Below are 128,016 nucleotides of genomic sequence, written 5' to 3'. Positions count from 1 at the left end.
ACTTTATCTCTTCTCTATCCTCGTATTTTGTGCCCCTTTGAAAATGCCTGCCCGCTAGGCCTGTTTTTAATTGTCTAAGTGCTGCTGTGAAACTGAGAAGCAACCAGTGAAGTCGGCTCTGTCATGTCAAGTGAAGTGTTGGAAGTGACTTTGCTGCTCTGAGGAAATCATCATGTGCATCATGCTGTGAATTAGATTATGCTTGATGGATTTTAAATCTGAATTTAGTGCTCAGTTCTCCATGTTTTCTCTTGATAAATTAGTCATGCCAGTACTTCTCTGCCCCTACAGTCCCCTACAGTGGATAATAGGTGTCAGATAAGATTGATGTAATTACGACTTAATTACTTTTTTCTGGATCGGAAAACATCTGGACTAATCTGACAAACAAGAATTAAGATCACACCTTAGTGACATTTTTATCAGGAGTCAAACAAGATGTTGATTTTTTTTTTTTTTATTGACACCTTCAGTTGTATCACAAGTGTTGAGGAGTTTTAAAATCTCATGTTTACCTGCAGATGTCTCAGCAACATGGTTTTATTTGCCACACATTAAGAGAAGGTTGTCAGATGAAACTTGAGTCTGTTTGATCGGACTCAACAGTGAATATTGGATTGAAACCAATCCAGATGATTGAAACACTATCCGTGTTGATTGTGGGAATGAAATGGATGGAATGGATTACAGCACTCAGTGGCCGTGCCAAGTGGGCCGAGGGCTGTTTTACTTGGTTCTGGTGTTGCTTTCAAACAGTGATGTCCTGAAAAATAACTGTACAGTTCATCTTCGTTCCACTCCCTGTTCAGACAAGCATGCTTACTGAACTGCGCTGATTGGTGAGGATACTTTTGAAGCATACATAAGGAGAAAGTGAGTTTCTCAGCATGTTTCTCTGCATTTCGGTGTTTAATTGTCCCTCTGGGGATCAGCAAAAAGCTTTGTGTTTAGTTGCTTGTCTTGAGAGTGACTGCGAGAGCGTGTGATGGACTGGCTAATTGTATAGTCAGCATTGTTGAGTGGTTATAAGAGTGAAAAGACTTTAAATGCTGTGATTTTAAGAGAGCACGTCCTGAGTGAGAATTCAATTTGTCTGGATGGCTTTAGGTCGCAGTTTTTAATGGATTCACTAAAACCTATTACAGAGGAACCAATGATTTTTTTTGAAAGATGCTGTAAAGTAGAAATGAAAAAGAGTTTTAAGTTCATCACACCACAGAAGTATGGGTTGTTAACTACAAGAATGTTAAATTAGGCTTTGAAATGGTGAGAAAATCATCAGTCTTCTCTGCTCTGAGACTGGGGGGCGGGGCGTGTCCTGAAGGAGCTGACGCTCTGCCCACTCGCTGGAAGGTCACACTGGCACTCTGTCTCTCTGGTGGACGGAGCAGCCTGCTTTGGGAAAATACAATAGAATTAGAATTTATTTGCCCAATGAGTGAAACATAAAACATACAGATGCAGTCAAATCCAGCTTGTCCCCCCTGAGCTGTAACACAGGACTAAAACTGGACACCAGAGACGGCAGACAGTGAGCTCTCCAACTACTTCTAACGCACCTGCGTTACAATAGTGGAGATAATAAGAGCGGAGGAGTTGATTTAGTTCTGTAACGACTGCAACATGCACAACGCTGCATTACATCACATGTCAATTCATTACATCACGTCAATTCATTACATCACATATCAATTCATTACATCATATGTCAATTCATTACATCACGTCAATTCAGACTTTCAACCTGCTCAGGTCGAGCCGAAAGTCTTTCTCTTCCACTGATGTCCCTCCACCTCCTCCACCTCCACCTGCTCTCTGCAGCCTCCTGCACATGTAGTCGGGCTCGTTTATCCGGACCGGTACCGGTACATGTAACCGAGAGGGTCGGTGATCGTAACGTTACACCGGAGAACAAAAACAACAACCCTCATTAATCGGGAGGACAAGATATCCTCTGGTCCATGTTTACCATCACCCCGACATGTAAAATACAGAGTTACATATATTATAGTTCCTTATCGTAGCTAGATGGACACGCATAAAAAAAATCTGTGGTTATCGGAGCATTTTTCCTCTGAACTCCGCTCGGCTGTGAGCTCAATAGAAGCTAATTAGCACATTAGCTCCCATTTCACCAAAATACCGTTATTCTACACTGAGGAGCGGTGCGTCCGTGAACTCCGTCCGTCTCCGGTGGAAGTTGATGAAACAATCCGCCGTGAAATGGTCCCTGCAGAGGCGGCCGTTGGTGTTAATCCTAACGTCTCCTTTAGCGAGGCTCTTCACGAAATCAATCCACCTCTTTTTCCTTTCTTCATCAGTAGGACATTTAAATAGCAATGCAGCGCTGCTTTGGAGGTTCTTGCTTCCAGGAAAGATTCCCTTGTGGGTGGAGGGAGACGTCCTGTAGCAGCCAGCTGATGTACAATAACAATCTGACTACAGCAGGAGTAGAACTAAAGTCCAGTGGGATGACCTCTTATGCAAATGAGCTGCAGGCTTTTATACCGTTTCACCGTGTGAGAGGAGGAGCCATGCAGAAGATTTTATAAACCGTCTGTGCGGTGGCTCGGTGACGTACTGAGGCTACCTTTTAGCCCCGCCTAAAAAAAACCTGAGCTGAAGACAAGTGAGAAACTGTTTAACCGTCTAACTCCACATTTCAGTGCGACAAAAGTTTTCAAACTTTGTACGTGCTTTAAGCAAACCATTTCACACATATATAGTGTATTGAGAAGCAAATCTTGGAATTTGCTTTACAGCAACTTTAATGAGAAAGCACGTCGTAATTTGACTAGAAATTATTTAAAGATAAGGTGAAATTGAAAAGTAACAGAAGAGCACAGTAGAGGTGTCCTGCTGCACCAAAAGATGTCTTAATATTAAGAGTTTTATCTCAAAATAAGTTGCTGAGCTCTCCTCTGACCCTCAGACTATTATTGGCTAATATTCTTCCTGTTTTTGGTAATTCTATTAAATAAAACATTGCCCTTTATTCTGTTAAAATACTTGCAGTTTGTATTTATAACTTAAGCTATTTCATGCTCTAAATTCGATCGAGAGCTATAATATATGGCACCCATAATACAACCTAGGCATTAAGCTACTGAATTAAAAGAAATCATTTAAAATTATGTAAAAAAAAACAACTCATTCTTTGTTGTACTGCAGTTGTTTGTGTTCATGCTCTCATCCAGCCAACTTTCAGTCTGACTGTCTGCAGCAGCGTCGCTTTTAAACCTGCACTTTAAAGAGGAAAGTGCTGAGGTTGAAGGTCACTGATTATTTCCTCGAGAACTTTTTTAAGTGTCTCTCCAGAGTGGTGATTAGCGCAGTATTTTATTATTAAGAGGATGCAGCTTCCAGAGTTTTACCAGAGTTTACCACACCGCAGTGAATAGAAACTACATTTTATATTTGCACAGCACTTCTGAACAAAGACACAAGCACCGAAGTTGTGAAACAGAACAAGATGACTACAACAGAGTTGTATTACCACCAAACTATTAATAAAAATAACAACTCCGAAGCCTTTCCTTTGCTGTTTGACTGTCAAACTGAAGCTTTAACAAAAACAGGAAAAAATGTTATAAGCTACATCTCATAGGTCATCCTGTTGTTAATCTTAACGACACAAATGTCGCTTTCAACAACTGTTGTCTGCAATCTCATAATGCACAGCAGAAGGATGATATTTATTGCCCTTCATTAAGCCTCGATGCTGAAGATGTTGTGTGCTGACTCAGGATTTCAGTCTGCTGAGTCAGGAGATTTTTTTTTTATTCTTCCACATCTCGTTGTCATAGTGATTGTCCCAGTTTCTGCCCTGCATGATTGATAAAAGTCGATTGCATCTCTTCACACATGTTGATTGATGGACATTTATTCTGTAACATTTCAGTGCTGTCTTGCGTATTCTTCTACTTTCTATTTTAAATGAGCATATTTTTTATTAAATACATTTTGTCTCGGTAAGTGGCAGTAACCTTGGCAACCAACCCGCTTAAATTTAGTAAGTTATTCATATCTACAAGTATTTTTATTTTTTTAGGGGTGACTCACTTTTAAGAGCCCACACATGCTTTGTTTTTGCCTGCAGGACCGTGTGGTGGTTGTTAGCCACTGGAGAATGAGTTGTGCTGTCACTGCTGTACCAGACCACGCACAGTACTTTGTAAATATCAGGGCTTTTTTATTCGCTCGTCTTCAGTTGTTTGTGTTCAGTGATAGCTTAAGTGCTTGAGAACGCTTGTGTGATGACACTGACTAATGCAATCTTCTTTTATAATCCTAGTGTGGCATAGAAAAAGACTTTAGACGATAAATCATGAATTCAAAGATAAAGTTTTACTTTCAGGAATGGCTTTTCTGTTACATTGATTATATCAGTGCATTTTGATGCAAGTTTACTCAGTTTATTGTTTGATCTGCAGTCCATCCATGCAACACCTAATCTGCACTTTTCAATGTGTCTTACCTTGTTAAATAGACAGACATGAATGATATTTTAAAGGCAGGGTTGGAATTTTAACCGTGGAGCTTTGGAGTATAAGAATATAACTTACTACATATCCACCATGCATAATATTATTCAAAATGTTAAATAGTTCCCTGTGCACTTTATGTGAATTATTTATTTTGAAATTGCTCTATTAAAATGATAAATGAATGAAACATCCCCATTGTTGTTTATTTTCTCACTAAACCTCTGTGTTTGCAGATATCACCAGTAGGGGGCCTCCACAGTTAGACGAAGTGATGACTTAATGCTGCACAAACAGACAGCACCAACATGCTCGACGCCCCTCTGCTGATCTTCGAGGGAAGTGAAGCAACACCACTGTTCCACTTCTCCACTTGAAAATGTCTGTAGAGATGATGAAACTGTCTCTTTTCTTCATCCGAAGATTGCAATTTATTCTTCCCTTTTCTGGCACCATGCTGAAGGCAAAGTGCTACTGATTTTATGAATACTACAAAAAGCTGTGAAAAAAACCAAAACATGATAAGATGCACAAAACCAACGTCCCAGTCAGACCTACCGCTTGGTGGTTATTTGTCAGGCTGTCATTTAAATGGAGCTGCAGCCCTAATGGAGCTGATTAAAACGAACCACTTTACCAGATTGTGTTATTCGGTTCCAATGACCTGCCAGACTCCTGCACCTTCCTCCTTTATTTTGCTGTTCCCTCCATCCTGTCTGCACCTCTCTATCCTTCACATCTGCCCTCCTTGCATTTGCTTTATTGCTTTCTTTCTTGCTCATCTCTCCTTCTGCCGCCATTCTCTCCTTTAGCTTATCATCCTCATGCCCCTGCGACCTCCCCCACTTTCCCCTATTTCTGCCCTCCCTCCCTCACTCCCTCCCTCCCTTCCTCCCCCCCTCTGTCTGGATCTTGATTATCCCCCTCTCTCCAACCAGATTCATAATGCTGCTCACTCTCTGAAAATCTTCCCACTCCATAGCAACGCGCCTCCTCACCACTGTAGCCTCTGATGCCTCTGATGCAGGAGGCGGCGTTGGGATGTAAAACTACATCAGAGGAGATTACATATTGCCTCGGCTCATTTTCCAGCTGTAGTTGTTTCTCTCTCTCTCGCTGCTCACACACACACTTTCCTCTCCTTTCTTTTACTTTTACTGTCTTTAACTATTTTTTTTTTCTCAGTTTCTTTTTTCTTTCCTTTTTATCTGCACATTTCTCGGTCCCTCCATCTTCGCCTTGAAAATAATTCCTTTCTCAAGCTTTCAGGGCACATGTGAGTGGTGGAGTCATGTCGGCCCTTTCTCTGTAATTTCACACAATAAAGTCAACAAGCAGGGCTGCTGCGTGGGCTGCTTATGAACACAGAGAGAAAGACTAATGGAAAGAGAGAAAGACAAGGAGAGAGTGAGCGAAAGAGGGAGCAGAGAACAAAATAAAATGCTGCCTGTGTTTCCCAAAGAAGAGCATGCCAGTATTTTTAGTCCCTGATCACGCTGCATATAAATTCAGACATTTAATGACAGACCTGTGGAATGACATTATTTTATATTCTACAAATAGAACAGTTAATGTGTTGGTTCACCTAAATGACAAAACACATTTAATTTTTTTTTACCTCAGTATTTGGCACACAGAACGGCTTTTTGAGACCTTTGTCTAACTGTGTGCTGCATGTTATTCTTTTCACAGGTAGGTCACTGCAGACACCCAGCTTGTACAGCTTGTATACTGCAACTTCAACTGTCAGTGGATCACAGGCTCAAACACCACTGCGGTACCTCATTCAGCGTTAAACAGTGACTTAACTGACATTTAAAGGAAACATTTTCCAGCTTATTCACAAATTTAGATAGAGTTCAAGATCAAGCTCTCATAATCCAAATTGCTGAGTGACCATTGATCAAGCCGGTAATACCAGCCAGCCTATGGGTTACTGCACTGTGGCCGAGCCTGACCTTCGACCTTTCAGTATAATGGGAAGAGCAACTACAATCGGTTGAGTATTATGTTGTTGTTGTTGTTATCGTTATCATCATCATCATCTGAGAGGCTGAGAGAGAAAAATTCAGGTTGACCTTGTCTTCTGGCTGTTGAGGACCTGGTGACTCACAAGGTACCATGCAGAAACACACAACACAGTTCACACCTGGAAAATTTGTCATTCTCCTGTAATGCTTTTTGTTTTAATATCAAACTGCATCATCGCAATATGCTGCTGTAAAAACACAGTACAAGAAGGTGAAGGCATAAAAGAACTCGATCCATCAGTAAGGTTTCGCTGTCGGGTTTTCAGAGGCGACTACACAGACAACAAATGGCCTCCCACCATCTTTTTATTTCAGTCTGTACACTACACATAAGGCTGATTAGTCAAACTTTATGAGAGCTGAAGCATCTCAGGGCCAGAATTGGAAGAGTTGGCATCCTCTGAGCAGCGCCATCTCATCAGCTCATGGTTCCCATGTCACTGGACTTGGACGGCGTTGCCAGTTCCTTTTCTTTGTGCTTCTCAGTGGAACTCCTGGGTTTTCATAGTGGCCAGGATGTGGCTTTATTGAGTGTCGGTTCCCCTCAGAAGGATGCCAGACTAAGATAATTGTGTGTGTGTGCTCTTGGTCGCGAGAGAGCGAGATTCTGGCCTTACTTCCCCTGATGCTGGCTTCACTGATGACAAGAAACATTCAAATGCTGATGAACCGGAAAGAAGGCCTTAATTCGACTCTGTGTTGCTGTGGGAGAGTCTCTGTCTGTGTCTTGCAGCTAAAATCTATTTCTTTTAACACAATTTAAATGTATTCATTGTGACCATTAGTGCTGGGTACCAACCGAGCGGTGTTGTTAGCACTAAGTCTCAAAAAGAGTTGGCATTGTTTGTTTGATCGGATTAGTTCTGTTTACTTATTATTTGATCAAACTGTTTTCAGTTTAATCATACTTTTAGTTAGTTCTAGTAATTTTAGAGTATTCTATTATAATAAAAGTTAATTTGTGTCTGGTTTGTTCAAGAAGTCAGTTTTTCTTTATGTTAAAGGGGAATTCTGGCTATTCCACATACACATATATGGGTTGGAGTATTACCCTGTGAGAACAGTACTGGAAGATTTTTCAAATCAGAAAAAATACACCTCATGACTATTATAATATTATTAGAAAAGTAAAAAAAAAAGAAAAGAAAACTAAGCTACTGAGTTGTATTATGCAAAATGAGGGATCCTGCATTTGTTTTGTTTTTTTAGCTTGATCCATACAAGGGACTAAAATTCAGGATATCTGGATATCAGTTTGCAATTTGACCGTTCTTTTTAAAATCTGTTTACTGAAGTTAAATTCAAAATTTTTGGAGTGCCCCTTTAAATAGAGAAATGGGTCCCGCAGAAAAAAAAAGTGAATATTTCTCGATGTGGTGTATTTCATTTGGGTGTCAGAACTTGGAATGAGTTTTGAAAAATTACAAACCAAGCCATCATCAGCATACAGTTTAACGTGTTTCTTCATCTAAGTGTGATTCATCATTAATTCATGTAGCTGAAGAAGCTGCAACTTTAGATTTAGAAAAAAAAAAAAAAATCCAGTCAGGAACAAATTGCCACTTGACAAAAATGTAGATGTATGTAGGTCATGCATGGTTGGTTTAACTCGTGTGTTCTCATTCTCCGGGGAGAAGGACAGATGTGTGGTCAAGGCCGATGTCATCATTCTGGGGTGAAGCCCGATACTGTGAAAACACACTCACACACATGCGGACATATTTTTTTTTTTTTTTTTTTTTTTTATATCCATTCATGCGTGATGATGAGCTGTCACCGCGGTTTCCAGCTCTGCTCCTGTTGCCCTGATTCCTCTGACCGTCGGGGCAGAAAGGCTACATCTGTAAAGCAGTGACCAGTTCTGTCATCCTCCGACCTTCCGCACACTTTCTCCCTGTGACACCCTTTACGGCTGCAGTGGCACATTTGCATTTTGTTGTGCTCTCAGAGAAATTCAGCTGCAATAGTGTTATTTACACACCATTGCCCAACCTTCCTTCCACGTCCACACCCTATTTCTCAAAAGCTGTTGCAATATCCTCCCTTTTTGTCTGCCTATAAATGCATCAAACTTCTTCCTGCTGCCGTTCATTAAACCGACATGTTTCTGTTGACTGCAGGAATAGCACAATGAGTTTTACAGCTCATTGGGTAAAACTGCATATTTAGAGTATCACTTGTCCATATCTTTTAGGTTTTGAACGTTGACTTCCCCTTTGTGAAGCCAGCAGGTGTTGGCTGTAATGTAAAATGGAGGTCACGGTGATGTGCTGTATAGTGTGGGAGAGGAAATTGTGGTTTGCAGAGCTCTTGCCACCCTGTTGCCCCACCCTGCTGCAACCCTCCTCATTTGGTTTCAGGACATCCTCAACAGGAACATTTCTCCTGGCCAAAAATAGTACTGCGTTATGCAGCACCCAGTGATCTGCTTGATGTTGTGCCATATTAAGTTTTATAAATCTGCAGGCTGATGACTGTAGCATGTCAATGAAAAAGTAAAAGTGCTCTAAAATATGCTCTTCCTGGCTACACAGATATCACGCTAAAAGTATCGCAAGATCGGCCTGAGATTTATAAACCTGCTGGAGTGCTTAGGTTTTTACATACTTTGTTTACATGCACATTTTAATAGAAATGAGAAATAATAATAGAAAAGGATTTTAAGATGAGGACTAATGTGTTTGGAAAACATTGCTGTCTTAGTTATTTAACATTGGGGTTGAGTGTAAACTTTTACCAGATTCAGTAAAATACAGGACAGAGTCCATAATTCTGATGGCACCCATACAGAGGTACAAAACGGACATGGTTGTGTTTTTTTTGTAACGTAACGAGGAATGTATTCGGTTAATGAAATGCTCCGGCCTTGTATTAATGCTCAGTTCCAACGTAGGACGTGAGCTATTAGCCACCCATGCTACCATTAACAGCTTAAACATTTGAGCTGATACACCTGATTTAAATGTTATAAGTCCATTAAATACATTTTTCTGTGGACTTGGCAAACTGCACTATATGCATCTTCAAGTGGAGGCAGTAATATGACGGGAGCGAAGGAGAAACTCAGTTGTCAGAGTCCACCTGGGCAGGAGGTCTGGGACAGATTGTTGGCGCTAACGCAGGACTCTCATGCAGTAGAATGCTGTTCGTGTCCCGTGTGAAAACAAAAGTTTTGTTTTACATTGTGTGTGTAATGTGCACAATAAGCGTACTTATTATAATCCAAATGATTATCTCCTAAACCTTACCAAGTAGTTTAGGTGCTTAAAACTAACCAAACGGTAACCATGTCATAACTTTACCCACGGGTTTATTATTGTTACCATGACAATGAAGATCAGCTGCTGGTTCTGTCCAATGGTCATATATCGTATATGCCGTATACCAGCCATACTGAACCAACAGGCAGTGGAGGAGGGCCCTTCGAGCCGTATCTATGGTCCTGATGACAACTAATAACGACCATTTAATTGGCTGATATCATCCAAAGCAGGTGGCTGATAAACACACTGAGAGTAAAAGTTTGCAGAATGGAATAAACACAGTTATCAGTCTTGGACAGATAGAAAATAATACCACCCTCCAAACTCTTAAAGGGAAGACTCAGCCTCATGCTCTTTGCTTCAGCATGCGGAGAAATCAAAAACAGGCGAAACTGGACTGTCGTTGTTTGACGAGAAGTGGGTCAATAAAACTCAAACGAATCCATCCTATGAATTCCTGAGTTTAAAATTCAAATGTCCTTTGCAGATTCAGTTGAGCTCCTCCTGTAGATTGTACATACATTTAGGACATCTGTGTAAATTGAAACTGAGGGTCACAGAGACAAATGAACAGACAAGGCCATGGTCTGCTGATTCATTTGGTTGAGTGTTTCAGCTGCCTGTTATCTCTTCCCCCCAGGTGTACCCGGCAGCAGCAGGCCACAACATGGGCACTGCCGTCTCTACGGTGCCAGCCTGCACAGCTGGCGTGCAGCGGCTGTATTGCGGGCATTGTCTGATGCCCTCAGTGCACTCTGGGACAGAGACAGTAAGGCAAAGAGTGATTGAGCACGAGAAAAGGATCCAATTGTGAAATGGAGAAAGACAAAATACAATAGCGGCAGGGAGAGACAGGGAGAGGGCACCAAAATAGAAATTGGTGACAGCACAAAAGGAGTTGTAGGCTTCACACTGGGAAGGAGGCATCAGCTCGGATTATACTTGAGCACAATGTATCGCAGAGTCAGGACATACAACCACATAAGGATGAAAAAATATCGATATTCTTACAGTAGGTAAAAGTTGTTCTCTTGCAAAGTAACTTTTTTTTTTTACTTTTGTTTTACTAACACAACTTTGGCTGCTTTCTTTCTTCTCAGTATGTTTCCTCCTGCACACAACACCAGGCAGCGCATTCAGGCGATCACAGGCTGCATGTTTTTCTAGGTGGAACTTAGTTTGTTTGAATAATGGACGAGTGGATACTGCTGAGAAACTGGGAATTTTGAACTAGAATAGCTTGAGATTCAGGGCTCATTTGCAAGTTTGTGCATTCTGATGCTCTCTTGTTTGCACAGACTGCTTTTCTGGTTAAATAATTCTGATTCCACGTATTCATGAGGCATTTCAATCAGCTGTCTGCACTGATTGCATTCTGCTTCATGCAGAAGATCTCAGTTTCATTCATTATTCTGGATAATCCAGGGTTTACTTGTCTGTTTGTTCAGTGTTATATTGACTAACTGTCCTCTTATCCAACTTCTCAAGTTACATTAAGATCTGCTCTGCAGTTTGCTCCCTTGTAGATTGTGAAGACATCGCATGGAGCCGCAGCACATGTGTCTGTCTGTGCTTATCTTTGCATGAGTATGTTCAAGGTGGGCTGCAGTTTGGTATTTTATGGTCGTCTTCCGTCAGACACATGAAGCCATAATGTGTAGCACACGCGTGCACGTCCAATGAGTCAGAGAGTGCCATGGCAAATTGGATTTGCCATGCAATGCCCTCATTATTGTTACCCGGGTAACCAGCCAACCCTTCACAATCATCCCATTTTGTCGTCCTTCTTAGGGGGAAAGAAAAAGGCAGAGGCCTATCTGGGTGGAGGGAACCGAGCAGGCGTTTTTTTTTTTTGTATCTTTCTTTGTCTTTTTCCCCTTCCAGTCTTCGTCCTCTCTGACTCTCACTCGCATTAGTCTGTGGGAATTATCAAAGTGGAGTTGACCTGAGGAGCCTTTGCTCCATCCTCCACCTCTTTCCCATCGCCTCAGATGAATGAATACCTGTCTGTCATGGTGCAGCAGAAGAAGTCAGAATATCATCAATAACTTTTTAGAGAAGTTTCCCAATCCTTAAACTTCCTCCCTTATACCCAACTCTCTGTGTGTTTGATATCTCTGACTGGTCTGGGCCTGGGGTGACATGCTGTTGTTGCACAAACTTACTCAAGTTCAGAAATCTAGTTTCCACAGCGTTATCTGAATCGGCTTTTTGTGTAGCAACAGTATCCTGTACAATGGGTGTATTTTCTTCTCTTCATTCAAGCTTGTAAGTTTAGTTCCGTTGTCCTTTAACTGTAAAGTGCTTTATAGAAGGTCTAACATGTTATAATAATGTAAGAAATTATTGTATATTTGCTTAAATTCTAATTTTGGAAATCTTACAAATCTGTCTCCTTGAAAACAAAGTCTGTAAAGCAGGACAAATCTTATTTATTTTTATTTAATTTAAAAGTCTTGCTTAAATTCTATAAAATAAGATTCTGGTGTGAAAATGCAGAATCTTCTTTCTAAAACTAGTCAAACTCATATATGCCACGTCTAAAATAACACAGAAGTCATCCTTAACTGCAGAGTTTATACGTCTCCACCGGGTTGCTTTTTCTCACAAAAAACAAATCCTGAATGGTCACTGAGGCACAAACAGGATGTCAACATTGATCATTTTTGTGTGCTTCTCATGAGTCATTTCAGACAAACAAGCAAGCCAACCTCTTCTCAAAAACAAGAGATGATCTGACACTAAACTCATAGTCCTTCAGGAAACATACAAAACATAAACGTACTTGCAGGGATGCATTGATTGTAGGAGTCTCCCAGCTATTCCAGAAAACAGGACAATAAATAATGTCAGTGTATCCAAATGCATTTGTTTTTAATGTAGGAGAGCTGTTGTCTGATGCTGTTTACTTTCTCAAGTTTTCTGTCACTGCCAGAGACTTCATGCTTTCAAATTAGCTAGCGCCACCGAATGGGCCTGGATGCTAATGAGTAACTCCTTCCATGCTAATAACTGATATTTTAGGCCACAGTAACAGGCGGCGTACTGATGCATATTTTCAGGGCCAGAAGAGCGACTGTGTAGGAGGCTGAAGCCGCCTATTCAGCCTCCTGGGACACTCATCATCTGGCTCGATTCAGATGCCAAAGAGCTCCATTGTTTGACCCCATTCAAACAACACCATTGTACCGAGCGGGTCTGATTGTGTTGCTTGTTGCAATGCCAGAGTAACAAATGTGTGTGTGTGTGGACTTCTCTGTTTGTCTCCGCTGTGTTTTGGTGGGATTGTGTGTGAGTGTTCATTATTATTATATGGACGTGCGAGTGTCTGTTTGTGTGTTGCATTGTGTGTTTGCATCCCAGCAGCATGCGTATGCACTTCCCGAAGCAGGGGTTTTCTCTGCTGGTGACAACAATGTACCCAGTCATTGAAATGCAGCGGGGCAAATGCAGCCCGAACGTGACCCTGTTTTCCAGCACCGCATCCTGCAGAGCAGCTCATGGTCGCAAGCTGCTGCTGAGGCGGACAAATAGTCACTGACATGTCTGTGAGTGCTTCGGTACTTTTCAAACCTGCATGTTAAATTTTTGCTGTGACAAATATAACTCTGGGTTTAATTCTGAAAAATGTTTTGCACGTAAATTATGACACACTCACCCGAACATGCGATGACTATAGCAGCGAACAGATGGGAGTGGGATGAATCTGCATAAGACAGTGGGCTTTGCTTCGTATGTGTCAGTGCTCTGTATGCGAGGGTGCTTTCTGTTTACTTGCCTGCGTGACCATTGATTCTCCTTCCCTGCATTATGCCTCCAGCATCAGCGCACAAAGTCAAAATGTCAGCACAATAAATAACTGAAGATAAACAACTATCAAATTAGATGGATTCGTTTTCTGTTTAGGGATGACTCTCTTTCAGCTCTAGTTTGAATGATTCAGGAGAGTCTTCATTCGAGAAGAAGCTCCTGCACAACTTGTTGGATACAGCGTGCTCATGTGGTTGTTTCTTTTATAGGTGCATTTAGACATTTTGTAAATGTTTCCATTTCAAAGCCACATTCAAACAGGAGCTCGTTTGTTGAAGTTTTGAAGGTGTGGTTTGGCTCCTCTGTGAGCCATTGCAGCCTATTGTTGCCCATAACACCCCTCCAGCTTTAATCCCTGTTTTGAATCACATAACATACACATTCGATTGCATTCAATTTGATTTATATTGCATGAAATCACAAAACAAGTGATTTCAGGGCACATAGTAAAGTCCTTACAACAGAACATTACAGAGACCTAACAATTCAACAAGTCCCACATTAGCGATATGCTAGAAGGGAAAACTGTCTTTTAACTGGAAGAACATTCATATGCGGACATATATTAATGCACAGACACATGCTTTTACTGCTAATTTTTGGAGGCAATTTGTAGGGCGTGTCTTGGAGCATTTATTCAAAACCTGAGAACAGCATCTTATTTAGGGTCACAAGACAGTTTTAAGGAATTGCTAAATAATGTGATGCAATAATAGCTATATTTTAGAAATAATGTAACTAATCCAATAGAAGATGTTCAAATGAGAAGTTAAAATTGATTAACTTCACATCTTTAACACTTTATAGAAAACAGTTTAGGGTTGTGGTGGCCCGTCACAGTTTCAGTTGTGGTTTCAGATTGATTGATACACTGCACACGCATCTGCACACACTCTCTGTCCAACAAACACAGCCAGAGATGTAGTCTAGTTCTCACCATTCTTCTCAATGACCTCAGACAAATTTAGAAATACATCTATGAAACTGTAAGACTTGCTCTTAAGGGTCCCATATTTGACACTTTTCCAATGTTTATTTGCATTCTTGATATTCATGAGATAATATTAGTGTGGTTTTAAGCACAAAAAACATCTTTCTATAGTTTTACACCCCCTCTTATGCCTCTCTGTGGAGGTGTACCAAGGGCAGGCTGTTTTGTGTCTGTGTCTATTAAGGGGCATTGATATCAATGACACTCTCTTCTGCTTAGCAGACTCTTTTCTGAGTGACTCGTGTCCAGATTAAACACAGGTTTTCTTCGGTATTGTAGCTTGCTAGTTCCACAACAGAATGACTGCTCAGTGATTTCTTGCACATAAAAGGTTGGACAGTGGGCCGTGCTGAGGGCAGACATATGACATGAGCGTGAGGTTGTGACATTACAAGTAGTCCAAATGGCACATTTGCTGAATATGTGTTGTGTGAATTTCTCTGTGGGCTGAGAGTTTTGACAATTTCACAGTGATCACATGTAACAAGCAGACCTGCTTTATAATGAAAATAAATCAGAAAATCTGATTGTTTTATGCAATATGGGAACTTTAACCCAACAAATTACATAAGACAACATTTGGTCCACATGGACCTCATGTCTACAATCCACCTCCCACCTGCTGATAGTTGTGATGTATCTGAATTGTCTGGACAAGCCCCAGTGAAAATGAGTTTGTCTCTGGGTTCATTCCCTCGAGCTTTAGCCTTAAAGGGAGACAGTGGGAGAGAAGAGGCAGTCTGGGCGAAATGTGATAATTAACTGACTTGAGGCCTAGTTTCTATTTTGGTTGGAAATTGGTTTGTCTAAATGGGTTGAGTCAGAGAAACGACATTGTGAAGACAGATGGAGGCACGGCGAGAGAAAGAGTAAGAAAATTCTGTGTCTGGCTGCTTCTTGGACTTTTTCATCTGAGAATAAATTAAAGGTCAAAGAGAGACAAGACTACATGTTACCAGTAATTTGGGACTAGGCATGAAATGCTTGAGAGAGACTGGTAAGGGGCCTCCTGGTGAGGGTACAAAACTTTGAAGGCAGATTTGTTCATAAGTTTAACCAGAAATGCATTTTAATTGTTTGAGATACATGCAGTGGAGTTACAGTAGCATTTCTTATAGCAACATTCACATTTAGCTGTTTATTCCTCTTTTTGACATTTTTGTCACAGAGCCGAGAAACAATTTTATGTCGGATAAATGCAAACCAAACTACCTGGCATGTTTCATAAGTGCAGTTTTGAAGACATTTATTTCAATTCTCAAAATTCATGTATCAATCTGGAATAAAACTATTGTACATATATCGATAATATGACTTTTAACCATACTAACAGCTTCACATTGGTACGTTCATGAGCATCTTGGAAGTGGGAAAGTTCCAACCTTGGAGAATACACCTGACGCACTGGGAATACCCCTCCAAGAAAGTGGACGTTATTTGAGAGCTCTGAGAAGTAGGTTTGCTGTCACTTAACATGGCAGCTCTGCATACCAATAAGGGTAAACAGGCAGACTGGGTTAGTGCCACCTTTAGGTTCACAGACTGTAGGTGGCTTTAAGTGAACTATTGGATAGATTTCAGTAATATTTAGTTCCGATTTTCATGCATCCCTCAGGATTAATTGTTTTATCTCTTCACTTTGCATATACTGTTTGGATACTGTATCAACATTATCATCAGGTCATCGGGTTCGATTTATCAACCTCTTTGGTTTATGACTTCCTGCGAGACTCCTGACGTCACCATCAGCCTTCAGCTATATTTCGTGTTTGGTGCTAATTAGCAAATGTTAGCATGCTAACACATCTAGGGAAGACAGTGAACATGGCTACCTCCTTATTTTCAACTTGTCAACGCATGTTAGTGTCAGCATTTAGCTCAAAGCACCAGTGTACAGCCTCACAGCGACTCTAGCATGACTGTAGGCTCTTGAAATATAAATATTCTCTATTCTGCACAATTAAGAGGATTTTTAAAATGTTGTAAACCTAACAAAGACTGCAGTTGGAAGTGACATATCTCCTTTTTTTGTTTGGTATTAAGTAAAAAACTGTGCATTATGATATGTAAAATCATGGGGGCGAGGATTAATATAAAGTGCTAAGCTTACTGAATCATTTTGATGATGCATCATACAAGTGAAGGAAGGAGATATTACACTTCCAGCAATGATTTTTATTACTAAGACCTGAAACTTGCACACATGACAGAATACATTTCACTCAGTGGATGGAAGATTCTTTGAGGTTTCTGGAAATATATTTAAAAAGAGCTGTAAGTGATGTCAAACAACCTGCAGGGTGATCAAAGTTTTGCTCACAATTGTGCTTCTCAGAAGCACAGGTTCTTAGCTTTTTGACTCAAATGTAATCTTAAGCAAAAGTCTCGCATGTAAACGCTATGATTACGTGAGAGCTACTCCCACAGTGTCTGAATCTAAATCTGTCTTTTTCAGAAAAGGTGATTGTGTTTATTCGCTGCTTGAGCAGCCCTGTGGAGGCTTTCAGCAGCAGCAGATGACACCAGACCTTATCAGCGCTGCCAAGGCCCCCTCAAAGTGGGCCAAAAGAAAAAATAGAGGGAGCAATCAGTGTGGTCCCATGATTCCTAGTGAGCTGTGAGGGAATGACAACCAGAGCGTGCACACACACACACACACACACACACACACACACACACACACACACACACACACACACACACACACATTTTCACACCCTCTTTGCATGTCCTTGCTGGCTCAAAATACAGAATCTAATTATTCCTGTTCATCACCAGGCGCTCAAGCTGACTCATTGTAGAAAACCATACTCTGCATATGGACGCACACACATGCAAACACACATGTACGCACCACTGTCCCACCCCATACAGTACACACACATGCGCACACTTACTCATACAAGTGCTCTCCAAACGGCACACTCTCACTTCAGCTTTGCACAGGATGTTATGAAATCAGCACTGTTGCTGAAACTAAGTGAAGGTCGCTGGGAGTCCTCTTTTTCACCCACATATACACACACACACTTCACCTGGCACTTACACACACACACACACACAAACTCGTCCTCGTGCAGAGAGCTGAAGCTCAACTCAGTCCCAGTCCGCTCCTCTCCTACTCGTGTGAGGAGCTTGCCGGTGATCGCACTGTCGCCTGAAGCGAAGAGGCCGATCCGGCGTTGATTCGATTTAACAGCCCAGTCGCTCTCTCTGAAGCTCCGATTAGTCAGCCGACGAAGGGGAGAAGAAGAAGAGGAGGACTAGTGATGGCTATGACCGACATTGCAGAGGATGACCTGGATGAGATGATGCGCGAAGAAGCGGAGGATGTCTTCTACGAGGACGGTAGGATTGCCAAGGGTCAGTTGTAAAGTGTCGAAAGCAGGTGTGGGTTTACAGGTGGGCTGCAGGGCTGCGACTGCTGCTCTAGGACTACAGCGTGGTCAGCCTGGTTGGTTTGGGATTTGTGGTTTGTAATCAGGGTTAAGAAAAGGCTTAAAGTGATGATTGAGCGGTGGCCCACAGGGATCTCCTCAGCTGTGTAGGTGGGGTTGTCTCCTGCATGGCTGAATAGGTGCTGATACACACAGATGGTAAAATAAATCACCACAAATTGAATGAAGAGGAAGAAAAAAAAGCACATACTTGGCATACCACTAGTGAAAGTCTTATTGAGTAGATATTATATGCAATGATTGTAATAATTAGTCAGAGTAATGAATCCCTCGTGCCTTTTGCCTCCAGTTCCCCTGTAGCAGGAGCTCTGTGCAGAGTTTGTTCATTGATTTTTAACTTTTACCCTTTTTAGAAAGCCGAGCGGCTCCGTACCCTCTGCAGTGTGGGTGTTCTTGTATAACAGGCAGATGTTTTTAAACCAAGCATTATTCGCCACAAGGAAATCTTTTTCAGTGAACTTTGCGCGAGTGTTTGTTATTCTCAAACTATAATCATATTCTGCGGTCAGCCGGATACTGGAAGAGTGATGAGCAGCAGAACTACAGCAGGACCTGACTGATGATTATTCATGGTTCGAAAAAAAAGGAAAGATGGGTAGTCATTGGATATTGTTTATTTCAAGTGGCCATTTTAAAACTAATCTTTAATCAGGATTGAGACAGTGGTACGATAGTACATAGTGATGCTTCATAGAATAGCTTAGCATTTATTTGTTTAAAGCCCCTTTATCATAAAGGAATAGTTAATTTATTGTATTTCTATCAAACCAAAAAAGTTTGACTTTTAGACTTATTAGATATTATGTGCTGATATGATGTTGAGGTGGTGATATGATTTTGTTATATCTGACAAATCTCAGGAAGCTGTTTACAGTCTTTATGTTAAGAGCCAGGCTAATCAGTTGGTTGTAGTATTGATCTTATCGTCTAACTCCTGACAAGAAAGCACATAAATGTATTTCCCAGACCTGTCTTTCCAATTCTGATGAGACTGCTCCCCTCCCTCCCACTGAAACACACAGCAGTGGCAAAATGGTCGATTGCACTAATTTTGAACCGATTTCTCAGTTTCTCCTGAGTGCGAATTGTTCTTCTCAAATTCACAAACACTTTCCTCAACACTCAACCACACACGATCAGAGACAACAAGTGCTCTGCTGAGTTATATCTTTTAATGTGCTCAGAAAAGCGCAGTTTAATTGCACGCCAAGAATGTTTGCAGCAGGCTATTAATACGTTTATATTTAAGGTCCATAAGAGCTCTGTAGCGGCTCATCGCATGACAAATGGACAGTGAGTGGGAGGAGGATATTCCCAGATATTGCATCATTTGTGTGTGTAATGTATGTTAATGCCTCCACTGACCCAGTTCTGACTGATATTCACTGATGGTAATGTGACGTTCCCTTTGAACAGCACAGCCAGGAGGTATGAAGCCAGATGACTCCCTGCAACAAACCAGCCAGTCACAGCGCGCAGACTTGTGTAGAGGTTGGCCAGCAGGCATCACTGTGTTTATTCATAGATGCAGCTGAAGGTTGCAGAATATGGATCACTTATATTTTCTGTTCTAATTAGCTCTTTGGATTAGTGATGGAAGTTATTCAGTGTGTTTTGTGTTTAATATTCACGTTGTTTTATTCTAATTGGTGCTGAAATTTACTACTGCTGGCCTATTTCTAAATAATTACTTTCAACATTAGTGTGCATTTGCAAATGCAAAATTTTGAGTACTGTGATGAATGGGGATCAGTGTGAAGCGTACGGGATGTGAGATTTTGCAACAGTGCTACGCTACGGCTCTCAGCATGATGGTTGAGACACCACAAGTGGTCAAAAGATAAATGTGAAGGGACAAATCGAGTTAACAACACATCAGTTAGTTCACGTGAGGAAAGCCTTTTTCTTGAAACCTTACACCATGATGCTAATCGCATTGCGCAATGCAACAGGAAACACAAGTCAAATGGGGAAAAAAAAGTCTCACAACATTTTCGTTTGCCAGGGAGAAATGAGATGTCTGCTTTTGTCTATGTCCGTCTTAAAATAAGGGACATTTTCTGCAGAAATTGCAAAGAATTTCAAGCATTAAATCCACCACTGTTATTAGTGTAGAAGCATGTATAACGTACAAGAAACGCTTGGCTTTGTGAAGCTAAGGTCAGCAGGGCAAAGTACGAGGTCAGTTGAATGTTACACAACTCCTGACCCTGACAAGTGGACTCCGCTTTAATGTCGCGTACTAATATTTTGATGGTGGTGATGGAAAAGTCTGTAGTTGTGTTGTAGTCCATCACCAAAGAGTTGTAAAATGCATAAAAAAAGAAACAAAAAAGATCATGAAGCAGGTAACACACATGACACTTTATATAACAACAGCTACAAGAATAACACAAATTTGGCCCTGAGTTACTCGTTAAAAAAGGGAGTGTATCAGATGTATTTGCTGTCAGCCCTGAACCCCTCAACAATAGGGTGTTTATGGCACAGTGCTGCTTGTCATGCTTCTGCTGCTTTGTTGAGCAGAATTATGACTAAAGGAACACTACTTTTAGCCTGGCAGCAGAAATGTCAGAGTGCCTGAACAGAGCAGATACACAGCGACAAGCGTTACTCTCCCCCTCTCCCTTTCTCTGCCTCTCCTCCTCGCTCGCACACTCGGTGACTCCAAGTCAGGTCGTATGAATTAGCAAAAAGCCTCCTTTAGCTTCACTCAGTGGGAACAATGTGTTTCAGCTTCATTTCCCGTCGTCTTTTAAGTCACAGCAAAAAGCAGCAGCTTTGCAGAGACATGAAAAAAGGGCTCACGGTGTGCAGATTGCTTTTTTAAGTCTAGAAATTTAGGGCTGCATACATTCACACATTTCACCACAGAGGTTTCAGTATACTGAGGTTGTCAGTCGGGTAATTTGTGTCTGCATTAAGGTCTTTTTACCCAGAAAGTACAAAAAGCATATTCTCGCTCTCACGTTTTGTGGTTTCCAGTCATGCATGAAGAGGTCACCTGGTGCCAGACCTCATCTCACATTAGTTTAGCCTTTTATAAAGGTGCATCAGGTGTTGTGTTTTTTGACAGCTGCTTTTTTTTGTTTTAGAAGCAGTCAAAAGAGGCAGGCATCTCTAGACCTCCACCCGTAAGAACCAAAATCTGTGTTTCTAGATGAGAAAATATGTTTGGTTTTTTTTGTATTTTTTTGTCTTTGTAATATTTGGTAGACCTGACCCTTTAAGGACACAGATGAGTATTTTGACTTTTCAGGTGACTGGGATCACAGCAATAGCTGCCACAGATCATTGCAGTCAGATAAAACTTTGGATTGATTTTGCGCATACTGTAGAAGCAGCTTTGTTCTGTGTTCATTTGTGAGACTATCCAGCGGTTGTTGGAGGTGTTTTAGAAGCTCATCATCATCGAGGTACAGGAGAGATGTTTGCTGCTTCTGTGGATGTTTGTTTACTTGTGTTTAATGTATCACAGTAGTGTATCAAAAGAGGTTTGAGTAGACACAGTTTCCATTGGAAAAAAAAAAAAAAGCTACAAAGACACTGTCACACATGAAACTCAGAAAGAGTGATGCTTGATAATGATGCACACAAAGTCCCAGCTCGCCCCTGCAGAATCACCTCGGCATGAACCCTCACAGCTCACACAAACTAGTCAACTTCTTCAACTTTACTCCCAAGTTAACACAAACACAGCTCTGCTTTAGTCCCTTCTTATCACATTTCAACACGCGCTCACACACACACACACACACACACACACAGACATGCACAATCTCCTGTTTTTGAAACATTGCTCAGAAAAAATGGCTGCACCAAATTAAATGAATTACTCTGACCAAAATAAACACAATCCTTATGAGTAATTCAAAGAGTTTGGTCTACTTCTGTGGCTTTGTGTGCAAAAGCAAAAGTGCAAGAGTTGTGTGTCCCAGAGGAGAGCAGCGGTAGGTGGAGCATTAATGATAGCAAAAATATAGTTTAGCATGAGATCGATGGCGCCACGGTTGGAATGACGGGTCAGTGTTTGGTATCTAAATAAACCAGTGTTTGACTAACTGGGTCAGGTCAGAAAGCATGAAGAGCTGCTTTCAGTCACAAGTGAGGCGCTCCTGGGAATGCCGCAGTCCTCGTGCCACTCAGATATCAAGAGGACATGTAGCACCCTGAATTATACCTAAAGTTCAGAGAGACACATAGGAAATAACTTTTCCTTTGAACTGTCAGTCTCGAGAGACTTTTAGATGTCATGTATGTTGCTGTTTTGTATTTCCAACAGGACTACATCCCTGTTTATCTAATGCAGTTTGCTCTGCTGGTTTTGGAAAAGTTGATCTGCTCTCATGCAGGAATGTTTTCTATTGTTCCTTTATCTTGTGCAATAGGATGCGTTTCCACCCCTCTCCTGAATACCACTTACATGACAAAACCACTAATTGCTGAGCTCAACAGCTATTGTTTGTTTGTTTTACTTGGTGTAGTTTTTGAAAACTCCCTGAAGCACAATGACGCGTCAATCAGTGCGATTTGTCCGGAGTTTTCCGTTCACACAACATTTCTCCACAGATTTTGACCAAGATGAGGTTGAGATGTGTAATTAAAAGAATGCCTGAGGGGAGATGTTTGTTTGATGGTGTGAGGACACTCTACACCTGAGTGGGGTTGCACCTTTGATGTAATGTTTTCTCTGTGCTCTCTAAGGCTTCACTCTAGACTTGGCCAAAGGGCTTTTCTTTAATGTTTGCAGCTAAAGAACACCTGAGATTTAAGGGATGAAAAAATACATTACAGCATGACACAACACGCAGGCTTCCTTGAAAGGACCAAACACTTTATTTAGTACACATTTCCAGAGTACATAAAATGTTCTTGCAACAACTGGAAGGTCAGCATTCCTCTGGTTATCAGGACAGAAAGAATTTCCCCTTATGGGATTAATAAAGTATCTATCTATCTATCTATCTATCTATCTATCTATCTATCTATCTATCTATCTATCTATCTATCTATCTATCTATCTAGACATGGTAATATGAAGAAAAGGCATCAAAAGCTAAAACTGAGTCACTTTTATTAACTATACAGCTACAGGTTTTTCAATATTTGACTCCGCCACAAATCCATGACATTGTTTATATATTATTTATAGGCTAAATTTTAAGAATTAAATTTTTTAAGCAGTGTTAGCTGAAGACATCTCATTGCAGTATATGGTTGAGTACAATGTTAAAGGGGTTTAGACATTGCAGCCACATCCATTTCATTTCATTTTATGAACTCATGAGTGTGTTGTAATCAAATCTTAACCTCACATGAGCTCTGATCTTATTATGTTATCGTTCTGATGACATGAAATCAAACTCACTTCTACAGTACAAGCTCTCAGCTCTTCCCCAGAGGGTGAAACAAGGGATGCACCCCCAGCTCACACATGCACACGCTTACCCAAGGCATCAGCATGATATACAGAGCTCAAGTAGAGGGCTGCAAGACTAGAAGCCAGCTCAGATTTCACAAATCCATTTCTCCCTCAGTCTCTTGTCTGTACTTGTCTTGTGCAGCAGAGGAAACTGTATCCTCCTCTGAGCTGACATGGTGTCCGCCAAAGCACCGGATCACAGTGGGCAGAGCTCTGCTCCACTGACTGGAAAGCTGGGACGAATTTTGGCCGTGTTCAGAGTGCAAGCCTAAATCTTTTTTTTTTAATTTTTATTTTGTATCGTACCTAGATTGTATCCAGATTGATTTTTTTGAAAGTCTGGACAGCAAAAAAAAAAAACACATGAAATGCAATTTTTGCATATTAAATCTAAACTACATTTGGAGATGGTTTGAAATGTGATTTATATTGGATTTCTACAGATTTGTCTTAGTGTGAGCAATGGTGGCTCAGATCGGATTTCTTACCTCAGTTACAACACGACACACAATAACGACTTCATTTTCAGAGTGATGACAGAATCTAAGCTACGCCACCAGCAGACACTTTCAGAGAGTGAATCACCAACGTAGCTAGATGATGTCATTATGGCAGCAACCCATGCTGATAGGTTAGAGATGTCTGGACACACCAGTGACTGTGAATGAGTGAATGAAGGAGTTTAAATAGAAAAGTCAACCAGCCAGTAGTGTACAAAGAACGTAAGGAGGAGTTCGCACCAATTTATCAATTAATTTAGACAGAGTACAAACTAATCCTGACTAGAATCAAACTGTTGTTGAGTGTTGTTGTTTTTTTTACCTCTGGTCAACAATATAGATAAGTATTTTACTATGCTGTGGGCCGTTTACTATCCCCTGAGGCTTGTATTGTCAGAGCTTGTCAACCTTAAAACATGCCTAAACAACATCTTTTGTATTTCTTGGACGTTAAGTAAAGAATCCTGGAACTATTGTGTGATTTTTATAGTGAAAAACTGTTTTATCAGATTTTAGGCCACAAAACTATCTTACTTCGAGTTAAGCGAGTCTCTTTTTGTTTACTCTTCTTCATAATAACGTCAGGATCAAATAGGTGTTCTTGCACTGGGGTTTAGTGTACAGTGCTGTCTTATTATGATATATTTCCCAGATGAAAACCTTTATATCTCTGAACATGACTCACTTTGCTGGTAAACTGCCTTTCAATCGTGAGCCACAAGCTTGGTGAACTTATAAAGAGCTCTCCCTGCAGCAAAACTGTAAGTTCAGGCCAGCAGTGTGATGGTCAGGCAAAGCAATAATTCGGTCAATGTTTATTGCTGTCTGTCAACTTGAGCTCAGCTTTAATGTGATACAGTGGCTCACCCCTCCCCTCACTGCCAATCAAAAACTGGTTTGTCGGTGATGTTATCATTTTGTGGGAGAGAATATGATTCACTGGAAATGCATATCTGATATGAGAACATGTAAGACAGGAGAGGCGGGGTGAGCGAGAGCGTGATCTAAAGCTAACATGATCCACTCGCCCTACTGTTTAACACGCACACACATGCACTGACCCCTTCCTCTTCAAATTGATAGTCCACCCACACGTACATCTCCACTGTCTGGCCACAGATTTCGTCTCAGTCCAAAGCAGTGCAACACGCAGACTAACATGACAGTCCTGCAGTTTGTGCGTCAGTGGCCGTTCTGTGTTGGGGAAAGCTCTGACCTGAGGGGACCTACTGAAGCTGGCATTTCACTGCTCTGCATCTCCCTCTTCTTGCTTCTGACAGTTGGCTCCACTGACCTACTTTAGCCAAAAGACTCCAACTATTATTGTTTTCTGCAGCTTTCACTGAAAGAAAAGAGAAAGAATGAGAAGGGAGACAAAAGAAACCCCTCTTTTCATTTTGGGACTTGAATGGCGCAACATTCAGTAAATTGGATGATGCAAGAGCAGAAACTTCACTTTCTTCCTCAGCAGACATGTTTCAGCCTTAAGTGTAAACTGGCCTCACTTGTTTGGTCATAGATGTTTACATGTGGCTGCTATCTAAGATGGCAGATTCCCTGTACTGTTAACCTTTCCTTTACAGTTCCCATGTGGTTACCATGACAGCCTGTGCTGTGGGCAACACTGGGCGTGCGAGGTTTACACTTAGTGGTTTGGAGCCTCTCTCACAATGAGGTAACCCTGTTTGAAGCATGAAGTGTAACAGACCACCCATGACTCCTCACAAAGGGAGAACCTGCTGCAAGGTCGAAGATCAGGGTTTGCTTTTCATTAGGCAGCAGTGTATATAAATTTGAATTAAATTTTAGAGAGCAAAGTAACATTCATAGTTGCCTGTTTAAGACTTGTGCTTTGGTGTCCCTCAACATCTGAGAAATAAGTACCGAGGGTCTGAACGGTCTTCACCAGCTTGTTGCTAACATCATCATACATAAAATATACAATACGTATCATACATTAGGTTTATCGGAGAATGTTTTTTGCTTACGAATTTCACTAAAAGTTGGACGCTAAAAGCCGAGGGCAACTGCAGGGTTGTCTGATAATTCTCTGTAGGTTTGTTTAAGTGGCAACCCACCGAGACATTGGTTTGAGCTGTAGTTTTGAAGCCTCGAGTCTGGCATTTCGTCCGTTGCTAACTTATTTTTTGGAACCACAAGTGACCATATTTGGACGTGCTGGAGAGGAGAGAGGGGTGGATCTAACTCGGAGCCTGAGGACACTTTGTTTGCCCACCAACCTGTTGTTATTCCTGTGGTGTCAAATAATGACATTTTGTTACAACCATTGGTATCAAAGAGATACGCACAAGGTACCTTATTTCTTATACACCTTGACAAAGTGGATCAGGGAAGGTCATGTGATGAAGTACAATGACGGGTAAAGTCCGCTGAGGGAAGAGGTCAGGGTTGGTTAGACGGTACCAAATTGAGGACTTTTACCCGGGAGATCAGTGTTCAAGTCCACGATAAAGCAAAAGTCACTGTGGAATTCCTTTAAGTAACTCAAACTATGTTCTTTTGCTAATCCTAATCAAGTGGCTTTTGTGTATAATCAATGGGTTTGTCGTGAGTGAAGCCTTAACATTAACGTATTTGATCCATTGTGGGTATTTTAAGAAACAGTAATCCGCACACCTTTGAAATCTACAACAAGTCAAAAACAAATTCTTAAAAAGTGATGAAAAAACAATAAAAAAGAAAATCCCATCTCATATAACATATTTTTGGAAACACACCTGCATGAGGCGCCTCTCAGCCTGGCGGAGCAGCGACTGTAGCTGCAACAAGCTCGCTATCATTACAAACCAAAGCAGCCAGAGCATGGAGCGATGCCACGGGGCAATATACAACCTGTAAATGATTCACCTCTGTATGTCTGACTCAGAGACATGCGGGCGAATATGAGACTTTAATCAGATATATAAACGCACCTGTATATTTGTAGCTATGGTGTACTCTGTGTTTCTTTGTCGTGGATTCAAGTTCGGCACTTACAACTTGGGAACAAAGAGCCAACCTAAACAGGGCTAGTAACCTGAGGTCACGTGACACTCAACGTTTCCCTCCGATATTTTAGTGCCACACACTCTCACCCTGACACACACACGCACACACCCAGTCACACACCATCAGCTGTGCCTGTACGTCCCTTAGCCTTGACCTTCTGGGGTTTTGAAACAATAACAATATATAATTTCTAGCACATATTGTTAGTATATACAATATCTATATGTTTATTTCATTGTGATTTTGCATTCATTTTATCATGACACTACTTTGTGAGCCGCAGTGAAATGATGCTTCCTGTGAAAATGCATGAGGATTAGACGATGATGCAAATATAGCTAAATACTAAATTACCTGTTGCTCAGTTCTGACTGGCAGCTTCTATGAATAGCTGGTTATAAATCTGCATGTGTGTGTTTGTATGATCTGTGATGGTCTTCTCTTTGTGGTGTGTATGTGCACGCTGGTTCTCCAGTAAATATAGCCGTTGGTCAGGGGCTGCTTATGACAGACGTAATTACAAGCTGAGCCATCCAACAGCTGAGAGTCTAAGAGGAAGACAGAGGAGTGTGTGTGTGTGTGTGTGTGTGTGTGTGTGTGTGTGTGCGAGCAAGTGTTTTAGTATTAGTTGAGGAGCTTATGAAAACCCCACCGAGCTGCCTGGATTTTCTGTTCCTAGGATTTCACAGTAAAATGTAAAGTAGAATGCAGAGGGATAAATAAGTTTGCCGTTACATCTGAATTTTGACTCCCCATAGAATATTCAACAATGGGAAGTTAAAGAAAGAGACTTGAAGACCAACTGACTGATATGGGGTCACTTTGTTTGAGGTGTGTGGCTGAATTCAATTGGCAGTCTCAGGTGAGAAAGTTCACTGACATCTCATCATCAATAATGGCAACCTCGCAGTGATGAAAAAACTACAGGGAGTAAAAAAAAAAGCCAAAAGAAAGCTTTATATTTACCCTTTTACGCAAGAGTAGAATCAATCTTTTTTCTGACTTTTAGCAAGAAAGCAAATACATTTATTTCCCCCAAACATTTGCAATAAAACTTTCACTGCCTCACAAACCTGTCCTTTGGTCTTTTCTCTCTCAGGCTCTGTCTGACTACCTTGGAGGGTCAAATATTTTAAAACTGTTCCAGACTTTACACTCCCCAAGGTCAGACTGAAAAACTGGCCTCATAGAGAGGGCTGAGATGTAACAATCGATGAAATATGGGGAAGGCTGTGCTCATTTTCAGACTTTTATTTTCGGTATACAGAGAAGTGGAAATCATGAATCACTTTGCTGATTTGAATCATTTTGTTTTGCTCATTTTACAGATTCATAGTCGCTCATTGTGTCGATCAAAGCTAGGTTACATTCAGTTCATCACATGACAAGCCTTTAGAAACACTGTACACGAGGTTAATAGCTCGACAGGCTATGATTTATAACTGAGCCGGCCTGGTTCTGTCAGATTATGATTGTTTCTGTGGCTTTTCTTGTCATTTAACATGCTTCTAATGAGGAAGTAACATACGGTGGATCATAGCTGATGCTCTTCTTCACCAAGTCTGACATTGGAAAGATGTATAGGGTGTTTCTGAAGCGGGTCGACTGGCCATCAAAGACTTTTAATGCACTTCTTGTTGACTCTTTGATATCTGACAGCAGAACTGAACTCATTTGTAAGAACTTGTCCTTTTGTGTTCTTTGCAAGCTTTTCTCATCATTTCCTGACAACAACCCTTCAAGGATGGCTTTCTGGATGCTGTTTGTTTTTAGGGGGGTGAAGTATAAGTGTCCACGTTTTGGCACATTGTCAGAGAAGATAATTTCATTCAAATTGAAGCCACAAGTTGATTTTCTTGCCAAACGAGTGACTGCATGAAAAAGCCCTTTTACGTTAATCATATCAACGAGTCATTATAAAATCCCTTCCTCTACTCATAACAAAACTGATGAATTAAAAAGGACAAGTCATTTTCTGCTCCCTTTGCTTCTTGGAAGGGCGAGCTGAATTGGATTTGTATGGACTCAGCGGAACAACATATCCACTTATGGAGGGCAATTATGCTGGCAGGAGCACTTCAAGACGAGTCACTCTTCATAAGTCGTTCCGCAGAAATAAATTTTTCCCCAGCCTTAAATTGCAGCACCTTTGTTTCATGCTGTTTGCAGCTTCTAAGGATGGAGGTGCTTGCCTTTTTCATGGTTCCCTTCCATGTAATTCAATTTGTTTGCTGCTTGCTTCCCAGGGAAAAAGCTCTCGCAGTAAACTCACCTGAGGCAAAAGGACTGGGAAGGTAATTTGGAAAGATCCCTTGTTGTTAAGCGATGTAATCACATATAATCTACCATCCTTTTCACAGCTTGTCAATGTATTTATGAGGACAAATACAACTTCTTTACTGCTCTGATAAAACCTCTGAAAAACATTGGTCCACGTAAACATGAAACTGATGTCCTCAATGGCTGCGGAGGTATCCGCTCTTTCTCCCAAAAATGACCTTGCTGCTATCAAGAGTGCAAGCAGAGAGAGAATCAAATCATAAGACAACATTTATAAACTAACTCAAATCTGTATCAATACATGGCTATACAGTCTACATACATGTCCTAAATAATTTTTCCTCAGTTTGAGTTTAACCATTGAAATTGAGTTTTTATTCTTCTAATATTGTACTTTGTTAAAAAACTGCCCATAATTAGCATCATACTTAATCAAACCAGCAGGAATTAAATTAAACCAAAAAGTAAGTGACATACATTGATGTGACTCAGAGTCTTTAGATCAAAAAGGCAGGTTTATCTAGCTTTTCCAAAATAATAATAATAATAATAACAATAATAATAATAATAATAAAAAAAACATTTACAGACTGTTTTTGGTGTAGTAATTGTCTGCATTAGTCTGCACTGGTGTAATTATCTGCATTAGAGTTGAGGGCTAGAGATTATGATTATGTTCTACTCTCTGAAATAGGCTAAGGTTTTCCTTTTTAGTGTATTTCCCTGTAAAACAAGTACACGCACACACAAACAGTAATATTTCATTGAATTTTTTTTCTTAAATATGATAAATTTGAAATTCCGGTTAATAAAATCCATTGGATGTGATTTAATTCTGGCCAGACAAAGAGAAAGCGAGGACACACTCCAATTTATGTTCCCATGGCGCGCACTCACATGCACGCGCACCCCAGCACCACCATATTGGGGGTCATTCGTTACTAATACGTGCATGGTTGGGGGTACAAATCAGCTCGGCCCCGCCCTCCCAGTGACATCCTCGGCTTGTGATTGGTCGCCGTGGTTCAGTAGGAGCGCTGCAAACACAAACTGGAATATGTGAGTGGGCTCAGTGTTTGCTCTGGACGGCGCTGCGGCGACTGTTTATCAGGGAACAAGCGTCGGCCATCCATCGCTCCTCCGGGCGGCTGCTTCATCCTGCTGGGATTTGGCATTTGCTTTCTTTTAAGTTGCATCGTGAACGGCAGCAAAATCTCTTCGCTGAAAGCGAAAACGCACTTTTTCTTTTCTTTTCTTTTTTTTTTTTCTTTTTTTTTTTACGTATGGATGGAGAGGCGCAAGTAGACGGGCAGAGACGCCACTGAGGAAACGCTCTTGTGAAGTTTTCGCTGAGGTGAGTTGAAGCATCGTTCCCGTGCAACTTCATTACCTGCGAGAAAACAGGCTTGTGCGCGGTGCAGAGGCTGTGACGCGCTCATTCAGGGATACTACTTTCTCCCGACTGTGGGGAGAAGGCACGCTCTCCGGGGCACTGGGTTAGTGGATCACGGCAAGGCGTGAACTGATTTCACCAAGGATGCAGCTCACTGGAGGATAAACGCTCATCAACCACTAATAATTTCATTTTAAATCGAGTTTTTTCTGACATGAACCTCTTGCAACCGGACTATCCCATCAAACTGTAAGTTACATGAAGATATGGTCCTGTTTTGGGGTTTCTGAAAATATACTACCTCAGTAAACTGAAGTCCAAAACTGTAAACCACGTAAAACATGGTTTACAGTTTGAGTATTTTGAGCCTCCTACATATTCTGTGAAGTTTTTCATGGGATTTGCCAGTCAGTCCTCTTGACAGATGATGTGCTGTGAGTAATGTCTGCCTTTGAAGTCGTTTTGTGTGTTGTTGGAGACAGAGAAGCAAGTTTAAATTGGGGAAATGGCATCATGATGCTTCAGTCATTGTGTTTCTGTGTGCATGTGAGGATGGAAAGGCAGCTGGATGCAGGTGAAACGTGAGAATGAGGCCAGTGGTTTAAAAAAAAAAAAAAAAAAAAAAAAAAAAAAAGCCTCCCCAAGTGTGTTGAGGATGAGGATCAAAGGTTATCTATTGTACACTGATACTACCCACAGTGGATCAGCCAGCAGAACCAGAGCAGATAAACACAGCAGCAGCAGCAAGATGAAGAAGACCTGTCTTCTGTCAGGAGATTATTTCCAGTTGTTAGCAGATTTCTCCCAGCCAGATGGTCTGCAAATCACTTTTTTCTCTCCTCTGTGGGCCCTACCTACCTCGAGAAAAGTGTGATTTCCTTGATATTTAAAAAAAAAAAATCATGCTGTTTAAAGGCCTGCCAACTGAGTTGACGTTTTCAGCCTGTCCGCCAAGTTGATCAAAGATTTATCAAGCAATCACAAGTCTTTAATTCTCAGCTCCCAACTCGCATGAAAATAAAAACAAAACAACAAGAAAGTATTTTTGCTTAAATAACCATGCAGCTTGCAGCTTTCCCTCTGGCTGGCTTCTTTTTTTTTCCGGAGCTAAATGCTCTTTCAGTGCAGAGCCAGGCTGACTTTGATATGGTTAAGTGGAAGTGCTTTGCATCGCTGCCAGGCTGTTTGGGCCATAGTTAAGCTGTTTGAAGGGGGCTGGAGATGAGGGGTGGTGTTTTTGTGCCAAGCCGAGACGGGCTGCAGGGATGCAAGACCAGCGTCTGTTCCCAGACTCTCACACACAAGCTCTCCCTCACCTTCTCCCTACTTCACCACAGCCGGCTTTTCACTCCCTGCATCTGCTCACCCTTTTTTCCTCTCCCTCTCTCTCCTCCTTTCACTTTCTCTGTCTCACACATGCAAGGACAAACACACACACACACACACACACACACACACACACGCACACACACACACACACACACACACGCACTCATTTCCTTCTCTTTCTCTCCAAAGCCTCATTAAAGGAATTATGACTGTGTGGTTTGGAGGAAATTCAGACGCTCTGTCATTTTGTTGGGTTTTCCCCCAAACTACTAAAACACAACAGTGCAGAGTTGACGTGAACAAATTTTAGGGACCTGCTTCTGATATTGGGAAAACTAGGCTGCAGCTAACAAACACTCTCAGCCAATTCTTTTCGTTATCAGTAATTTTGTGTGACAGCTGCAAGTTTCCCAGAGTCCAAGGTGATGTCTTCAGGTCTTGTTTTGAAAAGAAAAGTAGTAAAACTTCACCTTTTAGAAGCTGGTAACCAAAGAAAGTTTGGCATTGTTGCTTGAAAGAGTATTGTTCACATAAGTATTTCTAATCTATGTCAGTCCTTATTGGAATCCTTTCAGCTGTAGGATTTTCAGTGAAGCAGCGTAGGATCCACTGACACCCTATTGAACCTTAATGATCAACATAAAACTGTGGAAACAACAGTGACAAGCACTGAAATATCCAATTTGAGTGGCTATTTTTCCAAAGTGCAAGTTTTTGTAATTTAAACAAAAACTCAAGACTATTTTCCAGTGATTTTGTATTTTTTGGACAATATGAATAGAGTATATAATAGTAACTTCCAGCCCAAAGACTAATGATATTCAGTTTACTTACACAAAACAAGATAAATAAAAGCAGCAAATCTTCCCTGGAACAATAAAGTTTGGCTTTAAAGTTGATTCAAACAATTAAGCCATTAACCAGTAGTTTTCTTTCTACCAATTCACTGACACTATCAGTACCTCACTGACACACAGCTAATTCCTTAGAAGAAAATTATGAAGGTTACACCAATCCAAAAGAATAGAAATATGACCTGGAAGTGAATTGTTCAAGCAGCCATAATTTCTGTTTCAGTGCTTTAAAGTCTATCGACGTCTCACATAAGGAACACTTGACCTTTTCCTGTCCAAGAACACCCACTTGTACTTTTCAGGAGTGTTGCTTGCCTCTGCGGGTGTGTATGTATTCACTGCATGTCTTTCCATCTGTGAGCAAATGTGTGGGTTTTTTTGGGGGGGGAAACTGAAGGCCTTGCATTCTTACAGGAGGAGTGCCTCCTTAAAGTTTTCACAGCTGATAGTTATTTCTTCAGGAGTTGAGGCTGCAGAAAGTTAAAAGTGCTCCGACGGGACGAGGAGAGAAATGATTTGAGTCGGAAGCTTTGCTCTGAATGCACTGTGAGAGTTTAATGTTAAAGATGACTTGAAGATGACTAAAGACTCCTGCTGGGTTTCCATGATCCAGACTTCCAAATTTAACTCGACCCTCGGTCTGTGTCTGGGAAGCAACTTTGATATAACCCGACACTTGCAAGAAGTTGATTTGGTTCTGGTTCTTTGATGAAACTTTCATGTTCCCTGTGGGAAAATTGGGTCATCCTGTTCACTGATATAGAAGACAGTTGTTTTTGTTGTGTGATGGTGCATACAGACTGGTATTATTTTAGAAACAGAATTGTTTCTCAACTTTTCACAACTCCAGCTTGTAGAAAGTCTGTTTCTGCAAAGTGATTCATCTCACGTAGAGTTAACGGGGACAAACACGTCAGAGGTTATCTGGTCTTAAGATGACAGTGTGGCCTTATTAGCCTGTCCTGACACGTCGAGCCCGACAATCACTGCTTCCTCAGTGGGCGGGGTGGGAGGTATTTTGTGTTTGTTGGGAATTGCTGGCGTCAAGAAGGTGGGTTGTAGGCTGCTACACTGGGGTTAAGTGGTATGTGGAGGGAGGGGCAGAACCTGGAGGTAGAAGGTTGGCTGTGGAGATGACCCGACTGGAAAGAATGAGGAGTGGAGGTGGGAGATCCTCAGGGGGTGGCGGGCGAGAAGGGAATGGAGAAATAACAATGGAGAAATGGAATGGAGAGGAGAAGGGATTTGAGCCACACTATTAGTTTGCACTGCTAAATTTGTCCATCCAGCACAACTAGTGGATGGATTTTTTTTTTTACTGACGTTCATGATCTCCATTTAGATCCCAGACATTCACTTTTAGTGGGAACAGTGTCGTTGATCACCCTTCTTCGCCAGTGCATCGAAGTCTGGTGTTGGTTTTGTTGTGGCAATTCTCAGAACAGATCTGAGGTGTTCATCACCCAACTGGGATCTGTGGGGTGCTTTGTTGGTGTTCATCACACTAAAAGTCTGTTCACACACGTACGTAGAGCCAAACAACACCAGCATCATCTGTGCCATCTTCTGGATGTTTGGAAATTTGGCTGCGCTTAATGAAGCATAAAACTCATCCGGTTTAAGAGAGTTGAACTTCTCCTTTAAGACGGTGTCACATTGGAGATCAATCAGTTCCAACTGCAACTCCTGTGGCGTCATTTCAGGGTCTTGTGTGAAGGGACACGACACCAGCTGAAGTGACTTGTCAATTTGTCCAAAATCAGAGAACCAGTGGCAGAATTCTCCGTGCAGGTCGTCCAGTGATTTCCTGTATTTTTTCACTTGTCGAGGGGCGTCTTTCAGCGTAGCCGGTGTGGGGAAATGAGCGAATGACTTGTTTGACATTCGCTTTGAGAATAAAGCTAGCTTGGTTTTGAAGGCTCTGACATTTGTGTACATTTCATGGACAAACTGGTTTTTCCCTTGTCGCTTCACGTTCAGCTCATTCATGTGTCAGTATGTCCATACATTCGTCTGACATTCTGTTAAAATGTGTGTCTGGAATAATTATTTATAAATTGCACAGGTCTAGATCAAGATTATTGTTGTTTTTTTGAGTCATATAAAAAAAATTACCATTGCCCCCAATAATCAAAAATATAATTGGCCTTATCAAGTAACCATGCTAGTCTTACAGCCTCACAGAGCTTTTACCAAAGCAATAGCCACTGCGGTGGGCCACAGGTCAGGAGGTCAAATAAAAGCATAGAAAAGTCGCCAGTTGTCCACTACCCTCACATGCCGTCTGCTTCTTATCTTCTTTCCACCATTCATGTTTATCTCACTTGTTCTTCAAAGAAAAACTGAAACCAGCACCTGCTGTGTACAGGTGAGCGTAGCTGCAGTAGACTTAGCCTACAGAACAGTTAAAGCTGGACTGTGCCGTCCTGAGACACATCACAGCTTTTTGGGCCACTGTTGAGAACAGTGCTGCTCAAACACAATCCGCCTGTGAATGAGAGAGAGGAGAGATAGCCAGCTACATCACATGAAAGTCACAACACACACACACACACACACACACACACACACACACACACACACACACACACACACACACACACACAAACACATGCTTGTAAGTGTGTACGTGTCTTTGTGTGTTTTTTTGTCTCCTGACCGCATGCGTAAGAAGCAGTGATGTATGAAAATGATAATCGGAACAATTATGTGTCGCTAATAGACTAATGAGCTGTGCGTGTGTGTGCACGTGTGTGCGTGTGTGCGTGTGTGTGTGTGCGCGCGCGTGTGTGTGCGTAAGCGTGTGTGCGCGCATCGGGGTGAGTGCTTATATAATATATATAGATATATAATGTACTGTATAAACTGTGCATTTTATATTGTATATTTTATGTTTATATTTCTTACTGCTATTTACTGCTATTTTATTGCTTTTCTATTATTATATTCTATTCTAGTATTTTATTCTATTATTTCTATTATTATCTTATTGCTTCTGTATGCTGCTGTAGCGAAAAAATTTCCCCTCGGGGATTAATAAAGTAAATACCTACCTACCTACCTACCTACCTTACTGATCTACCCCATGGGTTTTCTATCTTTTATTATTTTATTTTTCTATCACTTTCCCTTCCTCCCTCCTCCACTGGTTATCTCCCTACTCCCTTCCCATCTGTTTTCCCCTCCCCCCTCCCCCTCCCCTACCCTACCCTCCACCATAGATACAGACGAAGAATTTATGGAGGGGAGTCTGAACCTATACCCACCCCTCCTCCCGTTGTCTCTGTGCAGATCAGTTCGGCATTCCTGCTGTGTGTGTGTGTGTGTGTGTGTGTGTGTGTGTGTGTGTGTATATATGTGTGTGTGTGTGTGTGTGTGTGTGTGTGTGTGTGTGTGTGTGTGTGTGTGTGTGTGTGTGTGTGTATGTGTGTGTGGAGGTGTTCCCCTTTAATCCTTCAACAACTGTGTCACCATGCTATGAGAGGACGCACATGCACCTCATGGTACATGCTCTCCACTACATGTCATGTGTCATGGCACTTGACATGCTGGCACACACACACACACACACACACACACACACACACACACACACACACACACACACACACACATGCATGTACACCTACCTCTGGCCGGAGCAGCCGGGGGTTGTAGCGGCATTATGATTCCCATAAGCGTTTTAGGGTCCTAATCTGATAATCTGTCTGTTTTGGTATTTGGTGCGTTCAATCTGCAGAGTCCAGCAGCTGGAAGAGACACTATTGGTTCGCGTCTGTGTGTCATGATCGTTTTATGTCTGTTGCTTTGTTTTGACGGCGTGAAAACAACACAGATAACAGACTGGTGACACATCCAGCGCCAGCAGTCCTGACAGCTTTCCTCCTATTTATTGGTAATAAGTTGCGCTGTCAACATTTCTGGGCTGCTGTGATGGATCTCTCAGCAACGATCAGTGCTGTTCTTGTCTTTCCTGCCTCCTGTCTCTGCTTGTATGTGTATTATCCCTGTTGTCTCTTCCTCTTCTTACTTGTGCAGATTTTTTTTTTTTTTACAACTCATCTTACCCAGCATCTGAAGCGCAGCACTGTGATCACACTTTATCCCAGACATCTCTGCAACTTTTTGAGAGAAGACTATACTTGCACCTGTGATTGGTTTCTTCTGTCATAAAATCGTGTTTCTTGAAGCACCAGGAAGTGGGTGTTCCCATTACCCAGCTGCCTCGTGGGGCCATGACACAGCTGTGTGCTGAGAGATGAACTGAGAAGGGGAGTAATGACACCACTCCTTCTTCCTGAGGGGAGTTGTCGTGAGAACGACTGTTCACTCTTTGAACTGCTCATCCAAAATATGTCCTAAAAGGTCTCAGCTGCTCGTTGTGAGGATTATGTTTCGATACCATCATCACCCAGAAATGTCAGTTGGAGCCGGAAATGCAGCGAATGTAGTTTGTGCTGGACTGATTAGTTGATTTAAAATTAGCCTAACTAAATGTTAGTAATCAATTCATCACTTTAAAAGGGCAATGAGCGACACAAGTGGGCCAGATAACCGAGACGAGAGTTTTTTAACTGACAGCCTGTCGCAAATTGGAGGTGTTTGAATGACATTGGTAAACCTGGCATCAGTCTAATGACAATGACAGGTTGCATTATGGGAACTGAAGGAATGGGGTTAAAAAAAATCACGGCATTTCATCTATGATGCTTTCAAGTCGTTCAACTTTACAGATGACCTATACAAAATCAATGGACTTACTTATTTAATGCCAAATATTTCTAGTTTCCAGCCCCTCCAATGAAAGTATTGAAAGGTTTTCCCCTGATTTTCTTAATTTCTTTAAGGGATTTTCTTTTTATCAAATGGTGGGCAACACTTCAGGATCTTGGTAATGGGAATCTGGAATTAAAGACAAAAAGGTCATGGATTAATTGATATGAAGCTAATCATTAGTTTGCAGCCCAGATGTAGTACTGACCAGGTTTACTTAATGCCACATCAGAATAGGAGATTTTGGAAGGTTTTTTTGCATTGCAAAGAAAAAGTCAGCACAAAATTACAAATTAATTTTAGCTATAAAAAGGGCATTCACAGCATGAAGAGCAACAAAACAGAAAGTGAGTGTGGGTGGGGAAAAATATTCCTGATGTAAATGGTAGTATAGAGTTTTTTTGTTGTTGTTGTTGTGATAATTATGGTCTGAAACGATGAATAACAACGTAAGGGACTCAGCTGCACATCGGCAGTAAGCATTTACGTTTAATATCAGTTGTCAAGTATCAAAGAAATATGATTCAGTTTCGTCAGGTGCAGCACAGGGATCACTGAGTGTTTGAGTGGTTCTTGACCTTTTTGCATGTCCTCCTCTCCCTCTCATCTTCCCTGCCCCCCTCTACTTTATGATGCAGATAAAAACTGATGCACTATAAAGAATAGTAAAAAAAAAAAAAAAAAAAAAAAAAAAAATGGCAGTAATCCATACAAGAGAACATAGGAGGACCAGATGTGCATGGTGAGCAGGCAGGTGAATGAGTTTGTGCAATGAGCAGCACATTGGCTAGCAGTGCGGTCAGCGTCTATACTACACTGTACTCCATCAGTGTTTTCTAATGTGCTGCTCTTGTTGTTTTACGGTTTCAAGTTCTCTTCGAATTACGACTGAAGTACTCCTGTGACCAAAATCTAAATAATTAACACGGAACTTTTCAAGTAGGCTGTGTTCTCAAGTATGTAAGCATCTTGGTTGTAAGAGTGTTTAATTTCCAATCTCCAGAGCTTTAAATTATACCTTCAAAATATACCTCCGAGTTCCTGAGTGCCCCGCTCCCTGCTGAGTTTTCACTCCCAGCAGCATGATAATCCCCACAGTTGTAGTTGAAATATGTGAAACCAGAGTTTAGGGAGAAAGGAACAATCGTCCCCTCCAGTGTATGACTCTTCATGGAGAGTGCGTTTCAGGGACACGTGGACACATTTCTATCATTTCCCGCTGCCTTTTTTCTACTGCTGTGTGTTAGTCTTTTTTATTCAGCCGCTCTGTAAACCGTCATTCTACTGTTGACATTATGCTAATGGTTTAGTCAGGGCTACAGGAGGAATGAGTGGAGCAGAAATCCACCATGACTGCTGGCTGTAAATTACACCCACACTGTTTATTGCATTGAGAGAGAGAGAGAATGAGAGAGAGAGAGAGAGAATGAAATGAATATAACCAGAAAGCACGTTATGTATGGATGTCGGCCATAGTGTGTATTTGGCTCCTCTCATTGAAAAATAGTCTACACTTGTAGCATAAATTGCTGTTTTCTGAATTCAGAGTTAATCACTAAGTGCAGTTTTTAGACATTTGTGCCCAATAAAACTATTGTATATCCCAAAATAAACAGCCATGACTTATTTTTTTTTCTATAGTGTGTAATTAGTAACTACTTTCTGGAGACGTTTCCTTTTCAGCCAAACGCAGCTGCGGCACACCTCTCACTTCTTCTATCTTCACAGCTCATACTGCCCAGTGATGAATTGTGACATACTCTGAAGCTGACTGGCTCTTTTTTTTTTTTTTCCACGATTGGCTAACTCACACGAAGCTGTACGACACTCTGAGCTCTCATTATCACAGTAGCTGCTATCAGTGAAAAGAATGTTGTCTTTCCCTGCGAAAAATAAGGAATGGAGCTGAAATAACTGGCATAATCCTGTTTGCATTCCAGCGCTGCAGCATAGGTGGTAATTCTCGATCAGAGTCACGCATAATGGACAAATCAAAGAAGTGGAGCAAGTAGGGAGCTGGTTCTCATGCTGACCCAAAGGCAGGCCACACTGATTAGTCAGTCACATATTAAAGCAATATGCATGTCACATTGTGAGGAGGAAAGATGTAAAATGACAATGTGGAAGGGATAAGTGACATTTTTCAGTCTTTAAAGGAAAATCCACTTTAGCATGGTTAAAATAGCTGTTAATGAAGTTTATGCCTTTCAAGACATGGATTTTCCTCTTACATTTTGCACAAGTGTTCCCGGTTAATCGAGCAGATGTCTGATTGATGAAAATGTTCTTTCTCTTTCTGCTGATATTGTTTGTCACCTGCGTTAATAGTAAAGAATAAAACCTGTTTACACTTGGTGCCTTTGAATATTAGTGAAATGTCAGAGGTGGAAAGAAATGAGCTTCAGCTCTTGTTAAACATGGAGGCTCAAAAGAAGAGAATTGATCACTGAACTGATTGAAGTGGCACCTAAATGAATCATGATTAGATCAAGCTAATACTGACCAAAAGTATATCTCCCCTTTACCTGTTTCAGAAAATGTAGCATGTGTGTGCGTGCCTGTGCGTGTGCGTGCGTGTGTGTGTGTTTCTGTGGCAACATCTCCGACCTGTCATGACCGTCATGTGACGACACTGGCACTGACCCCTTTTTTCACACTCAAAGTAGAGCAGAATACAGCAGAGACTCTGTTCGATTCCCACAGTCACGTGTCCTCTGCAACACATTCAGCTCCCAGTCTGTCTCATAATACACCGTTCCCCTGAGTCACATGACTGAATTGACTGTCAGCTGATTCTTGTTATTATTTAGAGAGTTTAGACCAGTTTAATGTTGACCTGATAAAACTTGGGATGTTTTTTTACGAAATCAATCTCCATGGGAGGATGTCTGAGATCAGGACAGTCGGACTATTTGGGTCAGGATTTTGGGCAGTTTGATTATTTTTGTTCAGAGACGGATCTGATACACTGAAAGTTCAGTCAAACACAAGTAAACAAAAATTAGAAGTAAAACCTGGCATTTGGAGAAATGGCTTATTTGATGACCTACTAAGAGTTTAGTACACTTATCAAGATCAATACCAGCTGCTAGCACCCTGTTTCCTTTCTTTAAATAAAGCTAAGCAGATGCTGGTGGAAGCTTCCTGTTGTCTTGTTGACACTGCTCACTCCAAACACTTAAATCAGTAATCAAATCTTCAGCCAGATTCAGTTATCTTTTTTGTTTTGCTCCTGTTTGGGTCTCACAGGCTGCTTTTTGTGAAAGGGGTCACGAGTTACTTTGTGTGTTTTGTCAAACATTCGAGTTGATTTCAAGACTTTTCTGCCATTGTGGCCTTTTAGAGAGACATTGTAAAACGACTTTGTGAACATCTGTAGAGAGGACTATTGACTGATTTTTGTACCTGAGATACACTCACTACATACCAGCATCACACAGGACGTGTTGAAATATCTGTATTGTCTATTGTTTCTTTTGTTTTCTGTGTGCTGTGATTCCTGGAAATACGAGCTTTACTCAGAATGTAAAAATGTTTATGATCCTACAGCTGATGGGGTAATCAGTCATAACGGTCTGTTCTCAGGTTCAAAGCTGTTCGGGAATTCCTGCCTGTCACCAGGTATCGTTACTCACACCATCATCCCCAGTCTGTGAGGGCACGCAGGTATGCCAGAGGGAGATTAGTTTACAGGGACGGAGATGTTAGGCTGCTTGTTTTCTGAGTTCAACATCACTTGTTTACATGTGATGTATTATCACCTTTAGTGTTGTATATTTAATCATCCTTCAGATACAGAGGAACATTAGCTTTAGCATGTGTCGTTGGCTGGCTGATTAAGTCCAATACACTGTTCCTTCTTTAGCTGCTCTTTAGCTGCTAAATGTTCCACTATGTTCACCAAAGAGTCACTATGTCTGTCTGCTGTTTGTTTCTGAGCAGGTGGTGGGTTAATCAGAGCTTTTTTCACAGCTGCATGTTGTGGTTGAAAACAAAACTCCTTATAGCGGTGATATTTAACCAGAACAGAAAAGTGGTGAGTACAACAACCAAAACGACGAGCTAAAAGAAAAGACGATAAAAATCTCTGTGGAGCTTGGGAAACATGGTAGTTTGATCCATTGTTGATATAAAAATACTGATAATATCAACTTTAATTTCCTCCATCTCACATAATGTACAGATATTACATTCATGTTTTAAGTAAAAAATGAACATGAGACTCTCTCTGAAATGAAACTTTCTCCTCATTTGATTCCTTTTCAGTGTTTTCTGACAGGGAAAACGGAGTCATTTTTATTGTGAAAGATGTTTCATCGCACCTCACAAGGTGATTTTTTTTTTCCTGCCTCTGCCTTTTGCTGATTTTTGAGAAGCCTCTTTAGGAAAGCTGAATAAAAACCACATCCTCGGGAGAAACTTTCACTTCTCCACAGCACTAAGGAAAGGATAATGAGGCTCCCTGTTCCTGAAGTACTTTTGCCTCGTAAAAAGCAGCTCTAAATGCTCGAACCCTGAATTTGGTTAAGAAGCAATATCATGAGTTTTCTGCTGAACAGTGGTGTAGAGGCAAATTTGCATGTGCGCCACTCTGGTGTCACCTTTCCTGAACATAACTGTGAATCAACATGTTTTAAACCCAGTTAAGCAGAGATGTTTAGTAGGTTAATGGCACATGTGGTGAAAGTGGGATTAAAACATGCTGCCTTTCATCCCGAAGTGAATCTTATGTACTTTATGCATGCATGGAACTATCAAAATTTTATGTTAAATTAACAAAAACAAAGCTACCTCAGTTTAGTTTTGACTGTTGAGACATTTTGGAGGTTTATTACAAGCTGAAGTAACCAAAGTGAGTACTGTACAGTGTCTGACACACTTGTTTTCAGTTTTGAACAGGATTACAGAGAGAGAAACGACGTTGTATGTTTTGGCTCAGGGATGGCAGCCTGCAGCCAGTTTTAGCCAAATTTGGAGCTACACCAGCAGTCGTCCTCCTCACTGAACCATTTCACACAAACATAAACTCATGGATAACTGCGCAGCTTTCAGGCACACGCCTGCAACCTGCAGGCTGTGTTGGAACACATTACTCCATTTACAGTGTTATGTCGACATTATATCATCATCACTCTAATCTTATTTTGTTCTATTTCTATAGAAGCTTTATTGTTTGTCTCTCATAACTAGACTGCTACTTTCTCCTGTTCTGCATCAAAGCTCTAATCACCTCCTGCCTGCTGGACTCCTTTTTTTCCTTCCTGTTTTTTTCTGCACATCCTGTCACATTAAACACAAAAAAATAGAATAAAAATAGAAAGAAAGAGACCATAAAAAAAGCAGCTTGATTGTGCTTTTTATGACATTGTGGACACATTTCAAGCAACATCTGTAAAAACTGCTTTTTTCCAAATTAAGGTTTGCTGCTTTAAAAGCCTCGGCCCTGTAACACGAGGGTGTGTGTGTCCTACTTCTTGGCAGTTGGCTCATAACCGTTGTTTTACGTAACACACTTCATCCCATTTTGTCTGCTGTTGCCATGGTGAGGCTAATTTATACAGGCATTAAGAATTAGGCTTCTCTTGTTAACATGCACTGCAGGGTGATGCTGTTTTTTTCACTGAAATACACACTCGCGCACATTCAGAAGTGCACACACACACATTCTGAGGGTTGTTCAAGAGTTAAATGTGGGTGTTTGTGTGCGTGCAGCTGTTTGTGAGTTTGGAAAAGAGGAGAGTGATTTGGGCACAGTGAGCGAAGTGTAAGTGGGTGTTTTTTTTTGCAGAAACATTTAGCAGCAGACGAAAAGCTCCAAATGATTGATGTGATTATTAGTGTGAATAATTTAGAGACGAAGCAGGGTTTGTTTGCATACAGTAATAATACAGACTTATTTCTTTTATTGAGGTGCAACCTATTTTGCACTTTTTATTGTTTTAATGCCTAAAAATGATTTTCTTAACTAATGTGATTCTCACCTCTCGCTTGTTTTGTCATGGCTGTGGCTAATAGCTTGTTCAGGGTTCTCCATTGGAAGAAAAAGGGCCTCTCGTTTCTGAGTACCAACATACTCTGGATGAATGAAATGACAGACTGAGGATGAGTGAGAAATGGGGAGAAAACATTCAAAACAAGAGGGAGTTGAAGGAGAAGAAAGTGAGTCATCCTGTCACTGAAGGAAGGACCTCTGTGGGACAAGTGTTTGCAGAAATCAATTCAAATATCTGAGTCACCTCAACACAACCTCCCAAACATGAATGGTGGATTCAGAAAATTTGAAAAGCGGTTGCTTTGTGTGCTTCTTGGGTAGATGTTTGAAAATGTGGCTGCTGAAATGCAACAGAAGGAAAGAGTGTTGTTGAGTGTCCAGTCTGACCCTGAGGGTGAAATCAGAGTGCACAACCTCGTGGTCAAATGTTAAAGAAAACCCACCTTGTTGCGCTCCTGACCCGATGCTCCTTCCTTCAGTCTTGGAAAGTGACGTTCTGTCCCTCCTGAAACGTGAATGTCACTCAAAACACCTCAAGCTGCTGATTACCTCATTGCTGTAGGCTTTCTGAAGAATTTCAAGGGTCTCTGCGTTTGACACAAAATTTGACGGGCGCTTTCTGTTCCTGTTCTTGGAGAAAACCGGGTGCTGATATTGATCAAGTGTCGTAACTTGGAATACATACTCGCAAAGGACATAGCTTCCCCTTCCTCTGTGGTCCAGGTGCAGTTTCGTAACCTTTTGATCAAGCCTTTTACAGTTAGCTTTTTTTAGTCTACGTCAGTGGATTTCTTTCCCTTCTCGTTCTACCCTCAGATGCTCTCTCTTCCCTCATTTACTTATCCAGTCTGTCCCTCAGCCTTCAAGCACTCGTAGTGCACACACACACACACACACACACACACACACACACACACACACACACGCATGGGTGGGACTAATGCATTAATGCAGACGGCTAACAGCAAATTGATATTACAGCAGGTGTCCTGCTCTCCTGCCACCTCCCCTTCACTAATTGTGCATTTGTCATTTTTCCAGTCTTGCCAAGCTGAAGCTCAGCATACTGAACAACCTGATGCTCACAAATTCCACAAAAAAAACCTCACACTCACAGCACACTCATGAGGGCATTTAAGGCTGAGATGAAAGACCAGTGAATGGACTGACTGGCAGCTGTATTCAACACGGGTAACGGCTGGCGCCAAACCAGAACACACTGCAAGTGGGCATTGTCGCTCTCGCGCTGAAAGGCTCTTTCGACAAGATGAGCAGTGACACTAAGAGGTGCTGAGGAAAGGTTTTTATGATTCAGTGGTTGAACTCAACTCTTTGTGAGGAAGTGTCTGTCTGTGTGTGTGTGTGTGTGTGTGTGCGTGTGTTTCTTTATCTGCGATGTAACATTGATTCAAATGCGGAGTTTGTTTTGAAGGGGCTTGCTGAGTCTGGGAAAGGTTTTAGGGAAAATCCAGAAGCCTGAACGTGAGAGCAAACCACTCATGGCAAGTGTCTGTGAATCTTTTACAGAGAATTAAGAGCTTTAACTTGCAAATAGTGAAAAATATCACAATTGTCCATTATGATACCTACAGGTTTTAGTTACAATTTATCATAGTATGTAAAAAAAATATTTTTTTTATAAAATGTCTGAAAAGATTAATTATTAAAAGACTCGCTGATTATTTTTCTGTTGATTGACAAATTAATTTGTTATCTGATCATTTCAGCGCTTATTTAAATGTCAAAAAACAAACGGCTGATATTCATTTATTGTGTTTGTAGCAGCAGATAAACTTACAGAACTTAGAGCACACGTTGTGAATACAGGCTTTTTCTTTGTTTTGGGCGGAGAGCTACCAGAGATGAGATGGTTTTCTTTTTATAAAGTGCCACATTTATCCAGCAGTGGCTGGTCAAGTCCCCGAACATGAATGTAGGACAAACACTGTTTGAATTTCATACAATCTCCACATTATAGTCAGTGAACACACTGTGTAACTTTAAAAGTTTAAAACATGAAGCTATTTTCCCTGTTTGAATTGTGTGAGTAGTGTTATTTCACATCTACATGTATTCCCCGATGAGAGGAAAAGCACCCCGTATTATTCCCTTGAGGCCTCATCATGGGAAGAGTGAGCTGCCATTTGGGAACATCAGGATATTGATGGAACTTCAAAGTGAACAGCTTAAACCATCTGGTATTATTGTATAAAGAGTTTAGTTTCAAGTGTCCACATCTCCTCGTTCTCCATGATTGTTTCGTCGTCTAAATCTGCAGGAAATATTTCGAAAATGATTAAAGTGCTGTGAATGGTGTCCAGCATGCTCTGTTATTATCCAGAGAGCATTAGGTAACAAGATGCACCATCATTTGCCACCCACTGTTCCTCTTTTAGGGGAGTGAGTCAGAAAGTCAGAGAGACAAACCTGGAAAAGCAGAAAATTGTGTTGTTAAAAATCCAGAAACCAAAATGCAGCAAAATGCTTTCGAGCATCAAAGCAAATAGCTGCTCTCCTGTAAGGTGTCTGTCTCGCTGCCAGCTCTGGTTAGGGCAAAATGATGTAATATTAGTGATTACTGTCTCTCATCAGAATCATATCATGATCATAAGACCACGTGGTGTTATCTGACACATTGGATGTCTAAATTTAAATTTCGGAGTTAAAAAAGCTAGTTACTCAAGTTTTTGTTTCTTCCATTCGAGCAGTTTGTACTCATCAAATTGCAACTTGGGTAAAATGCTTCTGACATCACATTAATTGGTTTAAATCTTATAAACGTTTGCCATATCACGCTTAGGGCTGCAACTAACGATTAATTATTGATTAATTTGTTCATTATTTCATCCATTAATCGATTAGCTGTTGTTTTTTTCCCTGTAATTACAGAATTGAATTATTTCTTTTATTAAAAAAGGATTCATTGTTGCAGCTCTAATCATGATTTGTAATCATATATTCATGTGCTCTGTTGCAGCCAGAACCAAAGTGGCGTCACTGTGGCAATATTGCTTAAAAAAACAGAGAGAACGGCAGGCATTTTTAGACAATCTCTGCAGGGAGACACTTGCAATGTTGCATTATGTTGTACATATGAAAAATGCAGAAAACAGATGAGTTACAAATGAAAAAGGGACCTACAAAGAGGAATACAAATCCTCACTTCGCTCTCCTCCACCCAGCTGGCCAATCACAGTGTAATGAGGGTGAACGGGATTTACGACCATCTGACATGCAGTTTGGACTAAGCATGAATCTTGTGTAACTTTGTCTTCATGCTGTTCTATGCTGGGAAGGTAGCGTACAGTGAATATGAGTTTCTAAGCTTAAAAAAACAAAAGCAGTGTGCTAAAAGAGGCTAGAAAGCAACAACAAGTTTCACCTTACACACAGGCATTTGGGTAATTTGTATGGCATTAATACCATTTCAATAATGGTTTCACTCACCATTTCAAAAATACAGAACATTTTATATTTCGTACTGACCGATCAGCCAGCTCGCTTCGGGCAAAAACCTCAATCCAACCTTTAGTCCTAATGATTAATTTACTGAGTCACAGCCATCAGGGTCCTCAGTGTTAAACTGACCTTGCTGCTAATAATAGCCGGAACAGTATCAGTCTCACTAGTCTATTGTTCCCCCCTTGCAAAACAAGAATCTAGTCTTTCCTCGGGCCCTGTGCGGCTCTCTGTCTGCCACACAGACCAGAAGAGATGATATCAGGTTGCTGGTTCAATCACTTTTTGTACTGTGCATGTGTGTGCGTGAGAGCCTTGCCCTGACCTCCAGACAGAGGTAGTCTGTCCTCTGGAGACCTAAAGATGGATGGATGGATGAGCCGAAAAAAAAAACAGGGTATGTTCAAACACCGGGTCCCGCAAACCGACTGAAAATGCAGCGTTTGGTGAAGTTGTTGAACTGTGGTAGGGCTGCGGGTCGGTTTATCTCGTGTGTGTGTGTGTGTGTGTGTGTGTGTGTGTGTGTGTGTGTGTGTGTGTGTGTGTGTGTGTGTGGACGAGAAGCAGACGCAGAGGAGAGCTGAATACAGAGACTTCACAGGCAGATTCCTCTGCTTGTTAGAAGAGTTTAATTTGATTTGATAAATCTGTCTCTGTTTGTCTCCTTTAGGCAGTTCTGTGCTGTACAGATTAACAAGACGGAGATCAAGCTTCTTCTGCCTCACAACAAGTTTACAGTCATCACATTATAATCACTGAGGTCAAAAGTTGACCCCAGTCAGGCATGTACTTGTTTAGTATTCAAATGGTTTAGATAGAGACCAGATATTAAAGCAAGACCTGCATTTATGGGGTTGCTTCTTTTTTTTTTATGGTACCAGTGAAACAATAAAACACAGTCCAGAAAATCATCATACTACCACAAGACATAGTTTTACACCCTTGGAGAGAGGTTTATCCTCAGTCTAACAACAGCATTGTGCTGAACACATTACAAACTCATCTACCATGGTTATGTATTCATGTGCGGGTCCCCAGTGTTTGAAATGAAAAAGTGCTGTCAACTGAATACAAGGAGACTTCCTTGCTATTTGGGAGTCATGGTTTTAAACTCTTGTGTCAGCAGTGTCCTTCAACAACACATATAACCCTCTGCAGCTGTTCTGTAGCAGACATTGACCACTGAGCGGTTTAAAGAATGAAGATTTTACTTAATAAAGAGATGTTCTTGAAAGTGACAGAGGAGGAAAGCCTACTTACTTATAAACATTCATTCATGGAGCTGCTCTAAACTGCCCTTTGAGTTTCTATGTCCACCTGCTGCCACTGTAGCACCGCGATCTGGACAAAATCTCCCCCTGCTAGATGGAGCTGTAATTCAGTTTTCTCAGGGGATTCTTCCTTTTCGGGCACTTGATCTCTGCTACATCATTATCTGACATCTATATTTGGACGTTTCTGCGTCTATTTTCAGCTTGCTCCCCAAGTGCCCCACGTGATTCATGTTGCATTCCTCATCTCCAGCTCAAAAAAGGTTGAAATCTGACAGGCTGCCGCTGGTAAATATAGACACAGTGATAAAAGATGTCTTAGGAGAGGTTGATTAGATAACATACAAATTGAATGGAGAAAATGGCCTTTAAAGTTACAGCAGAACTTAATAAATAAAAATTTAAAAAAAAGTTACAGCAGATGTGTAGTGAAGTATGCAGTGACGTCTGCTCATCTATGGTTTTTAAACAGCTGTCAGTTTGATGAATTGCATATTTACAAAAGTGTACCCCTCAGTTCAGGTCGAAAATATGAAAAGTGACGGGAGTCATGTACCATGACACCTGCCTGAGGAGTAACAGTAACATTTGAGGTATGTTCGCAGCTGAGTGGCGACAAATAGGCGAGAAGAGTTTGAGACGTGTTACTGCAGGTTCTGAATGCTGCTCGTCCACTTCGCACATGGAAAGCATCACCAACGGTGCCTACTTTGTGCTGCGTTGCACAATTGCTTAGTGCACTCCAGTTAATCTCTCTTTTGACATTGTTCGGCTGTTAATGGAGTTCATGAGATGCATGTGTTATGCGTGATGTATCACTGACCAACCAACCCGAATCCTTCACTTGTTTTCCAAACGTTGTCATTAGATCTGTTTAAAATGGATTTGTGTGTCTGTCTTTTCTGCAGGAGTGTCGTCCCGCGTCCCGGAGATCATGGCAGCCGGCACACACTCGCCTGGCGGGCCCAACGGCATAATCCGGAGTCAGTCCTTCGCAGGCTTCAGCACACTACAAGAACGACGCTCACGGTGAGTAGAGGTCTTCAAAACTGTTAATCGGTGATCAGATGGAGTTACTAATTTCTGACCAACAACTAGGATCACAGGGTCAACTAAAGAATTTATTATAAAACACTCCCTCAGATTGATGGAAATGTTATGGAGGGGGAAGTAACACTTCTATGAGACAATGTTTTTGCCCTTTTAAATTAAAATATTGATATGTTGGTTACACTGTGTCCTACATATAAACCTTTTCTTACACCCATCTATCTGAACTGAAATAAATCCCACAAAGCCTTTATGTGGTCATGACTTGGCATATTTAGCTCTGTGCTTGTTTGATAGAAATGAGAAAATCTCATCCGTTACTGTAACCAGGCTTCCATTCAAGCTTGACTCGCACAGACAGGAGGAATTTACTGACTCAATAATCTGGAGACAACCTTCATGACAATCAGCGAGCCACAGCAAGTCTCAAAATCCTGTAAAGGAACTGAATCCTTTCGGGGTGATCATCACTCTGTTACATAAGCACCCAGCGAACTCAGTTTCCTGATAATTTTCATTCTGACTGTGACAAGTTGGAGATCGATAAAGTCCTTGAGAGACTTTTATCTGTGTTCCTCCCTCTTTGACTCATCTCTGACGGCTCTCGTTCCATCAACACGAGACAAAGCCGGCTCACATCCCAGATATATCTCTTACAATCAGACTTTGGTGTATGACCAGCTCTCCTGGGCCTGCTGCTGCATCTATTTGAAGAAACTGTTCCCCTCTTTTCTCTCTGCTCAGACAGTGAATGGGGTAATTGTTGCAATGACGCGAGTGTGTGGGCGACTGACAGCGACAGATGAGTTGCCATTCTGATAATGAGCGAGGTGGAAAGCTGCAGCGATATGGCCTCTGAAGCCACTGGAGTGTGTCGGTGTCTGTGTGTGCAGGTTTGATGTTGTTTTTAAGCGAGGACTTTCCATGCTTGTGCCCATGTGTGTCTTTTATGTGCACTTACGCGTTCTTCAATGCTTCAGAGTTTGCCGTTTGTGTCCAAGGGTGTAAATTCACAATTATAAGCTTGTATGGAAATGTTTGTATGCATGCATATGTGTCCCTGTGTGTCCCTGCCAAAAAACCCCACTGCACCACAGCTTGCCTGACCCCAAGGCTACGCAGCGCTCTCATTCAATGTTGCCCTACATTTGTGGCAGCTTTAGCTTAACTTGTGCTGCTGCTGGCATGCAGCAAGACGTGGCACGTTCCAACTTGTCGAGCGCTGGAATTGGTTGTTGCGCTGTCCCTGAAATGACGCTAGGATAATTTCATCGAGATGAGGGAAATGTCATTTGTCAGCTAAATCCGTAATGGTTTTAAAAGCTTGAAACGTGCATGAGCAGGGAGGATGAGAGTGACTTAAAATGAATTAATGTGAGGAGAGAAAGACTTGTGGGGTGGCTTTACTGTCAGGAAAAATTTGGCTTTTTCTTTATTCAAACATAGAAATGAGGCTTAGTAATACTAAAATGATTGGACACGTCATTGAAAATGATTTGAACCAATATTAATAATGCATTAATGAATGAATATCTCTGGGTGTTATGATTGTTAGTTGGACAAAATCAGCATTTTGAGAATGTTATCTCAGGATGTTAGAAAATGTGATGCCAGTTTTGTGTGTTTTCTGATACATTACAGAGTTTATGATTATTCAAAGTGATCTAAAATGTCTTAGTAAAGAAAAATAATCATTGTTGAAGCCTTACTTGGACTGCATCATCTAGATATCTAGAAGGGATCAGTTTGTAGGTCCATCAGGGTGTCATACTTTGTCTTTTTCATATGCATTTGGATAAAATCTTCAAAAATGTGAATTTTTCACAATCTTATGGTGTTTTATTGTCCATATGATTATTTAATAGATCAAAAAACAAATCCAAAATGCAACAGACAATAAAAAGTTATTAGCTGCAGCCCACACATATGATGCCCTTTAAAGTAGTCAATGTTTTATATTTTACAAATATAAAAAGTGTTTAAATGTATAACATTTGGTGGCTTCACCCCTTCGAGTCAATCACCCAGTTGTTTGTCGACTACTGGAGGACTACAGAGGGAAGTGAGTGAAAAACACTTGAATGTCATTGATTGCTGGGAGCGTGATTGTCTCAGTTTGTGCTTTTGTAAGCTGACTGCAGCAGAAGATAATCGGTGGCCTTACACAGGTCAAACACAGACAGTGCGTGGGAGCTCGGGTTTGCATGTGTTCGCAGATATGTGTGCATACTTGGTATTTAGCACAACCCTGTAATTGATGAAGAGGTTCACCACTCAGGTTGTGTTGTGAGTTTGTGTGATTGGCTCCAAGAGTGTCTCGTTAATTCTGTGCATGTTTGACAGGTTTTTGGACGTGGTTTCTGAATAATATATAGGTTAAAAGTGTCAGTCCTGTATGATTGAGTTATTTTGGTGTGAAGATAGTCGACGAGCTCACTTCATCTGACAGATGAGATGAATTCATGCTGAGTCTGACCCAAGGCAAATCAAATTCAGACTGCTGTAAAATGAGACAGACCTCTCATATAACACTCTGCTTCTATAGGCTGCCAGTGACACCGCTGGCTATCTGAAAAACTGTGGAAATCCTGTGATATGTATTTGTGATGAGATGCAATGCTGCGTGAGTAACTCTGCATCTCTTACTCTGTTGTAGATGATCGAGTCTCAATGCTACTCCTTTCTCCACTTTGTGCTTCGAGATTGTTGAAAATGTTGTGAGGCACAAAATATTTTTTCCAGTTTAAAGAAGTCATCACACAGCAGACTGCGAATTGTCCTACACAGAGGTGGATAAACAAACTCTTTGTTGCACTTACTAATATATGTGTGTTTGTGGGCGTGTGTGCAGGTGTAACTCTTTCATGGGGAACTCTGCGGTGCAGAAGAAGCCTCAGTCCAAGCCCAAGAAGCCCCACCTGTCAGGCCACAAGGGGGGCAGCAGCTCCAGAGAGCCTCAGCCCAAAAGACTGGAGGAGGTTTACACCGCACTCAAACAAGGCCTGGAGTGAGTAATTCATGCACGGACGTTCACTGATTCAGTGGGAACACACTCAGAAACTCAGCAGTTATTAGAAAACAATTTCCCCTTCAATATACAGTATAAAATCTTCAAATGTTCCACAGTGACCTTTTTTAATTTTTTACTGTGGGTGAACAGTTTCTGTTAATAAATGTTAATAACCTGGTGCTTCAGTTTGTACGTTTACAGTTTGAGCCTGTTGATATTTCCTACAGAATGTAGTTACATACCGCCATAAATGTTTATCTACAAGTGTTGATATTGTAGCATTAATTCTTGTTATTTCCTTGGGGTGAGCTTACATTGCTGAATGCCTTTACTTGCAGCAGTTATGTTTTTAATCTCCCTCAGTGATTATTAGATTCAACAGCTAGTGCATTTGTTTAAAACCTGAAGTGTTTTCCTTTTTTACACTGTAGTGAGTATCTGGAAGTCCATCAAACAGAGCTGGACAAACTGATGTCTCTGATGAAGGACATGAAAAGGAACTCTCGCCTGGTGAGAAATGACTGCATGAACTTACATTCCAGCTGTAGTTTGTGCTGCGCTCACATCTCTTTCTTACAAATGCGCTCATGTTCATGACCTGTGAGCATTCATTGGACAACTTAAGATGGAAGTATGATTGAATTACTGAATGCTATTTCTATGCCATATAAATTACAGTATATTGAGGTTTGATATGACAGAAATGTGGTGCAACTTCTGCCTTAGAGATCTTGGATGTTCTTCATTTAGCTTGGATTTATCTCAAAGAGCGCCGAGAGGATTTTACAAAGTAAAGCACAAAGTAAACAAGTAGTAACTGCTGTAGAAATAGTCAAATCAAAATAAATATTGGCTGTATTAATATGTGTACTTACCTTGTGTCTCAGACATATCTTTATATGAAAGCAGTAAGAGATTTTCAACCGTCAAATCTCTGCTGGTTTCTTATCACTTAAATGATCATATAATATCATATAACATCATGATTTCAAACATGGAAAATACTTTTAATGTGTTGCAATACACACACAGACACACTCGCGTATTGTACACACACAGAGTCAAGACTGGAAAAACGGTCTAATCTGATCTTTTTTTGATGACAGACAACTGCAGCCTGCTTTGCATTATGTAAGCAGCCTCAGCTGTGCTCCTTATAGTAACCATGTGTGTGTGTGTGTGTGTGTGTGTGTGTGTGTGTGTGTGTGTGTGTGTGTGTGTGTTTTTTTCTCTCCAGGGAGTGCTGTACGATCTTGACAAGGTGAGTTGATGGAGAGGAGGGTCGACTGTAGCAAGCACTCCCAAGTTTGGTGTGTCGAGTGAATCTTTGATGTATGAAAGAGAAAGGAAGAACAGAGTGGAGAAATAAGGGGAGTAATAAAGGAAGATGAAAGGGAGAGAAATAAGTGATAGGACATGAAGAGATAATGAGATGCTGTATATCTATATGATTAAATGATCTTTATATAGAACCAATGTGCAGTATTTTCTAGACATTTTGTCAATCTGTGGTGTACTTTTAATGATCACAAATGTCACTTTTATGATATTCAAACTGTACCTCATTATATCCTGTGGTACAGACATACAAATCATTATTTCTATATCCGTGAGCCATCTGTAGCCACATACTCGTGACCACAAGTTAATTCTTGTGCTGTGTCTGTTTTTTTCTGCAGCAAATCAAAACAATTGAAAGGTACATGAGACGTCTGGAGTTTCACATCAGCAAGGTAAGCACTGCTGTGTGTTCGGAATATTTTTCAATGATAATTAGTCAATCTACACCAGAGAAATTGTTTGAGCCTGAAGTACTGAGTTGTGAGTGGGACCTGGAAAGACATTCATTAAGAGCTGTTGAACATTTCAGGTCTCAATACCTTTTTTTTTTCTCACAATCACTCAAACTATAATGCTGGTGCATATGTCTGCCTCTTTTAAAGTAATACTCTCATGTCGCTAAGGTCAATACTGTCTGGTGAAGCCATCAGTAAGTTGGGTTATGGTGCTTTTGAATCAGAGGAACTTTTTTTCAAAGAACTGCTGGAGGAAGTACCCACTTCTTTTGTATCCGCACTGCAGGAACTGAGGATGATTGTAATTCATAGTGACGCAAGTACGGGGTTCGGTCCAGACATAAGTTTGTGTTGATTTGTTGAACACATTAGCCAATGCAGCATTGGCAGCCTAGCTTGGTATTCAGACCTAAATACACTGTGTAAATATATAGGGCCAGGTACACTCCATAGGGAATCATTTGCAATTTTTGCGTCCTGCCGGGAGTAGGCCGCGGGTTAATTTTGAAATTATTGGAAGAGTTTTAACCGATCAATATGCGCCTAAACTTGTCAAAACTCTACCACCGCTGCATCTACATTTAGAAGAAAAAGAAAAAAAACACTCAACTTCAACATCATCGCACTTCACCGACACTGGTTCGTGATTGGTTGGCCCTTTGGAGTAAATAGCTGAGCGAATGTTAATGCAAACAGGATGTCCAGACTATAATCACAGTGATTATAGTCACTAAGTCATAAGACTGGACTTGTAATGAATAGTCTGGTGGTGCCAGACTACTGGCTACTGCCATTTAAAAAAAAAAAAAAAACTTATAAACAACAGCTCCTAATGTTGGCCTTAAAATACTGAACAAATCACAGACGAATGACTCGTTGTTGTTGTGTGCCATGCTGAAGAGACGTTGCTCTACCAACCGCTGGCCAGCTTACATCACTTCAGCATTGCAATTGGTGGTAGGAATGCAAACAAAAAAAAACCTCAAAGATATGTAGTTTTGTCAGGGGAGCTACCCACTGGGTATTTCAGGAGTCCCTTAAACTGCTTGGTCTGAAAATGGCCTTTGTTACTTTTTGCACGGAGCCTGGGGTGGCTGTGTCCCCCGTTTCCAGCCTTCATGCTAAACTGAACTAAGCTATCTGTCTCTCACCAAGAAAACCGAGTACATTTACCAAAAAGACAAACTTGTCGACTCTTGTTCCGATAAACTACAGTGTCAATATTAGTTTGTAGAATTGCCTCTCTCCCTGGCGGTTTGAGTTTCAGAGTGAAGCTGCAGTATCCGTCCACACTTTTTGCTGCTAAGTTAGCTTGCCATTCATGCTCTTCTCTGATTCATGTGCTGATAAGGGACATTTCCAGCTGTTTTAATAGTTGAGGCAAAAACGTCCCCACTGGGATTGCCAGGTAGGGATATTTTTTTTTTCCTATACCCTCTTTTGTAGTGTCCTCACAGGTTGCCAGTTGGGGACATATTTCCCCTACAAGGTTGCAGGGCTCAACGACCTCCTCTTTTGTCGTCCTGTAATGGTCTCCCTCACTCGGCTTCAAATCAGACGTGACAGCAGGCAATCAGAACACACACGCCCAAACAACAGCGCAGCTCCAAAGGTAACCATGGTTACCCGCAGAAGGAGCCTTTGAAGTCCTGAGGGGCTCGAGGGAACCCTCTATTGGGTGACGTTAACCCTTTGTGCTCACCTACATCCCGACAGACAATAATAAAAAAAAACTTCACCTTTAGACCTTTTGTCCAAAAACAGACATTTGTAAACTACACCACAACACACAAAGAGGCCGTCCTTGGACAGACATGTGCTGCCCAAGTGTTTCTGAAAGGTTAAGGCCAACAGTCAATCTGGGTCAGGGCAGTTAGCAGACAACAGTGAGGAGCAATTTAAGGTCCTTAAAGATGAAAAATAAATTGCGGAAATTCAGGAAATGCATCTGCAGCTTGCTCCACTTTGACTTTGATAACAAAGAAAAAACAGTCGATGCTTGTTCAGTCTTGTGAGGTTGTCACAGGACGCTGTAAAACAAACACGCACTTGAGGCCTTTCTACTTCACAGCCAATATTATTTAGAAGCTCTTTGGGCTCAGTACCAAAATAGATCTGAATGCACTAGTAAATATTTGAAATGTTGAAGGAGCGTCTGATTTATCTTGCCAGGCCGGTAAAAAGCCTCAAAAGTGGAAGCGTAACTGAAAAGACAAATCGAGCACTCGCTGTTTTTTTTAGTTTTTTTTTTATTCTAAATATAAATACCTGCTCCTTTGCTAAACCCTGTCTGTTCATTGACTCTCTGACTTTGTGTGGGTTATAGGTTGGGGATGAAATAGTTTATATAAAGTTTCATGGCTTTTGTTTTGAGAAAAGGACTTCACAAATGTTTTGTATTTATTTGAAATTTGATTGAAATTATTCTCTCCTTCTGTCCAACAAGCAAATTTTCTCAAATGTAAAGTGCCCTGCTCAGAGTGCCTCAGTATGAATATTGGTCTGGAGATAATGTTGTGAGGGATGTGTCTATCTAGTATTATCAGCCAAGTCTACAAGCTGTAGGAAAGGCCAAAAGAGGAAGTACATGTTTTATAGCAGGCAGGTGGTGCTGAGCAGCCTGCGAAGAAGAGTAGGAAGATTATGACCTTTTATGTTTTCTCCATTTGTACGAACAGACGAGTACTTCAGCAATAAAAGTTGCTGCATCAGTAGAGCAATATACAGACAAGTGGAGCAATGAACTCCTGAGTGGAGAGCACCGAGACGACCTGCGCGTTAGATGATCACTCGGTTATTATATATTTTAGTGTCTTACACACGTGTCCATGATTGATGATTAAATGTGTAAACACATCATTATTTGTCAAATACAGTATTAAAACAATCAAAAGCTGCACATGCACTTTACCTCATCTTAGAAAAGAAAACATAAAAAAAAAACGTTCAGTGTTTCAGCAGCTGCAAGCCACAGTAAGCGTGGACGTGTTTGTCAGCATTTGTGCTCAGGCTCAGGCGTGTCTCTTTGTGCAGGACAGCTGCCGTAAGGGATGACTTAACAATCATCTATCAGCAAGTTGTTAGTTTGTGACTCACATCAGCCCGCTCTTTTGTTCCCGTGCTGCCTGCAGATGTCTGAGCAGTAATTGGCACACATGGAGGACGCAGGTGGCACAATACAACCCCTATGATGTCCTGCATGGGATAGGGTCTGGTGTGTGTGTGTGTGTGTGTGTGTGTGTGTGTGTGTGTGTGTGTGTGTGTGTGTGTGTGTGTGTGTGTGTGTGTGTGTGTGTGTGTGTGTGTGTGTGCGTGCGCGCGCGTGCGTGCGTGTGTCTGTGTGTCCGTCTGTCTGTCTGTCTGTGTCTGTGCGCTGGCCGCGAGTATCAGCAGGGCATCATTAAAGAGATGAGTGACAGAGATTGAAGGTGAGGAGAGAGCGGCTGTCAGGCGCCTCCTCCTCCCTTGAGAGAGAGAGATTGTGGATGTTAACCAGGTGCCAAATTCAATCCGAGACGAGTGTGAATACTCTGCATGTGATTATTTTTAATATACGGCATTTTCTGCTTTCCCCTCTTCCCTTAAATGCTAATCTTGCCACACACACACACACACACACACGCATACACAGTTCCCCAGAGAGGGGATTGTGTGTTTGATGCTGTTTGGTGTGGCCCGCCTGTTTTAATCTGCTTATAATCACTCGCCCCCTGGCAGAAAGTGTGCGTGTGCGTGTGCGTGTGCGTGTGTGTGTGCACCATTATCCTACAATCCAGGATAATGACCATATCTTAAGAGGATTGCTGCCATATCCTAAGGATTCCCTGTTCACAGTTTAAAGTCATACATACAATAGATCCAGAGACAATCCTTTAAAACTCCCAGAGACACTTCATAAAAACCTGACTGCACTGTTGCCAAACTACCAACCAAACACCAGCATTCATTATTTTTTACAGGGATTATATTGACATGGGTTTAAAAATACAAAAAAAGGAGCTAAAATGGATATTTCAACCTCAATAAATGCAAACACAATATTATCCTCAACCTGGGCATAATTGATTCCTCAATAAAGATTTTTCCATAATTCCCCACTTGGTCTCTGAGCCATGCACGTTTTTGCCATGCCAATGAGCTGTAATTGATACAGTCCAAAAAAGGACTTCATTTCAAATACATTTCCATTTAATATCGCTGAACAACTGGTAAGAGTTAATTAAGATGGTTCAGGTGGTTTTAATGGATGTTAAAACAGATGTTATCTTTGTATTGAAAATACCCTTCAAATCAGCACATTGGTGTTATATTTTGTGCTGTTAACTAAGGTAGAAATTACTGTAGGAAAATCTTATATATTTAGAAGGTTATTGGTATAAAATTGTAGATTTTTGTAGTGTGGCAACGAAAGATTTTTTTCATAACGACGGAATCTGCTGGTTATTTTCTTGATCTATCAATTGGTCTATAAAATGTCAAAATATACTCGTTGTAAAAAATGTGGCAAGGTGTCAGGTTGTCCAAATAAGAGTCTAAATCCCCAAAACATTTAATTTATTGTCATTTACAACAAAGAAAACCTGCCAGTACTTACATTTAAAGACCTTTTTTGGCCAATTCGCCTTTTCAACATGACTTAAACAATTATTAAATTATTGTAATTTTTGCTTGTTATTGTTTCACCTATATTCTTTTGTTTGTTGATGTTACACTGTGGTGTGTTCGCTCCATCTGAACAAGTTCTTCATTAATACAACACCCGGAAAGACAAAGCAGAGAAAAGATTAAATGCACAATCAGCAATCTCTCCATAAGAGATGCATACATGACATTTACATGCCTGTCTGTTTTCATCGGTAGTGCTTCTTCTTTTGCCTTGCTGTCGGACGTTCATAAGTGTGTGTTACTGAGACTATTTTACCCATCTTGCCACAGTTGAGGTTTCTGTCTTCTTTGTTTGTGTTTTTCCTTTCATGTTTCTTTTGTTTCTAGGGTGAAATGTGCTCGAGGCGCAGCAATATGCTGATGGCCACCCTCTGGAGTGGAGCTTGGCTGACCTTCAAAAGGACATTTCCTTGAAGGCAGTGAGAGGCTATTGTAATTGGGGACAAAATTCAGCTTCATTAGCTGATAACGATATGATTACTGATAGCCTGAGAACAACGATGGCTATTCATCAACCCCGGTTTGTGAAGGCCCAATTTCGTTAGAGAGGCAATTTCCTGGAAATGGGTAACTCATTGTAGTTGTCTGCTCATTTATTTGAGTACAATAATATAGTATGTCTCGATTTAATAAGTGCAAAAGTTAATTTGGGTGAATAGGTGTTTCTTTTGACTTCAGCTTGGCTCCTCACATGGTCAGAAATGTAGCCCGGTGCTCCTGTTTCCCCCCCCCCCTTGTATTGTAAACAAAAAACTGGTGATTGTTGGCTCTGAACCACCTCCATTACAATCAGAGCTGAGAAAAACAGTTGAGGTTGGATGTTGTTTTATAGCTGGCTCAGCTCAGCTCAGCTGCTGCAGCTGCGCCACATGCACCACATACCACAGACAGGCATATGGGCTGGGTCCTGGTCAGGGGTGGGGAGTGCTGAGGACTGGTATGTTTGAGGTGGTGGGTGTGTGTTTGTATGTACACTGTTTGTCAAAATAAGTTATAACGTCCTCAGACTGGATTATCCTTCGTCTAGAACAGAAACATCCCACAGAAAACCACTCTCACTTTTTACTCTAAATCCTCATTTGCCTGCCCACCACAGCATAAACACGCTCTTCATACACATGTCCACATGTCCACTCAAAGTCTGCTATCACAAACATGCGGCCGGTGTTCAGCTCAGGCTCAAAAACACACAAACAAACATTCAGAGAAGCTGTTAGGACGACAAGGGCCAGAATGGCCCATTTTCTCCTGCTTCTCCCTAATGAGTGCCATAAAGAGCGTGCGGCATCAATATTTCAGTGCTCTCGTCAGGCAGGCGGCAATATTTCCTTTTGATGAGGCTCATCAGAGGTGTTTTGTTTTGCCTGGCCGCCACTCAGATCATATCTGACTTTAAGAAAAAACTAAAATTAAACAGACAGGATAACAATAAATCTCGACTGCTGGATAGAAGTGAGTCATCTTTGAGTGACTCAGTGATATTGAAATGTCTTAAAGTTTCTTTGTGCTTTCAAGTGTTAAGAAGAGACAATGGAGGCTTAGTTTGATTATAGAGTTTATCATTTCAACTCAGTTTTGTTTCGTAATGAATTCTGCCTATTTTAAGCCTTTTTTTCCCCAAACATTTGACTTTCAACCAAGTACGTGGCACAAACTAACTATGAAAAGGAAGAGACAGATACTGATAACCTAATGCTCTTTAAGTGAAACATGCCAGGGAGTTATGATAACGTAAAGCGCTTTTGTAATTAAAGTGTTTAACAATAAAAAATTAAAAAAACTGAGTAAAACGAATAGATATTGAAAAGATAATGTGATAACACAAAAAAAACACAAAAGTGATTGCTATGTTAAATATTTTCTGTTCAAAGAATAAAAAAAACAAAGTGGAACCATATTAAGAAACCAGCACAGACTTCATATATTCCTTCAAATAGATTTTTGTTTGTCATGAAGTTATGTTAATAACTTACTTCGAAATTGTATAAAATATAAAAAAATGATAACATGAAAAGGCAAAGAAAAAAAATACTTTTAGAGCATCATCTTGTCTTCATTTGGATTCATTTAAAAATCTCTGACATTTTAGCCCGCAGTGAGATGTCGATGGAGTTGTTCCCTCTCCCTGTAGGTTTGGGTTAGATCGGGCTGTGTGCTGCAAACTGAAGCCAGGCAGACATTTCTAAATGAGCTCTAAACCCCGTCTGTTGTTGCCGCGCTATGGGAGGGTCCCATTGGTGTCGCAGACTGGGACGACGCAGGCGTCTGCCACTGGAGGCTACAGTTACACTGATACATACCAGCTGTATCTCTGCAGGACTCTTTTCTCCTCATTTAATCTGTTGGCTGTCATGTCATTCATGATGGCTATATTCCTGTCTGTACCTGTAAGTGTAGCCTTGTCACGAGAATGTGTAATCTGTCATTGAGACCATCTTGCCATCAAATTCACAAGTATTTCATTCTCAATAGTGCCTGTGTGCTCTTGTTGAAAACAATAAAAAAAAAAAAGTAACATAAAAGCAGCATCATTGCTGAGTTACTGCACAAGCCTAAAGCTGTGTTTGGCAGCCTTGAATGAAACCCAGCGAGGTGGGAACACATCCAGAATAATTCAGATGGCAGTTGGAAGTTTTGGGGAGTTTGCTTCCTGCCCAGGGATGTTTTGATGTAATTTATAGAGGGCTCCAAACTTCAAAGACTCGCTTCATTTCATTACTGCTGAAGTTTCTCTCTTGTGTGTGTATGCACTAATGAACCTGTAAGTTTGCGTGTGTGTGTGAATGCATGCTTGTCCTTGTGGCACACTGAGTAAAGATGAAGGAACGTTGCGTATGTGTGTTTTCAGGTGGATGAGCTGTATGAGGCCTTCTGCATCCAGAGCCGTCTGAGGGAAGGTGCAAGCCGGATGAAGCAGGCCTTCTCCTCCTCTCCCTCCACGAAAGGCACCAAAGAGAGCATTGCAGAGGTCAACCGCCGGTACAAGGAGTACACTGAGGTACTCGCACACCACCTGGCATGGCTGGACACTCTCAGGGCCTGATTTACTAAGATCTCAAATAAATGGACACACACACCTGTACTTTGTGAGGGCTGTTTGTGTAATCAGTGTTATCTTTTTCTGTCCTCCAGAACATGAGCACGTTTGAAAGCGAACTGGAGAACCTGCTCGGGGAGTTTCATATCAAAATGAAAGGTGGGATTAGAAATATTGAAATGATATTATGTTTGAAATAAGATGCATTCATTCACTAATGTTTACAACACAATTGTTTTAGTCATCATCATATTACTCAATAGTATCATGTATTTGGAGTATGTCAACACTAGGTTTTCCAGATCATGAACCAAGTGGGAATATTTGAATTTTATGACAGAAAACTCGCAGCCTTGATCCCAACAATGAATATGTATTTTAAAGCCAGTGTGCTGACGTAAGAAACTGAGTCATTGAGCAATAACTCATCCTGAATAAGAAAGTCAGCTGTAAGGCTGACCCGCATCATAACAGTGTCATCTTTCCTTCCCTCTTTTGCTCTATGAATAATAATAATAATAAAAACAATTAAAGAATTATTTTCTTTGACAGGTTTGGCAGGATTTGCTAGACTCTGTCCTGGAGACCAATATGAGGCAAGTTATTTTCCTTTTCCCTGCACCTAACAATCATCTTGACTTGAGAAATGTGAAATTTCACCCAGTTTAGTTGAGATTTATCAGCATTAGAACAGAAGCACAATCTAGTCTTTCAGTTATAGGTAGTTAGAGTAATGTTTTTTAAAGTGACACTGTGGGGTTGCTCAGCTTTTTGGGAGCTTTGTAGTGAGTTTCAGTTTATTGTATAGCTGTCGGTCGGCTGCAGCAGGCAACTGTTAAAATCTCAGAAAATCCACTGTACATTACTTGCTCAGCACCAAACAGCAGACGGACACAGTTAGCGCTTAGCTGATGAACATAGTAGAACATTTACAGAAAAAAATAAATGCTCAGGTGTTGGTAGAGAATGAAAACGGCGCTTAATAATATGAATACTTGTTGTTTCCTTTAGATCTTCATGCGGTACGGGCGCCAGCGGTGGAAGTTGAAGGGGAGGATTGAAGTGAACTCCAGACAAAGCTGGGATGGAGATGAGATGGTGTTCATGCCCCTCATCACCGACCTTATCAACATCAAGGTACTGTGGAAATCCTTATAACCTTGTGTCAAAATAGTGCTGCGGTTCGAAGTATCTTTTTTCCTTAACCGGTGTTTGGGTCCAATCAGGTGACGGAGCTGAAGGGTTTGGCCACGCACATGCTAGTGGGCAGCGTCATCTGTGAGACCAAGGAGCTGTTTACTGCCATGCCTCAGGTGGTGGCTGTGGACGTCAACGATCTGGGGACCATCAAACTCAACCTGGAGGTTACGTGGTAGTAAGTAGACACAAGATTTTTTTTTCTTTTTTTTCTTTTTTTTTTAGGAACAACTGGAGTGTCACTAAAACCCAACCAGAATATTCATGGCTGGCTATTTTAAGGTACAAAATTAGGTGCAGCCAGGTAGTGGCTGTCTTTTCACCTGTAGAATGTCCTCACTCCTTCACATTTGACTTGTTTATTTGTATTTGTTCAGTGATATTTCAGCAGGTTGAGTATTTTATTTTCAAAACATGCAACAGATAAACACATTAGTGGTATCACTGCTGGGTATTAGGGTTGTGGGATACAGTCTATAACTATTTTTTATCCTTGTACAGTCTATTACCGGACTGGTCTTGTGTTTGGTTGCCAAAACACCCACAACTGTTGTTGGTGTCACGGCTTTAAATCCAGCGTCTGCGTGACTTGTGGTTTCCTGCCATCTAGTGGAGAAACATCATCTTTATACGTTAAGGCACTTAAATAAGAAAATAAATTGTGTTGATCTACAGCAACACTGAATTAGTGTATTTACTTACGCAGTGGGTTGGCATAGGAAGGTAGAGCAATCATATTAAGTGCCTCGTTTTCATTCCCCCATCCAGTCCCTTCGATGTCGAGGACCTGACTCTGTCGTCTGGCAACGTGAGCAAAGCCACAGCTCTGCAGAGACGGGTGTCAGTGTACAGCCAGGGCACACCGGAGACCCCCACATTCCAGGACACGTCCTTCTTTGTGAGTCCGACACACACTCCTCCTGTAGCTTCATTGGTGTGGAGGGACATGGTGATTCTTGTGTTGCTTTTAAGTTGTTAGCAGTGATCCTTACACACTAACCACAGCACTGTCTGCACTGTACTGTAAGGAAATTTTTTTCTGTTGATGCATCATGCTTATGTAAGCAATGCCAGCGCTAACCCTCACCCATTTCCCTGCTCTTCTTTGCATCTCCACATTATAACACTTTACCCACACTCTGTCTCACCTGACACGCTCATCCATCCCTCCTGTATGTCACTCTCCTGCCCTCACTCGAATACCCAACCCCTTGTCCCACTTGCCTGCGTGCATTGTGTAAAGAAGTGGCAGCCATATCCCGTGGAGCGCCAGCGCCTCTCCTTCCTGCAAATGCTCCGAGACACCCTGCTAGAGAAGCTAAGGCGCAGTCGCTCGTTTGGTGACCTGGCCTCACTCCGGCCAAGGCCCAAATCCAGTCTGGAGGTCTATGTGAGTGTGTTGTGGCCCCTTGACCCTCCTAACCTTGACTCTGTGTGCCCCCCCTACCTCACTGACGTGACGGGGATGTACTCCTCTGCTGGTGTGGACACACTTGGGTTTGTCCAGTCCCCTTCTGTGGGCTGTAGAACGCCATGTGTGGCTGTTTGCATGTTTATTTGCATGACATGCTATAAGCCGTCTGTATTCTTGTTGTTTTCTGTGTGATTCTATCTTAAAAAGATCAGGGGATAAGAATTTAGAGAGGAAAGAGGAGCTAGAGTGGATGTTTTAAGTATATCTGCTATCTCTTTTTCCAGAGGAGCTTTCCCTTGTACTTTTCTGTCTTTCATTCACTGATTTCAAGCTCTAAGTCGTCCATCTTTTTTTTTGTTACATTTATTTACTTTTCTGTCTCTCCTTTCAGTCCACTTTGCCCGATGATGTCTTTGAAAATGGCGGCTGCGGCATGGCAGAGTGCAAGCGTCTGTCCTTCACCTTCTCTGACACCTCTGGATCTACGCCGAGCCCCAGCCCCGCCCTGAGCTCCTACTCCCCGGGCCAGTCCAACCCTGAGATCACAGTCACTCCTCCAGAATCAGAACCATTACCCACACAAATCATCCCAACAAGGGAGGACTCCATCGCAGAGGAGCATTTAGTGGAGGAAGAGGAGGAGGAGGAGGAGGAGTACGAAGAGGATGGGGAGACGGGTAGCAGAGGAAGCAGGGGTAGCAGAGGAAGCAGGGGTAGCAGGACCAGTCCCAGCCTCGCCAGTGATGAAGGCGAGGCTGCAGAAGACTCAGAGTGGGAGCGCACAGAGTCCCAACGTAATTCTAGCTCCAACTGTGGTTCAGCTGCCCCGTCCTTATGCTCTGACGGACACCTATCTACTGTGGCTCCCGAGGACGTTTTCCTGGATCATGCTGACGAGTTGAAACCTGTGGAGCTGGATACAGAGGAGGCGGGCAGCCTGACCAGGCAGCTTGTGAAGAGGCTGACGTCTTCAGACATTGTGTTGCCCGGTGGGAGTTCTACGGAGGGTGGAGGAAGTCTGAGCTGGGCCGGAGAGGGGAGCAGGGCTTTCCTAGAGAGTAGCCTGGAGGAGGCCATCCACAGCTTGCTGATGAGACTGGAGTCACTGACTCACCGCTGCAGAGAGCTACAAGACCTGGAGCAGGAAGTGATGCGACTGGAGGACCTGCTCAAGGTAAACTAAGTGCCCCTTCTTTTACATATGTAGAATATCTCAGTTTATCTTAAGTTCTTACCCTGCTTGAACAAATTTCAACTCGTCGGAGGGGATGTTTACAAACAAACTATATTTGTTACTTTGTTTCTTACTCAAAATAACTACATATTTTACATGCTTCCCAAATTCTGCCCCTTGTAATGCACCACTTACCTTGATTACTTGATTAAAAAAAAAAAAAAAAAAAAAAAAAAAACTCCGCATAATCATAAAAAAAAAAAACCCTGACTACAGGATAGTATAAAATATATTTTTAACAGTGTTGTGAATTCAGCTGTTGTGGCAATTGCAAAGTTAGACCTATATTTTTAAGGAAACAAACAACGCTTAGTAACATCTATTGGACTCAGTAGTGTACCTACGCTGTAGTAATTCAAGTCATTGTTGGAGTTACCCCAAACACACGGCCTTTGTGTCATCTGTCCAGTCGAGATTAAGACTATTGTGTGTTCTTAAATGAATGCCACTGTGCCAGTTGCCTAAAGATCACCCACACATACTGGCCATAAATTTGAATTTCAATGGGTTTGTTTTTTTCTGTTTGCATTCCTATCATCCTTTTTTTTCACAGTGCCGTCTCCCGGGTCACAGGAGTCGATCATCCAGCCTCAGTCTGACAGTGGAGAGTGCCCTGGAGAGTTTTGACTTCCTCAACACCTCTGACTTTGATGATGAGGATACCGGAGACGACAATGCCATCTCCAACATTCCACAACAGAGGTCTCCACTTTTTGATGCAGATGGAGAGAGAATAGGGTGAGTTCTTACAAAAAGCACTGTCAGAACTTTTGATATTTTGTTTCAAGTCAATTGATGCACTATTTGTCTATTAAAGCTATTTTTTGTTAGTTATATGCAAGTATGAAGGATTTAATTCTTACACAATAGAACTGCATTTCATTTCACTGTAGCAAATTGCTGAGCTTTGGCAGAATATATACATTTATACTTCTACTTAACGGTTTAATGAGACAGAATCTCCACTTAAATAGTGCAGTAGTTCAGTGTGTGTTACTGCTGCCACTCTGTGGTGACTCTTGGTATGAACCGTCTCAGGGCCCAGCATCCAGAAGCCAGAGGACACCTGAGTGAGGCCCTGACAGAGGACACAGGGGTAGGCAACAGCGTGGCGGGAAGCCCCCTGCCTCTTACCACGGGAAATGAGAACCTGGACGTGGCCATTGTCATCCACCTCCAGTACTGTAATCATCTCATACAGGTAGAGCTCCTTCTGTTAATATATTAGCTTGGAGTCTGGATATTATGAATGAAGTTCACGTTCACCAAGTTTGTTAAATACACCAACAGCTACTTTCTGCCACTTTATTTATAGCATCTCAAGTGCCTTTGTTTCTTCATTTTATGGCAGTTATTAACCAGCGGGGTAGGTTTGTGGCAGCGTCGCAGTCTGCTCCTCAAACTCTCCGGACAGACCCAGCTTTTGGAAGAGCTAGCGGAGATCAGTGTGGACAGACTTGGAGCGATTACGTCTGCTGCTGATGGTGGGTACCAACATTGTTTTATGAAGCAATAATTTATTTATCTTATCATTGCCATACACAAAAGAGTTTCTGGTTTGTAGCATCTGACCTGATGCTCTGTCCCTCAGTTCTCCCGAGCCTCGCAGAGCGCCCCCAGCTGATGACTCTGTGGTCAGAGTGCAGCGGCTCTGCAGGACTTTTCCACACCACACTGGACAGAGTGTTCAAACACATGAACCAGCGCTACACAGCAGTGCTGCAGGAGAGACACCCACACAGCGCTGACACAGGTTGGCTCATCCCTCTTTTCTCTCTCCAAACAAGCCACGGGTTATACTTAAAATTTCATCTTTTTGTTGGCAACACAGTCCTATTTCTGTGTTTTTTAATTACCGCTGGGTTTCAGCTAATGCACTTATTTGGTTTGTAAATCAGTATCGGTTTTAAATATGTCCCTGAGGGAAAATTAGATCACCACTGTTGCAGAGAATATAATGTGAAAATTCAAACAGAATAGCTGATGTTAGGAGAGACTACATGAAATGGACGGTGACAATACAGGTTTACAATAATTATTTTTGAATGTAATTAGGCTTAAATTCATCTCCATTGTGTAAATATTGTTGCAATTAACTATACACAGATCTGCTCTGAATACGTACTTCTTTCTCTTCTTGTAAGCAGTGATTGGTGTGGTAGTGGGTGAGATGGTGGACAGGAGTGACCTGATGGCGGCACACAGTCCTTCTGCTGCTGCGCTCTCTCAGGACGTCCTGACTGTGTTTCAGTTCCACAGCTACATCTTACAACATGAAGTTCAGGACATGGAGACACACCTGCTGTACCTGGCCAGAGAGGGTGAGCAAAATGTTCAATGCTTGGCTTTGTTTCATCTTAGTTGTGTACTCTTGCATACCCAAAAGGGATTTTGTTTCCTACACAACATCGACGTCTACCTGCATAAATTGTGTGTCATACATACAATACATAGGTTGAGAGTTCTCCTCTCAACCAAATATTACACTTGTTTGCAGATGAATTGAGCAGCTGGAACTGTGTTGGTTTCAAATTTAAGAAAACGTAGCACATTTTACAGAAAAATACACAAACAAACTTGATGATCTATCCAAAAGATTTACACTTTAGTGAGTATTCCTTTATTTAACATCAATACTCTCAAAAGAGAATTACATAAATCAGGAATTAGAAAGGAAGTTATACAGTACATAGAATGTTCCTTATCTTTTGTTTTTAGGGTTTTTTCTGACTGAAAACAAACCCATACTTCCTTTTTAAAAAGAGCTTAACACTGAGCCAAATCTGGATTTTTATGTCCATATGTACTCAAATGTATCACCTCAGTCAATCAATATAAAAAAATGTATATATTATAAAATATATTAAAGACAGAAATAGTTTAATCTGTTATCACATTTTATTTTTGGATGTTTTGGGAATTAAGCATTAATAAATCCCTTGATAATTTTAAGAATAAAGCCATATGTGTCGAACACAAACCTGCATCATACACGTCAGAAATGCAGAAAACGAATTTGTCCCTCCACAAACTCGTTCCGTCCTTTATTTGATCTTCGACTTGTGTCTATGTTTGCCTCATCCGCAGAGGTGTTTGCAGAGGTCCTGTGCAGTGGGGATGATTCTCGATGTCTGGCGGAGATGGAGGAGGTACCGGTGTCATCTCTCTGGCCGAGAAACAGCACCCTGAAGGCCCTGGCCTCGCTGCTCACCTCAGAGGACCCTCAGGTCAACAAGGCAGCAGCTGACTACCTTTCTTCTGGACCGTCAAACAGACACTTCAGGACCAGGGTGAGTCATTGCTAAAGAGAAGAGAGCATGTGCACCAATTATGCCATTTCAAATAGTCTTAACAGAAGCCACGTTTGAATGTTTGTTTGTGTTGTCTCCAGGCTGTGGAGTGCTACACACAGGCACTGTCAGAGGCTGGAGTTCAGAGCCAGAGGGCAGCCTGTTCGGCTCTCAGCTGTCTGCAGGTCAGTGTCTGCTAAGAGTTGTGAGTTGCGTCATGCATAGTACAGTACAGTTTTACATTTATATAAAAAAAAAAAAATTAAAAAAAAAGGGAAAACATAATTATGACCATTAAGTTCTTGTATACTCCATGTACTTTGACAAGTACCCTCTTCAGGGACTTACATCGTTTATGTGTGGATGTGTAGGCAGTGGAGAGTCTCAGGGCGGTTGTAGCGCTGTGTGATTCAGCCGACGAGGAGCTTCGCCACGTCGCCATAGAAACTCTGCTCACATTTGGTGAGTAACAAATTCATGAAAATCATAATGTTGCTCAGACTTTTTCTACACTTCTACAAATCATTTGTAGATCTGTAAATTGCATTTTATACATAACTGCCACAATATATCTTATACTATATTAGAATGGGAAAAGGCAATATTTATTCATGTTAGCTGTTCTGCTTGATTGTAAGAGTGAAGCAATGCCTTTTTCTCAGCCCAACAAAGTGTTTTAACTCACTTGCTCTTATTGTTACTACCTACGAGGTTCAATCCAAAAGGTACGAGACTGTTCCTGTTGACCACCATTAGAGTGCAGCACAGAGCAGGGGAAAGCAATAACTTAAGTAATCAAATTTATGTCGTTTTATCAACATCAGCAACATCGGCATTTTGGTTCTCATGACAACGAGTCCACTCACACCTCATTGAAAACGTACAACAACCAGATCACAAATTCAATTGCGTTCTGTTTGTGCGCAACACGAACAGTCTTTTAACTTTTTGTTCGCAGCTGAAATATTTTGACTGCAGGGTGCCGCTTGCTATCTGAGAAGATGGAAGTGATTTGTCATTTCATGAACACTGCTTGAAGGCACAATTTTAATAATGGTGGCTTTTGCAGGTGAGGAGGGGCGGCTGGCGTACGAGCAGCTGGACACTGTGCCGGGGGAAATAATCCGTCTGGGCACACGGAGAGGAAACGCCGTCACCACTGCCTTCTGATGCATCACGCCACTGAAAACATGACAGATTTAATCGCAGCCTGACCTCCGAGGACACCACCGCCTCGTCAGCTTAACCCCACACAGCACACCTCACAGGGCTGTATGTGACTGATCCATTTATTGATCTGCTTTTTCTGGCAAAAACTTTTTCACACCGCCACAGTTGATCACTGTTCTCGCTGATACGGCCTCCTAAAAGGAACTAACACCAAACAAAACTGTCTTAACCCCAACCACACACAACCTGTACCCCTCCTGCACAAACACACTCCTTGTTCCTTCATCGCCCCTGATTTCAGACACTCCCTACACTCCCTACACCCCCCCATCCTCACCCTGCTTTCTGAGCCAGGCAGACCGGTCACGTTAAGTTAAACTGGAAAGCACAAATTTGACGGGACACAAAGCCGCTGAGAGCTGCCCCAAAGACTGGAAACCGAGCAACGCATCTTCACCCTTCAAACATCCTCAGTCAACAAGCTTATTCACTGCACACAAAACTTGTATTAATGATCAGCTTGATTGTTACACAGTCAGTTGTGTCACGCAATATTCAATGATCTTCGTATAATCACTGTAACACGTTTTACTTAGTGGTTTTGCATAAGAAACGGCGCTTTGAGAATATTTGCACTGTTGTAAGGCATGTAAATATGGCATATTTTACACAGCTGGTGTAACATATGTGGTTGTATTCAAAATGTAATTTAAGTTGTGTTTTCTATTACGTTCCATTTAAGTTTCAGGGATTCTCGTGTGGTCAAAAGATGTGCGTTTGTGGCAGAAAGGACTATTAATACGGCTTCTAAGAGAAAGTGAGGTCAGAAAGCCCGGGGTGGACAGCAGCAGTTTACAGTCTTCACGTAAAGTGGTGAAACAGGTCAGCGCAGTGCCCAAGGTTCACTTACTCGGTCAGAGTTTTCTCATTCTTGCAGTTAAACAAGTGCAATTTTTCTGTACATATGTGATTCTTTTGCACCTGGCTGACCTGAGCAGCCCGTTTGATATCGTCAGCTTTGACCATTTTGAGCCTTGATGTGGTCAAGCAAGCAGATTCCACAAGTCCTCTTTCGTAAATGTATTTTTCCTACCAGGTCAGGAGTGAGTCGAGGGCAATAAATTGGGTTACATGCACTTTCTCAGTTACTGTACAGAGAGGAGGATTTGATGGGCTGAGTATAGATGTAGCCTCAGTTTGGGCTAAGTGCACATTCATGCAGCATGTGAGCTAATAGCAGGATTGGATATTAAGATTTTATTATGAGAAGCGGCAGAATGAAGTGTTCTGTTTGGTGTGTCTCGGGGCTGCTTCGTTTCCCTGCATCCTAACTGTAATGTGGGGGAAAACTGACCCGAGATAGGCATCTAATTCCAACTTTTCTCATTGTAACTATACTACTGAGTCTGGTGCTAATGCACAATGACAAAACTCGCATTTGTTCACACATCTTATTTATTATTTACCTTGTAATTCTAATATTCTTTGGAGTTATACTGTAGTAGTGCAGATGACATTGTTACGTAAATTAATTGTATATTTATGTTCCATTTTCAGGTCTAGTATTTGAAATGTCTTTCGTTTAAAAACAGGCCTCCATGTTTTTATCATGCAAACTGATCTCATGCTTAATTTTAATTGGAGTTTATTCTGAATGAATTATATTAGATTCATTATTATTTTGGAGAAGATTAAGATTTGCTGATAGTATTAAAGATGTTTTTTTTTTCCTAAAAAGGTCCCCAAAATAATGGGACACTTGTATATTAGAAATGTTACTTTATTACCCTGAAGATTTACTGTAACCAAAGGAAAATTTCATTGTAAAATGGTCTTTTAATAAGAGCTAATCAAGGAGAATGTATTTTCAATATGAAATCTGCATTTTGGCCAGAACACACAGACCTATCTTTAGAAGCACAACTCAAAAAAACAAATAAGACAAACCCCCATAATATATGGATAATGTTACATTTGCTTGTAACTGCACAGTCCGAAAGCCATATTGAATAAGAACGAGTAGTAGTATTTTTATGAAATGTATTTTTTTTTTTTGTAATATAATCTGCAAATGTGTGAAGTTGTTACTAAAAGCTAAAGATGTTATGGTTTTTTTTTCTATACAGCCTTTTGCAAAACATGGTCCAAATTTTAAGCAAGTTACTTTTATTTCTTCCATGATGTGAATACCATCGTTCAGTGTCTGTAATTTTCTTTTTAAACACTTGCAGTTGAGCAGTGTTATGAGTCAATTTAACGGGCTGTTCACTTCCTAATCACCACACAGTACAAACTGGCAAAATGTGCACACGTTTAATTATTTAGATACTGGTTTTAACAATAACTTGGTACACTTTGCTGAAATTGAACTTGATCTATCTCTGTGGTCACTAGCTTCAGTACTGATCCATCTGGTTGCATACTACTCCTCTCCATTGTGTTTCCCAGTATTTCCTCTGCTCATCAAAAGTTGCAATAAAGTTTATTTTTGCATAATTAAAATTATAAAATTGTTGATTCTTTTTATTTTAAAGCTGAAAGTCCTAAATGTTTTGTTAACATTGTCTTTGTGGATTTTATAGTCCTGGTGATATTTGAAATCTACTTTATGCTTCACTGCAGATCAATTTATCATAAGTGCCATGCATGTCCACTAATTGCTACACTATTAACTGCACAGATATCCAAGAATGAAGAAAGAAGTTTAAAGATTGGGTTTAGTTCTTCATATTCCAGATATCTATTAATTATAACTGCAACTACAAACTTGTCTTTGGATGCATTCATATTACTATAAAATACAAGCATTGGTGTGTATAAAACCTTTTGGGATTTGAATTGAAAAGGTATCATATTTTATATTCTGTGCTGTTTAAAAGACCAAGTGAACAGCTTGTCAAACTACAACAACACAACTACTACAAAACCAGAGAAGCTTCCACAACAACAACAGCACAGCAAGTCCAACTACTGTACATTACTCCAGTATCACAACAATGTATTAGTTCAGATAACATGGAGAAAATTGACAGCTCAAGACAGGAGGTAAGATTTTTTTCAGAAGCACACAACATTTCTTTCAGTATTACACTTTTTTAGATCATTCCATTGACTGATTACTTCATCTTTTGTGTCAACTTTTGAGGGGACAAATTATCATCGTGATAATCATAATTATTTTGTTTCATTATATTGTCATGCTCCAACATATTTTGGTTTTAACATTGGATTCATACATTTTTAAATTTTATTTGTATAGTACCGTACTACGGAGCCCCGGAGTGGCCATAAAGAGAGAAAAAATGTAATACTCTCTATACACTCATATCTTACCATTACATCTCATTAACTTCATGCTTTTTCTCTCGCATAGTTTTTACTTATTGTCTGTTGCCTCTCCATACAGCTCCCTCGCTCGCATGGTTTCTGTTCTCTCTTTTGCAGATGTCCCATCATGGAGCTGCTCTGTGATTGTCGGCCCCACCAGCAGTTCATGTTTTGAATCTCTATGCTGTCCTTTTCTCTCTCTGCTCTCCTCTCACCCCAACCGGTCGAGGCAGATGACCGCCCACCTCTGATCCTGGTTCTGTCGGAGGATTCTTCCTTCTGTTGGAGATTTTTCTCCCTTAAAGAGGAGTTTTTCCCTCCGAGCTTATGTGGGAATTGTTGAATTGTTGGGTTTCTCTGTATAATGCTGTAAAGTTCTGCTGTAAGGACTTTTAATGTGTTAAGTGGCATGAAATAACCTGTGTTGTGATTTGGCTTGATATAAATAACATTGAATTGTATCCTGCTATCTGATTGGTCTATTCTATCCTGTGTTCTGATGCTACATCCCTTCTACTTCATGTGGCGTGCCTAAACTAACAACGGCTCATCTCGCGGTGTTTGACTTTCATTTTCAGCTTATTTCTATTATTAATATACAGCTCCAAATAACAACATAAGCCATGTTGGGGCTCTGAACACAGCAAGGTCCTTACAACAGAAACTTACAACAACATAGATCATCTTACCTGCCTGTCATGTTCCGGTTTGTGCCATGAAATATTTCATCAGCAATAAGCAACATGCCAACACATAAAAATCTGTCTAGCTGTGTCTCAGCAGCAGCTTGTTCATATAACTCTGTGTGGAAAACCTTCAGCTGCTCTGTGGTTTGTATTCTAAGAGTATCAGTGAAAACCTCAATATTTCAGACTGATGAGCTGACACTGTTTATTCATCCATATATGTTGCCCTCTAAAATTTACAGACCAGACACAGTTTACATCAGTGTAAATTAAATCTATGTTTAATAGAAACAACCTCTTTTTCCAGCTTTTTTTTCTGGATGTAAATCTACAGTGTGTCTGTGTCCAGATGTAAAACCTGATCTACAGAAGGAGCAGATCAATAAATTAGGAAAGATAATTACAGTAGAAGACTGCTCTGAAGGTCTACATGACGTCATACGTGTCGGTGAAAGTTAAAAATCAGGACAGAGTGTCTTCACAGAGGAGGTTCTGACCCGGTGCACCCGGAAAAGAGCAGCTGCAGCGCCTGATTCACAAAACTGCATCCGCCTCACTCCCGCAAAGTTTTAATATGTGACATCGTGACATTTTGCAGCGCCGGCTAAAGTCAGACAAAATTTCTAACCATCAAGCATTGTTGGAAGTCCAGCATGCATCACTTTGAGTCAGCGCTGCGCAGTGCCACAAAGTCAAATACACCCTTTATTTCAGCTTCTCTCCGTGGACCGTTGTTGTCCTCCACAGCAGCGACATCTACTTTCCGATAGCACTCTGGTAGCGGTAGCCTATTCTGCTCACCGTCTCTGAAAATGACATTGTCGCCATGTGTCACATTGCGAATGACACCAGGAATCCAATCTGAAAAAAATCTGATCGGGCTGGCAGTCTGAAAACAGCTTTAGAGAGAGAGGTGATGAAAAACTTGATTTTAAACGCAAGAAAAATCTTCAATAGAACCAACACCCCAGGTGGTCGGCCGTCTGCTTCGATCAGAAACGAATTGAGCAATTGTTGGGTTTCTCTACAATTCTGTAACTTCTCAACCTTAAACATTTAAAGTGTCCCGAGATGACTTCTGTTGTGATTTGGTGCAATAAATTCTTAGATTTCCTAAATTCTAGATAAAATGTGTCAACGCAGCCTTTTACAATTGTAGCTGGTCACAGTGAAGGGAGTTTACTTTAACATTTTAGTCCAGATTTGGGCCCTTCCAACAGGTCATGAGACAAATTTTGAATTTGACTTTTCTTTAATCTGTTCTAGGCAGCCTATTTAAAAAGGCTGTAAAATCTCACTTTGCAAGTTATAACCAAGTTTATTATTCCAGTATCACTACAATGTATTAGATCAGATAACAGAGAAAATTGACAACCCAAAAAATTTTAGTGCACTTTTTTCCCCAACCAACAAGCGTAACAGAAAATAATCAAGTCTTTTAAACCATAACTTGTAAACAATCCAAACACCCAAGCTTGTGTTTTAAAAGCGGGTGCAGTTTGCAACCGTCGGGTTTGGTCACTAAATCGAAAACCCATCGAGAAAACCTATCCGTTACGTCAACATAACCAACTTTCACAGCTTTATGCAAAAACCGCAAGTGCTGAAAGAAACTACCCTGCATGATGAACCAATCACCAGTTATGAAACATTAACAAATGAAAATTCACAAGATACTTTTTAATAAAAGGTTTATTTAAACACTATATGTACACAGTGTGCCTTAACATTGCAGTTTTACAGTGTAAACCAAAGCATTTCAGACCCAGACTCTTGGTCACATCTTGCAGTGACTGCAACGACCCTTCAGTAGAGCACAATCACCTCAAATATCTCAACTTGTCAGAGTAAGGAATTAAAAGGCATCAACAGTAGGTACCGAGTCTGATTTCTAACCAGCCCATTGCGGCATACAACTCCCCCGCTCGACTTGCCGACACCTTCCGTGGCAAAAGAAATTAAACTCCAAGGACAAGTTCTGGAAGAGGAATCAAACCAAAGCTTAAATGACATGCTGCAGAACAAAAAGCAACTCGAGAATCAAACTGAAAATCCTTTCAGACTTCAGCAACTGAGAACTTCTCCCACTGTGACATGTCAAAATACTTACACTGACTCTTAATTTTTAAACCTTTTTTACTTGAACAAGCACGGACAAGTACAGCAGCAGCTAAACTCGTTTATACATAATAAAACCAGGCCTTGTGCGTTCAACATGCAGAAATATGGAATTGCAAGTGTTTCAAGAACAAAGTTGGAACAGCACTGAAAGAAAAAAAAAAAAAAAAAAAAACGAAGAAAAAAAAAAAAACACATTTTCAAATAGATAAAGTGTCAAATGTCACTGGTTAAATGCAGAGTTAAAAATTAATCCTGCGCTCCTGATTGGTCGTCTTCTGACGTCTCCTCTTCTTCTGCGTCATTCTCACCGTTATCAGAGTCCTCTTTCTCACTCTGACCAGCAACTTCACTGTAGTCTTCATGAGCAGTCTCCTCATCCAAATCAAGGGCCATCTCTTTCATTTCCTCCAAACTGTCTGGACACTTTCCAGTCAGCCTCTAAAAAAAACCCCAAAAAACACACAAGCACCTTCAGTGTTAGTTTCAAGTTAGTGTGTCAATGTGATAGTACCCATCAATTAACAATAACTGGGGTAGAATAATATAGAATTTAGGATTAGAAAATATTTCACAAGGAAAACATGCAGCAAGGCAAGAATTTAAACCAGGTCAGGTATATGATAAGCTTTATATAAAGTTATTAAGCACACAAAATGACACACTATGGGCCAAAGTGGTTGATAATACTCCTTTCTCACTTACCGGTAAATTTGGCTGCACTTGTGGTTAATAAGCATTTTCAACTTGAGTAAAATCCATTTTATTTTCTCCACTGGGGTTTGCGCACGAGATCAGTCCCAGCCACAAATAGTAAGCAACGCAAATAGCAGTGGAGAGGCACAAAAATCCCCCCCCCCCCCCCCCCCAAAAAAAACAGGTTTTAAGCAATCACCTCTACCATGTATAAGGAGACAAATTATTGGCTGAAATCCCATTGATGAAATAAAATGGTCTTGTTTCTTGGCCAATAACATAATCATTTACCTATACAATCTTGCATTTGCAATAGTAAAAAGTAAAACCAGGGTGCTTACCTCAATCATATCAGCCAAGTACTGCACATGTTGTGCCAGCTCTTGCAGCTCTTCATTTTCACCCTTAAGCTTTGTTATCTGTTCATTTCTGGCCTCGATGTCTTTGTGTAACTGGTTAAAAATAAAAAAAATAAAAACATTAAGCATGATTGACACCAAGCTTGAAAAGGCAAACTCAAAAGCCACAGCATAATTAGTACATAACCAAGAAATAATAGTCGCTTCAATTTAATGCATTTTAAACAATACAACTCTATTGTCCCTGACCAGAAGAACAACAAAAAGTTAGTTGAACAGTGAAGTATTAGTGCTGGTGTGAGTGTAGAGAAATCAAGTTTATCAACACAGGATTGGCACCTTCCATATAATTTACTTTCAAAAGTTAAATAAACTGATTTCAATGGGTATTTAGGTGCCGAGTGATTTGAAAATTCAGTGCCAGCTGGACTGGAGCCAACCAAGGTAGCCCGAGTCAGTGGGAGCGTGGGAACAGCTCAACCAACAGCTAAACATTAGCCAACTCTTAGTGATTAACTCACCTTCTCGTTCTCCTGAAGAACATTGTACAAGGCCTTCCGTCGCTCTTCGGCCACCTCTTTCCAGTACGTGGAAGGAGGCGTTTCTACAACAGCAGCAGAAGTTTGCGATTAAACTCACAGTTTTAGGGAGGTAAATTTGGCATCATGTAGTGCATCAATTATGAACGCAGACTTACCTTTGACCATAAGTTCATACGCTTCCTTAGACATGCCATCTGTTAAGCACGCGGCTTCTTCCGTTTGAGTAGATCGGACCTCCATCTTCACTCTCTTTGGACCGCTAGTTTGTTCGGCGGTCCAGTTTTTTCGCTTGGGACTGACCTTCCCTGCCTAAAAGAAAATCCATTTACTTAAACATAGTTCACATTTGGAGCAAGAGACTACTACAGAACATTATCATTTGAATGTCTACAATAAGTTTTATTCTCATGCCACTGAGGACAAAAGGGACAAAGCACCAAGAAATTACCTGAGCAGACCTCCCCAAAGTTGTGTTGATGGCTAAAGGTTGGAGGACATGTTGGGTTTGCCTGGAGGGCCCCATTGTCTTTTGAGATGACATGAAAATGCTCTGCAAGAGAACAACAGAAGTGTTACCTTATAGCTGATTAGATCACAAAAATTAGAGGGGGCAAGCCCTATTCCTGCAGAGTCTTTAAGAAACTCAAAACTAAGTCACATGGGAAACAACCATGACCTGTGTTCTCATTTCCAGAGCCTCTATTCAGCAGGGCTTAGCATCACTTCACAGACTTTACTTTAGTTACACTGTCACCATGGGAAAGGGCATAAGTGAAGTGCATTAACACTGCTGCCATGTGCAACAGCCCCCACAGGTGTGCTTGTGAACAGGGGCAGGGCACAAGGTCTTTGACAGCCGTGGGAAAATTTCTCTTCAAGACTCATTACAGAGCAGCCAACCAGCTCAGTTTGTTAATGTTTGGCCACAGCTTCACAGTGCGACTTGTCGGTTTTAGGCCAATAAAAAGTCATCTTGAACAGCAGGGGAGCCTGAAAGTACTTGAAGGGCCATGTAGAAATCTAAACACCAACAAAGTTCTAAATAGCAGGACTCAAGCAACATTACAACATTCCTCAGGTCAATGTGATGTTCTTTAAAACAATTCTGATGGGTAAGGGAAAGAGAAAACCAAACCTATTGGGATAAACTGAATAAAAATTAAAAAAAAAAAAGCAAAGCAGCAGTATTTGGACAAATGTACAATAAACAACATGTATACATGCCTTGGCAGCCAAAGTTACAAAGTAAAAGTTACAAATCCATAGCAGCTTAACCTTTTTGCAGCACCTGGGTAAAAGATCAACAAATTCCCAAGGCAACAAACTACAAGACTACAGTCATACTTGCAAAAGTAAGGTGACACCCAACTAATATACAAAACTTTTAAAAAAAAAACTGCCAAACAGCAAATATTTTTTTTAGTCATAGGCAGCAAGCTTGATTTGTTGCATTAACAATAATAATAATAATAATAATAATAATAATAATAATAATAATAATAAAAAAATGACTGTAATTTTGGACCTTGTTAAATGTGGGTTTTTCAGCTTGCAGGGGACTGATGTGTTAAACAAATTCTGGTAGGAATGGATGGATGAGAGTTTACAGGTTAGTCCAACAGTGCGTGTGCATAAATTTTTTTTTTTTTTTTATTTTTTTTTTTTTAAGGTTAGTATGCAGTATCCCTGCAGTTACTCCTCTCAAGACAGGAAAACCAAAACACAGCAGCCAACTCAGAGACAGCAGGATCCTTTTAACATGGCTTGTTAAACAAACAAAACAAAAAAACACGTTTGTGCTACCCTTCAGTCATTTGCAGTTGAACTCAAATAACGACATATGAAGAACAACAAAACAGCTACAAGGACTTTCAATACTTTAAAAAGAACTACATTTGATCTGAAACTCTAATAATAAAAAAAAAATTTAAACACGCATGTGCTACCTCCTGAACGATAACAGTCAAGTTGTAAATTTGATGAACATCAATTGTGATAAAACACATTTCAAAAACTGGGGCCAAATAAATACTTACCTTCATATTCTCATTAGACTTCTGTTGGCTCTGTTCTAGCTTTCCAGTGAAACTCATTTTCTTTCAAAGAGACCTGGTGGGGAAATAATTAACATAAACTCAGCGGGAATACACATTTGAGAAAACGGGCAAAACAGGCTGGTTTACCAACTAGTTCCAAGTTAATCGCTTGGAAACTTTAAACAATTTTAAAAAAGACACGTTTAACAGTAAAAGCACCGTCATTTGTGTAAGAGGAAGTTGCGGTAAAAAAAAGAAAAGAAAAAGAAGACCAACACCAACATGTATGATAAAGCCCAAAAAAAAAAAAAAAAAAACCTGTTTAAGAGAGCAGGTCAACCTCAGCAACGCTTCACGAGAAACAAAGTTGAATAAAACTATATTATGGTTAAAAAAAAAAAACAACAACCGCAAACTCGACTTACCGCTGATAGACGAACCTCGTTGCTGTTTGTGCTTTTTCTCTTTTCTGAGGTTCTCGCGCCAGGGCGTTAAATACGCCCACTGAGTCACGTGGTAAACGAGCCAGTCACGTGGTAAACGAGCCAGTCACGAGGAGGATTTTTTTTTTTTTTTTTTTTTTCAATGTTGTTTTTTTTTCTCTCTCTCTCTCTCTCTCTCTCTCTCTCGGTCACATGTCAAACACACGTCACATCTTTGTAGCTGCGCAGCCATTTTGGGGAGGCTTGTGGACTTGTCGAGCCTCGTTACGTGCCATTATTATTATTAGCTCGTCCGAAAACACACAAAAGAAAGCAAACGGGAAAAAAAACGTTGGACGACACGTCGTTAAACATGGGCCCGCCGGGAGACAGACACCGCCACACGTCGACTGAAAGAGCGGAGGATTTCAGCTGGATTGTCGATTTATCTTGACATGGCATGCGGCAGGGCGAGCAGGAGGTTGTGACGACTGAAGAAAAGAAGAGAAAGAAAACAAGCGCAGCAAACACCTCGAAACTTCACACGTGAAAAGGGGAGATTTTTTTGTTTTTGTTTGTTTGTTTAGTTAACGTTTATTTTTTTATTTTATTTTTTTGAGGGGGGGGGGCATTCAGCGTTTTGTCGTTGGTTGGCTTCATTGGGTTGTTGTTGTTGTTGTTTTTTATATATATATATCGATGAAGTTGTTGACGAGACACGCGACGAGACCGGGGCGAACAAATTATATCGAGCTAAAAATGCTGAGCACAAGTTAGTCGGTGAACCCCCCCCTCCCTCCCTCCACCCCCTTTTTTTTTGTCGGTCTCTCGGCTCCTCACAAGCACCGGCGGTCGCGTTTGAAACCGAGCGAGAAAATGTAAATGCGTGGAGAAAAGATGACCGTACGCTAAAGCCGAGACGACCGCACCGCAGGGGCCTCCCATTAAGCCGATCAGTCAGAAGATAAGATGTAGCTTCATCGTCGGTTCACTACTAGTTAGTGTCGGAAGTTTTGAATGCCTAGATTAGCCTGCTAGCTCACCTTAGCTAGTGTGCTAAAAATACGCCCACGTCATGACGACCAGCGGTGGCAGCACCGCGGGCCTTTGGGCCAAATGAGTGGCAGTAAAAAAAAAAAAAAAAAGGAAAAAGTCAAGGAAATGTCAAGTTACTTTCGCGGTAGTCTTCGATGTTACCTGGTGCCAATATCTCCCGGCATCCGTATTTATTACCTGCCATGTTCGTCGTCTGTGTCCCCGGTCCGTCTGTAATACGCACGTAACGCAGGTCTCCGCAGAGAAACGCACCAAAAAAAAAAAAAACGACAGCCATGGATGAGGGACTCTTGAAATGACCCGAATAATAGGACATTTTGTCTGCTTGCCGTAGTAGGCCACAATCTCACTAGCACAAACACAACAAAAAAATATTACCGGTATGGGTTTTTTTGTAGTCGCAGCCATTTTTTTTTGTCGATTTCAGTAACATTTATTAGAAGAAAAGTTGGGTCAAATTTGAGTTGCCGTCATAAATCTCTGTTGTAAAATCCCCTTGTCGATGGCAGGTTGAGAAAAGAAAAAAAAAAAAAAAAAAAAAAGCTCATTTGGCTTGAAAGTCATGTCTTAAAACATGGATTTCTGAACAAGTATCAAGGAGATGTAGTCTTAGTGTGTTGACCATTCCCCTCCTCAACACTGCCCTGTTACAAAAAAACAAACAAAAAAATTTTGAAATGACTTAGTTTTGTTTCTGATTTGTTGACCTTTTCAGTTCATAGTTAGTATTTCGGAAATCTAGCATAGAGATTTGATGCGTTGTTTCTGCAAAGGGTAGCTGGCTCCATCCTTTATCCAACGTATAGATACAAGAGTATAGAGTGTAGCCAAACTATACTGCGCAAGAGAAGACACTATCATCCAAATCTAACCATGGGGGACCCAACTTCACGAAGAAATCAAACAAGAAATCGACTTCGAGCTCAACTTCGGAAGAAAAGGGAATCTTTGGCTGATCAGTTTGACTTCAAGATTTATATAGCCTTCGTTTTCAAAGAAAAGGTTTGTCAGGACAATGAAAACAATCCCGCTTTTTTTTTTTGCATCCTTTCACATAATTTTCTCTTGCATTTATTTGTCACGCATTTTAGTGTCCTATTCAAACTCATCCTGTATCATATGATCAATGACTTAAAAATGTGTGTTTGTCTGTTATTTTGTCACGACAGAAGAAGAAGTCAGCACTTTTTGAGGTAGCTGAAGTGGTGCCAGTGATGACCAACAACTATGAAGAAAACATCCTACGAGGTGTGCGCGATTCCAGCTACTCTCTCGAGAGTTCGATAGAACTCCTGCAAAAAGACGTTGTGCAACTACACGCCCCCCGATACCAGTCAATGCGAAGGGTAAGACAGTGACCCATCTGAAGATGGGATAACTCTTAAGAGAAAAGTATTGTCATGTTCATGTATTGTCCTTTTCTCTTCTGTTGTCATAGGATGTGATAGGCTGCACACAGGAAATGGATTTTATCCTTTGGCCACGCAACGATATTGAGAAGATTGTCTGCCTGCTGTTCTCCAGATGGAAGGGGGCCGATGATGAACCCTTCAGGCCTGTTCAGGTGGGAATTTGGCACCTAATCAGAATACATGGGTGTAAATGTTCGATACCCGTCATCACATTGATTCGAATGTAACTATGTCTAAATTAGCAGGGCAAAATGGCTAAAATGTGAAATGTCGAGCACAACCAAAGCCAGACTGAAGCATATTTTAAAGGCTAGACGTGCAAAACAGTTAAGCAAGAACAACAAAAGAACTGCACCGCTTGGCTGTCACCATTATAACCGTTTTAAAATATGTTGTCTCGTCATCTACATTTATTTTTGAGTGAAAACATCTTTTTGATGCAAATTTTCACTATGTTGACATTTCAACAAGACAAAAATGTTAAATAACTGGATGTGTCCCGAGCCCAGTTCCCGATGTTATGAAATTTAGTTCTCGACTCATAAGTCTGTCTTTTTTCTTTCCAGGCCAAGTTTGAATTTCATCATGGAGACTACGAGAAGCAGTGCTTGCATGCTTTGGGTCGTAAAGACAAGGCTGGAATGGTCATGAACAACCCAACTCAGTCTGTATTTCTCTTCATGGATAGACAACATTTACAGGTCAGTCAGTCCGTGGCCTTTGTAATTTACTCATTCTGAAAAGCTGAAAACTGGAAAGCCTACTAACACAGTTATTTATTATTCTGTGCCCATTTGTTGCAGACTCCTAAAACCAAGGCCACAGTTTTCAAGTTGTGCAGCCTGTGCCTGTACTTGCCCCAGGACCAGCTGACCTGCTGGGGTGTGGGAGACATCGAGGATCACCTTCGCCCATACATGCCTGATTAAGGCTTCTTGCTCCACCCAGCCACACAGGGAAAAAGCCTTTCCCCGTCCTTCCGCCTAAGCCTTCAGAAGCAAATTGATGTACTCATCTCCACCCTTTTCCCTGTAAAAGATGTGAACTTATGCTTGGATCTCCTTTTTGTTCCCTACTCGTTCTCCTTTCCCTGACCTGAAGCTGATTCAGTTCCCATCTTGTTTTTTTTTGTTTTTTTTCCCCTCACACTCCCAATGTCCCCTCTCTTCTCTCTGCCATTTTTGGATTGGTTCCCCCATTTTTTTTTTTTATTTGATTTTACTTCCTCTTCATTCCCTCCTCCTCACTCACCCATTTTTGTTCATTTGAACCTGCACGAACATTGATTTTGAGTGGTTGGTTGTTCTCTTGGAGCCGCACTGTCAACAGCACCGGTCATTGAAGGAACTCTTTATGTTGCATCAAAACAGGAACAAACAATACACAGGTCTTCACGGTGGTTCTCAGACGGACGTGGTTAAATCCTTGTTGTCATAAGAAAGGATTGTTAAAGCTTGTTTGTAATGTCAATGGGGTTTCGAGAGCAACTTTACGCAATCTTTCGACCAAGGGCAGGCGTGAACCGGTGTTAAAACACCCGTATAAGTAAAGATAACAAGATGAACAGTATTTGTCAAATCATATGGTGTAGGTATTGCTTCTTATAAACCGCCTTAGTTATTTTGCTGGACTTTTTAAAGATGTTTTGGTGTCATTTGCTTTTCCTCTGAAACATGCTAGGCAGGCTTTTGCTAAAATCTTGAGTGACTTGAAAGGCATTGTACACAAAGTTGAGACATGTTGGTTAGATGCTGAAGGTCATGTTCAAGCCGTTCATGCACTATTCATTTAAGCTACTGAAATCTGATGTTTTATGTTATGTTTTATTTGGGATGTGGGTTGGTGAGAAATTGAAATGATGACAGATTTAAATGTTTAACATACCTAACAAAAGTTGCTGAAAGCTGATTTTTTGTTTAATTTGACCTACTAAAATTTAAGATAATTTGCTGCCTTGCTCATCAAATTAAAATGGGTTTTGCAGGCTTACTTGTCAAAAAATATGAAGCACATATGATTTTGCTCATTGTTGATTCAGTGTGTTCAGTTGAAAGGGTATAAGGCGTGTAACTTCTGTTTTTTTTTTCCTGTTGGTTCTCAAATCAATACTGCTGAGCATATCCCAATACAGTGCAAATTCTGAAAGCATAACTCTTGGTCCTTTTTGTTTTATTGCATGTGCATGAATCATTGATACAGTAGTTAGATCAGCATTCACTTTGACCCTACTGTAACTAGTTTCTCTGCGGACGACAAACACAAGTTATTAAGTAACCAGCAGTGAGAAGTATGATGGAGTGTGGTGCCCGTCACTGTTAGCTTTGTTTATTTGATTTTTTTTTTGATTTTTTTTTTTTTTTAAACATAATCCGAAGTTATGCAAACCGTGTACCGACACCGACTCTGGTTTCCATCTAATGTAGATTTGTTCGGCACAGAAGGGAGAGGGTTTAGCCGCTCCCGAGGTGCTTGGTGTGTCTTCCTTGTGCAATGAGCTTCCCTGTAGCCTTGCTGGTGAGGTCCACGGTGGCAAACGCCAGCGTCCGTCCTTGTTTCAGGACCTGAGCGGTGATGAGTACGTCTTCTCCCATCTTTGCAGCACTCATGTACCTGCGGGACAGTAGATATGTTCTACTTTCAGGTCATTCATAGTTCATGCAGTTCGTATTCCATCTGGATTAAGATGCTGGAGGTCGGGGTCACTGTCGGGTTTAAAAAAAAAAAATGTAAACACGTTGCGATTACATTTATATCAAGATAAAGATGACACCTACAGTGTCAGAGTACTTTTATACATCGAAGTAAGTATGTTTAGCCTTAGTATGTTCATATTTGACCACTTTTAGACCAACTAAAGTAATTTTTATGTAAGAAACTTGCATAAAACTGCTTAGATTACTATTAAAAAATATAATATATTCTAGGGAGTTTCCTTTTGGTGACCTCGGCATTTATAAAATCGTAGCTACAGCCACGTCGAAAGCTGAAGCTGTAAAATATGATTAAATCTCAACGATGCTGGATTTGTGGATATGTTCAAGTAATTTGGAGCAAATAAATCGGAATAAGAGTAAAATTAGTCAACTTAATGGTCGCTGAGTCTCAGCAAACTATTGAATGTTCAGTAAACACAATTTACAAAAACCGGGCACTAAATATGAAGCGACAGTATGAACCCTACCGATCTTAAATGTCATAGCTGAATCGACAGGTGATGCCAGCTTACAGTGGGGACGTGGACGTTTCAGAGGATCGTGGACTCACGTTATGTTCATATCCACGCTGACTCCCGGCGCTCCCCTCTCGCTGTTCATGATCGCAAGGGTAGAGATGACATCCACCAGGGTGGCCGTCATCCCGCCGTGCAGCGTCCCTCCCCGGTTAGTGTGCTCCTCTTCTACCCGCATCTCACACACCACCTTACCCGGGCTGGCAGATAAAATGTCCACCTCAATTAAAAAAAACAAAAAAAAAACACACACAGGTGTCTTGAGGAACCATGCGGAGGACGTCCAGCTGTGCACCAGCCGAGTTGTACTTTGCTCAGAGTCACGAAATAAGTCCTAAAAACCGACAAGTAAATGTCGTAGAATGTGTATATTTACCTTTCTCGCGACTCTGTCGAAACCTTGGTTATCTACCATCGCTCTCATTATTTGTCGTAACGAATTTAAAGTCATAGAAACCATGTTTAAGGCGAATACGTGCGGCCAATGTCAACCTTCTGTTTATCTCTAACCGGAAGCTGGTGTGTTCGATAAATCGTCCGGCCGAAATTTTAACCCGTTACCTGATTTGCGTTTCGAGGAAATGATATTACTTCATAAATTAAACAGCACCGCAATAACACAATATGTGGTGATGTTTATAGCTACTGTATATTTACCCTACTTGTTCTCAGTTACCTCTGCCAAATATCTATCGTGACGAAAGGCTATTTTGTAAGTTTACCCGGAAGTCTTTCACCGACAGACGTAACTTGCAGAGAAAAACACAGCCTATTGTTTATCCACCACCAGCCTCATTTTCGCCTTTCACTGTAATTTTCTTATATGTTACTGTAAGTAAAACTAAAAGCTAGAAACAATGGCTTCTACATCCGACGCGGACAAACCGTCCGTTTCTAATGTGGAAGAAAACAGGACTCGTCTCTGCGAGGAGTTTGCTGCGGTAGCGGGAACGGACAGCGCCGTGGCTCAGTGCTACCTGACCGAAAACGAATGGGTGATGGAGGTGCAGTAGAAACAAACAACACTCACTGTTATTTATCTAAACCACTGTTGCAGCTAGAGAGACGGGATATTGTAGCTGGTGCGTTTCAAATCCCATTTCAACATAGCTGCGGCTCATTTCAACGATCAGCTTCTATGGATAATAAAGTGCTAATAAAGTTTCACAGGATTTCTTCAGACTTAAAGTAAACAGACACAAATGCATAACTTTCCTGTCACTTTTTCGTTCAGAGAGCTTTGAACTCGTTCTTTGAGGCAGACTTGGAGAGAGTGTTTGAAGAGGATTTTCAACAGAAAGGCACCAGCCCCAAAGCTAAAAGGGGCAAGGTTGAGGAAAAACCTGCAGGGAACTGGTAAGTCTGCTGTCATACCTCCCTCTAGCCTGCCCAAGTTAATGTTACTGTGTCGTGAGATTTATCCAACGACACTCTAACAAAACCAAAGTTAATTATCAGTCTCTGTAAAATTCCCAGCATAGATTTGACTGAAGACAGTCCTTCCACCACACGGAAACCACCGGAGGAAGACGACGGTAAACTGTCTCTGATCTCCTGGAACGTGGACGGACTCGACACAGACAACCTTCCAGAGCGTGCCAGAGGCCTGTGTTCCTACTTAGCCTTGTAAGCACGTGTTTATTAACTTCTTACACTTGTTTTTCCTTGGCATCATTTTTGATATATAATTTGGGGGGCGTGGGATCCCAACCTCTGTTGATATCAGTGGTTTAGGTGGAGATGTGATGTTTTGCTCGGGCATACACGTATATCTGTGACAGCCTCCCTGGGTTATTTGACAGAAGGAAGGCAGGTAATATTTCTGAAGCAATTTCTCTTTACCTATAGATACACTCCTGACGTGGTGTTCCTACAGGAGCTCATTCAACCCTACGTCGACTACTTGAAGAAACGCGCTGTCAGCTACCTAATTATTGAAGGTACAGTATTGAAAGAGTTGAATGTTGAAAGAATGAGGCCATGATTAATTTTAGTGGATGTTAGTTTTACCTGTTCTTTTCTTTTTAGGACTACACCTTTACTGTTTAGAAAACCTTTAATGTCTACATTCCTGTTGCAGTACTGGCCCCATTTACATTAAATACTTTTAAGTGTTCAAACACATCAAAATAGAAGCAAAAGGTACCAAATATCAAGGTCGTTGTATTAAAATCTCTGTTAATAGTCAGTTGTCATCATTCTTATCCCTGCTATATATTAAAACTGCCCGTCAGAAATGCCTTAACTTTCTTTTGTGTTATTGTTTTGTCCTTGTACACCTTCAATATAAGGCAGTTTTATTTTTGAAGAAAATGAAGAAATGCATTTAACATATTGGTATGTTAAAGGTATTTATTGTTTATTGTAAGTTAAATTATAGGGTACCTTTTGGATTTTACTCTGAGTGACCGAGAATGACTCTATGTTATCATCCTTATTGTTGATGTAATGATATTGAATCTACAATTGTTAACTCTGATAAGCATCTGTGTATATTTACAGTATGCATGTAATGCGGGGGTTTTGTGGTTCAGAGTGCTATGACAAAAGATTTCCTTTTAAAGAGTGGCTGTGGTTTGGGAACCAGTGGTTTAATTAACTCTCCCTTCTCTGCCGAACAGGTGGTGAAGAGGCTTATTTCACTGGGATGATGCTGAAAAAGTCCCAAGTGAAATTTGTGGAGAGCGAGATAGTAACTTACCCCACCACTAAAATGATTAGGAATCTGCTTGTCGCTCAGGTTTGTGCATCATCACCATCATCATCATCAATGTTATGTGCTTAACGCGCATAAGGTGGCCTGAGCAGAGGTGCATTTTCCTTCGTTAAAATCAGGTGAACTTCAAAAGCCAGAAACTGTGTCTGATGACGTCCCACCTTGAGAGCTGTAAGGGCCACGCACAGGAGCGGATGAAACAGCTGCACGTGGTGATGCAGAGGATGAGAGAGGCCCCTGAGGACGTCACCGTCGTGTTTGGAGGGGACACAAACCTGAGGGACACTGAGGTCAGTCACTGGTCTTTCCACTCAAATGCAGCCAATGGACTCGTGTCCGAACATTTATTTGCGGTGTGTATTACATTTTAAGTAATTCTGGCTCCGTGCCCCCTCTCAGGTGGCCAAGGTGGGCTTGCCCTCCAGTGTCTGTGACGTGTGGGAGCGACTGGGCAAGCAGGAGCACTGCCGCTACACATGGGATACCAAAACTAACAACAACAAGAATGCCCCCTACGTCAGTCGCTGCCGCTTCGACCGGGTTTACCTCCGTCCGGCCACCAAGGAAGGAGTCCCACATCTTGCCCCCGATCACATGGCCTTGGTGGGGCTGGAGAAGCTGGACTGTGGCCGCTTCACGAGTGATCACTGGGGAATCTACTGTAGCTTCTCTGCTGGGTAGAAATGCACAAACAGTTGGACGCATGCTGGTTAAAATGGTTTGTTTTAGATCGGCTGCTCTTGTTTGTTTTCTGTGGTTTACAGTCCCAGGACCAGTCAGTGCTGAGTTCAGACCACAGTCAAATTTAGTGAACAAGTTTTGACCTCATTCGACATTGGTTGATTTTATTAGTTTCATCCCCTAAATGTGCCTCTAATGTGTTTTAAAAAAAAAAATTAAAAAAAATAATGAATTAAAATGAATGAATGATTGGAATTGCGCTGCTTTGAAATTCATTTTACAAATTTGAAACTTGAAAACAACAGTTAAAAGAGTAATATGATGACAAGTTCCATTCGCAGCTGCTCTGGAGCTTTCAATCTTGTTAAATGATCTCCTTCAGTGGATGGAGTTTGCCTTACAGTCATGTAATCGTTGATGTTCAAATGTATACATTTCTGAACACTATAAGGACTTTATTGCGACAATGTCTTAAAAGCTGTGATTGAAAAAGTGTTATTAACCTTTGGAAAGTTATGATACTGTTATAATTTTAGATTTGTTTCCAGATATATGAATAAAGTCATTGATAGTGAGAAGCTTCTGTCATGTTATTGTAACGAAGGGGACTGATGGTCCAAACAAACGGTATTGCAGTACTTTACCCCCATACGGGCAGCAGTGTTATTGCAGTATCGACATGGGGCCACTAGAGAGCACTACAGAGTTGAAAACTGACGATAAGCAATGTGAGGGAAACGGTACTTAACAATTAAAACAAAAACAAAAATTCAGTCTGAGTCTGAACAGTGACTCCAAATCAAACTGTATTGACCACTGCTCACTCGTGATTTAAGCTATTGGTTCATAAACAAAGACAGGAAGAACATCCCGGGAGATGAGGGAGGGTAAACAGAGCCATCACACAGTTTAGCAAAGTAAGTCCGAACATGAAACCAAGACGAATTTGTCAATTATTTGATGCTGATCTAACCCACTGAAAGATTTAAACACGATTGATACACAGTCAGACTGATGAAGCTGTGCTTTCATTAGAGTGACTTTTACTGCATGAATTTGCTTTTTTTTCCACAGCAGACATTTTGACTTGTCACAGGGTGTAATAAATACAGTTAGCTCCTTTTAAGTCTAAGCTTTGCCAGTGAGCCAGCATATAGTAGTGGCAGTATTGTAAAACTAGTTACATGAAGTCCATCCATTTTAATTGGTAATATGTGGGTTTTTTTTTTCCTGCTAAATGATGTACACTGTCTGATGTGGAAAGGGGCTAACAGAATGATCTCAATAAAACCTACAATCTCCATTTTGACTGTCTTTGCAGGCTTCAGTTTTACCACAAACCAGATGTTATCTCCCTCCTCACCGTCTCTGCAAACACTGTCAAGATGTCTCCCTCTGTGATGCACCCTTCAAATCGGAGTGTGTTTTCATGTTTGTTCGGTTGGCAGTCATCACAGTTTATACTGCCACACACGGTGAAGAAGAGCTGACCTCAGAAGAAGACACAGATGTGACTCTTCCCTGGGAGAAGGCTTTATCAGAACAGGCCTCCCACCCTCATTCGTCCTCTGGTTCCTGAGTAGCAAGGACACACGGACCAAATCTGGGTATACTATATCTTACTGATATTTTCTATTTGTTTGTTTTTGGAGTACATTCTCTCAGTTTAAGTGATATGATTTTTTTTTTGTGTGTGTGTGTGTGTGTGTGTGTGTGTGTGTGTGCGCCATCAAGCCAGTAGAGGATTTCAAGTATCATCACAGAGTAAATTAAAAAAAAAAAAACATTCAAGCCACTGTTATGGAGAAGGCTTACCAGCTAAACCTAAGTTATTTGCTGAACAGCAAAATGTTATCAGAAACTGATTCCTAAGCATATCCAGTGGTGCATGATGTTGTGTGCAGTGCAGGAGCACAGCAGCAGGTCAGAGATGGTACAGATGGAGGCAACAGCTGTCTGAGCCAAGAAAGTGGTCATGTGATCTCTCCCTCTGACTTGAGGAAGATCCCTCTGCCAGAGGCCTATCAACGTTTCCCTCCTCCACAAATCCATAAACATCCGCACCATAAGTTTCCCTCTGGAAAGCTACATGGATGTACTCCAAGATCATCTCACTCAACTCAGTTTTTTTTTTTCTTTTATAATTTCCCTTTCCGTGTTGTCAAGCACCAGCAGCCTCACAGATGTATTTTTGGAGCTCTCCCTCCAAAAGCGTAGCCTTCAGTGAGAGCCGGGGCTTCTGTTTGAGGCCCGTCAAAATTAATGTTCTTGGTTTTGTGGAGACGTATCCGTGCGGCTGCCGGGGAGGCTCTGGGATGAGGTTTGTCCTTTGAGGTGGGGTTGGATGGATCTGACACGGCCCTGACCCGAGCCCGGAAAAGATCGGCGGGCTGTGTGAAGAGCAGCAGACGAATATGTGCTGCAGCTCCTGGTAACAGATGGGCCAATGAAACACGAGGAGTCTGGTCTGTGGCTGTTTGATTGATAAATTCTGGCTCGGCTCTCTCTGGGTTTTTGTACTTTTGTTGGATTTAGGATGCGAGCAGATGACTGTGGGCTACTCCTCCACCCAATGTGTACGTAGCTGCATGCGGTTTCATGGGCACAGGACTGTTCACAAGCAAAATCTATCTAAGCCAGACACACAAACAGCCACCTCCCTCTGTACAGATAGCTTGTCACAGGCAAGGCAAGGGCAACCCTAAGTGGTGCTCCAATCTATATCACCACCACCACATCCATCACTACTTCACTTCAAAATCGCTGTGACAAACTGCCCCAGAAGCCAGCATTATTTCTGGCTGTACAGCGCTGCTGCTGCTGCTGCTGCTGCTTCTGCTGCATATTTGAATACCGACAGTCATTTAGAGGTTTGCAAGATAAGGGAAAACCTTCGGAGCAAGAGCCATTTCCATTTCCACCCCTCTCAAACGGTTAGGGATGAAGCCAGGTAATATTTAGAGACTCTTGCAAGGATTTGGGAAGGAGAAAAAAAAAAAAGGAAATTTAATCAGCAGCTGAAGCTTTTCAATCCATTTCTGTGAAAACATGTTGAGAAGTCGGTTTTCCGCCACTACCAATTACTTTGAGCTGCTTTTTCATCTTGAATAATGAGGCAGCCACAATGTTTAGTGAACATAAACAAAGACGGGTATTCGCTCATTATCCTGAGCTGTAACCTATTAAACAAAACAAGTAGACTTCAAGTTTCTCTATTGAATGAGTCAATAATTTAGTGCTGCGCTGCCATAAGGTTGAGGGACACACTAAAAACAGATTAAAAAAAAAGACAACAGTCAAAACTGATGCTCTGGAGTTGAGGCCGAGCTGTCCTGGTTTTTAGTCCTTTTAGTCTCTCTGGGTGAAGCTCCAAAAAAATCTGGATCATACATTGTTTCATGCAACTCAGTAGTTGTATAATTAAATTATTGAATTAAAGAATAAATTTGTAAGGCTGTCGTAACCTCGCACAATGTTTTTGCAGGCTGTGTAGGAATGGAGCACCCCTTTATGATCAGGTTTGGTAGAGGTTTTAAATTGATCTCCACTGGGTTCCACAGTAAAGAAACCAATTTCACGCAGTTTTTAATGAATAACGAATGAGGCTCAAAATGTGCATGTAATAAAACAAATAAAAATGTGGAAAAAGAGTTTTACCAAATTCTGACAGATTTTATTTTGTCTCATAAATAACACTGAACAAGCATCGTACAGTGATAAATAACAATATTTATACACTGTAAAATTCTCTGTATTACAAAATACAGTATATGTGTAATGCACTTGATACAGAAGGGGAAGTATTGCATTTCATAGCACCGAACACAACCCTTAACTTGACCCTTTAAGTTACCGTCCTTCTCCATAACAGTTGAGGTGTGCAGTTACATCCCAGATTCAGGTCTTGTGTTGGTGTCCATGAAATATACTTCCCTTAGGAATCAGTTGTTGCATAACTATATCTAAGTTAAGTAGAGCCCACCTGGGAAGAACCAAAGCCTTTAAGTGTAAAACTGCTCATTTTTCCCCACAATCTCTAGTTTTTAAAGTCCCAGTTGAGACACTAAAGTAGAATGAAGCGTGTCCGCGGTGGCCGATCAAGTTTCATGTGTTTGATTTTTGCATTAAACATGGTAGGACGTCCACTTCCTTTCCACTTGCGAGCAGAGCAGCTTCTTACGTCACACTTTGTTTGTGGAGAGTCTCTTGTCAGTTCACACTTACAACATGTAAACAGAGAAAAATGATTTCCGTGCCTTTAAAAAAAAAAAGTGAGTAGGTGAGAATAGTGAGATTTTTTTTTTTTTTTTTTTTTTTGAGAACTCTAGCAGCCATGAATCACTCATCTCTCGCTACGTAAACTTTCAATGTTCAGGTCTGATGTTGAAGATGTTCATGTGACGGTAGTGAGAAGTCGATCACGATATGTAATCAACCGTTTTAGGGACTCTCCAAACAAAGTGCTCCAGAGGTGAGCAAGCTGTTCTGATCACAGATGTCGGTGTGTCTCGTGACACGTCTTTCACATCTAGGCAACGCAGAAATGTCCGTCAGAGGCAGCGGGAGGTCAAAGGCAGGTTGAAGACTGTAACACAAACCTGGGAAACGGTGATACTCAATCTTACAGAGAAATATAGATCGACTAACAGCAAATGCAGGTTTTTTTTTGTTTTTTTTTCTCCACTTCTAAAAGGTTTACAAACAGATCTTTTAACACTGGAACTGAATAATTTCCAACACTTGGCTAAACATCTTACTGGTATATTTTTTTGCTTTTCACTGTCAAACATTATTGCTAAATTCAAACAGGAAGGGGCCCTTAAACCAACAATCAGCATGAAAATAACTACAGCCTGTCAGAGGACCGACAGCATGGAATGTGTTTGGACGAACGTTGATTCTGGCTTTAAGAAGAAACAATTAGTACCAAAATGAAAGTGAAAAACAAAAAGTTGTGCCAGCATTAGAAAACAGGCTTTTGTGAACAATTACAGATGGATATTTCATAAAAGGAGCCCTTATTATTCCTCAACCAGACTTTGTCTGAGGAGCAGCATCACAATAAATGTAAAAAGAAAAAGTAGTATCACATTCATCACTTAAGTGTCCATGTTGTGTTTGATTGTCAGCTTCTGAGACACATCCGGTTCCACTTTTGATCAACCAAAACCCCTTCCTAGTTCATCTGTATGAAAATAATGCTTTTCTGTGGTGGTGGACTGTGCAAAGGAATCTACAGCATGACAGCTTTGTTGTTGTATACTAGAGCTCAAACACAAAAACTGTTCACAGGTGATCATCACCACCAATAAAGTCAAAAATAAATTCTCATGTAGCCTCAACTCAGGTGGGGCCAATGTCATAACATCTGATAAGCTTTATCAAATTATGGCACGTCAAAAATAAAAGCCTCTTTATCTCGACTCGTGTTCTCTTCCATAATGCAAGTAAAACCTAAAAAAAAACACAGACTTAGGTTTGTTTTATTTTGTATTTCTGATTAGTTTGGTTTCAGCACTGAAATATGACATTCATGCGATTTCGTCACCGATCCTTGATGTATTGCACTAAATTGTCAAAACTACCATATTAAACAAAAACTATGCACTAATTCCTAATGGATAATCCCACTCCCAAATACATTAAAAAAAAAAAAAAAAAAAAAAAAAAAGTAAAAGAAAAGCTAATGTAAAATCAAATGAAAATTCATTATTAACATTTACAGGAATATTTGACATCTCAGTTTAACGTGGGAATTGTTCTGTTGCAGGACACGTGGCTCTGCTACCAAGGAGATGATCACACTGCACTTTCTCTAAACTTCCTGGCAGAAACGTTCCTGAGTTTCCTGCTGTGAAACCTGCTCTCCTCCCCAGCTGCTCTTTACCAAAACTGCACAAGCGCTAAAATGATCTCCGGGGCGGGCGAGGCCAATTCAGCTGATGTGGTCATAAGCCGGGAGAAATCACACAGCCAGAGAGGCCTGTAATGCTCACTGAGAGCATCTCCCCCTTTCACCATAATCCAAAAATAAGACACTTAAAAATGAACAGGACTAAGAAGCCAAATCATTCAAAAGATATCAATAATGCCCTTGTTATTCATATTGTAAGTGAGCATTGGATGAAGACAAACAAAAACCCTGAAATAAAAACAAAAACAGTATGAAATAAAGGTGCATAGGTTGGCATTCGTTTGACACTGAAATGGAAAATCAATTCCTTGGTTCTCTAGAAAGCTCCAGATTGCACATTCATGATGATAGCGGGCTGTCACTGCCTCGCTATGCTTTTGAAGACTCACTCGCGACGCCACCTCTGATATTTCTAAACATCAGAATTTCATTGACATCTCCTGTAACAGAGAAGATGTTAAGAAGTACCTCCATAAAAATAAAGATTAAAAAAAACTCCCAATATGATGTACCGCGTAACGTTTTTTCATCCGCACCCGTTTTCCTCAAAAGGTGCATGGTCCCACGCTTCTTTTTAACACCGTACCGACTAAAGGCGCAGGGTTGTTGTTGTTTTTTTTTTCCCTTCACATGGGCGGTCAGTGTATGATGTCATGACGAAAACTACACACTACGCCACCAGCATGGTTCGGACACTGTCTGAACTCGGCGGGTTCCCTTTAAGTTATGCGGGTCTTACAATTCAGTGAGCCAGTAGTGAGCGCTACGTCACATGCAGCGACCCGAGGTCACACCACGTTGATGCAGTTTCCACTGCCCGCTGTAGCCCTCTTGCTGCAGTAGGTGAAGCCGCTGTGATTGGTGGAGGAGCCGTTCATGTGCGATGACTTCAGCTCCATCTGGCAGGCGGCGATGGCTGCGTTGAGCTCTACCTGAGCCCGATGCACGACGTAGAACATCAGGCCGATGCTGATGATGATCTGTAGAACAGCACAGTACAAGAAGTGATGCCATTGTTTAAAAAAAAAAAAGAAGAAGAAGAAAAACAACAACAACAACAACGTTTTGTTTATTAATGTACTGTATGTGGTGATGAGCCTGTAGGTCTGGTAATTACCCGTGGTCTACTGAACTGCGTTATACTCTAAAAGGTGGAAATGTATAACGGGATGAGGACAAAAAAAAAAGTATAAAACCTGCATATATGCAAAACTTCCATTACGAGAGAAACTTCGGCTGGGTGATACGAGACGAAATCAAACATCATTGGACTTTTGACAAAGACCCCAATATTAATATTCCATCAATATTGTCGGGCTGGCTAGTGGTACTTTCACAAACCATTCACACGATGAGATTTCTGATAAATAATCATCAGTAGTTTGGATATAATGACTGGATAAAGGAAAATAATAGAACAGCAAGAAAAGTCTGATAACTTCAGTTAAATTATATCAATTAATGCAGCCTTTAAAACCAGGAAAAGACAACATTCGTACCATATCACGATATTAAAATATCTGAATTCTAAGACGATATCTGATCTCCCGATTTCAATACGAGACGAATTTATTCATTTATACATTCAAACAGACTTGATCAATAAAAACAAGTAACATCAAAATCAAGACAAGCTAACACAAATCACACGAAAGCATTAAGTACAGGTTAAAGCGGATAGGCCGGTGAAAATGAATAGGTTTTTAAACGGATTTTGAACGTTGGTAAAGTGGTTGACGACCTAATTTGAAGAGGAATGTTGCTCCAGAGTTTCGGAGCTGCAACAGAGAAGGACCAGTCGGACCGGGTCGCCAAGTGACCTTTGACCTCCGACCTTTATGAACTTGTCAAATGTTTGACGCAGAGGCGTCCCCTGATCCCTCTGAGGAGTAAATGAAGCTCAACAGGTGTTTAGGATGTGGGGACAGTTTGAAATGACCTCTGGGTGAGCTGAACTGAATTGTGGGCGTGTCTCCCATGTCTATGTAAGGCTAAGCACTCATGCCCATACATTTATATAACAAAAAGAGTAAAGGTGAGGGGAGGGGGAGGAGGAAAGGGGGGGGGGGGGGCAACTGTCTTAGCTTTCGCACTAGAATACAGTATGATAGGCTCGGTAGACATAAAACCTAAAATAAAAGAGGAAAAAAAACAACAACACTCATCCATAATTTTGAGGGTGTCGTCCAACAACATTTCACTTTACTTTCAACAGCAAAAGAGTGGAGCTTCAAGCGCGACCTCGACAAGCGTTGTTCTCAGAAAAGAAGAACGGGTGTGTCGCCGCTTGTCTCTGTGTGCTCGATATCTTTATCGCTGCAATCATGACAAGTCAGAATGTAAAAGATGTTATAAGAACCCTGAAACAAGACGCTCAACCGGCATTTCTCAGAACCAGACAGTCTACTTTTTCTTCTGCGTTTGTGCTGGAGACCGTCCATAGAAAGTATGTTTTTCCTGTCGCTGTATCAGCGCTCTGGTGGACCAGTGAATCTGGTATAGGGTTAGTGATGGAAAGATTCTTTTATATGATGGAAAGATTCTTTTGTTTTTTTTTTCCTTTTTATGTACATGTTATGTTATACTTTGTATAAACAGGAGGGATATGATGGGAAGGAAAGATTTGTCTCTTCCTCTTGTTTGCATTGTGGCGCCGGAAAGTCTTGTCGAGCAGGCTCCGAAGAGTTTCCTTTGTTTTCCAACAGTTATCATTTTAAAATGTTGACGAGGTTCAGAAACGTTTTTTTGAATTTTGATACAAATTTGGACAAAAGTTGTAAAAAAAAAGAAATTCAAAAAAAAAAAAAAAAAAAGATCACAACAAATAAAAATAGGAGACCTCGGTTATTTCAGGACTACTGAAGGTACTATGACCATCTGCTCACCTGCAGGCTGAATACGAAGTAGCCGCTGACGCTCTGCTCAGCGATGACGTCCTCCATGGTGCGAAGCGTGGTGCCCAGGTAGGAGTTGAGAAGCTGTGTGGGCAACAGACCCACAGACGAGGCCACCAGGTAGTTTGGCAAGGACACATCTGTGATCTAGAAATGAGAGCAGTTACAAGAAACATGTTTTAGACTTTGATAAAACGTCAACGATTAAAGTACACTGTAAAAAAAAAAAAAAAAATTTGTATCACCACATTTTTAATTTTATTTGGAAAATAATAACACGTCTTTCAATGAACAAACCAATATTAATCCGCCATCATACATTCATATGCAGGATGAGATTAAGGGATTAACATCGTTTTGTGCATTGGTAGTTTATCTGAAACTATTGCATCTGCCTGTGGAACTGCTCCCTCTTCTCGTGCCATTTAAGTTTAGCCGTCAACAACTGTGGAGTTATACCAATAACATTTTAGAGCTAAAATCATGATTTTCAAAGGATTAAGCTCAAGCTAAATGACAGAAGGGGTGTCTTATAGTGCTGACCGATATTTATCGTCACAATATGAACATGCACTGCTGGAGACTGCCTGACGCGATGAATAAGCAGAGTCATTTGATCTACTGGCACCATGCATTCACACTGAGTGTGTGAACTTCTGACCTATGTTTAACAGGCTGGGCATTCATGTGCAGTTTGTTCAAGAGCAGCACGTTTAGAGCCATTTATTTCTTCATCTTTACTCAGTGGGCACATATTACTCAATATTTGTGGTCTATGTTGGCAGTGTACCTCTTAAAGCAGAAAATACGAGGAACTCTGTAGTTAATATGAACAGTTTTAATGTTACTTGCAGTTTCGCAAAAGAACACATTATTATAAATTCAGTCAGTTCCTGTATTAAACCAGAGGCCTTCAATTTGACCTATCTTCCAACACAGCAGCACAAAACTGTGAAATCATTGTTGTGGTCAACCAGAGTATTGCCCCACACATGGCCGTCCAGTGCAGAAACACTGTTTGGAGTCCTGCTCAAATGAATTCACACAATTGCCCAAGTGATTCACACGTCCTCAACTCATCGGCTGTGTCACAAACATTTTCCGAGTAACTTTACTGATTCAAAAAAAACTGCACAAAAACAGGATCTTACTTTTGAAGAACGGTTTCTATAAATTCCTTTATTTTGGGGCACGATGATAACAAAATCTGTAAGGTCCTGGTTGCGCTGATAAACAAATTCAGAGTACAATCTGGTGTAACGTCCTGGTCAGTATCTCATTTCATATCTTGGCAAAACCACCTAAATATAAACAAGTGTCTTTGATGCTGTCACCCTCGATCCCTTGATTAAGTGATGACATAAACTGATGTGCGTGCGCGTGTGTGTGTTGGCTGTGTGTGGACGTGACATTGGCACTGTGTGCACTGTGACGACACTGTGGCTGATAGTGGTGTGTCAGGGGGTGTGGTGTGCTGTTGCAAGACGCTGCCTGTGCCAAAGCATTATCAGGCATTAAAAACATGTATGCTCAACCCAGTCCAAGTGTCTCCTCGCAGTGACAAATCCTAAACCCTCCCCTGTTATCGCACTGCACGATGATAATAGCCTAGATTACACTTCGTAGAACACGGACGCTATCAAAACCTGGTTAATCAAGCCAATGTTGTCGTCCGGCCCGAAGTTTCGCGGAGCATCCCCCCCCCCCCCTTTTTTTCCTGTACAGTCAGTCAGTAACAGGCCATTCTCCTTGTAAGATTAGCACTGATGTGTCCACACCACGTGTCAGCACAATCAAACTGCCTACGGACGATCTCTGAGACTTGCGAGAGCCGCAGAAGAAAAAGGAATGCAGTCTCTTTCTCTCAGCCATCATCCCTGAGTTGTGAAGCACAAGTCCTCTGAAGTCTCTTCCCACCCGGGCATCCAGCGTGCAGCTGTCTTCTGTACGAAGGGCGAGTCATTGGTATTTTTATAACCGTGCAGAGAATTCCCACTGAACCTCCTACTTGCTTCTGCAAACCTGCGTATCAACATAATCTGCAAATTCAAGTGAAAAAAAAAAACACACTTGACCTGATTTATTCAGAGCAGCAGCAACGCAGGTCTGCCTTTGTGCTCGTAAACAAAACAGTAAGTAGGCTTTCTTGACTGTGTACATTTTAGGATTGTCATTGTGATTCTGTTTCCCTTTTTATCTGGATGCACACAGGGTTCATCCTTTGTAATGAAGGATGAAGCACAGGGCGTAATTAATGGTGGCACAAAAAATATTTGCTTGTAGTTAGGGTCCAATAAATCACATGACAAATTCCCTATTTAATCAGCTCATTATGACAGCAGAGGAACAGAGCCGGGCTAGTGAGCAGCTGTAATAAAATACACATGGAGCGCTGAATAGGTCCACTTCGTCCTCAAAGGATTCACAAATATTTTTCCTGTGCTGTCCCATTGTTTTGCTAACTGCTGCAGTCTCTGTGTAGTTTTAGGTTACACTCTATAATGTAGCTCCATCTACTTCAGCAGAAAGAAGCGGGGGGCACAGTGAAATGTAGCCTCACCCACAGAAAGTGCTTACCAAGGGCAGAGCAGACACATAATTCCTCCGTGAGCAAGTATGCTCCTGGAAGTAGCCACCCACGGCCAGTTTCACTTTTTATTATCGAGAGGAAGATTGAACAGATACAATATCAGCTCGGCTTAGTAATGAGCTTCCATGAGATGTGTTTACAAGGTGTACAGTGAGGGTCTGAGCTGGGTTTGAAACCCCTCTGGAGTGGGCGGTTAAAATGTTGCAGTGAAGGAAGGTGGAGAGGGGGATTCAGCTTATTAGCCTGCTTCTGGGAGGGATGGCTTAACTCCCTGGTGAAGACTCCACCCTGACATTCACTTCTCCAACTGGAACAAGTGTTTCACACTGTGGTCTGTGTAATGAGTCTAAAGCACCGGTCTTCAAATCAGTAGATGGCAATTTACCCGGCAGGTCAAAGGAACTCTCAAGAGGAATAAAGGTTGGAGACCCCCCGATCTAAATCCTGATCTTCCTCCGGTTTCTTCCGGTGTTAATATTGATTCCGCTATTATTTTTCGAACAAATGAAACCGCTAAACAGCAATAAGAAATGGTTATTTGTTTTCTGTCAATAGTGTTCTTTCTTCTCTCTCTCTCTCCACTCTCCCCTCACCCCAACTGGTGGAGGCAGATTGATTGGAGTGGTCCTCCATTATCATTCATTTGTTTTTCTAGCCTCATATCAAATGTAAACCTAACATTCACTCTCTTTTATTGCTGGTTTTGGTATCCACTAAGTCTTGAGTGGTGTATCTGGCTTTTTAGCTGTCTAATGCACCACCACGTTCGCCAGCTGGTTGCTGAATGTGTCTTTTTCCCATTTGGTGAACTAGAGTCAACCAAAACAGTAAAGCTGCCGGTCGAACAGATTCAGGTTATAATTCTTAGTGACTCCTTCCATCTTGTCACTTAATACAACGTTATTATACAAATATCAACTATAACCACTTCAACACAAATGCCAGTTAACTGCATTGAAATACAAACACCAGACAAAATGATGCCTCAGGTGCGAGTCTTTGAAGGAGTATTAGCCGACTCAACAAACTGTTGAACAAAACACTACGTGGTATGTTAGTAAATCTGCGAGCCTAAAATATGCCAAAGGGAACAATCTCAAAAGTCACGACAATGAGTCAAACACAGACAAATTTTCAAAGACAAACAGCTGGCATGAGCTCAAACTAACCAGCGGAAAAATGACAAATGCAAACTGGCGTACAACAAAATATGACCCACTTTCAGTACTGCTTTAGCTGCTTCAAAGTTCCTTGCTTTGTTTGCTGCTTTCCCCTGTACATAATAATCCACAGCATGCAAAAAAATATGTAAATATGTAAAAGGCTTTCAATTAGCTCGCCTTCTAATTTGACCTTGACAAACCGATTGTGGGAGGCCAATAATACCAGTGGCCGTGACAGCAGTTGACCGACACAGTACAATGTCTGTCCTTTTGACTTTGGCACCTCATTTTCACCTCTGCAGAGTGGAACAGTAAGTGCAATGTTGTGACTGCTGTTGAAGCTTCACCAGTGATCCTGTCATGAGATTAGAGGGACACTTCAACCTTCGGACACAGAGCTATGTCCCAACTATGGAGCTTAAATTATGAACCAATGAAAAATAGAAGCCATGTAAGTCAGTCAGGCAAAAGAAATCCATCTGCTCGGTTCGTAGTGAATGTCCTGCTCAACAAAGTCTGTGGCCAAGTAAACTGCTGGTCAGAGTGTGGAAATAATAAACAGGAATAATGTCTTTATCTTGACAGATTCTCTTATACTTAACTTTAATTTAAAACGGTAACTCCAGAGGACCATCACAACAGCCTGTAGAAAAACGGCTTTCTTTAACCTTCAGTTTCAAACATACGTAGATCTGTCATTGCAACAATTAAAGAACACACTTCAGCGTCATCCTTCATTAAAATTAATTTGCAAATTGATTTACACAGATTTTAAGGAGCTCCTCAGCTCTCAACACCTATTTATGGTATTTTGGTTCATGCCAGAATCTCTGTCAGCTCACGACTCGGCTCTAATGTCACAGCCCAAGCATTTGAATTTGAGATGTCTCTCAAATTCCAACTTACCGGTCAATGTACAAGTGCAGCACAAACTTTTACTGCCTGCAGTGATTCTTGCAACAACAACTCAGCTGATTATTGGAATGATCTAATGTCCCTGCGACCAAATGACTATTTTCAGTTATCGAAAGGTATAAAGGTCATTTAAACAGTAGTTGTACAGATACATTGCTGTGATACTGATCTCCAAGTTAACCTCAGACTTTCTGTCACTGCTAGGACAATACTTACATTTTATCCTGAATCTAAATATGTCAACAAGACATGGAGTAACTTAAGTCTGCAGCCAAAAATAACACAAGTTCAACTTCTTTTCTCTCTTCTACAGTAAAATGCAGCCCAACACCCTAATGGTTAAAATATCAAAGTCAAGATCTAGATTAAGCAATTCAGTAAAAAAAAAAAAAAAAAAAAAAAAAAATCTGCAATGCATCTGCAGTGCAATCCAATAGAGTCTGGCAAAAATACTACATTTGTCAAACATTTTATGTCTAATCATCTGAAAATGTTGGAAAATTCTCCAGCTTCAATATGCCTCTGATACACTTTGAGATTTGAATGAGGTTCACAAAGTGGTTTACAAAAGTGGTTATGAAAAACACCTCAAATAGCCATCTCCTAAACGGAGAAATGCCTAATTAAACCAGTCACCCCAGAAAACCTACTGGTTGTGCACCATACAATTACTGTGCTTGTGAAATGCACTTACGTCATCTTCTTTTTGCTTCTCCTGCCTCAGGCCCGTGCATCAACTCCTTCATGCTGTAAGCTATAAATGCCTTTCAAGCTCCCCACCTCGCATCCACTTTTGCACATTTGTGCTGCTGTTGGTTTCTGCCTTCGACAATATTTAGATTCTCGTCTTGACAGATATTTTTGCACAGACGCAGAACATTAGAAACTGCTGAAGTCTTAAACCCAATCTTTGAATACCGCATGTTAATGACTGCATTTTTAATCGTGCTGCTTTCTGGCATGTTGATAGTTTTATGATGTGCATTCAGCTTTGGAAATGAAGGTTCAATTAAAACTTAACTGGAATCAACACATTGATCTTCTTTTCATCCCTAAACACATTTCTATGATTGTTATACAGTATTTTAGTAATTTGAAAGCAATGCATTGCCTGAGATTCAAATTTTGTATTGTATGCCTTTTTGCACATAGATTTTAATAAACCATAAATACCTACACAGTGATTATGACCCTCAAATCAATTAAGACAGACAATCATCAGGTCACACTGTTTGTATATGATGTATATAAATACGTTGCACACAATAACAAATTATAACTCTGTAGTAACATGCTTATACATTAAAATATGCAGCAGGCACATACAGTTTTCTATTGTCCAAAAGCTAAAACTCTTTTACAGTTAGCGCTACCTCAGTACTTTAAAGTAACAAATATCTTATCCTATTTCTCTCAGGCTAATGTTAGCAATTATGCAATACGTAAAAGAAAAATTCCTAAAAGAAATATTCCATGTGAAGATGCGACACTGGTGATGCCGTTCCAGCTCCATATGAAAGATACTGCATAACCTCGTGTAACTGAATAAAGTGTTAAGAGGCTTCTTTTGTTTGCATCAGTTTGGTTTGTTCTAGTTCAGAGGTCGATGCCTGAGTGTCTACAAGTTCACAATTACCCTCAAGTTGTATAATTGTTAAAATTGGCATAATATTTCTAATGTTGAGTGACCTCCCAGCTGATATCCCACAATACAGTGACAGACCCCATGAGGCTTTTGACCATTTGGAGGTACCAATGAGTTGACTGAGAAAGGTAATCAGCAGGTATAAATTATTCAGGCAATGTATGAAGGTCAAGGGCCTCGGGTTAAGTGTCGGAGGGCAGCTGAAAGCAATATGCTGACGCTGCTTAGCTCTATAATGTAGGTCACACGGTGTCTGTTGCCTTGACCAGTGACTTCAAATTCACCTTTGAGAAAAATGTCTATAGCTTAGCCAATGTAACATCACCAGATGTTTAGAAAAATATCACCCCAAATGTGAAATGCTGAAATATGTCTCAAAGTGAGATATCGCAGCACTCCGTCTGTCTACACAAAAGAACGAGTTTCCTTTCTCGGGGGTCTGGCAAATGGAATGGAAACTTTCATTTCCGCTATTAAGACTGTGGTCTGCCTTCAATATTGAAGTAGCAGGACAACTACGATGCTCGATGCCTAAAATCCACGACAACTAAAATGTTACTGTCTGTTCCTGACTGGTTTCAGGCTAGTTATGATTTCCCCGAGAGTCAGTTGGCAATAAGAATATAACTTCCTTGTAAAATCCTTGCTGAGCCCTCCTCTAGGAGGGTAATGAGCTCCGCTCCTGGCTGGCTCACCGCTGGGACCTTTCTACTAAAACTCAGTGGACTTTACAAGACAGTCCGATGTCCTCGATAAAAGAAAATCTGGTAATATTGTTTCATACTCACCGAGAAAACTGCATTTTGGAGCCCAAAGGGTATGGGGGTGAGTCTCGCTAAGGCCACAATTTTGAGTCCACTTCCTCCTTCCACCACTCGTATGACAGCGCTGAGCTGTTCACTGTTCCCAACTTTGTTCAGCACCCAGTCAGTCAACAGTCGTTTGCACACCAGGTGCGCCACAAAGGTCCCAATTAAAACCCCCACCATAACCAGTCCCATGCCGAGCACGAAGCCGTAGAGGTAGCCAGCTGCCACATTAAGAACAATATATCCCCATCCACATGGAAAAGACACAACGATCAAACCGACTATAAACAGCATGGCTCCGACGAAGCTGTCCAAGCTCTCCACCCAAAGCAGGAGGTCTTTGAGGTACTGGCGCACCAGGGCGACCGAGGAGAAGCACACGGCGGTCAGGATGCACGCCAGCAGGGCACTCTTGAAGCAAAAGGTGGTAATACAGCACGGGTGTCTGAACTCTCCACCGCTGGTGAAGGTCGTCCCCCCTGCGTCGCCGACAACCTGAGGGTCGCCGTCCGCCTTCCCGAGGCCAACTCCTCTCTCGTCGAAAGCGCTGCATATGAGGATGTCAATTTTGTCACACTCCTCCGTGGCGGTCCTCTGAAGCCAGCGATTCAGCTGAATCTGTGTCTTGCCCACTGCGTGCTTCACAAGCTTGGAGAAAAGCTGCACGGACGTGGTCCCTGACATTGACATGTTGGCCCTCACAAAAAAAAAAAAAAAAGCTCTGGGGGACCAGCAGCAGGGCTCAGGTCAGCTGTTCGACCTGGAGACAGCTGTGATGTTAAGAGGTTTCCAGACAGCCTTTTAAATCCAGCGCAAGTCCATGTCGGACAGCGTTGATTGTTTTGAGCTCCGACAAGAGACAGGTACTCCTGATACTTTTAAGCAGATGTCTTCAGCAGCGGCAACCCCATCTCCCGTTGCAGTGAGACATAAAGACAAAACGAGTCACTCTCCCTGGCCATTACACGAACTGTCCGACGTGTCGAGAGTTTATCTCGGGTACACCAGCTGGGCACCGAGCCAGTCCGGGGATCTGAACGTGCCCGTCGTGTAGCCGCTGTCCCTCGCCATATTCGTAGCTGTCATCACCTCAGGACGAGGTTTGAGTCGAAGGGATTGGAGGGAGCTGACAGGACAGGACAAGACAGGACAGGAGAGAGAGGACGGGACCGAGAAAACAAGAGGAGAAGCTGCTGTGTTTTTCAGTGACTCCCTCAAAGTGTTCCCGTCCAGCTAACACACGGAGCACGCGAGGCTAACTTACTCCCGTCGTTAGCTAACTTAGCTGCGTGGATATAAAGTCCAACGTTGCATTTCAGACGCTAAAACCACCGCAAGCTTGGCCTTTCGGCTCCGCTTTCTGCCCGGACACCGGAGCGACAAAACCGGGACGCGAGAGTCGAGTGCGAAAAAAAAAAGAAGAAGCCAGTCGTCGCTGTTTCTCTCCGGGTCAGGGTGTTTGTTGTTCCCCTCGTCGCCCTCCTGGTGGACGCTGTCGTCGCTGCTCGTGCTGTTCACGCGAGCTCTGTTTGTGTCCCAGAATGCCAAGTAACCCCAGCCCACGTGACCAACCCGTTTGGCATTCTAAACCAATCGGAACGCTCCCGAGTGTCATCGCGAGGTTTCGTAGGATTTCACGACAAGCTGTGTTTGTTTTTGATCAATTTACCTCGGATGGTTCTTTGCTTGCTGGCCCGACGTGCTGCCACATAAGCAAAAATTAACAAATACGACCATACAGTGATCCAGTTTTTTTTTTTTTTTACTATTTTGCTTTAAAGCAATACAAGATAAGTTTATATTTTATAGTAAATTTTAACAAGGAAATTCAAAGTGCAAATAAATTATGATGGAGTCGTCATATTGATGAAAGAAGTGGCCCTTGTACATCCAACATTGACTCAAGAAAAAGTACTCTAACATCCAAGGGTACAAATAGTCCAGCATAGATTCCAAATTTGTTTTCAAGTAAAAGTAGCCTACATAAATACTATCATTTAATACGCTACTTAAAGGAAAAAGTACTCAGTATTATTTAATCAGTATTATATTATCATAAACACTATTATTATTATTATTATTATTATTATTATTAATGCATTCAAAGTCACTTGTCGAGGTGAAGCTCATTCTAAGGACTTTCCATACTGCTGGTTGGTTACACTTATATATCATAAAAAGTTAAGCCGATTGTAGCTATTTATTGATTAAATGATTTAATGTTGTGATTAAACAAGTAACTTAAGTTGTAAGATATGTATAGTGTAGTCAAAAGCTAAATTTAAAATCAGTATACTGTGTAAAGTAGCATTGGGGCACATCAAAATTGTAGTCTGAGTAGTTTTTCAGTAAATCCACTTGGGTACTTTCCACTATATTATAAAGAAAATGTGCTTGTAAACTATGCTGCTGATGATGATGATGATCTGTGCATGTAAAAGTCTTGCATTCAAAATTTTAGGCCAAGTAAAACCTCATAAGTATTAAAACATGTAGGATATTAGTAAAAGTAAACATTATGCAGAATATCTCCTTTCAGACAGATCTATTTTTCCATAATTGTTGATACTGGATTGTTACTGCAACAAATTAACTTGTAAGTAACATTGTGGTTAAATCAGAGATCATGTTAACTGCATTTTGCTACTGATAGGTTGCTTCTTGCATCTATATTTATAGGCTGCTGCTGCTGTGTCAAGTCTGAAATCTCTAGCTGTCAAATGAATTAGTAAAAATAAATATCCCTCATAAAATGTAGTAAATAAGAAATATACTGTAGCTCAAATAAAGAATAAGTACCTCAGAACTTTAGAAAACCTAATAGTACTTTGGTAAATGTATAACAGGCCAACTCTGAAAATGAGCTGTGTGCAAATCACTTATATGGAAGTCATATCAAACTCACAAAACCAGATTTGCACATTTGTAATTAAAGGATATTTAACATTTAACATAGTGTAGGCAACAGCAATTACTATTTCTGTTGGAGTTTGTATACATATTCCCCTATATTATCCTGTATTTCTGAGTGTACAGCATTATATATACCCTGAAGGGAATCATCATGCTTGGCATGCTCACCATAAATTCATAATGAGGGGAATGAAGCAGACTGTATGTGCATTCATGCATCCATCACTGTTCATCGCCTGGGTCTCCCAGCTGTTGTTCAGGACAGCCTTTGTAGTCCTCAAAAAACTTTGCATTACCTCCACTGGTATCTCAACTGGTAAGCTTTCCAATTGTAGACTTGGTCTACTGATCACATGAAAAGCTTTTGACTTCAAAATGCTAGGTTTTGCTGTAATGTGACGTTTGTGTGCTGTCAAAACCCTCCACTAGATGGAACAGTTGCACAGTTTTACAACCAGCCTGAGATGCTTGGAAGGTTTAGGCTTCTCACAACAGAATTAAAGTGTTCTGATGGATAATTATTATTCTTTACCAATCTGACAAAACAAATTAATTGTCAGATTTAGCTGAGTGACATGAACATCTATTATAGCATAAATCATTTTTTGGGGGCTAATAATAAGCCCGGTTTGTCAAGACATTTTTGTTGATTAATCTTTATAAACGTTTCCCCACATGTATCCTCCAAATTGCTGCGGTTGCAATAAACGTAGTTTTAAATGTTGGTATGTTGTGGACTTTAATTTTGGAATAAGTCAGGCACTAAAATTAAGTGACTAACTAAAATCCTGATCTTTATTGTCATCTGACAGGAAAATAATTCTTACAGAGAACAAATTCAAAAGTAGTCGACTGAGCAAACCTTAAGAAACAGGCCAGGAAAATATTTCACTTAAAAAAAAAATGCCATGTGATTGAGATCACTTAAAAAAAACAACTATACCCTGGGGGGCTCTTAGGGAAATAGAGAGAACATTATAAACCAATTGTTTTGTTCAAGCTGAATTGACCTTTTGTCTGGCCTTTGTACCTTTTACAAAAAGTTCGCTATTTATAGCATTCCTCAGGCTTTTTGTGCTGCTCATGTGGCTGTATGGCTACAATAAACATAAGCTATGTTTTCTGAATGTCTTTTACAAAAAAAAAAAAATGTAGTCGAGCTAGTGAAAGTTTATTATTAGTTTGTGCACCACGATTTTAAAGTGCAAAACAAAATGTACATGATTTGACTTTGCGAGCACAGTGGTATAAAGACAGAGGGAGCCAGCACACTACAGGAAGTGTTGATATTTATCTTGTCAAAATAAAAGCTCACATCATTCAGAGTTATTCATAATTATGTGTCGCCGTGATTAGGTTTATTGCAAAGAACTGCCTCAAAATGATCCGCAGAATAGTCATATTTGGGTTTTGAACGTGTGGACCGAAATGATACCAGAAAATGTCAGGTGTTTTTCATCACTCTGTAAAGCGAAGGGTTAAATTATGACACTTTGCTTCGGAAATCGTCTCTCGTTCAGTCTCACTTCACAGCCGCACGGAGTGGATTTTTTTTTTCTTTTAGTGACAGAGATCTGATAAGAGGTTCAAGCGGACACATTTCTCTGCACTTTACACCTGAAGCTAAATTGTGGATGATGGATTGTTCAGAGGAGGTTCAATCTGTGTCCGAGGAGATCATCGCTCAAATGGAGCTTAAAAAAGGAATGTCCATTTTCATTGATGTAAGTATACATCTTTCAATCCTCATTTAGAGCAAAGCTTCAGACTTAGGTATCAACACTCCTTTTGGCGTATTTGCCTAACTGCTAAACTTAAGTATAATGTAGGATTTTAATTTATTTTTCAATTAGCCTACCATTTTATTCGGCCATAGCAGAAAGACATTAAACAAAAACTACATGCTCTACCGATAAAACCTTTTTTTGATTACAGCTGAAGAAATCATGTTAACTAAGTTGAAATTATTGCAAGCTATCCTTGGAAGTTGTGGCCCCCCTTCGTTATTATCGCTCCTTTTCTTGTGAAGGGTAGGGTTCCTTGCTTCATTGAACACATTAATTTGACATGGCTGACCTTTACTTTAGCTATTTGGTGTAAGGATTTCAAAGGCCAGCTATCCATCAATGTGTCTATGTTCAAGACCAAACACTAAGTTCATTAATTAACTAAAATCTATTTGGTGTGATTGAAATCAGGCTTTTGCTAGTGTTTAATGAAAAAAATAGATAACATTCAGAACTTTTTAATCTAAAAAGATAATCACACGTTGATTTATCAAAGGATATGTTTTCTTGAAATACCAACCACATATAATGAGACTGTCGGAATCTTGATAGCTCACTCACGCATGATGACAATTGCAATATCAAAATCTTCGTAGGCCAGTGCATGCATATGGACTAATCATCATCAAGTGTGTCTCTCTCAGGAGTTTTACCTCTGCTCTTTCATGCGCTGCCTTCTGCCTCTTATGTATCCACCTTCTAATTATATTCCCCTCATTCCTCCACGCTTTCATTCACTTGTAACGTCTTAACCTTAAATCTGTGAGTTTCTTTCAGTGATTATAGGAATACAGGGGAGCATGCAAACAGAGGAGCAAAGAGTTATTAACGGTGGAAACGGCATCCACCAGACTAAATGGCTCACTGGTGTCAAACAGGTGCTCTCTCTTCTGGTGCTGAGTGACAGGGAATGAAACCATCGCTTGTTTTCAGAGGCGAGTTAGTCAACAGGGTGTTGCTTCTGCTGTTTGTTGACATATTCTGCACACTGAGCTTTAGTGCCAGTGTGTTGTGTGTCATTAAAGCACACAAACTTGCCCTAAGCAGTCATCTCATCCTCGAACAGTTTGTGCTTTTATTCTACTGATGCTGTGTGGTGCTGGACTCCCATACCAATACCTTTAGTGTAATAAAGTATGAACTATCAGGGTTTTTTTTTTTAAATTTTTGGTTTAATTCATTTGTTTCATTAATTGAAGATGAAAGACTGATTAGGATGAGCTGAGGTTTGAAATAAGATGAGACCCAGTCGTTCATCTAAATAATGGGTTAAAAGCTGATAGCATGAGTTTTCCCATCAGCCCAAAGATGATTTTAAATAATGTATATTGTCACAGGTGCATGAGTTAATAAGAGCTGAAAGAGCACTAACCTTAATTTTAGAGAGCAGATGTGATTAGAGCTGCAAATGATTGTCACTGATTGTCCAGTTGTTGTTTTTTTTGATAATTGAATAAAGTCTAAATATTTTATTCAAAAAAACATGTCCTATCACAAATTTTTAGAACACAAGGTGGTACCTTTTTCTTTTTCCCAACCAACAGTCTATTACATTTATTATAATTTAAGAGCGAAAAAGCAACAAATCTACATATTTGAGTAGGTGGAAACATCAAATGTCTGCTTGAGAATACGGAATGAATACAGAACTGATGACTGATTGTTTTAACTTTGCAATTAACAATATTTTCTATTACATATTTATTCCTCATTTTGTTGTTGTGCACAGTGGTCTTGAGGAGGTATTGAATTAAACTGACTGATTAGATAAATGGTGGTGGATGAGAGACAGAGACGGAGGAACAGGGTTTAAATGTGAGTTTTAAGCAGCACGAGAGGGAACAAAGACTGATTAGCAGGAAAGAAAAGAAAATTATGTAAATCAGACCACAGGACAGACAGCCAAGAGCTTGAAGATGGTGGCTGGGTATTTTCTATTAGTATTTTTACCTGTTTGTAGCTACGGGCTGCAGTTCTTATAGCTGGGAAAATCCACAAATAAAAGGACTATTCCCAGTTTTAATTTAAAGTTTTGATCTTGCCCATATTACTTATATTGTAGATATAGATTTATCTTATAATGCTGCCTGTTTAGATTCTTCTTCATGAGTAAAAATATGACAAGAAGAAAGTGGGCAATGCTATTTTAAGGTGGGTGGTTTGAGCCTTTTAAAGCTGATGTGGTCATTGCCACTCTGCCTTTCATCTCCTCTGGACTCTGGGACAGCGCCATCAATAATTTAATGACACACTTGCAAGTGTGATCAATGACCCCCACACTTGTGCACACACACACACACACACACACACACACTTATTTTAACTTTGATGATGGGTGACCTCTCTCGATATCCCTCTTTTTCTCCTTTCTCATTACAGATTTTACGGAGGGCCGATAAAAACGGTAAATATTGCACCATCCGACTCATTTAAGAGTCTCGCACAAACACACTCTGATCTGTCTGGGACATTACTACAATCCCTGTTTCTCATGTGTGAAAACAGATGTTTCTCAATGAAATTCTGATCATGACTTGCTGCTGATACTCTTTCAGTTTCCATGGAAACAGGAAGCTGATCATGCCCACTGAGGTTCAGTATCAGAGCATTAATGAAGGGAAACATCAAAAATGTTTACTATTTGTGGATGCTTTTATCATGTTAGTCCATGCTAAATGATTTTGAGGTGCTTAACTGGAGGTTCAAAGAAAATTCTGGATCTACTTTACAAGCACTGTCTTGTGTAATATCATCATCTCATGCAGGAAAAGCATTCCAAAAATATATAGTTTTTAATCATATTAAATAGGGACAGCAAACACCAAAGCACAAAGGCAGGCAATACAAAGAGAAGACGTGAAATAGCGCTGTAAATCTCAAGCTTTTATGCCACACAGGCCATTTTCATTTATTTAGCCTTTTTTTTTTTTTTTCAAATTTAATGTCTGCAGTAAATCAAACTATCACAAGCAGCTGGTTAGGTTAGCTTAGCATAAAGACTGAATAAAAGAGTAACAAAAGGAGACAATGCAACAAAATACAAACACAAATGCAGAGTACGCAATAGATGTTAACAAATGGACAGCTGTAGTAGTGGAAAGATGCCTCAATCAATCACTATGTGACCCACATTATACGTTCAAGCAAGTTTTCTTTTCCAAAGATATTTAAACAGCTCTGATTAATTTTTTTTTTTTTTTTTAAATAACAGTCAAAATCAAACATTTGATCAGTTTTATCAATTTTATGAATCAGAATTGTCCACATGGCATGACATGACATGCTCTAAATAGCCGTCCCACGCTGTGAATGATTTGAGGCCTTGACAAGAGACATCATCCCACATATTTATTTACTGCTGCACAAACAGCTGCATTTATGTCAAGCCTGTTTCAAGCTTTTTTTCTGAGCTCATTGACAGTGAGTCATCGCATGTATGCTCGATTTATGTGTATGTGTGTGTGTGTTTCTTCACTCCCACCATCTATAGCAACATGACAGCCATACCGAGCATCAAATCCAGTCAGAGCAAGACAGCAGTCAGAAGTTAAAGATCAGCCACCTCATGTCACAAACAGAAAGACACCACTGCAGGCAGAGCTGTGTGAAAAACAAGTTGTCAGTGGTGTGCTGTCTTCATTTTGCCAGAAGATATTTAGAGCTCCTCGTTTTGATATTCTGCTTATTTTCAACTCATGAATATTTTATAAAGCTTTTGTTCTTTTTATAATTGCAGAGACTCAAAGCATAAAAGTGACTGATTGTTTGAGATTACTTGAAGTTAGTCCAATGTAACAAATGCTGATGACCCTTAGCGTTCACAGCGTTGTTAACCAAATGTTCAAAAAAAATGTTCCCCTGCAGTTTTTTTGTCATGTTTTGTTGCTGTTTTGTCTTCATGAAAGGGAATTATATGTGCACAGTCGATACAACTTTTGCAAATGAAGCCCCTACATTTTATAAAATGCTTATCTAAACTATCTAAAGTCACCTTTTTTATTAGCACCGGACTGAAATTCTTCATTCATGTTATTTTATCAATTTTACCAGAATGATGAAGAATGAAAACTGTATTCCTGACCAACTTCAAATGTTTTTGCTTCCATGATACATTTAATTACATTTCGTATGTCTGACTAATGCAGAAACAAACCTTAAACAAATGTGATTCATATAAAGAACGTTTAGAAAAAAGCTTTTCTGATACTGTACTGAGAAGATTTGTGCTTTATCCCCAGATGACGGAAAGCTGTCGTTTGATGAGTTCAAATCCTACTTCTCTGATGGAGTCCTGACAGCTGAGGAATTGAAGGAGCTCTTCCACACAATCGATACCCACAACACAGAGTAAGTCGATTAATTGATTTATTTTCTCACAATTATATTATACATGGAGGACGGGTCGAGATAAGGGTGATGGAAGAGAAGTAAGTGGTGAGATTTATACCAGCGCGTGCTTTATGTAAATAATGAAACTGTGGTGGTTGCTTCATGTTTGAGTAATCAGATTACTTATGTTCCAGGCTAACATTACCATGTGATCCACGTGTGCATAAATCATAATCGGGATACGGACAATACTATGGGTATGCAGGTGTGACCTCTGCTCCTGTCATGCAGTTAGTGAGTCGGAAGGTTTGACAAAACAAAGCCCATAATGAGAAACTGATCTCCACCCCGAAAATCATTGTACCGTCATTGGTGTTACTATAAAAAGTAATTTGCAGTTTTCACCTGGAATGACAGCTGTCACAATCACACCACTGTGCTCCATCAAAAAACTGAAGGCACATGTGTGTGAGTGACCGTCTCAGTTTCAGTTATATAACAGAGCAGCAGAGAAAAATACAAGCAAAGCATTGTGTTGCACCTGTTTTAGTGCTATTTAACAGATCACATTTCTCACTTTGGTGTTTTGTTAATGGTGTGGTTGGCAAGTATCTGTCTAAATCCTGTCCAGACATACCTGCTACAAAACATTAACACTGACATCCTCTCGGTTTGTACGTCCAAACACTGCAAAGAAAGTTGTATAATTAGGGATTATTATGTCCCACATTATATTTGTTAAACAGGAGAGAAATGCAGTCATTTAAAAAAAATCACAGAGTCTTAGGTTTTGTAAATTCAACTCATTGTGATTTTCTAAGAGCTGGAACAAATGGATACAGAATATAATGACACTCTAACAAAGTGGAACAATGATTTTTTTTTTTTTTTTTCATCTATAAAGCAAAGTAAGGGGATAAAAAAAGTGTGGTCTGTATGTTAAGGAAGCTGAGATCAGAGTGAGGTTTAGGTTAAAGGAGGGGTAAGGCATTTCATTATTGAAGGTCAAGGTGAGGTTCAAGAGAAATTACGGACTTGGTGTAATTTCTTATGTGAAAAAAATAATGAAATTGTATTTCCAGAGACGTGGATGTTTTGCTATCAAGTACAATTTCCTTTCAAATCATCCTCAACCTCAACATTCAGGCTTTGTGGCTGGTGTAATAGAAGCACGATGGTGGTCGTCATCTGTGTCACCTGAGGCAAACAGGTTGATTATTTTAACAGTGTTTAGTGAGCATCCTCACTATGATGTTCATTAAAATGTTTACTTAAGGAGGTGTGCCAATCGTGTTACCTCCTTCATTGGTTTAATTAAACAGTGTTTTGCAATCAGAGAATAAAACACTCAGAGTCACAGCAGCTGAAGAGGCTTTATAAAGACCGAATTTATTTCCCTAAATAACTGCTACTACAAGTGCAACCTTATCAGATCAGATTCCCTCTTACCTCACCATTGCCTCATAAAATGATCACCTATCTGCATTTATTCAAAAGTTTGAAATCTAAATTGATATGTTTCATCAGTTTAAGGTAAGGCTGTTGTCATTTTTATGCCTCCATGTTGATGATAGCAGTGGCATTAGGTTTTCAGGTTTAATGTCCATCCGCCTGTTCTTCTGCCCTATTCTTCAGAAACACATTGAAGAAATTTAATTAAATTTGGCACAAACATCCGCTTGGACTCAAGGATGAACTGATTCAAATTTGGTGATCAAAGGTCACTGTGATCTTACAAAACTTTGGTTCATCTACTACTTCCGTGGTGGACGACAGTGGTTTGCAATGCAGATGCAAACTAAAAGTAAATATTTCAAAAGAGTACCTGTCATAACCAACGATACAAATGTAAATACTGCTTTTCAAAATGCTCTAGGAAAAATAATGAGATATTCAATCAGTTTATTGATGATTATGAACAACATCATGATTTTATTTGATAATGTAATTTTTTTATCTTGATTATCTTATGTCAAATGAATAATTAGATGCACAAACAAATATATATAGTATATTACTAACTCACATACACTTGCATCCACTTTATACAAACAAACACACATGTTGTCATCTTCACCATCTCTGTCACCACAGCCATCATCACTGTGCTAAATCATGGGCTTTCTTTAACAGACTCCGTGTTAAACCAGAAATGAATGCGGGCCTCCTTCTGTGAAATGAACACAGGGCGGCAGATGGTAAAGTTGTTAGGATGTCATTTGCAAGTCTCAAATTGGATCCAGTATTGATTAAAGAATGAGTCACCGAGCTGTCAGGTCTGCCTGGGAGGCTGGAAAACCTGCTCAGGTTGATGTCAACACCAAAAGATTATTTAATACTTCAAACTTAAAAATATAGAGTACACTGCATGAATTCATTCAGCAGATAATGTCCCTTATGTGTCAACAGTCCAGGTTCAAGCTACACAAGAAAGAGCTTCATGGTCTGTCAGTCAGTTTAGTGTCTAACTTCTGCTTTCTTCTTCTGTTCATGGCTTTCCTCTGTGTCTCTAAGTGTTTTCTCCTGTTTGGACCAATTGATTGCTGCAGCATTTCCTCCTGTGAACAGCAGCCACAGCATGTGTGGAACAGAGTTAAAACCAGTGAAATTCCCCAGTCCCTATCCTTCTAGCAAGAAATAAGAAGTGTCTTTTGTGTCTTTTCAAGCTTGCTGCACAGCTGATTCGTTATCTAATTGTCAGCTTTGAAATATTCATTTCACCTCTCCTTTCCGTCACTCTGTTTCAGCACATATACAAGCTCAAACCTCTCCAAAACACACTCATTCATGAACATTCATCACTAACAGCAAACATTTCTCAAGGGTTTCCATATAAGAGTTCCCTGTCTGGCCCACTCGCCTCTCACTCGTGCCTCTGGGGAAAACAACAACTAAATAATTAATTACAAATTTGACTCGCTTCCATTTGTTATCAACATATTGATTCATCAAATCAAACTCTGACCAGGAAATGTGTTTGCAGAGAAGAAAGATAAGCCTGTGCCCTCCTGTCACCTGGAAAACATTACTGAGGAATCATTTTTATTAAAATATGCGTCTTGTTCTTTTTGTTTTGCAGCAATGTGGACACGGATGAACTCTGTGGTAAGTTGAATCTCCACATAAATAAGAAAGACTTTTAATATCAGTAATAACACGCCTCACACTCAGGAGCACAACAGACTCAAACAGTATTTGACATTTTCCCAGCACGAAGACAGAAACATGTTAGCTGTGGTCACATGCTCTATGACCAAACCCCTACAGGCTGTGTGACTGAGGTGTCGCACCAATGCAGCTTCAACAGAACATCTACAGCCCTGTCCTAATTGCTTGACTGACAAAAGGTTTATTTTCTTTCTCTTTTCCTCTTTTTGGGCTGTTTTGCTGTGAAGAGTATTTCTCCCAGCACCTCAGTGAATATGAGAATGTTCTGGCTGCCTTAGAAGACCTGAATATGTCCATACTGAAGGCGATGGACAAAACTAAGAAGGTAAGATGATAGAAAATGAATGACATTGGAAAATGACTCACTGAGGTCATAGCTACTATCAGTATCTGTGTGTCTCTAATATTTTCTATCAATATTCACATATTTTCCAGGCATTCACTTGCAGATTTTAGAAGTTCTCCAGACTGCAAAGTTTTCAATTTTTTTCTAGTGCTATTTAGACTTCTCATATGAAGCCCATTCCATCTGCATATATTTGGTGCTTTTTTTTGCTGTTAATGTACTAGTTGGAAAGAGTGGAATTAGAAGAGGATTTTTGAAGCTAGCGGTGTGGTTAATGGGAAAAGATCCATCCTTCATAGTCAGTTTTCCTCTTCTGTCAGTCCATTTAAGGTGCGAGGCTTCAATACTGGCTCATTGGGGATGAATCAAATACCCTTTTTACACCATATGGTACATCTCAACCTAACTCAACTTGACTTGCCTTCTCTGGTTTTCCATCAGGTGCCTGTACGTGGTACCTAGTACTCTTGTCCGTGTCACCTCTGTCGAGGTTCCAACTGAGCTGAGCTGATACAGTACTTAAAAGATGACGTACAAACACTGCTGTCCAATGATTATATAGAGAGAATTATCACTAGAGTCATTATTCACTGGACATCCTGCAAAAACCTGCCTTTGTTAAATATCCAAGTTACCATAGCAGCCACAATTTTTTGTACTCACCACACTGTGGCTAAGTAGGGAGGTGGAGACTTTCCTCTTATTGGTTGCCGGCGAGTGTGTGTGTGTGTCCTGTTGAAGATGACGTGACAGTGTTTAGATAAATTGAAACTATTTACAACTGTGTTTAAATAAACATTTTTATCTACATCTTGGCAAATGGCTAGTAGCCCTTGGCTACTTACAATTCCCATTCACTCTTTTGTGACAACAATGAACCAAGATCATTATATATAATCTCTAAATGGATTTATGGACATTTATCTTTGATGGACATTGGAGATCCGGACTCCTGCAGTGTGTGTGTTTTTCAATTTCACTATTGTATGGCTCAAGTGGTGTGACATTTGCGGTAACTTGCGTCAGTTGGGTGGCAGGAAAATAGTCGCTAAAAAGTCTGCTTGAATTTGGATGACGTAATAATGAAACCAAATTTGATTAACCCTTGTGTTGTCCTTGGGTCAAAATGACCCGCAGCTGTGTTCAACCAAGTTCTATTTTATTTCTATATTTTTATATTTTTTGGGATCATTGGTCACCATTCTTTAAAGAAACCCTCACGGCCTCCCTGTCACCAATGATCCCCAAAAATATGAAAATAAAAAAGAACTTAATTGAAAACAGTTGCGGGTCATTTTGACCCAAAGACAACACAAGGGTTAACTCAGAGTTTGACCAAAGCTTATTGCTGTGACTCTCTCCCAGCATGCTCCTCTGCTCCCCAGCAGGCCTCGTCAGGTCTACCATCAGTCAGATTTCCATTACTGATAATTACAGCTCATTCAGTTAATTAATCCAAAAACAAAACATGTTATAATTATTTTTGGACTTGTAGCCAACATAGATGATGAATCAAATCAAATGTGGCTGTGTTACTAACAAATATTGCTTTTGATCATTATGTATTATATCCTCTTGATCTGACTGTAGAACTGTTTGAAGCTGAGTACCTTTTACATTATCAGAGAGGAGAAGAAGGAGAATGAGGGTGGCAAAGGAGAGATGACAGACAGACAGAGATGAAGGTAAATGATCAGAGATGATGAAGAGGGGAATGATGAAGACAAATGGGAAATGGGTGTGAGGATAAGAAAGGAGATTAGATCTGCAGGGAGAGTTTCTTTTTCTTCTTGGCACTTTCTATTCCTCTATCGTATCTCATCAGGCACATATGACACGCTGTGAAGCTCGTATCACCCCGTGGATCTGCACTGAGGCAGACACATCTCATCGTAGGCATTGTGCTGGAATTTAATCAATCATTTGTCACTTAGGGATACTCACGAGCCCCCGGCTGAGCGCTGCCGTGTTGGAGTTCTCTCCGGGGAACGAGAGGGTCGCCTCCATGTGCCTGCGGGTTGCAGGGAGGAAGGCTCTGACAGTTGATTGTGCTTATGCAGCAAACAGCAGTTCAGAGTATCCGGCCTTCTTGGAGTCGATGGGGGGAGTCCTGGAAAGGGCGCCGCCTGCTAACTCCATAGTTCTCCTGGGAGACTTCAATGCTCATGTGGGCAACGATGGAGAAACCTGGCGGGGGGTGATTGGGAGGAACGGCCTGCCTGATCTGAACCCGAATGGTGTTTCGTTATTGGACTTCTGTGCTAGCCACGGTTTGGCCATAACGAACACCATGTTCAAGCATAAGGTGGCTCATAAGTGTACCTGATAACAGAACACCTTAGGCTGGAGATCAATGATCGACGTTGCAGTTGTATCAGGTGACCTGCGGCAGTATGCCTTGGACACTCAGGTGAAGAGAGGAGCAGAGCTGTGAACTGATCACCACCTGGTGATGAGTTGGATCGGATGACGGGGGAGTCGGCTGGAAAGACCTGGCAAGCCCAAATGTGTAGTGAGGGTGAACTGAGAACGTCTTGCGGAGGAATCTGTCCGGGAGGTCTTCTACTGTCATGTCCAGAAGAACTTCTCACACATTGGGGTTGGGGAAATGGAATCCATGTTCAAAACCTCTATTGTGGACGTGACCGCTAGGAGTTGTGGTCAGAAGGTCATCGTGCCTGTCGTGGTACCACCCTCGCAAGACTACTGGAGGGGTCCTGGGAGTTTGCAGATCCAGTCTATATGTGCTTTGTGGACTTGGAGAAAGCTTTTGACCGGGTCGCTCAGGGGTGTTTGTGGGGGGTGCTGCAGGAGTACAGGGTGCTGGAGCCATTGCAACGGGCCATCCGATCTCTGTACAACTGCAGTAGGAGCTGTGTTCGTATTCTCTGCAATAAGTCAGACACGTTTCAGGTGGGTGTTGGCCTCCGCCAGGTCTGTCCTCTGTCACGATCCTGTTTGTGACCTTCATGGACAGCATATCTAGGCGCAGCCGGGAGGAGGAGAACGTCAGGTTTGGAGGTCTTGGGATTGCCTCTCTGCTGTTTGCAGACCATGAAGAGTAGTAGAGCCACTACTCCTTCGTATCGAAAGGAGTCAGCTAAGTTGGTTCGGGCATCTGATCAGGATCCTCCTGGGGCCTCCCACTGGAGGTTTTCCGGGCACGCCCAACTGGCAGTAGACCCCGGGGAAGACCCAGAACAAGCTGAAGGATTTATATATCCCAGCTGGCCTGGAAACACAACAAATAATGACATCCAACTTCAAGCCCTAAAAACCGTGGTGACAAAGATAAAGGATGATGGAAGATAACGTTTTTGGTTTGGAAAATATGTGGGCACATAAAGAGAAGAGAAAATGAAATCAACCTGCATAATTTCAACACATTCATTAAGAAAAAATGGAGTGTAATTAAATAGCATTGTATAAACCAATATATATCCTTAGAAGACTTTTTAGTCCAAGACAAAAAGGTATTTTTGGTGAAAGGTTTAAAAAGGTTGGACCTCAGAGAGCACAGCAGAGAATTACATTTGCCCGAAATTCCACCTTTATTTCCACAAAGAATGAAAGATACAGATATTTTAGCAACCCCTTTCCAATCTTTCATCGGCCTCAAAATGTGCCGAACTGAGGTGCGAAAATCAAATTGCACCTCAGATACATTTTTGTCCTCCAAGAGAGTTGTTGAGAGCTGGAAAAGAGACTGCAGGGGAGAAAAATGAGAAACAACAGTGAGTGTATGCAAGTAGAAAGGATTATTCAACTTGACCTGGACTTTAAAAACCTTTGGTCAATTCTCACAGGAAAAACAGGACTTCAAATGCTGCCTCACAGACCACTGTTTCCTCAGAGGTTTTTAGCTCAAGTGAAAACAAATTGGACAGAATTGGCATTAACTTTCAAATTAAATTGCTGTACTGGATTGGCGAACGGAGAGGCAACATTTCACACTGCTGGTTTCTTCCAAAGAGCCTCTTTGAATTCATAGATTTTCCTTTCATTAAACATGTGATGCCTTTAAAGATTTCTTTGACCCTAAGATTAAGTTACAGCACAGAATAAGTAAAATGGTATGATGCACTATATGTTTCTCTGACTGTTATTGAGTATTGGCTGAGCGAGAAAGAGAACAGATGCTGCATTAGTCACAGACTAAAGCACAGTTGCTCTGTTGATCTGTATATGTCTTTCAGTGGGTGGTCTCTGGTGTAGGTGAGGGGGCTGGCTGCATGTGTGAGCATTTGCAAGGTGTTTCTTTTTTTTCTCCGAATGATAAACGTGTTCACACAAGCTAATATATGTGTGTGCTTTTGTGTACCTGCATCAAATATCTGCATGCGGGGGAAGCTGGAACAAGACTGTGCATCTACATCAGAGCCAGATATATAAATACGCATCTGATCAGAGACGCTCAGGGTTTTATTTGTACAGATATTCATGCCAAGGCCAACCAAAGGTTTTAATTCATGAAAATAAATGAGAATTGTGTCTGGTTGATAAAATATACATATGCATTCTGCACAGCTATATGTAAGTTGGCATAGTTGTAATGTAAGTAATTACTGAGTGGAAATGTACACATTACTAAATAAAAACAAGTTCCAAGACTGACTAGATGTTACTAAATATCTAAACTTAGCAACTGGACAAGACCAAAATTAGTAATGAATTCTGAATAGCTGGAACAAGCCTTTCCTTGCTACTTTGCTATTCAATGATGATTTACATTCAGGACTTTGAAATTACTCAGGTAAAGCCATTAGATTAAGTCCAGACATAAGCGGTGGGACTTGGGCAAGCAGTACTGGGTCAGAAACTGAAGTAGAACATTTTGGAAAATCACAAAGCATTACCTCCAACCAAGCCCTCATTTGATCTTTTGTACAACCGACAATAAAAGATCTGAGGAGAGCCAAAAAGGGAAAAAATCAGACAGACCTTCAGCCTCTTTAAAATGGCTGTAGATTGGCGACATGGACACACTCACAAAGGTACAGATCACAGGAGGTAATCTATGCTCAGATCGCAGGAGACTGACCTTCACCAGTTTTGTCGTGACTCACTCTCACGGAGTGAGTGAATGCGCGTGCATGTGCAAGTGTGTGTGCATGTGTGTGTGTTTGCTGACTAAATGTCAGGGGATCAAACAACACCCATGACCAATAAAAATACTTTTTTAAACATCACATACACAGGAGATTGTGTGCCATCTTATTTAGCTGGTAAAACCATTGTCGAATATGCTGTCAACTGGACTGATTGCAGAGAGCCTTTTGATCTGCTTCATGTTCTGGAGAAGAGTTTGTTTCACTTACAGAAGGACTCGCAACTAGTGTGTGTGTGTGTGTGTGTGTGTGTGTGTGTGTGTGTGTGTGTGTGTGTGTGTGTGTGTGTGTGTGTGTGTGTGTGTGTGTGTGTGTGTGTGTGTGTGTGTGTGTGTGCACTTCCTGACCATCTGATAATCAAATCCAGCTTTTAAAAATAACCTTATATTTATTGTACTTTTGAAAACAGTCTTTACCCGTTGATATAAACACCAAAATGTATTTCCTTTCTGTCCTCCTTTTTTTGTTTGTCTCTCTCTCTCTATCACACACACACACACACACACACACACACACACACACACACACACACACACACACACACACACACATTCATGCATTTGTCATTCTCTCATCTATCTTGCATTAGCGTTTGCCTTCAAGCATTTCATTGTTAGTCAAGTACACCAACAGTCCCTGTGCTCAAAACTCTGGGCGCAGGTGCAGTGTGCAACAAGCAAACTCTGCTGTGCCGAGCATCCTTCACTCCCCTTTGATTAGATCCAAAACAACACTCAGCCCTACTACCCCATTCTAGGCTTTGCAATGACATCTATCCATAATATCACTGAGGTTTTTTTTTCATCAGCTTCCCCAACAAACACAAGCTGCCAAATATAAATGTACCCTTGACTCACAGAATGGAAAGGTGCTGATGACTGTCACACAGATTTGATGTTATTTGTAACTTAAATGTAAACATGTCATCTAACACAAATTATTCAGACACCCCATGTGCCAATCAGAAACAAGAAGCATTACAACGAGTCAACAATTGCCGATCATTGGAGTAGTGATTGTTTTTTCACTGCTAGAAAGCCAAACTATTCATTCTTTAAAGCTGTACTGTAAAGTAACGATGGGCCAAATAACTATGTGAAAACTGCCACAAGCATGCACATAATTATCACATGATTTTGCAGGTTCCCTCAGGTGTTTTACCGTCTTTCAGCTCCTTGTTTTGGCTTTGGAGCCTTTAACTGTTTTGGTTAACTCTCTCTGCTCTCATCAACCTTATTTTCAGTCAGAAGGCTTTTATGTATTAACTGTATGCTGTCTGCCCAGCACAAATACTAAACAGACAACAAAGTAAATTCATGGTAAATACAGAGGAATATTTAGCAGCCAAAAACCTTGATGCACACAGATCAGTTAATGATGTGAACAAATTAAAGTAAAGTAAAATGACTTTTTCTTATAATCATTTGAAAGTCAGTTGACAGATTGCAGACAGTTGGGAGGATAGATTTTAGCGAGAGAGAATGTGAAGAACAAAAGTTTGACATCTTCCTCTTCCATCTCTTCTCTTTCCCAGCAGCAATGTTGTGCAATCTTTTCTGAATGAATAATCCCGTGGGCATATTTTAATTAGCAGAGGAGGTCTGGACACTGATTGACTCTCGGCTGGCATGTGAAACGTATCACAGCTCTCCTCGTTCAACCCTCCTTGTCGTTCCTCCTACTCTAATTTGTCCTCCTCCTCGGCTTGATTGGCAGGATTATCAGGAGTCCACCCACCTGGAGCAGTTTGTGACCCGCTTCCTTCTGAAGGAGACAACCAATCAGCTTCATTCGCTTCAAAGCTCACTGGAGTGCGCCATGGAAACCACAGCCGAGCAGACTCGCCAAGAGAAGTAAGAACAAATGTCTTTGGTCCCTCACATGCCCACACACATACACAAACACGCACACACACACACACACACACACACACACACACACACACACACACACACACACACACGCACACACACACACACACACACACACACACACACGCAATTAGTCTTTCAAACAAAATGTATCAGCTGGCGTTCATAATTACAGTTCTCACACTTAGTTTCACAATTTTGTCCAAACCACACACACAGACTTACACACAGATCCCACATTATAGACTTGAATGCTTTTTTCCAAGGATCACAGGTTCTTAACCAGTGTTTATCAAGAACACCTGCTCTTCCTGTAATCCAGCACACACCTATGACTGATTATTTATTTGATTAATACGTAAATCCTCTTCCTATGGGGGAAATGTAGGCGAAGTGGAGCACATAAAAAAGGGTTTATTAAGACCTGAGAGAAATGAGTCACAGAGGGTGGGATAACACACCTGAAGACGATCTCAACAATTTGGGAAATTAAAATACAATGTTTGGTCTGAGCTGACATACTCTCAGCTAATCATTGTTCCATCAGCTCTTCGGAGCATTTTAGCATCTTTCACTGCATTGTTTTGGTTTTATGGTCCACAAGGGCTTAGCTAATTCTCAAGGCTCCCCAGTTGTTTCCGATTTTTTTTTTTTTTTTTTTTTTTTTTTTAAACACCTTCATCATCACCAAATGCAAAATTATAAACTTTTTATTTTTATTTCTGCAAGCCATGTTTTTGAATGTGTGTCAAATTCAAAATTAGAATATGACCTTGATATGGTATGATCTAATTATTGGCATGTTTATAAATGTACCGACTGATAATGAACACTCACCTGCATGCTCTCTCTGTGTGAGCCACTGAACCACAGATGATTCAACCTGAGCCTTTTGTTCTTTGCGAGCTCTGTTGTGTGTGTGTGTGTGTGTGTGTGTGTGTGTGTGTGTGTGTGTGTGTGTGTGTGTGTGTGTGTGTGTGTGTGTGTGTGTCTGAGACTGTGGCTATGGCTATGGCTGCTGTGTACGTGCAATTCTTGATCAGACATGCCCCTGGTGTGCTAATTTAATTTGTGACTCACCAGTGTACATGTGCCGGGGATTTAATATATGGTTTATGTGTGTTTGTGTGTGTGTGTGTGTGTGTGTGTGTGTGTGTGTGTGTGTGTGTGTGTGTGTGTGTGTGTGTGTGTGGACATGTCTATGGGTCCCCCCTGTAGGTAATGTTCATTTAAAGGATGGCATATTTTAAGGTCAGGTAATGACGCACAATCTTTTACCGTCTGGTTACAGGTCTTGGTTCAACAAATGAGCAGAAATTTGTAGTTTTCAGTTTTCAAATCCAGACAGGCATTTTTATATGTTTACCGATTCACCTTCCAGTCTCTGTAATGGTAAGATATTGGTAGATAGGCTGCATTGCTATCTGTCTGTGCGTCATTATGTTCCTACTGAAGCGTCAGAAATATCCTACCCACATGTTAAGGCTGAGATACGGTTGAAGCAAAGTACTTCGAAAAACCTTTCAGAAAATTACTGTAATTGTTATAACAATTATAGCATTCTCTTAAACTGACCTTTCACTAAACCCTGTGACCAAAAAGCATTTGTCTTAGTTAAGCAACTGTAACTAGGAAGTTAATTTTCTGTCGAGTAACCATAACAGTTAGATGGTTTCTTATTTTTTATCCTCTCCAAAATCCAAAATGCATGACCCGACTGTTGTGCCAAGAGAGGGTAAGCATATTTTTATCTACTGGCATCGGATACCCTTAAAGATATTTGCATCCAACTATTTTTATGCACATTTAAAATTTATGAATAAAGCAAAAACAGTGGAAATCCCAGAAAATCCCCCCAAAATGTCAAAATATAACAACCATAGCAAAAAGAAGGGTGTGGCTTAGCAAAGTTTGTTCCCATGTTGTTTGTTATAAAACAACATATTGGCACATCCACTGGAATATAGGTAGGTTTTTAGAGGTTGGAAAGAAGACAAGATTTTAACTTCTCTGTCAAGGTCTCAATATCCATTTTTCAGACAGTTAAATGAGGTACTTTTTGTAAACACAACCGAGTGCATCAAAATGAATGTCAATTATTCTAAGTTCATATGAACCAGTTAATTTTTAGCATACTGCGGACTTCATATCACAAGTCACTTTTTATCTGGTATGTTTGTCTACATTACGTCCACAAAGACACATGACAGTATTTCCACATTTATTGAATGCAATTCTGTTGCACGACTTCACATCTTCCAATAATATTTGTTTTGGTTTGACATGTTTTTGAGAGTTCAGTTTGAAAGGATCCCTGAAAGTTTATTCTGTCACTTCTATCCCTTTTCTCATCTTTATCATGTTTGCACTTACACTCCGGGGCAGCGAATGATGGTCTTGGGTAATGGACATTTGAGTCAAAACTCTTCCTTTCTTTCATTCCCTCTCCTCCCCTCCTGTAAATGTCTCTGTTACCCTCTCATGTCATTTCAAAGTGTGACTGTGCCTCGTTCCCCAAGCAGCTTCTTCTCCTCTAGCCTCCCTCTCACTTGAGAAATTCCCCTGTGCATCTGAATGCATTCACTCTGTTCTTCCAAACATCCAGAGATCTGGTTATTTCTCTGGTGGCTTTAAATAGGTTTTTGTGGTCCGTTTCATACGTGTGAAGAAGTGATGGAAAAATGGGAGCCCATATTCATGGATGCATGGTATCACTTGGAGCTGAGCTCGAGCTTTGTTTTCATAAATTGCTGTTCATTTTGAAAGTAGTATTACTTTCACTACTCCCTGTACTGTAACTGTTTTTATTTGCTTAATACAGACCCTCAACCATAACAATAAATCAATACTTGCCCTTGGTGGCCTTTTATTCACCCTCTTCTAATTCTGGCCACACTCTTTCCTCAGCAGTTCTTAACCTCTATTCCCTCCCTCTCAGCTGACATAAAAGCTGTGAGAGTAACATGAAGACGGGAAAGCTGCTGGGCTTTGCTCTTTTAGTTTATCAGTTTTAGCAATTAAAGATGCGATGTAGCTGAGAATATGACTCACTGGCAGACCGAGAGGGACCCACCACCCAGTTCCTCTTCCTCCAAGCGTCAAG

At 40.9% G+C, this 128,016-nt stretch overlaps 7 protein-coding genes across 12 annotated transcripts in view; 4 read left to right on the top strand and 3 right to left on the bottom strand.

Moving 5' to 3' along the window:
• The first annotated feature begins 10,635 nt into the window (after positions 1 to 10,635).
• ripor2 (RHO family interacting cell polarization regulator 2) lies at positions 10,636 to 72,685 on the top strand. Of its 6 annotated transcripts, none has more exons than XM_069175889.1 (23): positions 10,636 to 10,789; positions 49,227 to 49,347; positions 52,220 to 52,375; positions 52,810 to 52,888; positions 53,616 to 53,639; positions 54,058 to 54,111; positions 61,688 to 61,837; positions 61,972 to 62,035; positions 62,429 to 62,472; positions 62,888 to 63,013; positions 63,103 to 63,251; positions 63,842 to 63,971; positions 64,317 to 64,463; positions 64,879 to 65,661; positions 66,275 to 66,459; positions 66,760 to 66,922; positions 67,073 to 67,205; positions 67,313 to 67,474; positions 67,866 to 68,042; positions 68,809 to 69,011; positions 69,113 to 69,196; positions 69,383 to 69,473; positions 70,081 to 72,685. In XM_069175889.1, the coding sequence occupies exons 1-23, from the start codon at positions 10,729 to 10,731 to the stop codon at positions 70,179 to 70,181; spliced, it is 3,387 nt and encodes a 1,128-aa protein (XP_069031990.1). In that variant the 5' UTR covers positions 10,636 to 10,728; the 3' UTR covers positions 70,182 to 72,685. The 6 variants fall into 6 exon arrangements, with proteins under 6 accessions (XP_069031990.1, XP_069031988.1, XP_069031989.1 ...); XM_069175887.1 differs by lacking the exon at positions 10,636 to 10,789 and adding an exon at positions 17,530 to 17,926; XM_069175888.1 differs by lacking the exon at positions 10,636 to 10,789 and adding an exon at positions 17,531 to 17,926 and having other exon boundaries at positions 67,869 to 68,042.
• A 3,193-nt stretch (positions 72,686 to 75,878) lies between these two features.
• gmnn (geminin DNA replication inhibitor) lies at positions 75,879 to 80,518 on the bottom strand. Its single transcript, XM_069177013.1, has 7 exons — positions 80,371 to 80,518; positions 79,946 to 80,018; positions 78,358 to 78,459; positions 78,065 to 78,218; positions 77,889 to 77,971; positions 77,350 to 77,460; positions 75,879 to 76,753 (listed from the first exon to the last, which is right to left on the bottom strand). Exons 2-7 carry the CDS (start codon positions 80,000 to 80,002, stop codon positions 76,562 to 76,564), a joined length of 699 nt encoding a protein of 232 aa, XP_069033114.1. The 5' UTR covers positions 80,003 to 80,018; positions 80,371 to 80,518; the 3' UTR covers positions 75,879 to 76,561.
• Positions 80,519 to 80,595: 77 nt separating this feature from the next.
• On the top strand, positions 80,596 to 84,986 carry cunh6orf62 (chromosome unknown C6orf62 homolog). The gene is made up of 5 exons (XM_069177014.1): positions 80,596 to 82,425; positions 82,593 to 82,769; positions 82,862 to 82,987; positions 83,402 to 83,536; positions 83,639 to 84,986. Exons 1-5 carry the CDS (start codon positions 82,297 to 82,299, stop codon positions 83,762 to 83,764), a joined length of 693 nt encoding a protein of 230 aa, XP_069033115.1. The 5' UTR covers positions 80,596 to 82,296; the 3' UTR covers positions 83,765 to 84,986.
• On the bottom strand, positions 84,034 to 86,628 carry acot13 (acyl-CoA thioesterase 13). The gene is made up of 3 exons (XM_069177015.1): positions 86,441 to 86,628; positions 86,100 to 86,284; positions 84,034 to 85,445 (listed from the first exon to the last, which is right to left on the bottom strand). The coding sequence occupies exons 1-3, from the start codon at positions 86,522 to 86,524 to the stop codon at positions 85,286 to 85,288; spliced, it is 429 nt and encodes a 142-aa protein (XP_069033116.1). The 5' UTR covers positions 86,525 to 86,628; the 3' UTR covers positions 84,034 to 85,285.
• Positions 86,629 to 86,812: 184 nt separating this feature from the next.
• On the top strand, positions 86,813 to 90,033 carry tdp2b (tyrosyl-DNA phosphodiesterase 2b). Its single transcript, XM_069177012.1, has 7 exons — positions 86,813 to 87,068; positions 87,299 to 87,420; positions 87,541 to 87,690; positions 87,913 to 88,004; positions 88,686 to 88,804; positions 88,900 to 89,070; positions 89,180 to 90,033. The coding sequence occupies exons 1-7, from the start codon at positions 86,922 to 86,924 to the stop codon at positions 89,459 to 89,461; spliced, it is 1,083 nt and encodes a 360-aa protein (XP_069033113.1). The 5' UTR covers positions 86,813 to 86,921; the 3' UTR covers positions 89,462 to 90,033.
• A 3,090-nt stretch (positions 90,034 to 93,123) lies between these two features.
• tmem64 (transmembrane protein 64) lies at positions 93,124 to 106,932 on the bottom strand. Its single transcript, XM_069176657.1, has 3 exons — positions 105,371 to 106,932; positions 98,261 to 98,416; positions 93,124 to 96,355 (listed from the first exon to the last, which is right to left on the bottom strand). Exons 1-3 carry the CDS (start codon positions 106,079 to 106,081, stop codon positions 96,164 to 96,166), a joined length of 1,059 nt encoding a protein of 352 aa, XP_069032758.1. The 5' UTR covers positions 106,082 to 106,932; the 3' UTR covers positions 93,124 to 96,163.
• A 2,835-nt stretch (positions 106,933 to 109,767) lies between these two features.
• The window catches only part of necab1 (N-terminal EF-hand calcium binding protein 1), a 29,669-nt gene continuing 11,420 nt past the window's right edge, over positions 109,768 to 128,016 (top strand). Inside the window, exons 1-6 of the mRNA XM_069176593.1 lie at positions 109,768 to 110,028; positions 112,471 to 112,495; positions 114,330 to 114,438; positions 117,500 to 117,525; positions 117,816 to 117,913; positions 124,759 to 124,895. Coding sequence (XP_069032694.1) covers positions 109,939 to 110,028; positions 112,471 to 112,495; positions 114,330 to 114,438; positions 117,500 to 117,525; positions 117,816 to 117,913; positions 124,759 to 124,895 — 485 coding nt within the window. The 5' untranslated portion in view covers positions 109,768 to 109,938. The remainder of the gene's footprint in view (positions 110,029 to 112,470; positions 112,496 to 114,329; positions 114,439 to 117,499; positions 117,526 to 117,815; positions 117,914 to 124,758; positions 124,896 to 128,016) is intronic.

Source organism: Embiotoca jacksoni, unplaced genomic scaffold (assembly GCF_022577435.1).
Source record: "Embiotoca jacksoni isolate LCO1_2020_lvr unplaced genomic scaffold, fEmbJac1.0.p SCAF_7, whole genome shotgun sequence".
NCBI lineage: Eukaryota > Metazoa > Chordata > Actinopteri > Embiotocidae > Embiotoca > Embiotoca jacksoni.
The sequence above is the reverse complement of the archived record's forward strand: the minus strand, read 5'-3'. Positions and strand labels throughout refer to the sequence as shown.

Coding starts and splice junctions, on each gene's coding strand:
- ripor2 (XM_069175886.1), top strand. CDS start 17,848: ATGGCTATGACCGACATTGCAGAGGATGACCTGGATGAGATGATGCGC. Junction 53,640..54,057: donor TGCTGTACGATCTTGACAAG/GTGAGTTGATGG, acceptor TTTTTTCTGCAG/CAAATCAAAACAATTGAAAG. Junction 66,460..66,759: donor GCAGATGGAGAGAGAATAGG/GTGAGTTCTTAC, acceptor GAACCGTCTCAG/GGCCCAGCATCCAGAAGCCA.
- gmnn (XM_069177013.1), bottom strand. CDS start 80,002: ATGAGTTTCACTGGAAAGCTAGAACAGAGCCAACAGAAGTCTAATGAG. Junction 78,460..79,945: donor AGTCTAATGAGAATATGAAG/GTAAGTATTTAT, acceptor GTTCTCTTGCAG/AGCATTTTCATGTCATCTCA. Junction 77,972..78,064: donor GTATGAACTTATGGTCAAAG/GTAAGTCTGCGT, acceptor CTGCTGTTGTAG/AAACGCCTCCTTCCACGTAC.
- cunh6orf62 (XM_069177014.1), top strand. CDS start 82,297: ATGGGGGACCCAACTTCACGAAGAAATCAAACAAGAAATCGACTTCGA. Junction 82,426..82,592: donor CCTTCGTTTTCAAAGAAAAG/GTTTGTCAGGAC, acceptor TTGTCACGACAG/AAGAAGAAGTCAGCACTTTT. Junction 82,770..82,861: donor GATACCAGTCAATGCGAAGG/GTAAGACAGTGA, acceptor CTGTTGTCATAG/GATGTGATAGGCTGCACACA.
- acot13 (XM_069177015.1), bottom strand. CDS start 86,524: ATGGTTTCTATGACTTTAAATTCGTTACGACAAATAATGAGAGCGATG. Junction 86,285..86,440: donor TCGACAGAGTCGCGAGAAAG/GTAAATATACAC, acceptor TTTTTAATTGAG/GTGGACATTTTATCTGCCAG. Junction 85,446..86,099: donor AGCGTGGATATGAACATAAC/GTGAGTCCACGA, acceptor ACTGTCCCGCAG/GTACATGAGTGCTGCAAAGA.
- tdp2b (XM_069177012.1), top strand. CDS start 86,922: ATGGCTTCTACATCCGACGCGGACAAACCGTCCGTTTCTAATGTGGAA. Junction 87,421..87,540: donor GAAAAACCTGCAGGGAACTG/GTAAGTCTGCTG, acceptor TAAAATTCCCAG/CATAGATTTGACTGAAGACA. Junction 87,691..87,912: donor CTGTGTTCCTACTTAGCCTT/GTAAGCACGTGT, acceptor CTTTACCTATAG/ATACACTCCTGACGTGGTGT.
- tmem64 (XM_069176657.1), bottom strand. CDS start 106,081: ATGTCAATGTCAGGGACCACGTCCGTGCAGCTTTTCTCCAAGCTTGTG. Junction 98,417..105,370: donor TCCAAAATGCAGTTTTCTCG/GTGAGTATGAAA, acceptor TCTCATTTCTAG/ATCACAGATGTGTCCTTGCC. Junction 96,356..98,260: donor ACTTCGTATTCAGCCTGCAG/GTGAGCAGATGG, acceptor GCTGTTCTACAG/ATCATCATCAGCATCGGCCT.